The 129,762-nt window shown below is 40.5% G+C and overlaps 1 protein-coding gene and 1 long non-coding RNA gene across 3 annotated transcripts; both read left to right on the top strand.

Moving 5' to 3' along the window:
- The first annotated feature begins 17,458 nt into the window (after window positions 1-17,458).
- On the top strand, window positions 17,459-113,507 carry LOC113013022 (protein FAM19A2-like). The gene is made up of 5 exons (XM_026153555.1): window positions 17,459-17,955; window positions 67,411-67,511; window positions 99,257-99,406; window positions 107,790-107,914; window positions 112,612-113,507. Exons 2-5 carry the CDS (start codon window positions 67,412-67,414, stop codon window positions 112,621-112,623), a joined length of 387 nt encoding a protein of 128 aa, XP_026009340.1. The 5' UTR covers window positions 17,459-17,955; window position 67,411; the 3' UTR covers window positions 112,624-113,507.
- A 13,128-nt stretch (window positions 113,508-126,635) lies between these two features.
- Window positions 126,636-127,511, top strand: LOC113013639 (uncharacterized). Of its 2 annotated transcripts, XR_003270846.1 has the most exons (3): window positions 126,640-127,089; window positions 127,164-127,308; window positions 127,391-127,511. It is a non-coding gene; the product is annotated as an uncharacterized LOC113013639 (long non-coding RNA). The 2 variants fall into 2 exon arrangements; XR_003270845.1 differs by having other exon boundaries at window positions 126,636-127,089; window positions 127,164-127,511.
- The last annotated feature ends 2,251 nt before the right edge of the window (window positions 127,512-129,762 follow it).

Genomic DNA, 129,762 nt, shown 5'->3' with positions numbered 1-129,762 from the left:
ACACACATACATATACACTGATATGCACACACTCATCCCCCCTCCCTTTCCAAACGCCTTCGATGCTTGTTCCCTCCTGGGAACTCGGCGGGTCTGAGCCCGCGCTGGAATGGTAGCGCGAATGTTTCCTGTCCTCATGCTGTCCTCCCAGGAGCCCAGCATAAGCAGAGGTCTCTTTTTTTCCTCTTGAACTTTCCCATTGTAGTGTATATTTCAGTGTTTTTTCTGTAACGCTACCGATCTCCGACCTGTATCCCCATGTGATGTCTGTGTTGTGTGTGTGTAAAGTCGGGGGGGATTCTATTTCACTGCAGGGCAACCTGCACGTGGCGAATAAAGCCTTGATTGATTGACTGATTGATTGATTGATTGACAAACAAACAAACAAACAAACAGGAACGCTTCTGGTGGAAACAGCTTTCCACAGTGCTGTGTGTAAGACAGTAGAAATGCCATTTCCATTGTTTCTTCTTTTATTTAGTAGATGGTAAAGAACAGCATGAAATTCTCACATCAGAGATTCTAAAATGTTTGCAATTTTTGCACTGGAATGAAGATGCAATATAAAATTCTTATAAATTTACAAACTACACCATTTGGCAATGCAGGCAAAAGCCAAATCTTATACAATGTGTCAACGTATACTCCATGCAACATAATACTCAATGTGGCTGCCCCTATTTTCAGATGTGAACAAGCAGTGATGCAAGCTGTATTAGTGGTTCTCATCACTTTACCTTACTGCAAAAAACAAAACAAAAACAAAAACTCTTGCATCCCTTTGGCGAAAATAAGACACTTTCGGCAGAGAGTGAGACACTGCATTCTTCTCCCAAAGCTGAGCTTAAAAAAGTCTAACTGCACTTAAACATCGCACAGTGTTTTCGGGTGCCACCGCCTGCACGCTATTGGCTGACCGGATTTAACCGTTAAATTGGCCCTCCCCTTTACGGTTAAAGAATAATGACATCATTTATGTAAAGATTTTGTTTTCTCGTTTGTTTTTTATGGATATATTAAGTCTTCATTTTAATCTGCTGTCATTATTATTCTGTCCCCTCTGGTGCAGTCTAAGAAAATGGACTTTGACCCAAGTTATTTTCTCCCACAGTGCAACAGGAAATCACACAAGAGGGATTTAAGCTTTTTAACATGCCATTCCCTCAGTGAGGTCGCAAGTTCATTCACCCCAGGGTGCAGTACGCTGTGAAAACACAGCACGAGCTCCGGGGTAGGGTGAACATTTCACCTACAGTATGAGCATTATTAAGCCACAATAGCCTATTATGAGCACTCACAATCATATCATAACAGTTCTTTAAAAGTCACATTAGGGAGTTTAATGGTACCCAAAGAGAAATAGCTGGAAGCAAATTTCTGGTGCATTAGTGTAAAAAACAAAGTCTTAGTTGTTGAAACGTTGGAACCACAAGCCTCTACAAGATGCAGTATGTAATCTGGACAGCTCTCTGCAGTTTCCATGGTAATACCCACATACTGTAGTTTCAAATATAACGGTACACATTGGCACCTCCCCGTGCCACAGAGTACTGATGCTATTTCTGTAGGTTGTCCGGAAGGGGAGCTGCTGCTGGCTGATGTGTGATTACATGAGGAAGATGAGTATTTGAGATGGAGCCACAGTTTGTAAAAGGAAAGCTGCAAACAGATTTACATGTTTGCCTCCAGCTGTTTCTCCACAAACTGCTATTATGACCCATGCTAAATGGTTCATCTTGTAGCGTAATGTCTTTTGAGATGATGGTGCTTTGGACGCAGCAGTCTAGTGCTGAGAGCACCACCCCCCCCCCCCCCCCCCTTTTTTTTTTTTTTGAATAGGCACACCCAAAGTCTGGTAGGATCTAAAGGAATCAAAGATTTGCAGTTTTAAAACTTAAAGTCAAGTCATTTGACTGGTGACTAAATTTGCTCAGATCTTTTATTTAGTGTGAGTTCGTGTTGTTAATTCGCTTTGACAGAGCTCAGTTTGGACATTTAAAATACCTTTATACCCCTGCCAGACTATGAACTGCTCCATAAAACAGAAAGAAGCTTTATAGTTTGCAGTAGATCATGAGGCATATTTCTTTGGATTAATCGTGATAGCTGACCCTCCATTTAACAACTGAGAGCCAAAGTCACAACATCGACAAGCTTCAGAGGCGTGACAGAATTTTGACGTCTGCATCTAGAAGCACTTCTTCATTTTTTAAATGTGACAGCAAAAAAACAAAAAAAGGAAAAGAAAGAGAGAAAAAAGAACTAGCAGCAACTCAAATAAAACATGTCAACATTAACAACAAGGCTATAAAAACTCTGTTCTCTAAACACCGGCAGGGTCTGCTGGCTGCAATAAAATAAATATTGAGTATTCGTTGTTGTTATGGACCCGAAATAATCACTGTTCAGTGGTATGGATTATAATTGGTGTTTCTAGGATTTAATGCCACTGCTGAGTCTGACCAAAATACAGAAAAAAGTAAAAACAATTACATTAAAGGACATTCTGAGCAGTGATCCCAGAGTGTGTCAGACACTTAATGGTAATCTTAATGCCCTTTACACTGGTGTAAATCTCCACATGTGAGTTACCTCCACATGTTAGGCTGGTGTGTGTGTGTGTGTGTGTGTGTGTGTGTGTGTGTGTGTGTGTGTGTGATTCCAACGTGTCGTCTTTAAATGTGCGTTAAATAAATTTGGATTGGAAAGGGAGTGAAAGAAAAGCCAAAGGAAAACTTCTGCTTTTGTGTGTGTGTTTGTGATGAACAGTCAAGACACACATCTTGTGTCAGACAATAAAACAACAAGCCTGAGCTGAGCTTCATCTGCAGTGTCCAGTATCACCAGCATAGATTGTTGCTCAGTCTGAATGACACAGAGGGGAAAATCTAACCACAGTACTAATAGTTAGCTCATACATTGTCACTAAAGGTCATTAATTTGGCCAAAAATGCTGTCATGACACTGATAATTACACGTCTTATGTTATTACAGTTGCATCACCGTCTACTTGACCCCCTGGGTCGTGAGCCAGCTTCCATAGGTTACATGCAGATTTCAGTCTTTCTTGTACCAGCAAGAACTAAGTTACACAAGTCATGAACTGTTTGAATGTTAAATGAAATTACACTTTGTAATGTTGCATGAAGAAGCAAACTGTAAGATGTAAACTCATACAGAACAGTGCCGATAGTAGATTAATCAGTGCTAGCACATCACCGTTATACAGTTTTATAGTCTGTGTTAACCACCAGCTGGACCGTGCTTCAAACATAACAGTGAAATATCATCAGATGAAGGTAAATCTGCTGGTGCGATATGAGCAGACATGCTGTTATTCGCTTGGATTCATTTGGGGCGATGTTAGTGTCCACCTGGTGAATGTAAATGCAGTGGCTGTTGCTTCTCGCTCTCTAGCAGCTCGTGAGGGAAACATCTGGTTGTGATAATAATTTTATGACGTTGTGAGATTTTGTTCAGTCGTAATTCACAGCGATGTGCCCATAAAAATCAAAATATGACAGCAAAGATTTGAATTAAATGAAAAGGACACAGGTGATTGGCAGTATAGCCGACGATTTTGCAGAAAAACAGAAAACACTGAAGAAAATCGAGAAAAAAAAGACAAAACATGTTTTAAAAACAAGAAGAAGCACTCTTTACGTTCGCCAAGGCAGCTCACTCTCTGACCAGTATCTACTTTTATGTGAACAGTATGGTATTTTGCATATGTGCAAAAGTTTATAGTACAGTAAAAGTAACGCATTCTGGGGTCAACTTGAAAGAAATGTAGATGTGAAATGTAGATCAAAGGTCAAATGTGCTGTGATATTTGGATCCAAACTATAATGTGTTTATGCAAGTTCGACCTTACTTGTAATAGTTCAAAAGTAACCTTATATTTAGAATCCTCATGTTCCATTTCCTGTATGTTCATATGATGTCAATACAAACAGTAAGAAACATAGTTTTAATTAGATGGTGACTATAGTGGAATCACAGCAACAAAAGAACCATGAAGTAAAATTGTTCCCTAATAGCCCCATACATTACCTGCTGTATGCAGGTTTGGAAATGCATAGAAAACAAACACTAATCCAATGTTTATGCTGCAGGAGAAAACTATAAGAACTATAAATAAATTACTGGAATATAAATAAACCAACCAAAGGCTATTTATTAAACTATGTGCGTACAATTTTTATGATTTAGTTTATGCTAATACTGTACTGGTGATGTACAAAGCACAAACATAATGTACTTCCAGACTGGATTCAGTGGATTTTAGAAATAAGAGAAATGAAAAGTGAACTAAGTGTAAAAGGTATGTTATAAATACAGTTGTCAGAACAAATGATTAAAAATATGTATATTTGCAAAAGTAACTTGTTGAATACTTTAACAGTAAGGCCATGATCACATATAAAACTGAGGTATAATTATAATTATTTCTACAAGCAAAATAGAGCTCAAAGGGTTTTGAATGAATTCTGATAAAACCGTGTAGGGGTGTAGAGCGGGCTCATGTTCAAATTTAATTTACATTCACCCTGGTCTTCACGGTCAGCTCAGTGATTTATTGGTCAAAAATTGACAGTTAGAAGCTATGATTCTTACAAGTGTGGTGTGTGATGTCCACATGTAAATAGAATCATTTGAAGATTAAAAAAATTACATCACATTTGACCTCTGATGTCTCCTGTAAGGTCAATAGACTGAGCTGAAGGTCAAAGTGATAATAATCCCATATTTATTAAAAGCTATGAAAATCAGTAGCTATCTGTGTGCTAAGCAGATAGTGTTCATTGGGTTTTAAGCTGCCTACACAACAGAAAATTATGAAACCAAACATTAAAGTGGAAGAGAACATAGCCAAACACTGAGCTGAAATGTAATGCAGATTCTTTTACCACTTTTCAAATGCTCACATTATTCTCACGCTATAATTTTTCATACTTTGTTGCTATTAAAAAGAAAGCAATTAAAGATGATCTAATGTTTCCAGAGTCCTTGGCTCTGTCAAATAAATGCTGGGCAGTATAACTTTTCTCATATTTTGAAACTAAAAACTAAATCATGGAGCAGTGCAGTATCCTGTGTGTGTGACATACAAAATTATAGAAAGAATAAAGCGCCATCAACAAAGTTGTAGATGCACCAACAAAACAGATAAAAATGTAGGCGTGTAAGAGGTTTTTTAACCTGTAGAGCTTCTGATTATATCTTTTGTTTCTTTTTGTTTCTACTTGCATGTCTCTTTTATTAAAGCAATTTTAAGAGATTAGCTTGTGTGATATTGTTTAAACTGCCTCTTTTATCAATTTATCAAAGCTTAGATAATCCAGTATTGTGGTTATACAGTACCTTCACCCCAGGACACGACATTGAAAGTCAATGAAAATCTCTGTGAAGCCAAAAACTTGGCATTTCTCATCTTTTTCCCACGCGGGGCAGCACGGATCAGTGAACACAGAAAACAAGGGAACAAGCTTGAGGCTGCTGTGAACTACTGAGTCACCCAACATGTCCCTGGGGACGTTTACTCATGAGAGTGGAGCTCAGCTAGACGTCCTCGCTTCACCCTTTCGGCTCTATGGCTGCTGAAATGTGAGGACACACTGACACCCAGTGGTGTTAGAGACGTGGCGCAACAGGCATGTATATCAGTGTGTTAGACGGAGTAGTGAGGCACACCGATGACAAAAGACAGACGGGAATTTCATCAGCTCTAGTTTGATGCGACTTTTTATGGTTTTGCTTGGCTGCCACTGATCTCATAAAACAACCACCTGACATGGTGATAGAAGAAAAAGTGAGCCCGCATCTTGGTCTATGCTTATCAGAAATGCTGTGAGGGGAGGGGGGCAGCACATTACAACTTGAACTGTGGCTTGTGATAATAAACCAAATATTTTCGTTTTTCGCAATTCTGATCAGACAAAACCAGATTTGTGAAAATGACTCACTATGGAATTTAAACAAACATTGTTCACAGTGTTTGAGACCAAAAACCTGATCAGAGTAATCAGAATCAGAATCAGAATCAGAATGGGGTTTATTGCCAAATGTTGAGCAGGTTTACAACATTAGGAAATTGCTGCGGTGCTTCAGTGCAAACATAGTGTCATAAATAGCACTTAAATAGACATGAAAAAATAAAAGTAGGGATAAGAATTAAAAGTGCTACGTAGAAAGATATATACATGATATATACATGAGTGCAGGTGGTGATCAGTGCCAAACATGGAATGATGCAGTGACACAGCGTAGGGTCATCAGAATCAGAATCAAAATATACACGTGACACATCAATAATAAAAGGAAATATTGGGTGCATATTTATGTAGACATTTATCAGACTCTCAGTGGAACAAAACACTTTATCATGAAATAACTTTATCATGCATCTATGATTTGATCCTTTTTTTTAAATCTATATGGCATCAACAGTGAATAGTGTATACAGGTCTGACCACCAGAGGGCCTTCAATTCCAACATTTAGATATTAAACTGAGCCCTTCTGTATGGATTTTTCTCTTCATGATTGCTTAACATTACACACACACACACACACACACACACACACACACACACACACACACACACACACACACACACACACACACACACACACACACACACACATATATATATATATATATATATATATGTATATGTATATGTGGAGATTAGAATTACATTTAACTGCACTGACAACCTGTGAACCACCACTGCCTACTTTTCCTGTTCAGTTAAGCCTTCAGAAGATAACTTTAGGATTTTTAAACTGGGCCAGATTCGACAGAAAGGGATTGTATTTCTCTGTAAGATGACATTTTTAACCACCGATCTCGTCTGCCTCCTCCTACTCCTGCTTAGAGCTGACTTTTTTTCAAAATACTGCTATTAGTAGCAGTGAATGTGGGCTCGCTGGTTCTTTCCTCTCTAAAGTGTCTTTTATCTTGGCTCCCTCTGGTGTCTTTTCCTCAGTAAGCTGGAGTCAGTTGAGTAAAAGACACTACTGGGAACCCAGAAAGAGTGGGTAAAAATTCCCCCTGCTGCCTCTCATATAAAATGCTCCCAAATTGCAACCAATGGTCTGCGCAGCTTATCATTAATCATTAGCAGATCTTGTCATCAGGGGGAAATGAGGAGGTCAGAGAGAAGAGGGGTGAGCAGGTGGAAGAGCGGGGGCTGAGATGGATGAATGAATTCAGTGTAGCCCCACTGGGGGCGTACACAAACAGACTAGATTGTTTCAGTGGTCGTGCTTTGCACAGTGATGTCCCTGCAGAACACATCTGTATGAATGGGATGTTGTGTGACTATCAGGCAATTTAAACCTGTGCGAACGTGAATCCAGGACGGACAAACTCCTTGTTGGGAGGGGTTAAAAAAGATTGCCACCCTCTTGTAAGGATTTACGGGGATGAGAGCAGCGCAACATAAAAACGAGGAATTGAGGAGACAATAGAAGTTTTATCCTATTTCACTTGGGCCAGATATCCAGCTGTGCTGCTCAAATATGTAAAGCCAAAGGGGCGCGTCCCTGCTTGTGTTTGTGTCAGACCCTCTAATCCAGCTTATATACACAGGGCCACAGTGTACCAGGGTGTTAAATCCAACGATGGGTTATGGGCACAATATCTTTTAATACTTTTCAATTCAAGTGGAAGAACATTCTGGAACAATAATACACGTATATATATATATGCATCTGCAGAAAACTTTTCTCTTCAACCTCCAAATTGAGCCCTTTCTGTCTGATCCCATCCTGATAAGAACTAAAGCTGTTTATGAGATTTAGAGGAGGAAAGAGGGAGAATAAGGCTGTGAGAGAGAAAGACAAAAAAACAACTGAGAACTAGAGAGGATTAAAAAAGATTGAGAGAAGGAGCACGAGATATTCCTGTCCCTGAACCGGTAGTGCAAAACAACATAATCCCAGATTTTTATGGGCACTATTTTTGCTGGAAAGCTTTTGGATTATGAGTGGCTGTTGCTTTATATCGCCTGTATGTCATTGTGTAAACATGACCCCACGGCCTGCTGCTCAGATGAGGGAAGCTGAGAGACCGAATACAAGTGTAAACTAGGCAAATGACAGGAGAGGAGTTTTCCTAAGGTTTTTTTATTTATCAAGAATGAAGCTAAGACATCTCTCAGACATAATTTCTGTTTTCCACATTACTGATCCTCTGTAGTTTTAAAAGCAACCTTTCTTCAAATGTATGTGTGTTTGGGATTTCACAGGCACTGTGAGGGCCAGAATGGCTCATAAAGTTGTGACATAATCTCCACCTTGATCACTGAATATTTTAAAAAGTCATGGAAACGAGTCTCGTTGCACCATCTCTTGTTGCACTGCGAGAGCTTTCCAGCTGGTGTGCATATCATCACACATGTATGGGATAACTGACTCCCATCCACACATGGGTATCCGATAAATTAAAGGCTCATCACACTGAGTCACACCCTTTTTCTAGAGGAGCCGGGGTGCTTCCAAAAATGGTGTCGCCTAATTCCTAAACTCAAACATGTCATTGTTTTGTGTCATCCTTATCATGGTTGATAGAGGTAAGGCAGCAATTATCCACAGTTTTATGTTAGCAATGTATCAAAACATCAATCCAGAGACAATTAGGCACCTACAGAAAATTATTAAATAATTGCACAGTTCTCCTACAGGGATTTAGAGTGAGTTTGAACCAGTTGTTTACTCTGATGGCTCTAATAATATTGTTTTCAGACACATCAGTTAGGTATTCTCAACAAAAAAGGGGCTTAAAAGCCGCTGCAACCTACTTGCCCAGATATAAATGGAAGATACACAGATAACAACCAGGTGATAAAGATATCAAAGCATTTGCTGTAGCAACAGAAGGGCTTAGTATTATCGTTGGGAATTAGTTGAGGTCAAACAGAAAGCCAAAGGGTGAATACATTAGATTTACCAGGTAGTCAGAAACACAACTGCAATGTTACTGAACGTTTCTCAGTAGTGTATTTACTGTAATGAAAACACTTGTTGATTACTGGTTGACCAAATTAACTTAAAGGTACAGTAAATCATTTGGAGTTGGATTAATGGGAAAAAAATACTGTAGTCATAAATATACATTAATTTGTATGTAATTACATCTTCCATTAAACTGATGGATTCTCATAAACTTTGAATTAATCCATTAAAAATACATAGGATCAGGCGCCGGTTTGTGGAGACTGTAACGGTGTCCCACCACCCTGCCACATACATACTACGCCAAAGGTGGAGGAGAGAACTTGTTCACATGTTGTGGAGGCAAAAATGTAACTTATTTATGCAGCTGCAGAATCAAGATAAAGTATGAGGAAACATGTTTTATGTTTGAGTCTCCTTCAACAATGAAGCAAAAACGTCAGGAAAGAGACAACCTCTGAATAAAACGTTATCCGGTTCTTCCTCGTGTCAAGTCTCGCAGACGTACGACCCTCCTGTGTCGGAATAGCGAACAAAATGCCAGCTAAACAATAACAACACTAGTTATTTATAAGATAACGCTATGTTAAGCTCAATTGTCCAAAAAAATCATGCTTTCCATCTGATAAACAGTTTGATGACATCCTCACTTCATATAAAAGTTTATTTGCTAAGTATCCAAGTCCAACAATATCTTCTAAGAAAGTTTCACTAACAGAGGCTGACAGCAGAAAAGTTCAACAACTCACCTCAGTATGCTGTCATCAAGCTAAAGTGAACTTCATTGACTCACTGATTCATATCGCACCTCTTTCATAAGGTTTTACAGCTCTCCCCCAAGTAAATTTAGGTTGTTCCAGATTAACTCTCCCAAGGTAACCAATTCTGATCATTTCAGTTCCTTCTGCAGATTATTCCAGGAAGCAGGGGCAGCGTATATAAAAGCCCTTTTCCCCAATTCTGTTCTGATTTTTGGGACAATCAGTTGTATGATTTTGTTCGAGCGAAGGTTGTATTGGTTGTGGTTTTTACACATATAAACACATAAATAAGATGGAACCAGCCCAAGGAGAGATTTATAGATAAAGATCAACCAATGGGAGAGTCTGCGAATATGCAAAGATGGACATTTAGCAGCAGCATACAAAGAACAATGATGTACATGATTTCCATAGCCAGTAATAAAACGTAAAGCACAATGGTACACAGTATCCAAGCTCTTTAGGTAGTGGGCAGGTGCATTCATAAAAAGCAGGTCACCATAATCCAATAAAGGTAAAAAGGTTGCACGAATCAAATGTTTTCTCACTTGGAGGGAGAAACAGGATTGGTTTCTAAAAAAGTAACCTAGTTTTAGTTTTAACTTCGACACAAGCCTTTGAATGTGAGTCCTAAATGACAAATTCTGATCTATAATGATCCCTAGATACTTGTAAGATGTGACCATTTCAATTTCAGATCCTTGAATTGTTTTAATCTTAGGAGACGTAGCTAACAACTCTTTGCCATTTGAGAATAACATGAACTTGGATTTCTCTGGATTTAACACCAACTTAAGTTGAGTTATGAGTTATGAAACTGTCAAACTTTTGATCTGTCCTGCCTCTGCTGTGTATTTGAGATTTACTAAATAAGCCTTAATTAATGCAGAGCAATGACCAGGCATTGTCTTCTCGACTTGACTGTTTGAATGCTACAGAGCCGTAGAAATGTGGCGATAGATGTTCAAGTTTCTCACTGGGCACGGCGTAAACAGTGGACTGACAGACTGTCCAGACAGCAAAAGGCAACTGTCTGGTATCTGGATGAACTCAGATGAAGTGTGAGTCCTTTTGTTGTTTAAGCGATAAAAAACATGAAATAATGCAAAATATTTAATTGACACGTTAATTTTTTCTTATAGTGTGCATAAATTATTATGTTTATTTTTGGGGTTTTTACACAAACAGTAGAATGAACATGCTGGCCAGTCAAGGTACAGTCTAGAGTTCATGTTTAAGACATGATTGGCCGACAGAGACCGCTGAAGGATTATGGACTTGAATTGTGAGGGGTAAAAAAACTGAATTCAGCTGATTGTAATCTGCAATCTAGCAGTGAGATTTTACACACTGTAACTTTAAAAGTACAGTTATATCATGTTGTATTCATTATTGTTACTACTTACCTGATGGCATGTGGCCAAAAAATAAAATACCCGATTAAGGCAAAAGGAGATTGGTTAAAAATAAATGATTGCAAACTGCATGTTGGAAACAGAATGTGGACTAACGTCTTTTTTATGCTCATTCTTAGAAAACATCAAACTACTCCAGATCTGGCTCATCCGTCAAAGAGCCTTCTGTTTAAGGACACAGAAATGAATGCTGTTTTATTTCTGTAGAGGACAAACTGTCCCTGCATGCTACCAGCACCAGAACAGAAGAGAAAACAACATCAAGTGATGCCACAGCTCTCTTTATTCCCTCCCTAGAAATACAATGATCTGTTTGTTGTGCTTATCAAAGTCTGGAACATGGAAAGGTTACAGCATATGTATAAAACTGGATTTTATTATGGATTGTGGTTTCTTAGTCCTTTGACATCATCTAGTTGGAGATAATAGGAGTAGATAGCTAGCAGAAGGCAAACCAAACCAAATCAGCACTTTCACTGATTCCAGGCTACAACAGAAAGAGTCTATCTATGAAATCCATGTATGAAAAGCTGCATCAGTAATTGTAATAAATATAAGAGTGGCTGAATCTACAGGTAATGAACCAGATGCCATTTGTAGTGATGATACCATAGAAAGATTGTCCAAATGATTTATTTGCATTGTTGTATCTTAAGTGCATTATTTTCTCATAATTCTTCTACTGGCCTTCAGAAAAAATAAAAGAGCTAAAAGGAGAAGGTCTGTTCGATATACATTCGACAGGCAATGGAGATGAGGCTCAAAATTAATAATGTGTGTGTTACTAATGTTTTTATAGGAGCAAATATACAGGCACATATAAATTGAATGCTTTGAAGTGACGCAGTTATAAGGACACACTTGCTGTGTGTATATTTGTGTCATGGTTCAGGTTGAGTGTCAGGTTGTGGTGTATTTTTCCATCCTGTCCCTTGGGTCTAGGTTTCTCACTCTAGTCTCGCCTCACCTGCAGATCATCAGAGAGCAAACACCGACCGGTATTTAAGACCAGCTCAAGCTTCTACTCTTTGCCAGGTTGTCTTCTGCCTCATAGTGGTCAACTGGCTTCCATGTTGTTGCTTATGTTCTTTTCCCTCCTCATATTAATCCAGTTCTTACATATATATCCAGCTATCTGTGCTCTTGGATCAGTACAGCTTTGTTCATTAAGATTCCTTTCCTGAGACGCCTGAGAAGAAACAGTTGTCCATTGTATCTGCCTTTGGGTCCAAACTTCATTACAGCCTTTTCAGCCCTTCAGAGCGTGTGCCTATTCAAAGCTTGGCTGTGCAGATTAGCCACTCTGTGTGTTGCAATCTAGCCCTGCACTTGGGTCTCCAGCAATAAACTACCATGCCTGCTCTTGATTTGCAAATTTATACATCAAAAAGTACACAATCTTCTCAATCTTCCCAAGTGCACAACCATTTTTCACTTGTGACTTTCAGTGTGATAAAGCTTCTCAGAGATCTGAGCGCCTCAAACAAAACCATCTGTTCAGTTTAGCTGAACATGTACTTTAGTTTAATATTTCCATTTTCTGACGCACTACATTCAGAGTAAAAGATTTAACCTTTCCCCTCATAGTATTTGTTGCTAGTTACTTTTAATGTTGTGATTTTCTCGTGGAAATATGTGCAGAGAACAGGCAATATTTTGTAAATTTAATAGAGCTGAAAAAAAGATTTGATTAAAAAAACATCTAGACTTCATGGTTCCTGCATTTAAAATCTTGCAAAGCAGCTTCTTTGTCATTTCAATAATTCATTTTTTTCATTCTTTTCAATCCTTTGCTTTTGGATGTGAATAAACTTGTTAAAATCTCTCTAACCTTCAGTCAAGGTTTCAATTCCATGTAAATGCAAAATTCAGCCGTGATTCATATTCAGCCTCTATTAGGCTCTCGTTCACTGATAGCTGTCCATTTCTTTTTGTCTCCTGTACATTTTTGCCCGCTGCAGCAAGAAATGCAGTGGAAAGAGCACAGGCCAGCATCACAGGTGTCCTTTTCTGATGCAGCATCCTGCAGCTCTACAGGGAGGATCTCCAGGTGCTGCCATAACATCAGTGAAATGTTGTCATTCATCATGTCATGTTGATCTAAAGGCTGGGGTTCAGAAACTGCCTGAGGTCACATGCTAGCATTTACTGGCTTTCCCAGGAGAAAAGCACAATATGAGCAACAGCACTGTATGGCCTGAATGGTCAGCGAACGTGAGTTGAAAAAAATTCCTGATGGAAAAAGAGCCGTGTGGAGGAGAGCTGGAGGTGATAATAAAGTGCGAGTATCACACGGTGATTTCACATTAGTGGCTGTTTTTTTAATTAACCCCACTAACCCCACACCCTCTAAGGACAATTACTCTAATAAGTGGATTGCATATTCATAAAGACAAATGAATGGAATTAAAAAACATTCTTGTTTGTATTTATGGTGTTTTTAACTGTATTTATTACAGAAAGATGCTGTAGCCTATGAATAACAATGAGGTTATTCTTCTGCTCTTAGTGAAATAAGCTCATTCTGCTCACTCACATTGCACATCTACTGTAAATGACATTTTAAGTGAATGAAGCAGAGTGAAAGGGGATCAGAATAAGGTGTGTCTAGAATGTCTGTAATGTAATTTTAATGGAGCTAACTGTAGTGTAGTTACCGCTAATGAGCTAGACTTATCCAGCGTTCATGCTGCGATGTGAGGCCATCAATTAGGAATGAGGGCGGAGACTGGTCTTTCATGCTCTTCATAGCTTTGAAGGAATTAGTCTGTTTGAACATTTACACCTTTGAGTGAACGAGCGTAACAGACAAGAGGAGAAAGGGTTGAGTTAGTAAGATGCGCCCTGCTGCTCTCTGAGATAAAGGCTCCTCTGCTGAGGGCAGCTCTGTCTGTGATAAGTGATTTGCTGAAACTTTTTTACGCTACAATTCTTAGTTTTCTGAGATGTAAAAGCGCTGCTAGGGGTAAGAAAAAAACGGGTGGAAAAAAGATTCTTCAGCATTTTCAGTTTGAATGCACAGATTTCTGGATTACAGGAAGATTCCTGAAAGTCAGCATAACTCGATTTTTTTGTGCAGACAAAACGGCATATTTGGAGTGTCCAGAAATAATGCAAATATGCTCTATGGAGATTACGCTCATGTGGGACTGTGGAAAGTCATCTTTGGAGGAAAGGAAGAGTATGAGTGATGGACCTAAGGAGGGACAGCAAGAACACAGAAAAACAGCCATCAAAATAGATACCACAGCAAGTAAGAACAACTGCGACAGAGACACCTTCCAGCTGCTGTCTTTCATATGCTAATGCTGGCATGACTGCCTGCCAGTGCAACACAGAAGACAATTTTGTGTATGTGCATGAGTGTTTATTCCATATGAAGGATGCACTCAGCACTCAGTAGTGGTAATCTTGCACAGAAGTACAAACATAAAGCTTTAACCTTCATTTTACTGTAAAGAAGTGAACTTTATAGATGCATAAGATGTAATCCACTTTGTGATGACAGAATATATGTAACAGATGGTGTCAGCAGTCTGATCTGATTCTGTTAAACAGTCTTCCTTGACATAGATCGATGCACCGTAGTGTTTTTCTTTCACAAACTTTCACTGATGCCCTAAAACTGGTCAACTTAAATAAGCTACAGCCATGCATGGAGTAACCTGCTCCATCGTTCCTTTGAACTTTCTTTTAGCCACATTTTATATTAACTAGCATCATATCAGATGCTTTTAACTTGACAGAGCCAACCATTAATTGCTTGTTTGTCCACTAAAGAGCGATAGTATCATTCACATTAGGAGTTGTGTTTGTATCATTGTGGAAAATGTCGTACTTTTATACTGGTCTTTACCAAATCCAGAGGAAACATCTGTAATGATCTGTAGGTGGACACAGAGGACAAAGGAAGAGAGTTTAAAATAAACAGACTTGAAACTACAAACAAATAAAACACAAATAAAAGCAGCAAAACAGGCAGTGCACAGGAAGACTTACAGTAATAGACGAGTGTAATGACCCATGATACAAGTCGACGTGGCAGAGAGGGGGAAACAAACTAAAAACACTCAAAGGGAGGACAGCTACACACGGGTGGAGTAGCTAAAGTCAGGGCAAGAAACACACAGAGGCTGAAAAAAGATCTAAAGAAGAGCAAAGGTCAGAGCACACGCAGAAATGTCGATTAAAAAAAAAAGATAACTCAGGTTGCTCTCATGATTTGGTTCCTTGGCAAATAAAAGCTTCACTTTGCTCACCAGACAGTTGCTCTTTTATCTGCAGTTTGGTGCTGAGCTGCAGTGAAAGGAAACCAAAGCTGCAGGCCGGTCAAAGCTGTTGGAAACAGGCAACCTATGGCTTCAGGAAATAATTCTCTGTAGGTTTATCGCATTAAATGACCATTTTTTAACTATACTTTTTTGAATTGTACACTGTTATGAATTATAAATACTCTAAAGATCCACTTCTTCTGCTGGACCCAATTAGCTGAAGGTTGCAAGCCACAGACATACGCAGGACGTTGAGAAGCAGAGAAACAAACAGCTTATGAACAATAAAATCGTCTTTAAAATCATCGTAAAAAATTCATTTTCTTTACTGTGAGGTCTTACAAGTGATAAGTGCCAAACGGGACACTGCCTACTATAATTATTGCTCTGATGATTATGAGCAGTACAGAGCCATGTGGCAAACGCCTCATGTCTGCGAGGATTATCTGCTGGTCCTGCAGGATTTGTCTTCTTTTCAGCTGTTTCACTGAGCTGATAGAAGGAAAAGTATGACAAATGAATACGATTAGACTGTTTGGAGCTGCTCGATTATCATGTCCACGTGACTGTGTATGTGTGTGCTCGCATGTTTCATGCCTTGTACACTCACAACATGCAACTTCAAGGCTGTCATGTGATATGTAAAGGAAAGCGAGTATTCTGTGAACAACCACATGCTGAGTTTAACTATGCTGCCAGAATGCAGTACAGAAGACAAATCCCATGGTTGGGCTTTCCAGGTTCCCCGTGATTCACCCGTGTTACTTTAGCGAGCAAGAGAGAAGAAGAGAGAGGAACAAAGAGACAGAGGGAGAATGAGAATTAAGAAGCTAGCATACAAGGGGAGGATTAAAGAATGAGCGATAAAAACAAAAGTTAAAAAGAGGCGAGGAAATAAAAGGAGGGGAGAGGAGTGTTGAAGGTTCAGGAGGGTGACCAGAAAGGAGAGCAGATCAGTAATCTGAACTCTTTGTCAGCGTAACAGATTAGCTCACTGGGTGAAATGATATATGACTGGCAGCAGGCCTCCCCACGTGCACACGTGCACAATCACACCCCCACTATGGATCAATTACCCTGTCATCCATGTGTGCAGCCATACATCATCACCTCGATTACATCTCGCACACACTTGTATGCTCACTCCAATATAAAGTACACACCACCACCAGAACTTCAGTTGTACTTTGTCTCACTAAGTGTTTGTGCGAGTGTAGAGTTTTACTACCAGGTTTCTCCGCTGCCTGATTTCTGTGTCCTTAATACCTATTACTGTCTATCTGTTTCTCCTGCCACCAGAGGGGAAACTGCACACTTTGTGACACACACATACTGTACACATGCACAGTCACACTTTAGAGGGCCAGTGGGGACTACTTCCTCAAATGAACTGCACTGGTCAGAGTGACTGAGTCTGGACAAAGTCATTTGTTGTGAGTAAACTTCTTTGGGCAGTTCAGGTCATTTCGGGCAACGGAACACACATAAAGACGCACACAGACACACACTCGCTCAGGCAGAGAGGCCGGTCAATTTGGACGGTACGGTGTCGATCACCCCTTCGCTCCTTTTGGTGTAGTCTACTGGGAAATGCCCGTAGCTCAGCTAAAGTGAGTTCAATTTAATTTGAACCTCTCACCGTTGAGAGAGGGGCGCGTGTGCACACACAGATACAGACAGAAACATAGACACACACACTGAGACAATAATATTGTTTTGTCCTTCATGAAGTGACACAAACATTTTTGCTGATACATCTGATGTTGTCTGACTGCACGTGTGCATTGTGTGCATGTGTTTTGTGTCAGGACGCTGGCTGATGCTTCTTTCTGTTTCACTGCCAGCAATAAACCACTAATATCACATATCCAACATGTCTTGGCGCAGCCCATATGGCCCTTCTCCACATTACTGTACAGTATCATTTACATTTGTTGCCCGCACATTGGTGAGCGGTTCTTCCCAAACTAAACCGCTAGGGGGCGCTGCTCCGCTTCAGAGTTTTACACTCTAAAGGCAATCCTCTCCATCTTCCTGGCGGACAAGCAGGAGCGCAGTAACAGTCTGCGTGACTCCCCGGCCGCAACGCATCTCTGTCCCGCCACTGGGCTGCTTTCACACTACATGGTTTAAAGAGGAGAAAAAGAAGGAGACTGCTGCTGCAAAACAGAAGCCAGGTTTCCAAACTGGCTGTTTCTTCCTTCGTGACATGGCTTAATAACTAAGTTTCTGTGCAAAAGCGGAGGACAGGAGCGGAACTTTCAGGAGACCTTTCCTTGCACAGGAGTAGTAGCAGGAGCACCACCCCAGAAGGTCACATCTGCAACCGGCTCCTTTTTTGTGTGTGTCTGCTACCCGGCTTCGGAGGTGGATGGTATGGTATAACTTTTCCGCTCCAGTCGAACTGAGCGGCCGGTGTCACAGAGGAGCTGTTTTCCGCTAGTGGAGTGGGGATGCGAGTCTCTTCTCTGTCTCGGATAGCGGAGCGGCTATGAGGAGAGAGGTTCACCTGCTGGGCTAACAGAACAAGACCACACCGCACCAACAGGTATGGGTCACAGGGTAGCCTTTACACCTGGGCGGAGCTGCTCGGTGTCCCTCACGGTTTTAACGTGCCTTTAGTTAACAGCAGGAGAAGTGAGCGTGATAAAAAAAAGACAAAAAACAAAAAAAGTCAATTACTAACCCACCTGACATGCACGGATGCAGCCGTGTCAGTCTACTGGTTAGCACGCCTTAGAAAACCATTTACGCACGAAATGGATTACACTTCATCCGCTCCATTTGTAAAGAAATAGAAAGGGATTGGATTTTAGGAAGGCATTAGAGTTGTGAAAATGATTTCTAGTGGCGCCACCCGTCAGCCTGGTCTGCTTTGGTGTCAGTTTTATTCACGCGGTTGTGATTTTATAGCAAAGACAAATGATTGCGGTTGTTTCAGATATTGCACAGCCTATAGAACCTCTCTCTCTCTCTCTCTCTCTCTCTCTCTCTCACACACACACACACACACACACACACACACACACACACACACACATACACACGCACGCATACGTATGCGCACGCACGCACAAGGGCGCTCAGGTAAAGCTGTGCGTATGCGGGCATTGACGGATTCTGTGCGCTATTTTAGGCAGACCTGCCGTGTGGTGGTTGTCACTTCACGATGATTATTTTTTTGTGATTGATCCTATTAGCTGGATCCACATGTGCCAAATAATTGATAAATTAAAGTAAGAGGTGGCATTCTTAAAGAAAAAGAGCTGATAAGGAACCTTTATGCTTTCCTTATTCTCTATCCCCCATTATTCTCTATTACATGTCTCCTGGTTTAACAGTTGCACTCAGTGTGGAGTGTTTGTAGGCTTAACATGACTGAAATGCAGGCCACTGCTTTTGCATGTTAAACATTGAGAGGCTATGCAGGGGTGGGTGTCTTCTGCACCTGATGTGTGAATATGAAAACTTTACATTGACCATGGCAGCATAAATCATCAGTCTAACAGAGGAGAGGCTGTGAGTTAGGTGTTCCAGGCTCTACTTTTCTTTCCTTCACTGTTAAAAAGAAGAAGGTAGTGCCGGTTTCAAGCCTCTTCATGACCTAGACCTGGTTATAAAGTGTTGTGTGCACACAGGCTTGTTTAATTTAAACAAAGCTGGCCATCCCGACTGTGAATATTTTCGACATGTTACTGCTCCATCTGTCGCTGTCTCTTTCTCTGCTTCCGTTTTCACAAGCCTCCGTGAAGAGCACAGGGGAGGCGAGCCGAGGGGAACTGAGGGAGTTAGAAAATAAGAAGGAAGAGAACTGCCAGCAAGACTTGATGGTAGGAGGAGAAAGATTGCACAGAGGTGATGGTGAGCAAGAGCAACAAGGGAGATTGGTTGGATTGTTGGGGTTTATGGAGCGATACAAGAATGCTCTATAATTTGTGGGCAACGATGGGCCTTAATGTGGCCGCAAATGCTATCTGCATTTATAGTATGCTTTCCATTTTATTGACCACTGACAGATTTGGCAGACTTGGCTTTGGACCTTAAAGCCTGTCATTGCGAAGTTGCCTCTTCACCGTTGCCTATAAGACCCAGTGTTTTGTGGGTTGATGTAGCTCCCAGTCGAGAAATGGTGAGATGGAGACTTTGATGTACTTGTTCTCTGGCTCAGCTGTGTACACTCGGATCTCAGTGAGTGCTCTTCGGTGACGGGAGTAGTACACAACATGTGCAGTCTCTTTATGAGGCTAATTAAACCCATAAAGGCTAATGCTCCAGACACTCAGTCAGATTTCTTCCTTCCTTAAATCAGCAATTCAGCGACGCTTACATATTTGGAAAAAACCCTTTTTTCCCATATTGATGAGTTTTTCTTGTATTAGATAACGCCGTCACAGGTGTGATGGTTGCTGAAAAGGGGCCTCTGCACACCTACATGCCTTAAAAATAAACAATTTAGAAAAAAATCTCTCATTAATCATCATTATTTGCTTGTTATTTGCAAATTCATAATCCCTTTTAATCAAAAACAAATGTGTTCCTCTTTCAAAAGCAAAGACATTTCTAAGTGACCCCAAAACTTTAGGCACTAGTGAACTTTGTTAACATGAAAAGTTTAGTCACAAAATATTCTGGGCTTCTACTCACTTTACTAACTGCAGAGAAATGAAAGATAGAAATGAGGAAAACTAAAGAAAAATGAAGACAGAGCAGAATGAAGTTAAAAGAGGTGGGATTTTTGTTCTGGTTGTCACTTCAAGGAATGCATTTTGTTTGGATTTATGAATCTAAAATAGAAGAACTGTAACCAAGTACCTTCAGGGCTACATAAGTCCCAAAAATGGCACATGAGACTAGCTACAGATGTAAGCCCATCCCAACAGACTTTCGATTTTAGAGCATGATTTTGGTCTCCCCGACTAATTTCCTTCTCCAGATACTCAATCAAGGCTTAAACTTAGATGTATGGCAGCTCTGACTGGCAGGAAGATGCTGACAAAGGCATCTGTAGCCACTGGCTGGGTCTCATTTTAGATAATCTAAGTCGCTGGACTGGACCTCTTGACCAATTTTCTGGTGTTGATGCATCATGGATCACCAACCCGGAGTAAAAAGAGTCTGTGCTTCAGTTTAGGTGTCTGTCTGATGTAAATATGTAATCTATAGATGGACCTTTCTAATGAAATAATGAAAGCTGCTAATCTAACTCTCCAGTGTTTATTTAGATCACGTAAGAATACAAACAAATGGCTGATGCTACAGAGCAGATGTGGACAATTCATTTTCCCAAAGGGTCACATGAAAAACTGGAGCTATTGTGGAGGGACACACCAATAAACTAAACTCGGTTCTGCTCACTAATAATTTTAACTCTCTATAAGCTTATTGGTGCGTGTCTTCATAACTGTCCCAGTTTGGCATCCAGCCTCTTGGAAAAAGGAATTGCCCACCCCTGCCACAGGGGCTATGTGCAACTTTTCTATACAGTCTTTGCACAGAAACCCCCCAAAACAATGTAAGTGCAGATATGTTTTGCTTAGTCATTTAGGAAACATTTAGTTACTACAGCCTACATCCTGCTACAGGCTGCAGAGCATGCTCAAATTACTTAATATGAATTTCCATCTTGGATGAATCACATTATATCCCATTTAATGTGAGGGAGAGAGAGGGAGAGAGAGGGAGAGAGAGGGAGAGACAGAGAGAGAGGGAGTCTCTTCCATGACATTACAAAGTACCAGATGTTTGCCCTGAGAATGTCGTTCCTGGTGAGTTAAATGGTTTGGTTCTGGGTTCAAGGTTATATTAAGTTTAGTCTCCGTGCACTTGATTATTCATTGGTTGGGAAAACAAATGCGTTTTCACAGTCACACTGTTTAGACTGACCTCGCTTGTTTGTGTGTGCATATGCAAATATAAAAATGTGTATGTTTGCGTGTTTTGCATTTTATGTCTTAATTAGTGGGCCAGAGATGCAACAAAGGTCATGGTTGCCATCTTAACTCCTACACCACAGCAGAACCCCAGTGTATATGTGCTTCAGGAAAAATGAATGGCTCAGTATGAAGATTAATGTAGGGAATAATGCACTGCTTTACCAAAAAAACAAAAAATCGGTGTCCTGATTTTACTCCTTTTTTAGTATTTTATAAATTCATAACTGAATGTTGCTAGAATATGATTGATGGTATCGGACATGAACACAGTGCTCCAGCAGACTCCTGTCACAGACGTGCCTGAGGTGATTGCAGACTGCAGGACTTGGTCAGATTGGACCATTTTCACCCCAACTTCCTGCAGCCTCATGACCAAAAGCAGATACATACAGATGCTTTCATGTTTCTACATCCCACAATTTTATGTCTCCCTCTGCACCTTTAACACACACTCTACCCTTTCCTGTAGTTTTCTGACTTCTACCAATAAATCCTCTGGGCCACGGGAATAATGTCAGAGCTGTTATCCGGAGAGAGAGAGAGAGATTGGAAAAGAGAGATAGTTCTAATAAAGACAAAGAGATCAACCAGAGGAAACAAAAAATACACTATGCGGCCTATAAAAGGTGATCTCGTTTTCATTCGTAGCTGCGTGCGATGAGAAGAGAATAGGAGAGATGGGAGGGGGGGTGAACAAGACTGAGAAACAGGAAGGAGTAAGACAGAGACCTAGACAGAGCGAGAGAGAAAAGAAAGCTACAGGGGCTAAATAAAAATAAATAAAAAGCATGTGTCCTATAAAAGAGTGTTCTGTATTTCATTGGCCATCTCCAGTAGCTGTGTGTGGTGAGCTGAGGCCCAGGGGGGGGGACAAGTAGCCACTCTAAATGTGTGTAACCCACATAAAGAAATTGTTTCTGGGAGATCGAGCCTCGTAAATTCATTCCTAGCCGTCAGCCCTGTTCTTATCCCACCTCCCAAAGGTGAGCTATAACATCCAAACACATATTCTTTAGATTCTTTTCCCGCTCTGTCGCTACACTCAGACACACACATGTATTTTTCAGCACAGATCCAGATGCACACATCCGTCAGCAGAACCTCACTTTATCTCTATGCATTTTTTTATTTCCTTCTTTTTGGGGGGGGGGGGGGGGGGTGCACACAGATATACTGTACACACACATCCACTTTTGATAAGCACATTTTTTTTCAACAGAAAATACACATTCACAGAAATGCAGACACCCATTGCTTTACTCCCAAATGGCTTGTGTGGGACAGTTACAGTGACAGCTACAACAACATCAGGACCTGCTGTGGAACAAAACAGCGTCAGAGAGAAACAGCACCAGATGCTGAGCTCACAGCTCCAGGATTACCTTAGCCTGAACAAACTCCATTACTGCCTCTATTACGCAGGTATACACAGGCCGAGAAAAAGCACTTTGCAGAACCACTGTTTACCCACCACCTCTCGCCCCCACGCTGCTTCCTTCGACTACAGAGCAAGGAAAGGGTGAAGAGCGGGGGAAGGGGGTGGGTTTCATGGGGGGAAAGCATGAGGTGCATCTTTTCTCCGGCTGTGTGCGTGTAACTCAGGTTAATGTGGAGGGCGGATTCAGTATACACAAGAGGAAAAAAATCATTATTAATCTTTTTGCTAGTCAGTCATTAGGAAAAAGAATCTGTATCAGTGCCAGCATATTTTATAATATTTCATTTACAACGTTTACAATGTTTCTTTTTGTATTTACTGTCACTGTTTATTGACTGTGTCTACATTTTGGCCTTGTTGTCGGACAAAAATAAAAAATTTTTCGACGTTCTCAAAAATGTTTCTGCCGTGTTATGATTACTTTTTAAAAAAAATAAAGCTGTATGAAATGAAAATGTCAGCTTCCAGCTTTTCAAAGGTGCTCTTTTATGTGGATTACTGTAAACTCAGCGCCTCTAGGATTTGAAACCAAAGCGCTTTTAGGACAATTTGTCAAAATATCCAACTTCTGCCTGTTCTTATTTTTCATCTGAATCTGTATAAAAAAAATCGTTCAACTCTTGGTCAAAAAAAATCATCAATTTTAAGACAATGTGTTGAACTCGGCTTTTCAGTGAAGGCCATTCCTCATCATTTCTTACATTTTGTGCGCTAGCAGGCTGATGAATTCACTGAAAATAACAAGCAGCAGATAGAGACAGTCAGACAGCACGGCGATGACGAAGGAATATTGTGGCAATGATCGGGGTATGAGATCAGAGCGTTCCTGTGTGTTTGTGCGTGTACATGAGAGCTTTTCCAAGGCTGCTTACGTGATTGCAGGGCCATCAATACAAAGCTGAATGGCTTTTGCAAAACAGCATAAGTGGATGAGCAGAAGGTTAATAAGGGAGAAAAGCAAGTGTGTGATTCTGTGTGAAAATACACTATAAGTATGTGTGCATGTCTGAGGTGAGTGATGAACTGCCATGTATTTGAGCTGAAAGCCATCCATCACCCTCATCAGTGGCTCTTGGGTCCTGTCATTACACGTTTCCCTTCAGTTACACTGTTAATAGCATCTCTCTTGACCAGACTCTGCTGTCTTTCTGTCAGCCTCTCAAATGTTTCTTTTTTTTCCAGCACAAGGCAATGCCATCAACAGATGTAGTACACCAGTAAGTGAATGCACTGATATTTATAATGCTCTGACAGTCAGGAAATATTCGAAGCAAGTATCAAAGTCAGATTACTCATATTACAAGGGCAATATCCAAACCATTATTTAAGTAATGTTTCTGTTGCTTTTGAAAAATAATGAGCCTTTAAATGGGAAATAATGTCGATGCTCCCAGTGGCCAGCGAGGGGAGCTCCGTTCAATCGAGATGTTGTGTTAAAGCCTTGATGCATAATCAAACACTTTGGTTTTAAATGTGCTGAATTTACATGTGAAAATACGAAGAAGTCAGAGCTGGTTATGCAATATAATGATATTATAGTAAACGCCACAAAGGGCATTGTATGGAGCCCTTTTATAATCTCTCACTCTTATCTGGTTTCCAACAACACATTGCTGGTTTTGCCTTGGTGCCGCCAGGCTGCATTTCACAGGTTTAAAAACTGTATGATAGACGCAGTCTTATGTGGTTAAAATTTAAGGAATTTCTGAAGGAAGAAAGTATTGCATACTGCACTTGTGAGTCATTTTTAGTCTTAGCCACCTTTTTGACCTCACCAGTCTTTCTTTAGTGGAAAATGTGATCATTTCTAATTGGGCTCTAAAACGCAGCTACATATTAGTCTGGTATCTCCACAGATGACTGAAAACCACAGACAGCAGTGATGACATACAGATTCAGTGAGTCAGAACGCAGCACAAAAGAAGGCAGGTTGTGCTCTCCACCTGTTAAAGCAGAAACTTCCCGGCATGCTGGGAGAAAGAAGCTGGCTTGTCTGCAAAACATGTACCAAAGACGAAAAACACAGAGTGCTACTGATCTTGTGTTTGTACATATAAAAGTTCTGAATCATGTCTTACTAAGTAATAACAGGCTGTTCCTGAAACTTCAAGGCTCATTAACAGATAATTGTGATTAATTGAAACATAGTGAAATATAGTGGATGCTCTTGCACCATTGTAGGCAAATCCAGACGGTGCAGGTGAACCATTGTTACTATTTGTGGTAGCCAACTCGCTGTGACATGTTGCATCTTATTAAGGAAGCCGTTTGATTTGTTGATTTTGGCGCCACTATAGCTTCTGCTAATGAGTTTGCAGTGACAGAACTCTCAGCCAGTGTGTGGGCTGGGAGGTGGTATTACTTTCAGCAGCCATTATAAACGAACCGACACAGACACTCTAGCTTTGGCGGTGTCAGAGCTGACTCATTACGGCTGATGGCGAAGAGGAGCTGTTAGCTAGAAGTCTGAACTACACCACACATGCAGCCCTCTGGCAGCTTTCTTCATCAACAACTAGACAGCAATCACTGCGGTCATTAGGCCAGCAAATTAGGCCTTACCTTGTGTGACTGTTTGTGTGTGTGTGTGGGTCTGCTGTCCCTGCTCTCTAGATGTATATTTGTGAGTCTTGTCTTGGTCAGTCTTACGGCGATGACGAGGAGCAAGGTAGGTGGAAAATCACGTCCCCAAAGCTGAGAAATGGAAACCACAGAGACACTTTGAGTCACTGATGAACTGAGCCGCTGTTGATAGATTATAATGAGCGTTGAAAACTCACTTTGTCTTCTTGTTTTAATAATTCTTTTCTTTTTTTTTTGTCTGGGTGTAGCTCTGGGCTCGTCCTACTGTCTGTCCGTGTTTATCTGTGTGTGCCCTTTTATCTTGTAGTCTTTGATTATGTTCTTATAAGTGGAACCACTAGCTATTTTACAGCTGCCTCATTAGGTTGTCAGGCAAGCCCACAGCACATGCAATTATATCTAATTATGCAATTATGAATTCAGAATGAAGCTTTATATACTGTAGACTGCAATGTTTGAGCTGGAGCACACACACAGCAGTAATTAGTTCAGTTTTGTGGGTATTTGTGCACTATATGGGTATGTGTGTTTGTGTGTGTGTGACACCAATAAAGGCTATAATAACGAAACAGACATGGATGAGCGTGCACGTTTAAATACTTTCTATTACCTTTGAGGACTTCTTTTTACACACTGTGTGTTTAGTCTTAGCATATTTGTCAGTGTAGGGCACACTGTGGGTCAGGGTCCCGGCACAGTAACATTTAGAGGCTGTAACTAAACAACAACACTTCCTTTGACTGTTCAGCTCAGTCTCGTTGCTTATAAAGCAGAAGGATTCGCTAGTAATAAAAAAACAATAACTTAAAGTTAAAAAAAGTTTATGTTTAAACTTTAACGTTAACTTAAGCTGAATGTGCGGACATTTCCACCTCCATCTTTAGCTTCCTTTTCTGCTTAATGCTTAAAAGCCAAAAAAGTGTCTGCGTGTTTTAACAAGCAGTGTCGATATAACACAAGAAAAAATGATATATTGATATATAGATATAAGGATTATTTTGTGCAATACAAAGTAAACCCTGCAGCCTACAGTGTAGCATACTGGCCATTCTGCTAAAAGCAACTCCTTCTGCTGGGACCTGTGGAGCTGCTAATGGGTAAAGTGGCGATGGATAGGTTAGTGCTATGCAGGCTGCCATAAATCTGAATAACGTTGGAGCTCTAAATACTGCAATGAGTTTTTGTTTTATCAATAACACAAATATTAGACCTGAGTTAGGACTCAATCACACAGACCTACAGACTGGTGGGCCACCTGTTAGCAAAAATGTGTGTTCCCTGACCAGGTAGCGACTTAGCGACCATTAGTCACCAGGTGAAAGTAGTTACATATATTGCTGCACTAAAAACCTCATAGCTATTGCTTTGGTTGCTAGCAGATTGCTAGTTTGCATGGAAACTAGCAACTTGGCGAGTAGTTTGAGAACGTCTGCAGACAAGCTGGCGTCTTCCATGCAAACTACTGGCAACAGCTGTAGCCCTACCTGAATGGTCTGCCTGGGGATTCATGCTTGTGAAATCCTGCATCATAAACTAGTTGTTTTCTATGTCACAACCTATGTTGTAACCTGATGTGCACTGTAATTACATGTCCCACTGATGCTGCCATAACTACCGTGATTGGGCTGCTCAGTACCCCCTCCATCAGCTGACGGTGTCAAACCTAGGATCTTCTTGCTATGAGGCAACAATGGTGATGACTGCACTACTGTATTTTCAGATGCATTATGTTCTGAAAATCATAGATTCTGGTCTCCGATAAATCTGCCACTTTTGGCTTCAACCAAAAACGCCACAGTCTGCGCGGTCAGAGGGAACGCTTTGTTAAGAAGCTTGAAAGCAGAGGTCTGCTTCTTCTAATTTGCACGCTTCAGCCTTCCTACACTGCTGCAGCATTTCTGTTTTTCTACCAGACACATTTCACACCAGCACTTCAATAGATGAGATAAAGAAAAAAAAACTCTGGAAGAGGGGAATGAGCTACGGTAGGTGGTGCGCTTCAGTGTGTCATGTTTCTCCACAGATCCTATTGAGGAAAGCAGGCACGGCTGCTCGGCTCCCAATATGTGTGTGAGACGGGCTGACAGTAATACAAGCAGTATCTGGCACCCCCTCCCAGGGATCACATCCTTAAGACGGTTTCTTTTACTAATCCCCTCCTAATATGACTAATATTATGACACTGCCATTAGCTAGAGCCCTCTGAGGGCACACGCAGGAGGACAACTACAGTAGCGAGCGAGTGCATATATACACATGGTGCTTGAGAAAGCTTAATCGGAGGCACTTTATAAATATAGTTATTAATGTTATTAATGAAACAATACGAGAGTGATCTGAACTTTAGATTCACTGTTTTTTTCATCTAAAAAATCAAGTGGTGGTCAGAGGGTTTGGGGGGTGGGCGATGCCGATGCCCTTTATATTTTCTGCCAGCAGCCACAGTTGTTTGTTGAAGAAACTTGTTGCTTAGTTGGATTTACTGATGTTGCCAGAGTCTGGGGAGACCAGGATAAGTGTCATTAGTGAACAAGCAACAGAGAATGGCAGCAGCAACAGCAGAAGCAAAAAGATGATATCTGTTTTCAAATGTAATATCAAGGTGAAGTTACATAATAAAGCTTTTCTGCTCATAAACCTATTAACATATTTTAAAGTGCCATTATTTTGAAGTGTTTTTGTACGATTAAAATCAAATAATGCTTCACACACACGTCTGTCAGTGTATAACACAACATTCTTTCAGGTCGAGCCAGGATAAGACTCAGGCTGTGTGGGAGAGACTGAGAGAGGCTCTGAATGCAGAACAAGAATTCTAATTTTAAAGCCATGAATTACCAAAAGGCTGCTTTCAATTTGATTGAATCCAACTTTATTAGCATTCCGCTTGCCTATTTGTGATGAGGCTGAGCTGGCCTTGTGTCCTCTCCAGGGCTGCAGCTGTGGCAGTGAAGGGCACAAAGAGGAGCTTAATTTGGGATGCTGATGGCTTTAGGGCTTTCGGTGAGAAAGAATTACGTTGTCAATTATTTTTGCCAATATGTTTTCTACATCTTGTCTACTCTTATTGCACACACAGCTTTTGATATGATCGATTGAACATGTCTGTCGTAGTGTGTGAAATTTAGATGGTATGCAGCAGGTTCTCGGTTTAATATGAAGAAGTACAGATGTAGTGAGCAAACTGTGCTATATGACTCTAAATTAAATGGTTCATGTTCTGGTTCTATTAGTATATATGACATTGTTAGATGTAAAATAGCGGTGCAAGGATGATTTTTAATTTTTTGATGAAGTTTGTGTAGTTAAGAAACACAGAAAACAAAAGCCAGATGTCTTGCATTAAATACGATGAGCATTAATTCAGAAACATCTGGCAGATATAAGAATATAAGGATGATATGAGTGTACACAGTCCTTCCTCATACTTCTTCCTCATGATTTGAATCGTTTGTAATCTAAATCTGACAAATGCAATGGACTAAATAGTACACGTCTTGTGTGGATGTACTTTCACTAGTTATTATCAAATTCTATCAATAGCAGTTGACCCATGAATTTGATTGTGCTATCCGATCGTTCAGTCTGACGTCACTAGCCGTGTCTGGGTCTAAACTCCGCTGCAGGTCCATATATCAAACGATCACTGTGGCATTACTGAGAGTTGAAAAACTGTCTAAAGTCTTTCATCTTTAATAAAATGATCAGCGTTCTGCTCTACCAGGTGTAACAACTGAGTTTAACATCCAGGCATCCATGAAAACGGAATTTATGACATTTAACGGAGTTAGAAGTTAGCAGGGAGTTAGCTCGCTAGCTTCTATCTAAATACAATATAGCATGTCCTGACTGCGGGGTTCTGGAAACAAATTCAAAAGTACAGCTCTGTTATCACTTCCAGCATAAATGAAGACAGAAAACTAAACAGCAGTGACGTTTGTAGGGTTACTGAAGTTTGGCTAGCTGGTATATAATGATGTGCTATGTGACCGCTAGCGACACAGCTATGTTAGCATAATATAAACAAGCTAACTTTTTTCCACTCGATAAAAGTTAACGTGAGTGTTCTCGGTGGTCAGGAACAAATGTAATCGCATGGCAGGATGCTGTAAAAGGACCAAACTTCAGCCAGGAGAACAATACGAGGTTAGTCATTCATATACTGCTGCATGGGCAACCCGTTCTCACTCCCAAAGCGTAACATTTTACGCTAGGTGACAAATCGTCACCATATTACGTTTCCGGCTACCCACCACGTTCCTAAATGACGACCTCGGAAAAAGAGGAAATATGAGAACCGTCTGGACTGAACCTACACATGTTCGCTCTTTTTCTTCAAATCGCTTAGAAACACGCTATTTAACATCATTAAAGTCCTGGTTAAGGTCAGGAATAAGGTTATGGTCAGGGCTAGGGATAAGGTTAGGTTTAGGGCTGGAATACAGGGCTGGAACGTCTACTACCGCGGGAGCGTCATTGCACTGGATTCCAGCCATAACCCGCCGCGTACCATAAGAACGCCGAAGGTCTCCTTTCGCGTTCCTCAGGAACGCCGCGGGACGTGACAAAACGTCGACATGTTACGCCTCGGGAGTGAGAACGCTCTGGCATGGGCTGGGCTGTAGTTACATCCTAAGGTTTTAAAAACTGAGCTTAAATAAATGGTTAGCGGTAATAAAAGCCGAGGGAGGTCAACAGGGATCACTGACTGTTTTAGGAGCTTTTTGAGATTAAATAGAAGAAAATACAAAACATTAAACATGTTAACAACACAAAAGCCATATTAAACGCAGACTACTTTAGACCCGGAAGTAGGATTCGTCACGTCATCACTTAATAATCGGATTGTGATTGTGAGGATAAGAATTAAGTGTCCTCCAGTTCTGCAATAATTTGTGTACTTTAACCATCGCTGGCAGAATGCAACCTGTTTTTCTTGATGTACCCTTAAAAGGAAACATCATGTGATCATGTAACCATCCATGTTGTGTACTGAAGGCATTAGTTGTGTATTGAGCTGATGGGATTCTAGATTAAAGTCTCTTTAGCGAGCCAGGTGTGTGCACAACCTGCACCCACCTGGTTGCAGTAATGAGGCCCCTACAGGCCCTCAGACCTTGCCGTAAGACCATATGATTGACTGTGTGTTTGCATGTTTGGATTTGTGTGCTTACCTTTAAAAGTGTGGTCTTATCCAAGCTGTGGAGAACTTTATAACTGTGTTTTTCATTAATTTTTTTAATGCTGTATAAAAAAGTTATTATGTTTCCAGTGTGGAGCTGTCTGTGGTGCTGAACACTGCATTGGCGACCACTGATGGAGCTCTCCATGGTGTTGCAAGGGATGACATGCTGCTGGGAACAAATAGCAGAAGCCAAAGACGTTTGAAGTGGTCACTGCTAACCATCCATTTGATTGCGATGTTTTATCAGATTAAATTTATTTTCCCTCTTAGCTGCATGGCCACCCACAAGATGATGGCAGCAGTAGTGCTGAGCTGCTTAAAGAAGAGATATTTTTCCACAGTTACGACTTTCATGTGGAGACATCTTAAGAATCTCTTTGACGCAGCATGGTCCTTCTTACCCCCTAAGGTGTTTGGAAAAGAGAGCTAATGCAGCGAGGCAAGCTGGAGGAAAAATCCACCTGACGTTCATGGGAGGGGGGGTCAGTGCTAAGGGGGAACAGCTGTGGAAAAAAACATTCTTGAAAAGGAAGAACGACATTGGATGGATGGACACTTTTTGCGTGTTCTCTTGGCGATTCATGAAGTATAAATAATCTGCAGAAGGCATGACTTTTGGACCTTTCCTTTAAATGGGAATTCAACATCTTCAAGTGTCATCCTAATTCCATTTCCGCTTTAAAGCATCCTGTTTAAAAATTGAACAACTCCTCTCCGACTTGCTCTCTTTCAGAATCTGCTTGTGAGTTCAAGTGAGCATATGTTACCTATACTGCGAGGACTCTGTATGTGCAAACTTGTGTCCTGCACCTTATTAATAAATCCTACAGAGAGCTGTGCTATGGCACTGGCTGTCCATCCTTCTCTCTCTTTTGTCTCCATGTGTGTCTCTGCTTTGGATTTGGAATAACTGTGAAGACTGAAATGGGAGTTGGGGATAGGGTTGATATGAGGCTCCTGTGTGTGTGCGTTTGTTCACACATGTGTGGGTGTGTGCTTGTGTGTGTGTGCGGGGTAAGCCTAGGGGTAAGCTTTTAGAGGTCTGAGCAGAAGGGTGTGAGTGAGAAGGGGAAGACAGATTTGAGCATTTATCTCTCCCTGCAGACCTCCTGTCCTGCATGCCTACACGTCCACACACAAACACACACACGCACATACAGTACACACAAATATATGTATACCAGTCCCATCTGTAATCATGTTTAGCACAGCTCTCTCACACACATACACAGTCTTGTGTGAATGGACGATCACATCCAGCTAGAAAAGAATGCCTATGCTTACTGAGTTGGCTGCTCTGTATTTGTTGTGCAGCAACAGCAAAATCTCTCCACTGTACCTCCTATTGCTCACCAGAAACAAGCCCTGAGCTGCAAGCAGACAGAACATAGCCTGGGATTGTGGGGTTGATGCTATTTTTACAGCCAGCGTGATGAGAGATGTGCTGAAAGAAAGCTTGGCTCGCTTCCCCTGCTAGATGCTTTAATTAGAAAGCTCGCACTTCTTCCACTCTCACCTGTCTCTTTGTTATGGGAAATAATACATGTTAGGGAGAAAGAAGTAACTGGATAAATGGATAGGTACGTTTAACTGAGAATACAATTTGCACCCATTTCTTTATTTTGCAAAGGCGTATTTGCAAGGAAACGGCGCTTCCAGGGAGTTACTGATACACGGCGCAGAGCGTTGCAGTCAAAAGCACAAATCAATGCAGAGAATATAGTGGAAATTACTACAGCAGCCTGCAAGTGAACCTAGTGGAACAAACTAACTAATACATGAATAAATAAGCACAGTGAAATGGAGATGTGTGTGTGTGTGTGTTTGGGAATGTGTGCGTGGCACACAGATCGTGGACAGCGCTGTGCCAGCCAATTAACGAAGTGTGTAAACCGAGCTCATTAAAGAAACACAACATTGGACACACACACTTTCATAAACACGGTCACACACAAACACTTCTTAGTATCCAGCCAGACTCTATTTCAGGTACCGTTCGTGTATCGGAGGAGGAAGTTTTGTTTTTTTCACAGCTGGTATTCTCTGCTTGTTTGAAGACTCTTCTAGTCCTTTTGTTGTGTCCATGTGTGTGTGTGTGTCTCTTTGAGTCTGTTTGGACAAGCTGTAAAAGATTGATTTAGAGTTTGTTGCTTTGAACCAACTGCCAAGTGCTGCCTCACTAACACTCCGTGTTCAGAGAACAAAAGCTTTTCAAGGTCCCCCACCTACTAACCGTTCCTCCGTCTCTCTGTCTGTCTCCCTATGACTCGGTGCTTCTTGACTTTTCTTGTCTTACACTCATCTATTCTAATCTGGCTTTGTCTCACTTTGCCCTTCTGTTTTCAAATGTTGGCTGAGCAGCACAAACACAAGCGCTTCGTTTGCTTCTCTGTGTAATAAAAGCGAGTCATGAAGATCCTGTTTTGAAAGTGTTGTGACTGAGTGCAGCATGCCTGTGTCTCCTAACTTTCTCCTGTCAATGAGACTGTGAAAAATAAGCAGCTATGAGATTTAGGGGAAAACATTTTCTCTCACGCTGCTTAATAACCATGATTCATGGAACAGCGTGGACTATTATTAGTCACTCAAATGAGAGGAACCGAAGAGGGACTTAATCAGGCGGTGAGGTATGTGCTATCATTCCAGGGTCTGAGTGTTGAAAGGTGTGTCTGTCTCTCCTGTTTCTGCTCCACGCGTGTCTCAATTTAAATTACGTTAATTCAGTCCATTTTGGCTCAGTGTGAACTAGTGGCATAAATGCTAGTGGAGACAGGTTCCCAAGTTTCAAAATAACATAGCAGTTATCCACGAGATGTACTGAGTCATGGCAGTTTTTTAAATTAGTTTTCTATTAATCATCAGGGTTGGTTTCCAAGAAAAGCCTTTTTTCAAAGATTTTCCTTACTAATTCTCATGAAGATTTTTTGTAATCTACTGATATTAGGTTTTTTTTTAAACTGGAAGTGACATATATAATATATCTAATTTTCATAATAAAAATTTTATATTAAAGTTTGTAGTTTACTTCTGAAAACAAAGTTATATGTTGCTGGTGCGAGTTACAAATACAATTACAAGCTGTGCATTAACCTTTACCTAACTTTACATTAGCAAACAAAAGCAAAAGCAACAGATTTAGATAATAAAAAAAAGGTTACTTAATCATTTTCCAGTATGTTCAAAACATCATCTTATAACAGGACATTCTCTCTCTCTTCTGTTATTGCCATAATTTTCCTTGTAACTGCTTTGATCTTTTTCTAATACCAAGGCTGCTAGCTTGTGGCTCCCTCTGACCTCTGGCTAGCTTTAGCTTTAGCCACTTTGTCTTTGTTAGCATCTTTTAAATATCGCTAACTAGCTAGGTAATGGGGATTTGTACATGAATGTGTGTGAATAGGTTTGTTGTTATGTTTTCACAGTTGATTGCATCATGGTTTACTTTGTGCCTCCACTCACAATGAAAAGCTTTCACGCTACCAACATATTAGCGAATGGCCGCAAGCGTGCGTGCGACTGTTTGCCTTCTCATCTTTACATTCATGAAGCGGCTTGTTGTCACTCACACAGCAGGCTGACCAGCTGGTTATTGGTCAGAACACTGCAAAAAATCAGATTCTGGTCCTTGGCTGGTCGATCGGTGGTTATCTAGTGAAAATTGGGCTGTTAAATACATCTGGGTTTTTGTTCGAAGGTCAGATTTTTTCAGAACCACTCAGCATTTTTTTTATAATGAGGTAAATCACAAAGGATGAACAGAAAAAAGGGATGTCACATCAATTTTGAACATTTTTCTACTTGTTTTATACTATCAAGTAATGTATCTTTATTTTAATAAATGTTTAAAATATCTCTGGCAGCGTTAAATATTGAATTATAGCTTTTTCTCTCTTTAACAAAAGTACTTCCAATTAGATTTTTTGTTTATTTCACGGATTTTATTCTCTTAAATTTCTAGATTGGATAATTGGTTGTTATTCTGTGAAATGTGACATGTTCATTTAGAGAGAGCTTTAATAGCTGTTATTTTGTTTTGCTAAAAAGATACTTCAGTGAGCAAATATATTTTAATTAATAAATAATCACGCTAACATTTACTGGTTGTCCTAGTTAAAGTTATGATTCGTGTGGTTCGTGCGTAAGTTTATTCACATACATGACCTGAGCACTCACATCAACCCAACATCTGTAGCCTTTTTGATTTATTCATTTATTCTTTTTGCTTGACTGGGTGCAGCGTTTTTCCTGATGTGCAGCCAATCAGAACTGTACACAGTTTACATACATAGATGAGCACACACATGTATTTGTGCTGGGGAATGAAGCTCAGTGATTCTGTGTGCATATTTTGATTTTTGTGTACTTACAAAGGCCAATCGTGTGCTTAACAAAAGATTTGGAGGATCGGGAAACAAAGCTGCTGTATCCAGAATTTGTCACAGACTCAGCTCGTTTGCAATACCTTCAAGTGCATCCAGTTACACCTCTGTCAGCTGGCTATGCAGAGTACAATCATCACTGCTACACTACGAAACTGAAAAAGGCAAAACATTTCTTTCCTTGTCATTAGCCTCTCTTTGGAGCTGAGTCATAAATGATTAACCTTACACTCCATTCAGAGGCATAAAACAACTTGGCAGCATGCATTAACAACAAGGACAGCCGTGCCAAAGTGCTGAGCCCTCATCCAACAGATGGGGGGATTTGACTACAAGCTACATGTTATATTACTGAAGGGGAATCTAACAGTTGTGTCATTTTGAAAAGCCTGACTGTGAACTGATAATCAAAGACCCGAGAGCAAATCCTCCCCCGAGGCAAATATTCATGTATTCACATGCAGCAGTATAGCTTGTGGGTCACCCACGGCACTAACTGTTCCCAGCACACAGCTGGGCTGATCATAGGGAATGCAGTATATGTGTTCAAAAGGTTTTAAGAGATGGAGGTTCAATGTGAATGCTTCATCCATCCATCCATCCATGTATCTATCCCCAGTTAAGTTCATGTTGAACCCTTCACAATGTGACAGTGGGTTGGCAGATTGCTGGGGCTGCTGGCCTTGGTGTCACGCCAGCAGAGCCAGGTGGTGGGAATCTGTTGCAGATTAAAGTGCTTGGTGACCAGCTAACCAGCTCACCCTGGCTCTGACAGACGTGGCACCCCTAGCTGATTGACCTCTGTGGCAGGTGTCATGGGTATGGGTGGCAGGCCAGAGCTTGGCCTTTTCTCCTGTTCAGGGGAAAACTTTGGCATCCATCTGTAACGCCACATCAAACCTACCTTCTAAAGACTAGACTAAAACGAGTGTTATTACAGTCATATTGTTGCTGACATTCAATCCCTGATCTCCTCATGTCCTAAGGGTTCATTTGCTCATCCTTAAATGTTTATGCCCATACTTGATGCTTTTTTTTTTGCAAACTCACCTAGATCATGGCGATCTCCCAGTTTACAGGTTTCATGTGACGAAGGTGCCAGTTGTGGACTTTTAAACTAGAGTCTCCGATGTATTTGTTTGCCAAGTATGAGCCTTCTTAATCTCTTTCTATCCTAGTTAGAACATATTAGTGCAGTTCTGTGAAGGAAGTAGTACTCACCTTTGTATGAAATCTTCAATTTTCCACATGAAATAACCTTCATTTCTTAGAACACGAATAACAAGTTTCAAAAGAAGAGTTCTTTTTTTGGACATTTTGAGACCACAATTGAAAATATCCAAGCTGGAGCTCCACTCAGCTGCCCAAATGTAATGCTTTTTTAATTGGAAGAAGAGTTCTCAACTTTTGGAAAAGGGAATTTCTAAACATAAAACTTTGCTGTCATTTGGACACTGGAAATGGACTGTTGTGCATCTGTGTAGATATGCAGTTCAAGCTAAAGAAGATCGAGAAGGTGATGTATTCTACTGTCACTTTACTGGAGTGAGAGAGTTAGAAAAAGGCAAAAATAGATGCCCAAGCTTGGGCTTGGGCGTGGGATGGAGTCATTCCTGGGTTGCTCCAATTGGAACCCAGCTTTGGTGCTTGAAGCGCACGCTTTACAGGGTAAGCTACAGGTGGTCCCGTTATACTGACTTTACTGAAGACAAACACTGTCGACTGAATCATCTGTCAAGCAGCCCAGAATCATTGCTTTCACAGATGATGACGAGCGCAGAGAGACAAAAAGACTGCAAGAGAAAATCATTTCAGCTGCTTCCAATGACCTGACAGGAGACTGTGTGTATATGACTGACAGACAAGCTGCACAAACAGAGGATTATTTTTTCCATGCGATTATTTAATTTGGTCCGTATCACGTGACTACTCCTCAACATCCATAATCTAAGTCTGCACATGTGGCTTGTTACAAGAAGGGCTCTACTACTTCCTCCATTTTAATTACACATTAAAATAATGAGGTCATTTGTTAATTACACTATTCAGCAATAGATTCTTGATGTAAAATAGCATTAATGCTGTGGACTATTTTTTTCTGATTAGCTTCTACAGTAATGTGGCAGGATACTTTGAACTTAAGTGTAGTGCCACTAAAGTAAATATACTCTATGAAGCTGGGATGTAGTATGTGCTAAACCTACAGTAACTATGTTATTAAACTTTAATAGAAAAAAGATCGTGTACTAATAAACACACATTTATTAGTGTGTAATTGCATCTCGCAACAGACTGATGTGTTCTCATAAATGTAGAATGAATCCATTAAAACTACACTGGAGTGGGCGGCAGTTTGTGTAAGCCACCACAGCTTCCCACCGTCGTGAACACAGTGGCTGAGTTGGACATTGCCATTCCACTTAACTTTGTTTTATGTATTTAGCACACAGTATGCCTTTTATTTGAAGTTTTATTTGAAAAAGGCCTCAAATAGATCTTTCAAACTGTGTATGACCATTTAACATCTGCACGACTTCTCCTCTTCATTTACCTTCTCCACCACTGCTCTCTCTCCTCCCTGATTTCAAGCCCATCCTCTCCTTACCTCAAGCCTCATTTCCTGAACTGAAGTCAGGGCTCTAACACACGGAGATATGCCTAAACATGAATATTCACTCCCAGTATTGTCGCAGTTACTTATTTCAGTAGATTAGACATGCAACCCTACATCTCAGGACAGATGACAAGAGCTGGCTAAACATTAACAGTACTATAAGCTAGCTTTATGCCTGCTTAGGCTCGAGTGTTTATCTGAAGGAAGAATCACACTCTCCCTCTGATAAACACCTTAATTACAGTCTCGCATCATATGAGAGTTTGCTAAGTGCACAAGTGCAGAGTGAGCCCAACGTCAAAATAAGTTTCACTAACTCCAGCTAACAGCAGCACTTATTCTCAACACCCAGCCTAATGCATACGGGATTATAGTACTGATATAGATGCAGATATTTGGGAATGTAAACATCAAATACATTGGGCAATGCCCTTTTCTTCCAGACACAGAAAAATATCAACAGATTTGTGATATTTATGAGTTCTTACTAAGATAATATTAATTCAATTCAATTTTATTTATATAGCGCCAATTCACAACAAAAGTCGCCTCAAGGCGCTTCATAGATACAGAGAAAATGCAGTTTAAAAAAAAATATTGTGCTTTTGTTACAACAAGTCACAGTTTACTCTGCCCGCCTCCCCTTACATCAGGTGGTTATAAGTGTTTGTGGTGTTCAAAACAGTGTTGCCAGCAGTGAATTTGCTCATCGCCGGTCATCATCGGTCAAAACTCATAACGTGGTTGAAGGTTATTTCTCCCGTCCCTGCTTTACCTTTTAAACTTTTAACTATATATCAGCTGATAGCTAATATTGGCTGGTATATTGGGCAATACTGCTGAAATCTATCAGACGCTAGTTTTGACGAATGGGAGGAGTTCCTTCCCAGAAGCACAAGTAGACGGGGGCATCACAGAAATTCCACTGAGAGATCTGAAAAATAAAATTGAATTAGGTTCGGCTTTTTATTGTTGAGGGCCTCTTCTCAGACCTTTTTGATGGCTGCTCACATTGTGAATGCGTGTTAAATGGTGTCTAGGTTAGGGCAGCGTTTTTATCCTGTTGAGGAGCCTATTGTGTATTTATGAATATAATATATTGAAAACTGTGATACGCAGAATAGTCCAATGCTGATACTCCCAGAGCGTCATACCATTTCAAGCTTTTGCTCAGGTAGTGTCATGGACACAAAGCTCTTTAGAAAAAGATGGGTATCTGAATGAATCCTGAAAGCTGGGTGAGAAACTTACTCTTCTTTGCGGTAAATAGGTTTTTATTCAAGGACTCTCCATTTTTGCCACGGCTCTATCCCCTTCCTCTCTCTCTTTTTCACTCCCGTTCTTCGCTTGCAGTATCAAGTCTATGCAAGTCACTGGGGAGCTGTAGACCTTTACCTGCTCTGGTCTGGCTGTGTTAAAGGTCAGCTATGAGAGGATCTCATATACCGGTCTCAGATGTCAACACACCCCCCCCCCCCCCCCCCCCCTGCAGCTTGGATTAAGAGGCAAGGAGACAATGGCTGCCAGGAAATCACTTGTCCTCCATCCTGTCACTAACAGTCTGTGTCTCTGTCAGAGGTGGAGTGTGTGTGCATGTGTGTGTGAAAGAGAAAAGAGAGAGGGGTACTGTATGTGTGTTTGTAATATCAATACCCCGCTGATCCTCTTCTCCCTGCTGTGAGTCTCTACACATCTCTGATTGCCAGATGTGTTTATAGAGAGTACGCGTGTGTAGGTGTGACGACCAGGTGTGTGCCTGAGTCTCTCGCTGGCAGTGAGAGATTTCTGTGTTGACAGCGCTGATGCTGTTTATTTTGGCAATATGCTATCAGGGATGCTGGGACACCAGTGCTGTGTGTGTGTGTGGGTATACAGCAGGGTTTGTATTGCTGGTGTGAAAGTGTGTGTATGTGTGTGCATGTGTGTGTTAAGTTGGACATGTGAACTGCTGTCACGTACAGAAAACAGTCTGTAATCAGGCACAATCAGGTGACGTGAATGGGTGTGTTTGAGTGTGAGTGTTGTTCTTGAAAAACTCAACAGGAATCAGCTTTAATTGTGGACCCGCCTATGCTGACACACACACACACACACACACACACACACACACACACACACACACACACACACACACACACACACACACACACACACACACAAAGAAAAGTTTTTGTTCAGCTGCCTCGAACTACATTTGTGGGGATTTTTTCCACTGGCTGACTAACAGATTGTTCTTGTACTTCTTAAATCTCTGTGATCGCTTAATTGTTTGTCCGCTGGTGTTTTTGATGTAGTCCTGTATGTCTGTGACAGCACCCTAGAGCAAACTACAGCTGCTAGATAGTAAAACCAGTGAGGAGGCAAATGTAACACTAGCATTTATTGGTACCACAGGGAATTCCTTAAGGTGTCTGTTGTTTTATGGGTGTCCTTTAGCACAAGTACACAAACACAGCACACATGGTTTTTGCTCTCATAGTCCTGCCTCTCTAAGCTCTCCTTGTTCTGTCTTTTTCCCCTCATCCCCCAACAACTGGTCTCAGTAGATTTCTGCCTCTCCTTGAGCCTGGTTCTGCTGGAGGTTTCTTCCTGTTAAAGGGGAGTTTTTCCTTCTCACTGACGCCTAATTCCTTTTCATAGGGATTGTCTGATTAATGTTGTTTTCTCCGTAATACTGTAGGGTCTTTACCTTGCTGTATAAAGTCCCATGAGATAAGTGTTGTTGGATTTGGAGCTATATATTGTAATTGAACTTGAATTGAAGTGAAGTTTATTGTGTCAGACCCTCTTATTATTCAGGGCTCAGCAATTAAGTTTCCCAAGGGGCTACATAAAAAGCTAAGTCTGCTGTTGAGGTTTGCACCAATAAGTTGAACTCAATTCAATGGAAATATCTCTTTATAAACTGACATTGGTACAAGAAGCTGGTACAAGTAGGCAGTGAAAATGTGAAATAGGCATAGAAAAAGCATACTAATGTCCTCTGCAGGTTTTCTGTCCATTACACTGAGGTTTAGTTCCAGAGGTAGAAATGCGATGGTGGTTCTCCTGACTTAGTTTGAATGACAAGTTGAGAATGTTTGTTCAGATATGAAGGTAGATCCAAAGAGAACCAACATCCTCTGAGCATGTCTCTGTATGCAAGTTTAAATCCAGCGATGATGATGGCTTGAATTGCTCTGCATGTAGTGAGTCATCCAACATCACTGGATGCATTATCCACACTGCAAGTGAAGAAAGATTCAATCGTGTGTATTTCACTCTCAGCTGTTTGGAAGTCTTCAAATGCCCCTGAAAACTCACCAGGCAGGGCGTCAGGTGACGCGATCAGCTGATGGTATGGGCTAAATAATGCACTCCAGTTGGCTCAAAAGAAACAGCAACTTTCTCGTGAAAGTCTCCAGCAAGCTGAACATTTCATGCGCAAATAGGCTCTTGGCTTGTAGTTCAGTTTGCAGTTCATTCATTAGTGCAGTCACATCAACAGTAAACGTGTGATCTGTTTTGCTTTTCTTCTCACAAAACTTTCAATGTTCTGCTCTCAGGTACCTTTTCAGCACTAAGTGCAGCTGTCAGGCTGAGCCACCTGACAGCTGCGTGGTAGCCAGGGCTGGACTGGGACAAAAAATCGGCCCGGGCATTTTGACTAGAGACCGGCCCACCAAAAATGTGACGTCATTCAGGGGTAAAACCGCAAAGGATTCTGGGAACTTGTGGCAAGAGGTACTAGCACATGCAGGCTTTCAATTGAACTCAGTTACACAGCGATAAAAAGAAACACAAAAAATGGCAAGAAGCTGTAACTGCAATAGCCGGTGTTGTGCCAAAAAGTGATTGCTCATATTTAAATTGCTATAAGAAACTTGTTGGGCTATAATATGTGAAACATAGGTCAAATGCATCCCTCATGGATGACATAAAGTCATCTCTCCATCTCTCTCTCCTGCTCTTTTATTTCTCTCTCTTGCTCCATCTCTCTCTGCTGCTCTTCTGTCTCCTCTGTCACAGACTTCTCCACTTTTGATGATAGATCAGCCTGGTGCAACATGTAAGGATTGGCACAATTTGTTAAGATTTTGAGGAGTTTGAGAAACTAACCTTAAGCATAAAATAAAATTTACTATCAGTAACTTCATAGCACCCGCCCAGCAGTATATAAACTCCGTCATGCTAGCTAGGCAGTACCAGTGACTGTAAAAAGTCAGCACAACGAAAACAAACTACAACTAAACCTGGTTTATATCTGACACAGATAGACAGCAGGGCCCTATTTCAGGAAGCCGGTTTAGAGCAAAATCTGAGTAAGTATACCCTGAGTTAACGAAAACTCTGGGTTTTCGGTTTCACAAAGCGAGTTTAGATTAATTCTGAGCGAGTTACTATGACAACACACTCCGTGAAGCTAACCTGCCCCCTAGCAGGTTTACTTCAACTAACCCTAACTTTCTCCGCCTCTTTGTCGGAAACCTGACTGTAGGAAGTGTCAGACATGGCGTGCTCCTTCCTTGAAGAGCCAGTAGATGTTGAAGCCCAAATTCTCCGCAGAGCTCTCCGCCGGGAGAGAGTGATTAGAGCGCGTTTGGACATTTGATCATTTCCTGATGATTTCCTGTGTGAACGTTACCGTTTTTCAGCACAATCTATAATTTATTTGAATAACATCCTCAGGCCTAATATTGCTCATGTGACACATCGCGGACATTCTCTCAGTTCTGTACATATTATTTGTATTGCACTTCGGTTTTTTGCAAACGGGAGCTTTCTGTATAATATTGGTGACGCTGAGCACGTTTCCAAGTCTGTCGGGCAGTCAGGAATGTTACAGTTGCACTGAAACGTCTCCTGTACTCGTTTGTGGTGTTCCCCGGTCATAGACCCACAAGATTTATCAAAGAGGGATGCCACAAAATTGCAGGTATCAGGATGAACGAAACTTAATTCATGATGTGGTGATATTTGAACTACTACTTAAATGTTACATTTATTTTCACGGTTCCCAGGCGTGATTGGCTGTATAGATGGCACTCACATTCCAATCATTGCTCCTTCAGTAAATGAAGGAGACTATGTGAACAGGAAGTCTTTCCACAGCATTAATGTGCAGGTACATAGTTCCCTGTAGCATTTCAAAGTAACAGATTATTTCATTATAGTAATGGATGCTAATTTGTGTTCTCTGCACTGTGAAGATCATATGTGATGCTGCCAACATTATCACAAATGTGGAAGCCAACTGCTCAGCCTCTGTGAGTGGTGGTGGTGGAGGACCCCCACCTGTTTTTCAGGCCTCCGCTTTTTTTCTGTTGGCTATAACGGGTCACATTTGAGCATACAGAGTAAGCAAATATGTACTTGTAATGTGCTCAGATAATTTCAATAAGTGCTTACAGACAGAAAATTAATGTAGCCTCTAACTGCAATTGATTTATATAGGACAAACAGACCAAGCACTATGGCTCATAATACAATTACACCTTACCTGTTTGGACTATATTTTTATATTTCATTTTTACTTACTGCCAGGAACGTTTGGGGCCTGTTGGGTTGCACCTGCGCTCACATCACATGACAAAATAAAATGTATGAAATAAAAAATAAAATAAAATATAATAAAATAACGTGTTACATGGGTGGAAATCCCTAGATCAATGTTTAAATTAACACTCATGCATTGACTCTGTCGGCCATGTTTTGCCATGCATGCTCCCTTTCTTTTGCAGCTGAGGCTGTGTTACTTTTTTTCCGCAAAATTTGCATGTTATAACCCACCCCCGTGACATCACGCTCCAAAGCCCTATACTGCCATCAGAATTTCGGCCTCAAGCGCTGTAAAATTGACCGCGCCTTCTTTCCCTCCGTCTCCATGGTGACTCGCTTAATCTGTGCTCCACTAATCAGGGCTTTATGTATCCTCGTGCGCGCGCTTAACTTGGGGTTAAAGCAACTCCGCGTTGATTGAACTAATTGTTATCAGCCTTTCTGAAACCGAATATTCCGAGTTGGACAGTTCGGGGTTACTCAACCCTGAGTATCGTTTTTCACTCTGAGTTTTCTAAACCGGCTTCCTGAAATAGGGCCCTGGTCATAACTTCTTACCTGAAGTTCAGTTCCTCTGCCACTATGACCGGTGGACGCCTCGGGTCTCTCCTCCTCTTGCCTCCCCTTTCCCTTATCCACCTGCTGGCCTCTTGGTGATGTTGCTAAATCTGTGGAAGCTATGCCATAGCTACCGCCAAACAATTCAGTTATTTTTACACATTTGGCAGCGTCTGCCTGAAGGGCTTGTTTCTTTTTGGCCCTAATTTTTTCTGCACCTCCTTTCCTTTTTTTGTTCTCCATTTTCTTTAGTTCGTCTATAAGATTGCTAAACAAGGGCGAGGGTGCATCCGACCTCCTCGGCTGTAATTGGTCCAGCCCAGAGTCGATCATGACTAATTGGCCAATCCAACACCTTTCATTATTTATACCCTTCCAAAAAATAATCGATCGGCCCATAAAAACAAAAAATCGCCAGCGGCCCACCGGGCAAATGCCCGGTATGCCCGATGGCCAGTCCAGCTATGGTGGTAGCTCATGTCATCCTGTTTACCCTCATGCTCCTCCAAAAGTGCAACAAACTGTGCGTAATTTAATTCTTCTGCCCTAATGAAGTTCGGTTCATTTTCAGCACAGCGCCTCCTGTTTTATAATACAAAATACCAATTTCAGTTCAGGGATTATTTCTGTGACATTGTCTTGCATCCTCTTCAGAAGTGTGACATTTTTCAGATTTGGACAGCCATCGGTTGCAGCACCTGCTAGTTTTGTCCTATTAGAGCATGTCGGTACTTTGGTTAACAAATCCATCACAGTTGCATCACCTTTCATTCAGCACAATGCTTCCAACTCCTCCATAATCTCAAACTTTTTCTTTATCCCACGTACAAAGATGAGTAACTGAGCTGTGTCGTGGATGTCACAGCTCTCTTACAAAGCCAAGAGGAAATAGTCAGAACTATCTGCTTTCTTTTTCAACTGACGTTTCAGATTTCCTGCAAGGTCCTCAATCCTGAATGATTGAAGACCTTGGGGGAATCTAAATGCTTCTTTTTTCTCAGGGCATATGGGCAGAGTACACCAAACACTCTTTGATAAACTCCCCATCCGGAAATGGCTTACTGTTTTTTGCAATTTTGTGGGAAATCACAAAGCTGGTCTTAAATGTTCTATCCCTTGATGTGCAAAGCTTAGTAAAAAGAGCTTGTTTCTTTCACTGGAGGAAAGCGCCACCACGTTACTCAAATAATGGCCAAAAGTCAGTGGGAATATACAGAAAAAAACAAGTCACTTGAATCCCACTTTTGTAAGGGCACTTCTTGTTGTTTTCTGTTCTGAATCATTTAATTTGCTTCTTTTTAGGTTTGAGATAATTTAAATGTTCTTTTGACATTTTATTTACATTTGGTATTTCTTCTTTTCAGTGCTACTTTATGAAATTAGAGTCGGAGTTAAACCTAGTCAGGTAACGTTACGTTGACTTCCTTGGACTTTTATATTTGATATATAGCATTGTGATTGGACACCACCAACTGATTTCATCATTTGTTTTAGATATTTTCCAAAGTTGTCTGCCATAGTACGTGAAGATATAAAATCCATATACGTGACATACGGATATCTATCCACGGTTCTGATTCTTTAGCAGCCCACACCATCCCTCCTCCTATATATGATGAGTAGGAGGGATGCATTCACTGAGTTTTTGAAGACACTTTTCTGAGGCTATTGCTAGCAAAGGCTCCCACCTTATACAGTCTAGTCAGTGCCACTGCCAGTGACTGAAATACAGTCATTTCAATATTAAACAGTGCAATGACTTGTTTGCATTTTATTTCAGGCAAGATACAGTATATGCACCATGTAACCCAGAATATATATTTTGGATCATTTTATAAAAAAATAACTACAGTATTTACCAGCACATCTTTTTAGTGAGTCTCATAATCTTGTAGCCTTAAAAGGAGCAGAATGCCTAATAGTAAGAAATGCCTGAAAAAGTGTAAAAAGTCAGCTGTGTAGGGAAACCGTAACTTTAAGGATGCTTATTATAAATACTGTATTTTTAGTGCTAGCATCCTATTAAACTGTGGGTGGTTGCTTTCAGGCTACACTCACACTCCCTTATATGCCTCCCCATTTCAGGCATGGATTTCAAACAGCTCCGCTGGCACTATTTTTTCACTTTGTTTTCAGTGATAATTATCCATTCTCTCTTCACCCCTTCTCTTTTGGTGCTTTCTCTATTTTAGTAGCACACATCTGCATGTAACAGATAAATTTTTAAATGGTTTTTGACCTGGCTTGAACAAACCATCATCTCCCGCCTCCGAGTGAAACAGCTTATACGTCTGAAAAAAAAGGAGGTGTTTGAAGTCTGCATCAGAATGTCGAGGCGTTTGACACTGACGCTCGCAGCTATAACCGCTTGATGAAACAAAACCGTGACCTGCGACAAAAGAGAAGAAATAACTAGTTGCTTCAATTACCACACATATCACATGACACAATGTTAAACTATGATGCAAGTGTATCCCTCGGCCTTCTGAGGGATTTCTGCGCTATCTATAGGCAAGACACTCTCAATGCTTTCTGAAAATTAATCCGTGCAAATTTGATTAAAGGGATGTGAAAACAAGTATTTGAACAAGAAGAGCTGTGCATGGCAAGCGTGAAGATGAATAACATGAATACATTACGGATCAGGGGACTGACGCATTTTTGCCTGTGATGTTTGAGAATTATGGATTTAAGTGTTCATCTAATTTATAGGTGCATAGGTGACAGCACAGTCTCTCACAAGAGGTGTCATACCTGCTAATTTTTTCCACTGACTAAAGGCTGCCTGAGATCACAGGGGTGGGCGTGTGTATGTGAACTCGAAGTTTATTCCATTAGTATTTCATTACACTTTTGTTGGCTTGGTTTTGGGAAAGGGTGTTAGTGTTTTTGTGCGACATTTGAATTCCAGTGTGCGTGTGTGTTTGAGTGCTTGCGTGTGTCACACCATGCCATCCTGCGCATGCATGAGGGGCACACGTCAAACCGCTAAACCCCGGAGAGGAGAAGCTGTCACCAGAATGCAAGAGGAAGGGAAGGAAGGATAGATGGATGTGGTAAAGGTAAAGAAGGAAACAAACTTATAGGGTGAGAAATCCCAAGTGAGAAAGCAGGCTGTTCATTAGCAGCACAGGAATGTGTGTGCATGTGTTTGTGCGAGCGTGCAGGCAGTGTATGTTTGTGCGCTGAGCAGCTGGGTATTAACTAGGACACGTTTCCCCAGAATGAAGCAAAGGCAGATTTTGAGCAGGACGCATCTTATCTAAGTCTTTTTCTCATCACTTTTTTACCTCTGCATGAACTGCTCTGTGTGATGCTTTCCTCAGCATATCAGCATGCAGATCTACCTCACTGCTGCAGAAGTGCTGCACTGCTTTGTACCTCATGTACTTTAATTCACTATGCTGCATCACTGGCTTGTCAATTAGATCACTGCTTGAGAGAATCTGTGTTTCCTTCTCTGAAACGGATCTGTGGGCTGAAATAGACAAACTCAAACACACCCTTGCAGCCATTTGCTTTTTTCACCCCTCTTACCCCACTACAAATCCTCAAAATGTCGACCTCCTTGCTTTCCCCACTGAATATTACATGTCTTTTTCCTCCCTGGCGCTTTGTATTTGCTGCGGCTTTTTTCCCTTCTCCTTTGTTTTCAATTTTTCTAAGCCAGCAATTGTTTTATCCGTCCCGAGGCAGATTTCCTCTGCTGGTTTTGAGTAAAGGAAAAACTCTTATTTATTCATAAGACAGACATACTCACCTCAGATTGTTCCAAATTGTATTCATGTTCTTGGCTGCGCGTGTTTTGGTGTTGCGTTATAAGTTGAAGATTGAATTAGACTCAAGGAAGGGGAATCGCCAGCAGAGAAACATAATGGATGGCTTTCTGTGTGTGTGTGTGTGTGTGTGTGTGTGTGTGTGTGGCTACATCGCTGATAGTGTCAGGGAGGGATGTGCTCCATTTGGGGAGACCAGTTTTCTGTGATCACAGCTCTGATAAGAATTGTGGGAAACCACACTCACAACAAGCCACCCTGGAATATCAACTAGACACACACACACACACACACACACACACACACACACACACACACACACACACACACACACACACACACACACACACACACTATCTTTCCTTCTGACACACACACACACAAATGCAAGCTTATTACGACAGACATTCAAGTCATATATATCTATATCTATCTCTATATATATCTATATCTATATATAAACATCTGATGTGTTCCATGTTTACGTTTCTGCTGGATGTTGCTCTGAATCTGATTAAGCATCTTGACTTGGGTGAGTTTTCCACGGAAAAAGAGAAGTGCGTGTCCTGCAGGCATATGAGTGCATGAGGTGAAGCATTATTAATGATTTACTGTGATCGTACAGGGACATCTGCCCTGATTAAGCGGATATAGAGAACCGCATCATTCTCAAACTTGCAGGAATACTAGTGCATCACTGTGACTTTTTTTTGGCAATTTAATTCTGAAAGGGAAACTTTCACATATTCTATATTTATTATACATAAACTGGAATATTTCTAGCTTTTTTATTTTGATTTGAATGATTAAGACTATTTGCTTCTAAAAAAAATAGAAATCAAGCATCTGAAAATCCTAAAATATTTCCTTCAGAAATGTCAAACTGCTGAAAATTATATTAATTACCACACAGCACTTTTTGGGGTCTCATTTAACACGAATTAGTTTAGGTTCCTTTGATAGGAGTCTTCAGGTCATCTGTATTTTTGCTTTGGGTGTTTCTCATCTTCAGGTTGAAAGGCCCATCAAGCTCAGTGATAATGCAGTCACCAACGTGCTTGGTGTTAGTTTTGGGTCTCTGGACAGGCGTTAAGGAAAAGGAAATCAGCATCTTCATAAAGCTTATCAGCAGATGGAAACATGAAGTCCTTTAAAATCTCCTGATAGGTGACTGCATCATAGTTTAACTACCAACACCAGTAGAGGACATGGCAACCTTAATCATTACAGACTGTTAGAACTTCCCACTGGAGTTCAATCACCTTGGATTCTGTACCTTAAATGAAAATTCACTTTCATGTGTCAAGAGGACTTATGATCACTGAGCAACAGTCCAGTTCTTTTTCTCCTTTTTCTCCTTAGTCCAGTTAAAACGCTTCCGATGTTCCTTCCGGTTCAGGTGTGGCTTAATAACAGGAAAGCAGAGGGTCGATACACTGACATGGTCCACTCCTTGCGAAGTTCTTGAATCAAATTTTCTTGACAATTCTCTCAAGGCTGCAGTCATCCTCTTGCTTGTGCACATGTTCCTTTCCCTTCATACCACGTTCTATTAACATGCTGTGATACTGCACTCCATGAACGCTAAGCCTTTTCAGCAGTGACCCTCTTGGCTTACACTCCTTGTGGAGGTCTTGATGACACTAACTATCAAGTCAGCAGTCTTCCCCATGATTACGGTTGTATGTAGTGAACTAGACTGAAAAATACATAGTCAAATATTAAACTCAGAATGAAGATTTTAATAATTTGAGATACTCGATTTCTCATTTTAATGTGCTGTAAGCCACAGTTACTACAGTTACTGTAGGCTCTTTACAAAACAAAGCAACTCGAGCCAACTGCTGTTGTGATTTTGCCCTCTATCTAAACGGGCTATGGTTATTTCAAAAGGCCATGGTAATGGTAGCCATCAAGCTAATATCTCTGACTCGTTTACATTAAGGTTAAAAAAAAAAGGTAAAGTAAATTAAGTTCAAGTTCTTGTTTTGTTTTCCCTCCCCGAGTGAGGGTGAATATAAATGGTAACAATTTAACCCTCCAGAAAAGCGAAACTCCGTTTGTCCCTCTGTCTGCTTCAGATAATTGCCAGCCCAGCTGCCAATCTGCCTGCCCCAGTGGCTCCAGTTCTCCATTATCATGTCTGATAGACGGTTGTGTGTAGAAGTCAATAGCTCACCCTGATCTGTTGGCAATAACTTCTGATGGGAGTTTTGGTACATGTGCGCCAAATCCCTCATCTGCCGGTTACTGGCAGCAGAAAGCGGTTCCTGCTGGGTGGAATTTGCAATGACAGGATGGACTGTGGACCACGCTCCTCTTTCTCAAATACGAACACAGAAGAGTTCGTGTTACATGCTACATGTTTTGTTGTTGTTGTCGTGTTTTGTTTATTTCTGATTTTGTGTTATTGCAGACTGTGATAAATATTATGTGATATGGTGGATTTGCATGCGTGTGTATAACTGGAGCCCATCTGTTGTTGTGGATGCTGATATGGCAACTGCACCTGTGGGGAGCTGACTAGCATATTAGAGAAAGAACACACACACACACACACACACACACACACACACACACACACACACACACACACACACACACACACACACACACACACAAACCTGCATGTAGATAGCTAACAGCTCATTTGACACTGTAATTAAGGCCAAGGATCATGGATCCATTCTTCAGCCCTCTTTCTCAGGGTGTCGTCTGACCTCCAACGATATCAGCATAAGATGGATGTAAGAGAGGAAGGACAGAGGGGGGAGAGGAGAAAGAGCGGGGGTGGATAGAAGAAGAAATCAGAGAGGTGAAAAAAGTAATGGTTTGTGAGAAAATACGGGGAGAGTGTGGATGGGGAGTGATATACAGATTGGGAGGGTCCATGTTTATGTGCCTGGAGGTGGGGATAGATTCAGACAGTGTGTACGTGTGTGTGTGTGTGTGTGTGAGTGTTTGGTGTATCCAGACATTTCGCTTTCCGTTCAGTCTCTTATGTTGACCTTACTGGCTGCTTCACCGTTGCATTATTAGGATGGCTTATATTTGTTGTCATCTACAGCTGTTGGCTGCAAATGCACACACGTGTACAGACACACAGTGAGTGTGCGCACAGATAACACATCAAATGCATGCATAAGTTATATGCACCAGGCTGGGAGGTGAAATAGGAACAATATGATGAGTTTTCTGGGGAGAAAAACAACAAGTTTTCATTAATTTCCTGCTATTTGCCATAGAGAATGAAATTAACACCCCTGTAAGAATAAATTCCATCATCCACACGCTGTAGGGAAATTAGCTTCATTTTGGAAATATGGCAAAAATCTCTATAAAGCCCACACACATTAACTTAGGCAGAAATTAAATAAGAAATTTCACAGTAACACTAACTACCTCTATAAAAACAAACGAATGAGGAATTTAGTGAAAGACTTGGCAGTGAAAGTATGATGCAGGTGAGTGATTGTCATTCTTATTGGAAGCAGTGTTTGGAATAAAGGACCCAGTTGTCATTTCTATAGTCTCTTGGTAAGAAGAAAGAAAGTGTGGTGTTTGTTTGCATGTCCATAGCCGCTGAGTCAGTGAGACGAATTATGGAGAGAGAAAGGGCAGCAGCAGCAGCAGCAGCAGCAGCAGCAGCAGCAGCGTGTGGCAGTGAAGAGCTTTCGGAAGTTGCCTGGCAATGGAGAAATACGATGAGAGAGCTTTTTATTGGCGACAACAAAGAATCCATAAAGTTGCGTTCCAGCAGCTGCTTTTTATAGGCAAAATTTTCAAGGGACATCCTGACCAGGAGACGAGCGTGCTTGTCAGCAGAGGGCATCGTCGGTGCTGACTTCCCTCCCTAGACACGCCCATCGAGGTGTCAGAGAATGCTCAGGGAAATGGTGGCTTTGGAGGCGACTTTTAAAGCAACTGAAAAATAAATGGAACTATGATTTAAGTAATAATCCCTGGGATTTGGTGATTCACAAGGATGACATCATGGTATTGAGATAATATTCTATGAAGTATTTTAACAGAAAAAAACCTTTAAAGCTACTTTAAATACAGCAAAGCAAAAAAAGAAAAAAAAAGCAAACTTCTTTACTTTTAAAAACTGTGAATCGAAGCAGAAGGTTGAATTAAATGAAGATGGAACAAAGATCATTAAGTATTTTTATTACTTTAAACAGACTGAAATTTGTTTCATACTGAAAGAGTTTGAAAATTTCTTCTCCTGTCTCTCTTTGCCATCCACATTCAGAGAGTCTAATTCCCATTTATGTGGTTTCGTGTCTTAGCCATTGAATTGATGCTCACAGCATGGGCTTTCCCCGAGTCTGAGAACTTCATTTTCTTATCTGCTCAGTGTTCATCCAGACACTGTTCAGGTGAAAGCAGACGGTCTTTTTTGGCTTTTTTTTTCTTGGGAGTGTGATAATTCCCTAGATGGGGAATATTCAACTGAACTATATAGAGTTTTATGTATTTTGGGAACAGAAGGTCCTTGAGGTGAAATGCTTAGCATTGCAGGACTGCAGGTTCCCCCCATGCTGTGCTTAAATCATTACTACCTCTGATAGATGCCCCATCTCCTGCCTCTCTGGGGTCATAAAATGCATAGCTTCTTGGTTTGGTGGTCTACTTCAAAGAGAAATTTATATGTGAGAGGTTGAGAAAGCATTGGCCTTTTAGAAGGTATAGAAGGTATCCCGCTGTCTTTGTGTTTATCGGAATGACTCCTCAGCTCTGCCAGCAGTGTCCTCCAACATGGTTAGCAAGTAAGTGAAATAATTTTATTTAAGATTAGTAAGTCAAACAGATGTATACGTCTATTACCTCACACCATCACATTGAATTACTCAGTTCATCCTTTATTATATTTTTCCAGACCTAGAATGGGGTCTCAGTAAGCATGATCAGCACATGTAACAGCAATGAGTCTATGTTAACTTGGTTATTTCTGACTGTAAGAACACAGATCACACAAAACTCTAAATAACACAATGCCCTGTAGTGATGAATTGCAAGCATAACTAAAAGCGTTAGAAAAGACCAGAAGTGCAAAGAAGGCATTGTGCATTAGTAGAATATCTCAAGTAGAGACATAAATCCACATGGTCTCTTTTTTAAATGAAGATTTTTCCATGTCTGCTTTGAAAAATATTTGTGTCCACATGAACATGTGGCTCAAGAGTTGGGAGTTCGCCTTGTAATCGCAAGGTTGCCGGTTCGAGCCCCGGCTTGGACAGTCTCGGTCGTTGTGTCCTTGAGCAAGACACTTCACATGGTGGTGGTCAGAGGGCCCGGTGGCGCCAGTGTCCGGCAGCCTCGCCTCTGTCAGTGCGCCCCAGGGCGGCTACAATGTAGCTGCCATCACCAGTGTGTGTGTGAATGGGTGGATGACTGGTTGTGTAAAGCGCTATACAAGTACAGACCATTTAAATAACAATGTCAAGCTAAGAGGATGCCAAAGCAACAGGTGGTGATATAAACATGTAGAAATGTTGGCCAATCAGAATCAATATTATGCACAAGCCATGTTGATTTAAGCAAAACAGGATTCGGGTCGTCACAATACTAGAACTTCAACCTCAATCTTAATAACCAGGAAAATACTCAACATAATTTTTGAAACCTTGAGTGTAAAATGAAAAAGTAAGAAGCATAAACAAAAAATAAAATAAAGAACAATACTGGTCTGTGCAAAGAGATTAATCTAAGCCATGTTTATTTCCCGTGCTTCTGGCAGGTTTTTCTCAGGTTCACTGTGAGTTAAGAAAAACAGCACTGCTGATGTCAGTGCTGTTACAAATGAGTATGTAATCTGATAAATGTTAGTACTGATTAGGATTTGAGTATAGATTTTTTAGAAACCTTATTCAGCACATACATCATACAGCTACTAAACTAAGTTTGGCATTGAGAGATATCAGTACTGGTGACATCACTACCCTGGAATGGTCACCAATTTATCAGAGCTAAAGCGCTCCGAGTGCTCAGATAGCGTAGAAAAGCGCCATATAAGAACCAGTGCATTTACCATTTATCATTTACAGAACTAGCACCGTGACAGACAACCAAGCATATTTATACCTGCGGCCTCTTTAGAATAGTAAATTGACGTGCTTGCCACCATTTCCTGTTCTGATATCAGCTTATATTTATGTTTATGTCCTTCAAGAGTTGTTTGGTGAACAGCTATTAAACAGGATCTGAATTATTACTGTTATTGTCACGTCTCCTCATCAGTGTGGCACTGGCTGAAACTTGTTGGCAAGCATGCCGAATATTGATCTTTGGAAGGACGACATCGAAACTGAAGAGAAATGATTGGTTTCATGCCAATATACCAATAATTAGTGTTAATCCAGAAACACTTAACACTGTGATTTTGTTTGGATAAATATTGGCAAGTTCTTGCTGCTGGTTATATGTGTGAAAGCTTCCAAATGATTAACTTAACTGTTAGTTTTCGTTTACCTACCTGTTCAGTATCGTGATTGATTTGAATGTAAATAGTTACAGCGTTATCACATTTTTGAAATTCATTATACTGCGTACAGCTTATTTACCCATTGCCATCTTAGACATTAACATACATTATCAAGTTCAAAATCGTAGTCTTGTGCTACTTATTTTGGAAACTGTTAGTAAAACTATTTTTAAGTCAGCCTCAGCCTGATACACATGGGCCTACAGGGACCACCCAAGCAGATGCTTCATTTACAGAATTATGCATTTAGGGCAGAGAAATAGGTCTGAGCTGGGGAGTTTAGGAGAGTTACAGAATGAGACCAGAGAGGACTGAAGCCATCATTGAGACGCTCCGCTTTCAATGCTGTGTTGTGCTTTCAAAATTACATAATCTAGTGAAAGACAGAAAAAAGGAAACAAAACAGGAAGTCATCCCAGTGCTGTTTCCTCTCTTTGGGGTTTCATAAACCCGAGGCAGAGTTTCTGGAGAAAAGCTCGGACCCTAAATGCCACCTCCTGCCCCTCATCTGCTCACATCAGTAATCATCACACAAAACGTCACATGCGTGTACACACACACACACACACACACACACACACACACACACACACACACACACACACAATCGTTCACTGAACTTTTTTACTTTTATCCTGCCTCATCCCCCCCCCCCCCCCCCCCCCCTTGTCAAACACTATGTTTTTTGACATTTTCAACTCAAACTAGCGGTGTTGGCAGTCCTCCACTGACACACATGAATGAACCCAGCTCCGGATGAAGGTTTTTTGCGCCCAGATTGAACATTTTTTTAAGGTCCCTAACTGGCGGCAGCTTGTCTTTTAATCTGGCATGACTGAATTTAAATGATATATCGGTGTCCTCTGTGGCAGGTGCTGTATTCAGAGAGTGTGTTTGTTTAATCTTTACAGTCTTTACTTTCAACAGGGCATAAAGTGACTGAGCAGTGAAGCCAGGATTTGTGTTTAGATGTATGAAACTATATCTTTTAAATGTCATCAGTTGTTTGATGTTAGGAAAAATATATATCTTCAGAGCCTTATTACTGTTGTAATAATTCAAAGGTTTATAAAAAATGCTAGAAGAATCAAATTCAAATTCAAATTTTATTTGTCACGTACACAGTCATACACAGTACGATATGCAGTGAAATGCTTAGACAACTGCTCGTGACCTAAAGAAAAAAAAGGAAAAGGCTATGAATAAGATAGGAAATAAATATGAAAAATTAAAAAGGGTAAATTTAACTAGGAAGGAATAAAATATAAAAAATTAAGGTTAAAAATGAAATAACTGTACAACACAAATTAGAATTAGAAGAAAGACCTATTTTTACTACAAGTCCGCAGAAACTAGAGGAAGATAGAAATGGACGTGGGGTAGAATCTAAATATGCCAGCTGAGGGCAGTGGAGAAAAGAAAAAGCCCCGGTCTTCTGAAAACCACAGTGTGATGAAAAATTAAGTTGGGAAGCACAGAGAGGAAAGTATAGACAGAGAGAGAGGGAGAAGGAGAGAGAGAGTAAGTGCTTTTACTGCCGGTCGCTTTCACCTGTCTGTCTGGGAGACAGACGGATGAAATCGCACTCCCATTAAAGTGAGCTGGAAAAGTAGAACCTGCGTTCTTCCTGTGTCCCTGAGCCCCGAAATAAGCGAAGAGCTGCACCTTTTCTTTGCATCCAACAGCTTAACTGTGCTGGAGGAAGTTATCCTAAAGCCTCTGAGGCTCTGCAGTTCGTTATTGTTTTCACTCTCTGATGAGACTTTAACTGATCGGCCTGTTTTCATTTCTCGTTCAGGTACAACAAAATCCCATTGGTGTCACAGTTTAACTTTGCAAGTGCTCCTATTCTTCAGAAACAAAGCTCTACAAGCTTTCAAGTACTGAATGGACTTCCACCTGTTTCATTAAGTGTTGTAATAATTTCAGCCAAAAGTCTACAAAAGGAAAAAAAAAACTGCAATTAAATTGAATTAAAGAAGCAATCTTTTCCTTCTGGGTTATTTTTTCCATCCGTGCTCTCCCATGCCTGACGCTTCCGGGCTTCCCACATCAGGGAGCACATAGTGGAGGCCATTAGCATTTTGCTTTAATATATTTCCTCAATTCCAAAGCTTCAAGAGATCCCTCTTTGCATTTGTTTATTTAGTTCAAAGTGTTCTTTTCTGTCATTGCCCAAGAACCTCGCCGGAAATTGAAGTGTAGTCAAAATGTGATAGATAAATATAAAAGTGGTCTGCTGTGTATTCTACGGAGAGAAAGACTTTGATGTTATTTTTGCAGTGTTAAGCCAGCTTACAGGGTTGGTGTAGCTCGCGCCTGTAGGTGAAGCCTGGCAATTCCTTTTTTCTTTTATTGTTTGATGCTGTTGGACTAGTGGCTGATAGAAAGGCTCAGACAACATAACTGCGTTAACCACCTGGATCTGTACTGTCAGCAGCCACACACTGCAGCGCTGTTTTTTTCCTCTCTGTGTATGTGTGTGTGCGTTTGACCTGAGGATGTTTTTGGGGTGGCTGTGCTGTGTGTGGACGATGGATTGGTAGTGACATCAGGATCGTACCTCGCGGTGCAGCGGGCTCTCCAGGTTAGCACAGCATGCGACAAACAGAGCCAGAGCCAAAGAAGGAGAGAGGATGGAGATGGATGGAGTGTGACACCCTTGGGTCGACTCAAGCTTCGGGGATGTGTCGGGGACACACATGTAGCAGCAGCAGGCAAAAGCTGATTTGAGAGATGGGGGATGTCAAGTCTGTGATGTGCACTCTGCTGCAGTCATAGTGTGCTGTTAACTAGTGAACGAATGATAAGAGGTTGAGGAATGGAGGAGGAAATGCCCACTCCTCATTAACTCACTCCCTCTTCTTCCCCCGATCCTTCTCCTGATTTTCATGCGCATTGACTCACACGTTTCAGATATAATGTTTCCACAATGGTAGTTAAATTGGAGGTTTAAATTTTAGCCACGGGCTTTTTCTACAGGTCACATGGAGGGAGTTTAGCCACAAGGACCAAACTGTGGATTTGATTAATGAAAGACACACATGAATCACACACTCATGCATGCAAATGCACACACACACACACACACACACACATGCTTCTGGCAGGATCGGGGAGGCCTAATCAAGCTGAAATCTCCCGAGGTTGCAATTAGGTTTGGAAAGTCCTTGCAGTTCTAACTCTGGCTACAAAACAAGCCCGTCCATTAACTCGCAAGAATACCCAGAATCCATTCGGCAAATCATCATCTCCCAATTCTTGTCCACTGTTGTGTGTAGCATCTACATGCTAGTTTAGTAAGAGTGGAGATACAAGGTGCAGGCGACACACACCAGCAGTTTTTCATACCTTATTATTTTTGTTCTGGTATTACAACAGTGTAATTCAGGCTGCACCAGGATCTGGCCTTAACAGCATTTCTGTTTGAGTCGTGTACCTTATCGACGAAAGACCCCGTGATCTCACAAACGATAAATCAGACTAGATGGAAAATTCAGTATAAAAAATCAACTGTTTGTGAACGTTTTATGGTACATTTTTCCTTTAATGGACAGGCGATGGTGAAGAGGAAGACAAAAGCATTGTGTCAGGTTTAGGTACAGTACTTGGGAACCCTGGTTACTGGTAACCTTGGATTCCTTCCTTCTCTTTCATCCTTGAACCATTCCCTTTGGCTCTTTTGCTTACTTCCTATGCACTTGCCTAATTACCTTTCATCTTTCCTTTCTTTTTTGCTGCTTCTTGTTGGTATCAAACAGCAGCTTCCATTTTCTCTTGGTAGTTTCCACTTTAAATAGAACAACAAGCTTGCGAGCATCATGATGACCTTTGCTCCTCGGGCGAGTGAGATAGTCAGCTCTCCCTTAAATTATCAGGATGATTATGATTCATATCTATTGTTCTGAAGTCACAGTCATACAATAGCTACTTAATTTCAATGCTCAAGGACAGAAAAAAAATACAAGGTAACAGATTGTAGGGATCACAGATGTCACCGCTAATTGGTGCCAAAGAGTTTCTCACTGTTAGAGCTGAAATTACTCTCATTGCAATAAAAGACGATATAACAATGGGGAAATTTTAGGGCCCATAAACACCTTGTGTGGCCCTCAGAAAAATAATAACCTTGGTGGTGTGCGGCACTGGTGAATTGAAGTCAGCAGGACAGTTTTCTTCTATTTGTTAACTAATTACGAGCACAATTTACTCTAACGTGAATATTATTATTATAAATACGACAAAGAGATGAGACAAATAAGGCTTTGTCTCTTTGTCATTAAGCTAGTGGAGTCAACATGTTGTTGATGTCACTGCTAAACAAAAAAATAAATAAATAACCTTTCAGCATATCGTAATTCAAGTGATGTGAGAGGGAACTCGACTCTTACACCTCTTCTTGGCTCTGTTTTCAGGTGTTATAAAATCTAGCCTGTAATGGGAGACTGACTTTGACCAATCATAGGTCTCAGAGAGAGAGAGAAAGCAGTAAAATAAAGTGGTGCTACGTTGTGAGCTGAGGATTTTCACATATGAGAGCAGGGTTTTAACCTTGTGTGAAGCCAAATGCCTTTATTAACTGGCGCACTTAGAGCATGTATGGCCATACTTGCTGTTTGTTCTGTGCTCAGAAAAAGAGGGAGGAGCTGCAGGAGGAGGTCTGTCTGATTTAAATGGTAAAAAAAATCTCCAAGAGCTTTTTACTGAATTGGAGAAGCTAATTTCACCACGTTTTTAATGTTTTTGACTATCTCATTATAATAAAATCCCTGCACTCATATGCTGACATGAAAACCCGTTACCATAGTTACAAGCTGCATAAATATACAGTGTACTGTATATTACTTTTCATGTTGCTTACAGACCTTTATGAGCAGATGGATTCAGCTGTAGTTTCGTTTAAAAAAATCAACTAGTTGATGTTACATATACCGGAGTCTGCATACACGTGGGTTGACCACGAGAGACCAGAGCTACTGCTGAAAGACGTGTCACCATTCCCCAACTATAAAGTTCCCGATGGCTATTATTTAAAATAAATGTTGTAAAGAAGCCTTATCAGATGTTTCTGTTGGCTGAACTGTGAGCTCAGCTGTTAAAATGCTGCATTTGATTCGCTTTCACACCACTAATGAAATGTACCTCTACATTTCATGTAGAACTGGACCTGATGCTCTCAGGTTGGCTGGTTTGCACCACAGTTGAGGTGACAGCTTTCACATTGGCCTAAATGAACCACACTAAAGGGACAATTGCGCCTGTATAAACTGAACAGGGGTGTGAAAGCAACCCTAAAAATCCCTTATAGTGTACTGGCACAACTGCTACTTTAAAACAGTTTATTCCCTCTTGTAAATGATGTCACTGAAAGACTGTTTCTCAGTATGCATGAAAATAAAAATGTCAGTTTTTGTGACCGTGGGTAACAATGTGTGTGTTCTAATATCAAAATCGCTTTATGTTAATTGCTGCAGTGACTGATGCAGAGCGCACAGGGATCTCATTTTCCAAATGGCTTATATCTTAAAGAATGGAAACTCCTGGAGTATTAATGTATTTCTACTACATTTTTCTCTATTACCACTGGGAGCTCATCCAGGGCTCATATGCCCGTGAGATGTCTGTCCGGCTTTAGCTAAGATGCATACAAACACACATGCCCACGTGTGCGCACACACAAAAACAGACTGGAGATATGGAGAGGAAACTGATCAGCTGCGTGGAGCGGGGAGGGCATTCCAATGGGACTAATTAAAGGGATGGAACAGACTGCTGAAGTCATTGGAGACCACCGCTCTTTCACCAACTATTTCTTTCTCAACTCGCTTTTACTTTCTCTTTTGCTCCTCTGTGTTCTGTTAAAAAAGCTACATCATCCCGGGTTATGAGATTTAATGCTGTTTTCTCACCAGTGTTTTTTTTTTTTTTTTTTTCTGCCTGTCCCGTTTGGCTCTTTTGCATCAGAATTGTTGTCTAAAGGCAAAGAAAGATGCCCAACGGATTTACTTTACCAAACTGACCATCCCAGCCTTGCCGTAATGGTCCATTTGATTCACCTTTTATTGTTTATTTTATTTTCACTTACTGAATACGGGACAGACTTGACTGGGGGAAAGAAGGGGAGAAAGAAAGAGGGAAAGAGAAACAGCTGAGAAGAGGGACGGGGGAGAAGGGCAAAAGACAAAAACCAACCGAACGGGCAGAGAAAAAAAAATGCATATATCAATCACCTGGATCACCTGCTGAGAAAGAAAAAAGAAAGCAAGCAGAAGAGAACAAGAGTAATAGAATAAACAACATCACAATGATATATGGGAATATGACAGTAAATACTAAATATTAAACATTATTGTGCAGCACATAAGATCAACAGAACACAGTGTGCTTTGAGGTAGGAGCCAAAAAGGGTGTAGTTTGTGGGTGTGATCACCCGTGTGTACACCTGTGAGCATGTTTTCTCACCAGTGTTAATGCTAAAGATGTGATTAGAGGAGTTTAGGATTTCTGGAGTCTGCACTGCTTGAAGCGCTTGTTTACCAGCCGCTGTGATCTCGAAATTCACAAAGTTCCGAACTCACACGTGGACTTTTGGTTTGTCAGTATAGACAATTTGTCTGTTGCCTTTGAGTGTGTGCAGATGTGTGAGTCACCGTCCTCTGATGAGTTTGATACTGATGGAGAGTCGAGCTGTTTAGAAGCTATTGATCAGAACCCCTTGTTCCTGAGCAGTCAGACACACACGTACACGAACACACACACAACCACAGTGCTCCTCTCCTCTCCTCTCTCTCTCTCTGTCTTCTGCTGCCCCTTTCTGAATCCATTTCTATATCACACACCCACTCATTCTGCGGCAGACAGACCAAACAACCAGCCATAATGAAGTGGCACTGCATCATCACAAACACTGCTGTGTATCTAAATGAGCTGGAGAGGAAGCAGGCACTGTCTCTGCTTTGTTTCCTAATTATTTAGTACCAGCAGAAGATAGGTGAGGACAGCAGGAAGAGGGTGAGAGGAGAAGGGAGAGAAGGAAAGATATAGGAAGACTGGAAGAGATGAAAGGAACAAGAGATGAAAAGTACACACACACTCTCTGTGTGTGTGTGATGCCCCCTAACCAGAGAAAGCCTTGGCTCAGCCTGTCTGGCTTTTCAGCTTCTCCCAGCTCTACAAATGCCTGGCTGCATAACCAGATGACTCACACACCAAGCTCAGAACTCGAGCCAGAGCTTAACACACACTTCCTCACGGCAAAAGCGGTCTCACACGTGCGTGCAGATACATCCTTGAATATAGAATATGTGCACAAAATAAACACATCAAATTATGCCCAGATCCAACCAGGTGTGTGCATAATCTCATCTGCACTTAGTTAATCTGCCCAGACTCTCACGCAAAAACTGGAGAGCTTGGTTTGTTTTACTTACATCATCACAGATCTTTTCAAAAGTATTTTAGTTTTGTTTTTTTAATGCCATGACTTTCCTTCGTTACTAGTAGAGTTATTCATTACCACCATTTTTAGAGAGTTTGGGTTTTTTTGTTTGTTAAAGCACTTAACACTGACCTCTGAATCATTACAGCATAAAAGGAGCCTAACTAAAGGGATGAACCAGAGTTTTATTGACACATAGCAGGCAACTTAAAAAATAACCAATTTTAGATTGTATGTTTAGCCACTAGCAGCCTGTCATAAAAGCACATCATTTAGCGTGATTTAATTTTACTTTTCTATGAAAAGAGCCAAAAATTACACACTTACTGTATCAGTGATAAAATATTACTGCCCCAACAAGGTCATTCCCAAATAACTATTAGCTGTAAACTTGCCATCGTGCCAACATAAGAAAACTGGAAAGTGGAGAATAAAAGAAAAATGATCAGCCCTAAAAATCTATCTGCAGCAGATGAACAGTATCTGAAAGTTATGTATTTAATGGGAAACATTGCCAAATCTGAGAGATGTATCTGGGCCTAGTTGACCCAACTACTACAGTATTTGATGAAGCTTCATTAGAAAAGATCTGAGTGGAAGGATGACCATCAAGAAGCTGATCTTAAAGAAGGGAATCAGGAATAAGAGGTTAGGGTGTTTCAAATTACACAAGAGCTAGGCTGAAAATCCGTGGCAACAGATCTTATGGAGTGACAACTTCAGATTTTATTTTTTGTTGTCAATATGTACGAATAATATAGGTACAACAGCCAGGTTCTACAGCCATCTGTAAAACAAGGTGGAGGCTCTTTCACGGGTTGGGGCTGTATTTCAACCTGTAATCATGGGGATCTTATCAAAATTGATTAAATTATGGAAGCAGAGAAGTAACATCTGCTTTTGATTCACTATGCATTATCATCTGGAAAGAGTTTGACTGGCAGCGCCTTCATTTTCAGCATGACGATGACCCCAAACACACTGCCAGTTCTTAGAAAGAAAAACATTATCAGTCATAGACTGACCTCCTCAGAGCCCACAGCTCAACATTATTGAAGCAGTGTGGGATCATTCAGTTCAATTGAATTTGATTTTGTTTATATAGCACCAAATCACAACAGTAGCTGCCTTAAGAAGCTTTATATTTAAAAACTGTACAATAATACAGAGAAAACCCCATCAATCAGATGATGCCATATGAGAAAGCACCAGGTGAAAGTGGGAAGGAAAAACTCTCTTTTAACAGGATGAAAAGGGAGGAAGGCAGGGCAAAGAATAATAATAATAGTTCATGCTTAAATGCAAAGTGGTGTATCATCTTGATATAGAACAAAAGTAGAAAGAAGAAAAGAAGAGCTTTGAATTTATTTCAAGAAACCTGGTGAACTATTCCTGAAGACAACAAGAAGAAATGATAAGAAACTTTGCTTAAAAGAGTTCAAGCTCCATGTATGTTTGCACATGGTTCAATAAATAACTGCAGCTATTCCCAGTCTCCTAACAAAATATAAAGAAATGAGGGATGACTGAAGACATTTGCTCACTACTGTTTAGTGTTTGGAGGTTGGAGTTGGAGTACGACCAAGACTAGTAGTAGTATATAGTTGACTTAGTTGAGTTTTGAGCAAAGCTATAGATATTTAAACAACATATGTAAAAGATAAAAAAGAGCTCAGCTGCCTCTTGCATTTGCTTTTGCTTTACCAGCATCCTGCAGTTATTTATTCACACCAGTGCGCAAACACATGTACACAAGTTTACTGACCAAACAGTTTCCTTGGTAGAAAACACACAGCTTGTTTGTCTGTTGAAGAACTTTTTGCGTGTACTTAGTGCCCAGAATGTAAAGTGCTTTAATTATGTGCATCCTTTACTTCAGTGGAAACACCTGCCAGCATTTGGATACCCAGTACTCTAAGTGTTTACTCACCATTGTTGGCCTTGTCCACATTGAATACACACACATAAATAAAATCTGTTATTTGATCAGTATAGTTGATGAATATATATTTTTAAATCAGAAAAGTTGTTTTTATTAGATTTATTGGTGAGTTGTTTTGTACTTGCTTGCAGATTCCTGTCAGACCTGAGGGTATAAAAGCTTTGTGTTACAGGTTTTTTTTTGCTTTGTTGTTTTGCTTGTTTTTGTTGTTGGCTGCTTGGACATTGGCAGTATCTGTTCTCTAATAGGTCGTTATTTCTTTACCCCAAAACAAACGTGCACCTGTCCTGAGTCGGCTCCGTGTCTTAGTGTGCATTATGCCTTCATCCTGCAGTCTTTTCTTTCTCAAATTTGTGGCCTCGTGACTTGCAACAGCAGCAACAGATTCAGCAGCATATGGGTGGATGTTGCCGACGGAACACAATTTTTCACTCAGTAGCATATTTGAGATGCTGTATTCACATTTTGAAACGTATGCCCCAAAGAGCAATGCGGTTCCTCTGAAAAGCCGACAGTTAGTGCGCCATGACAGGGAGTGCTGTCTTTAAGTGGGATGAAAGTGGTAAAAGCAAATAGCCAACACTGCCAAACCTGAAGTGGATGATGATGTTTTCTTTCCATCTTGTTTCCACACTGTGCCAGGCAAGTCTGGGCACAAAAATGCCAGAACCGTTCTTGGCACATCCCCGGTGCTTTTATTGCAGTGAACAGTGAAATAGCCTTTTTTGTATTTATTAGGGAGACAGAAGGTCACTGCAGGGTATAATTGCCAGTTGTGTATGTTTGACATTAGTCGTAGAGTATAAGGGTTATACATGACTGTTTTCTCAACAATCATGCATGGCAGTGACGTTGTGCTGGCTAAATTCTACAGGGTGCTCACAGTTACTACGTTAAGAAGGTGTAACACAGATGATACATCACGGCATTAGAGAAATGACATTTGACGCTCAACGTGACTCAAGTATGGACATAATTGTGCCACAGGCATAAAAAGTTTTAAAATCACAAACACTGTTAGGATTCATCATCTGTCTTTGTACATATTATTTTAGAATCCATGAATTAGAAGAAGAATTATCAAGACCATTTTAAAATAAGTAGATGGATCAGCTAAGGCACCAGATGCAGCTCTTGGGTCCCGTGTCAGATCTTTGCTGGCTATTTTCCTGTACCCTGAGGACATGACTTTCAGATACTAATATTAATAATTAATAATTTAAGGACACACTGCACACAATTCTGACATGTACCAGGTTTTTGGCTAATGGTTGTTTGGGAATCACTTTGTTGGTACAAAACTTCAATTTTATGCCCAACAGAAAAATTAAGGTTTTAAGTAGTTTATTATGTGTAGGTTCTTCCATTGTGTTAGGTCCTTTTTTATGTTTGCAGTAAGTAGTTTGTGGTTCAGATCATCCACCAGTTGGAACTTGGATTTGGATGGATTGATCCCCAGTTCCTTCAATCCGCATATCAAAGTATCCTTAGGGAAAATACTGAACCCCAAGTTGCCCTGGCTCCTTTAGAGAATGAACTTGTGTGCGTGAACTGGGTGAATGAAAGTGTTTTGAGTCCTCAACTTAAGTAGAAAGGTGATATATAAGTAGTATAGTCTATTTACCATTATCATTTATTAAGTGGCTTAACAACAAAAACAAAAAAATAAAAACAATTCAATCAATCATAAATATTTAATCTCTGTAATATTTTAGATATTTATACTAGAGCTATTTGTTATGTTTTGTAACTTTGTAATATATTGTATTATTATTTAATTGAGTTCATTCTGTCACTGCTCTTATTGGAGCAACTGTAACCACATAATTTCCCTTTGGATTATTAAAGTATTCTGATTCTGAAAAAAAAGATTTAAAATGTGACATATGAAAGATGTTAACCAGAGGATCAAAGAATATCAAAGACATCACATGTAATGAAATCACATAAAAAGTGTCTCAAAAAGTGATTTAGAGGTTTACTAATTCTGCACATTTTATTTCCTCAGGTAGGTCATTCCAAAGTTGAGAGGCCCCAAAAACAGAAGCACAATCACTTTTAGATTTTATTCTTGACTATGATTTAGCCAAAAGGGCCCCATGTGAGGATCTAAGGCTTGAAGTTAGCTCATACAGGGTCAACATTTCATCCAAGTAGCTTGGGGCCAGATTGCAACATCATTAAAAAGTGATGATTAAAATCTTAAAATCAATTCTAAATCGTACAGGGAGCCAATGGAAAAAAGCCAGGAATTGAGTGATGTGATTGCTGTCTGCTAATACCAGTAAGAAGCTGTGCTGCTGAATTCTGAACCAGCTGCAGGCAAGAGAGTAACTTTTCATTCATGCCAGACAGGAGAGAGTTGCAGTAGAGAAAATAAATATGTGGATGGCTTTCTCCAGGTCTCGGTGTGAAAGTTTTATTTGTTTTCCACTAGACATACTTCTAATTTCTAGGAAGCAAGACTGAACAGCTTTATACATGTGTGATTCAAACCTAGGAACAAAATCAATTTGAACTTCGTTTCTGCAACAGGCTCTACTTTAGTTCAATAAAGAGAAATGGAAGAACTCACTTGGAAGAACTGAACATTGTTTATTGAGAAATGATTATATTTGGTGGTTAGACTCTGATGACCCATCATGGCAGAATGGAGTCCCAGCGGCGATTTAGGACAGGACTCCCCGGAGTCTAGATGCTGGTGGTGGTGAAGACGAAGACTGAGGCTTGGATACATCTCTGAGGTGTCTGTGAGTTGGAGATGGGCAGGAGGTGGGTTGCACGAATGAGTTTGAAAGGGAAAATGATGGAGATCACAGATGTAAATCACATAAAGCAGAGGTTGATTGGCTCAAAGAGGGCAAGAAAGAAGATGATTGGACTAGAGTAATGATGACAGCATTGAGACTGACAGCGTGGGAAAGTGGGAGTGATTTAAAGAATAGAAAAGCAACCTGACACCCAGAAAACCAGCCAGATGAGTGATTACAGATCTTCCTTACTGAACTTATGCCCAAGCTTCATTAGAGAGAACTCGAAGAGAGCTTTCAGTGATTTTAAGACAGTTTTCTGAGATTGAATATAGCTGTTTTATGGCGTTAGGTTGAAGGTGCAGCCCCACAGCAAAAGATTATCCTCAGGACTTTCTGCCAAAAAGGAAACCCTTTCACCACAGAGTTTAAACGGTAATAACTTCAATCCAAAACCATGGACTCGAGTCCCAACCAGACTTTACCCTAATCATCTGCCATATAGGAAAAAATAAGTGTAAATGTAAAAAGGTTTGTGTTGAACATGGTTTAACCAGCAGTCTTCTGAGTGATAGTCCCGTGTTTCAGACATCCACCAAGCCCGGCTCTTAATGTGGACTGCGTTAGGTGCTTTTTGTGTACTTGCAGTCAGTTATGTGGTTCAGGTGGTAGAATGAAAGTGTATGGATTGGTCCTCTGCTCATCCAGCCCGCATGCCAGTCAAGTATCCTTAGGCAAGAGACTTAACCCCAAGTTGCCCTCAATAGATCCTTTAGAGCAGTGGTTCTTAACCTTGTTGGAGGTACCGAACCCCACCAGTTTCATGTGCGCATTCACTGAACCCCTCTTTAGTGAAAAATAAAATATGATGTTTTTCAAATTCAAGACATAGATATGTTTTTTACTCTGCACAAAATGAGCCATGCATGTCATGGCGGAGGCTCTGCCAAACCCCTAGGGTTCGATCGAACCCAGGTCAAGAACCACTGCTTTAGAGTATGACTGTGTGAATGTTGCTCTTTACACCACCTGACTTCTTAAAGTGTTTCTACCAAAACGCCTAACATGTTATTGTGCGAGAACGTTCTGGTGAATTCATGGGAAACACTGAACTAACCTTTGCGCTTCAGCTGATGCTTTTTTCACTTCATGCATGAACATATACAGCAGTGTGTGGTGCTTGATTAGGTTCAGACTTGCATAAATGAGAAAGGTGGAGCCCAATTAGGTAGAGGGGGATAGAGAGTCACTAATAACAGTTCTGCAGTGAGAATCAAATGAATGTTTTTTGCATATATACAAGTAAAGCAATGCATTCTCTAAATTTGTCTCTTCTCTTGTGTCCACTAACAACATTTGTGTGCTTACTTTCCCTTTGACAGAATGCGGGAACGGGGTCCTTGCATTTGTGGAGTAGGTGTGTGGAGTCTGCTGCTATCTCTTTGTCTGGCCTCCCTCACACATGCACACAGAAGCCACACAGGTAGGTAGCTGTATATCTATATGTCCGCTTGTGTACTGTATATTCACCTGTCGGTGGGTCATTGTCTGTTTACAACATCCACAATATTGGCTCTATTGTAGATTACCTCTGCAGCCAATTTCTTTTCACATATTGTAAAGTTATAGTGAATACACCGCGTGCTACCTGAGGGAACACCGAGGTCGGCTTCACAATGAAATACGAGACCACCGAGGCAGATTGCCAGGAAGAACACACAAAACTTCTTTAATAAAAGAAAGGGGGGTACAAGTAATCCAACAAGAAAGGTCTTCCCAGTTCAGAGGCGTTCGCGTGCTCGCAGTCCCATCAGGGTGGGTGACTCTCAAAAATGCCTGGGGTTACAGCACAGACAGTGAGAAGTGAGCTTTTGTGGATTAGAAATCCCTGGTTGTGTGATATCCTTCCCGTGTGATTCAAGTGGCTGAGTCACTACCGTGATTGAGCCCAAAGGCCTCGTACTACTTTTCAGTTCATTTCTCATGTTAAGGTTGGGTACTCGCCTCCCTGGTTCACAAAGATCACATGTGTGTGACACTGAAAATCCCATACCTCTAGGCAACAAAGATTTAAGGCGGAACACGTTATAGCTGCTACCTGTGCTGGAATAAGAGCTTTTTATGTTCCTGAGGTCATGCTGTTCAGTTACATGCACATACAGGCAGGAATGTGAATTCATTCTGTGTGTCGTCGTGAAGCTTTTACAGTTACGATTTTTATTAGGGGTATGTCAGAGTGCTGGACTTACAGGCTTTATTGGCTGTAGGCTTGCAGTGAAGGTCATTATAATGTAAGCTGTTCTTAATCACTTTTAATTCTCAAGCAGCATAAGTAAGTTTGAAAGGCTGGTGCCTCTCAATCCAAGTCAGTTCAGTACAAGTCTATTTTATTTATGTAGCACTAACTTACGACAACAGCCACCTCAAGGCATTTTATATCATAAGGTAAAGACCCGACAATATGACCCTACAAATGTGTAAGCACTTGGTGACAGTGGGAAATAAAAACTCCCTTTTAGCAGGAAGAAACCTCTGGAATCTGCTGTGGTTGGATGACCGGATCAGGGGAGGTAGACAGGACAAAAGACACCCTGTGGAAGCCAAAGTAAATAGTAACTAATTATTAAATGGATAATGAGTGAAAAAGATGGGAACCCCCCAGGAGCCCCTGCCCAAGTGTTGTTCAGTGTAACTAAGGAAGGACTCTGGGCCACCGGATCTAGACTTATCTATATGATTTCTAAAAAAGGAAAGTTTTAAGCCTAATCCTAAAAGCGGAAAGGCTGTCTGTCTCCCGAGCTAAAGGATCTACTTTTAAATATTCCAGGAACCACAAGTATTACCCAGAAAAATCCATTTCAAGATTTGTGGGGCAGATTTGGATGTAACTAATAAAATGAAAAAAACAAGCAAAAACCTTACCCAACCAAACTCAATAATTGAAAATGACAAAATCACCTAAGGATAAAAGCAGGAAGTGATTTTAGTGTCGCGTGTTCGGTTTGACTTCATATAATATGCTGTGATGGCTTGAAAATGTTACGCTGTGCCTTCGGCTTTCATGTTGTGATAAGTGTTGTGCACCAGCTGCCCTTCATCTGAACTGGCTGTCTTTGTCATTTTTGGTGCTGCGTATCTAACGTGAGCGACGTGAAGGATATTTATATTGCAGCCAGTGTATTTACGTCTTAACATCTGCCTCGTGCAGATGTTCCATTAAGGGATGACTGAAAGGGAGAATGATTGATGAGTCTGAATCTTTTCTTTAATCTGGCATCTTAGGTGGACGTGCGCCCCTCCTTTGGCCTTCCTTGTACAAACTGAAAATTTCTCATAATGTTATCGCTTCTTGGAGACAAGAAGGGTTTTTTTTGTGAGATTGTGTGTGTGTGTAGTAAATGTGTGTCCTTGTTGAAATGTGAGTACCTATATCCATGGCTTTGCGTGTGTGTTTTGTGGCTGTTTGTGTGTAAGATTGACTCTCCTGTTCTCTGGCTGCCAGGCATCATCTCCTCTCAAAGAGACATTTTTGACAAGGCAAGGGCAAACATTTTCATAAATGGAAGGATCGTGAAAAGACATTGAGAGGGGACGGAGACACCTTCTCACTGTGGTGCTTCACCAGGCTTTCAGCGAAGTGCTGAGGTCTGCACAAAGCTACGAGAAAAACAGCGAGTGAGGCAGATAAATAGAAAAGTCACAAGATGAGGAAAAGTTTAGAATTTGCACTTTTGTGTTTTTCTTTTGTCACATTTTGCTCTGAAACGGTGGCAGCAAAGGCGGCGTTTGTCTGCCCGTGTGCATTGTGACCGTTCTTCTGTTAATGGGTAATTGATTGTAAAGTAGGTTGTGATCAGTGAGTTACAGCATTATCCAGTTGCAGGGTGTCTGAGTGAGGAAAAACAGACGAGTAATCAGATAATTACTGAATACAATCCTTTAGGTCACCTCAAGGTTGTCGCTCTCACTAATTCAAAACACACCCGCTGTCTCTTTCTCTTTCGCACATGCATTCACAGAGGTACACACACACACACACACACACACACACACACACACACACGGGCATGTAAAGTAAATTTGATTACAATGTTGGGAGTCACTAAAGCTATTCGGTTTTGCTTTCATTATAAGAGTACCCCAGTGAGCGGCTGTGGTCACTGCCATTACAGCTCCCCGTTCTCTCTTTAAACGTTCAAGTCAAATCAATTCGTGGCTGCCGGTTTCATTTCTGAAGCAATGATTTACATTTTTTTGGACAATCTCTACAGTGAGAATTTGGGATAATCAAAAGCTAATGTAGATTCATGCTGACTATGTAAAGTGTCGTCAGCACAGACTATTTATAATTGGGCGATGTAGCTACTATGACATCACCAATTGATTTGGGCCATTTTGAAGCTTTGACTTGAATATTGGCTATTGCCATTTTTTTCTGTAAATACGGTAGTTCAGATTCAGAGTTCGAGCACGCTACACAGTCATACTGGGTCTGTCAGTCACCAGATGGCTGCCCCTCCCTGAACAGGTTTCTTTAGAAGGGAGTTTTTCCTTCCCTGTGTCACCAATTGCTTGGTTGCATGGGGCGTTTTCTCTTTATTACTGTGGGTCTTTTTAATATAGGGGGCCTTGTGGTGACTTTGGTTGTGATTTTGCACTATATAAATAAAACTGAATTGAATTGAACCAAGACAAAATAATTTGCCAAGAGTGCTGTAGAGTTGTAGTTTTATCTGTGCAGAATAGCAGCACAAATATTTTATTTAACTGCCTGAAAAAACACCAAAAGCTGCAGTTAATTAATGCATGAAAACCAGGAGAAATGATACATTGGAGGCTAACGTGAATCATCCATAAAACTGTACAGCAAACGAGTGTATCCGTCAAATGCATAGGCACATTGAAATTACATTACATTTAAAGATATGTGTTGAGTAAACACGAGTGATGAAGGCTTCAGGAAAATGATGAACATACTGGACAAATGGTACGTTAACCTCTTGGGCAGGTATGTTTCTAAAGTGCACCGTGAGTGAAACCTGGTTATCGAGTACTTTATTCATATCCATCATGCAGGTACAGTGAAAGGAGTAAAAAAACTGTGATTTATTTCTTTGTACAGTTTTTTTTAGCTTCTATTTTTTATTGTTCTTTCTGAAAATTGTCTGAATTTAGGTAATGATTGACCTATTTTAAAGCGGTTATATGTTCAAAACGGCGGTCCGTTTACCTGAGAGACAAAGCAAGGAGCTCGGTTTGTGTGCTTCGATCAGCGGTTCTCTTGTTGCAAGAAGTGAATCCGATTCAAGTTAACAGTAAGTGGATTCCACCTTACCTAACACCAGCCAGCCATGATGGCAATACATCAAATGTCTCCCGGCTAGGTTTTACTTCAGCCAGCATTAACACGTTTGTGTGAATATGTGTGCATGCGCATTCTTGAATTCATTTCACAAGGCATGTAGAGACAAGACAGGAACAGCAACCTCAGGAGAAGAGCTGATGGAACTGAGAAGTGGTTGAAGAAGTCTCAGGATATAAGTGTGTGTCTGCAGGAGAGTGTGTGTGTGTGTGTGTGTGTCTTTGTAGTTTCTGTTCTTTTTTGTATCTCTCAAGCCAGAGTAGAAAAATAGAAAATGATGCCTTTTCTATGCCATTAGTGCCTCTCCATCTGTTAAACCACCAATCCTTCTGTTTATTCTGCCTTATTCCCACATTTTATTTTACCGAAATGTGTAACACCTAGACCACAGAGCGCTTACACTTAGTAGACTATAGATCTCCTACAATGAAGAGATCTTATTTGCAGTCTAGGCCTTGGTTAAATGACTCAGTGGTTCTGCCGATAGTCTTGAAGAAACAGCTTGGCTTGGACTTTGAAGTAAAGCGGAACAGCGATTATGCTGATCACTTCACCACACACTGTCGAGTCATTGATTCTCAGTCTATAGGCTGCAATCTCTATACATCGTCACTCATTAGAGACTACTAAGAACTTAAGTTACTCTGAAAGGCACTGTGACTGCCAAGACAGGAAAATACAGATGTAAGGAGAAAGACATAGAAGGCGAAGTCACATGTGCTAAACTACTCTCGCACATGCTCAGAGGGACATGTGCATTCAGTCAGGCACGCCGACAGACCCTCTGTAGATCCACATGGAAGGACACACACAAATAAAAAACCCACGTGCACACACATCTATATGCATACATGGCCAAGGAGGCTCTCTAATGTGATGTGCAGAGACAGGCTGTCTGCCCTCCTTAGTGGCTGCTCCACAGTAAAGCTGCACTCCATGCTTGGTCTACAACACGGTTCCATATGGCTTGTGAAAAATTCAAGCTGAAAATTACAAATGTGAAATTTTTCATGCTGACAAACATCCCAGCACTTCCTTCCACTTTTAAATCACAGGTCACGAGTTAAAGAATTCATGCATGAGAGAGAAAGAGACCAAATTAATGAAATCAGTAATTACTGACAGTGAGACAGACGATCAGAAGAACATTATACTGTCACTTATTATACTTTTAATGTGGCATGCTCTGCTCATACTGGGAAAGAATATTTCCTTCTTTTAAAATCTTCTTCTTCCTAAATGTTTTAAATTAAGCATGTGGCCCAGACTGTGCATTTTCGTGCAGCCGCACAGTTGTGCAGCGGTTAGCAATGTTACCTCCCAGCCAGAAGGTTCCTGGTTCAGCACCTCTGTGTGGAGTGTGCATGTTCTCACTCTCCCTGCGTGGATTTCCTCTGGGTACTCTGGTTTCTTCCCACAGTCCAAACACCCGCATGTTAGGTTAATAGGTGATTGTAAATTGGCCACGGATGTGAGGTAGATAAAGTGCTTGGAAATGTGCAGAATAAAAAGCGCTGCATGACTGTGTGGTTAAAAAGTGCTTTGAGCAGTCAGTAGGACCAGACAGCGCTAGATAAACGTGAGCACGGTGCTTTGCACATCGTTTCATCTCTGATGAGAATAATAATAAACTCAGCACATTCTAAATCTCTTTGAAATCCAATAAATAAATGCAAATGTAGCAGACGCTTTCCGTCCCTTCCCCTCTGTAAATACAACTTTATTGAAATTGAGACGTGCTGACCCAGGGCAATTAAAAATTATCATTGAACAATAAACACACGAGAATAATAAATATAATAAACACCAGAATCTTCCTTCACTAACTGTGACACAACTCTACAGGATGAGAGCAACAACAAAGCCAAGACTTTCGTCTACAGTTATAAGCTAAAATAACAGTGGGGGTGGAATACGCATGTGTACGAGGCACCATAGAGGGATCACACTGCCAGGAACTTGGCTGGATCGTACTTTCCATCTTTAAAGCCCTCTTACTCCATCATCCACACCTGCTTCACCTGTTGAATGAATATCATTTTTGTTGGGAAATGAAACAAAAGATTGCACATTGCTTGAAACTGAGGTTGTGCATGTGTGTGTTCCCATATAATTACATTGCAACATCTGACTGATGACAGACGTGGAGTCATCGGTGGTGGCGAGTGGCAGACAGGGAGAAAATCACTTTTAATTACCCATTTTAAATATCACTGTCTCACAAATAGCTGCTGACATTAACATCAGTCAGTGCGGTAATCATAAAATAATTATTTTATGAGCAGGAAGCTGCATAGCAATGAATACTGTTTGTTAGAGCAGTATTTATGATTTCACACAATTATTAAGTTTCAGTTACATCGTATTTTGTCACTCTGGTTTCCACTGAACACCGACTGTCCTGCTGCCTCACAGCAAGAGAGACACACGTTATTTATGATCTGCCCATTTGTTCGGCAGTATGGGTTTTACGTAGCCTCTGGCTTCTTTTTCTCCCTCGCTCTATATCAGCGGTTACAGTTGACAAATTTCATGACTGAATAACTGAATTAGCATATACTCTCCTTCACCAATCACTGTGTCCTTGGTAATGCGCGTATTGTTTTAAACCATTAACGTGCCAGGAGTGTATCTGATGATTGGGTACAGGCCTTCTAGACTTTTGGAGTTTGTCACAGGATCATCTTCTGTACTTATTCCTGCTCAAACAAGATTCCACCGATATTCTGGAGAAATGTGTTTCTAATGTCTGTCAGGCAGGCTGCCTGTTTGCTGAAATATTGAACAAGAAGATCACAAAGCAATCAAAATGGTTTTTCTACTGGAGGACAGTGTGTTTATAGCTGGGGTTTTTTCTTTTTTTTTTTTTTTTACCAAGTGTAGCAAATGAATATCTATAAAAGCAGAAAGGTGATGCCAGACAGCAAGATGAACTCTGCTTAGAGGCAGCGTGATTCATGGCCTCTGCCTAAAGAACCAGAGTAGCACATAAACAAAAATGGATTGTGAGGCTGTGATTGTGTTACTAAGGACTAGCACCATGCTCTTTATAGTGTATGTATATATGAAAATATTCTGTCTGGTAACTGAAACCCTTCCAGAGGCTTGTTAAAGGACATATATAGAGAAAACTAAATGTTTTTAGGCATGTAGACATGGTTAAGAAGAGTCACTGGAGTTCAAACAAAGCATCAGAATGGGGACAAAAAGTGGTTTAAGGGACTGGATGTGGCACAGGGTTTGGTGCCAGACATGCTAGATTTTGGAAAAATGCTGATTTATATAAAACCATCTCAATCCTTCTGACATATGGGGAATAGTAAAGAAGAAGAAGAAGCCCAAAACAAACAAACAAAAAAAGTGAGAGGAAATCTAATAACTACTTGCCACAGCCAGTTATGCAGAAGCACATATTTAAATTCCCAAATGGAAAGTATCAAAAGTTCAGTCTTGTGGTGATTAGGGATGGGAATCGAAAACGTTCCCACTGTTTCAATTCCTTGGAAGTGTTTGCCATTTTTGCAAACGATTCCCTTATCGATTCCAGTCGCCCCGAATGACGTCACCACGTTGCAGAGCGTCATTTACCTGGCAGGAAACATGGCGGCTCAAACGCTCAAAAGTTTGGTCATACTTTACGAGAACGGATGAAAACAGGGCAACTTGCAACACTTGCTAAGTAGATATTTCATTTAAGGGAGGAAACACTACGAATATGCAAAAGCTCACAAAACACGCGATGACCTTAAATGAATGTCGTGTTTTTAATTCCGCTCCGGACTCGTGAATTTCAACCCAGCAGCAGCGGTAACGTTTGCACGTGCTCTCCCGTTAATGTGGCAGGTAAATAATCAACTAACAGTGCATATTATGTTAGTGCGATCTGCCTTATTACAAACCTGCTATTACTGTGCATTTAGTGACCATGATGAGACAGAGTCTGGCTCAGATGCTGGCAGTTCTCGCTGCAGTCTGCCGGTAGCGTCTCCTTTCAGGCCAGGATAGACGAATGTCACCGAGCAGAGACTCAGTTTGTGGTCAAAGGCTTGCACCCGTTTGCCACAGCAGATGATTTTCAGTAAGTGAATGTGTTTAATTGTAGGCAGGGACATTACTGGATATTCTTGTGTAATTGCTACAGAATAATTTATGTTATACTTTGTTATTGCTACAGAAGAATATTTATTTTATTATTTTACATTTACAATGTTTTTCCTGGGGACCCTGTGACGCCCCATTGAAGAGCCGTATGGCTGGATCTCTGAAGCTCTCAGTGTTGGGTTTGTAAGGCCATGTTACTCCTAAATTTCTATCTTGTTCAAAGAGAAGATATAAAACAAAGTTGTAAGCTAATCGACCTTAGTGTTCTCCTTTTTACAAAGAATCGATAAAGAATCGAATCATTAAACAGAATCAAAAATGGAACCGAAATCGTGAAAATCTTATCAGTACCCATCCCTAGGTGTGATGGAAGTGTTTGTTTGTTCTGGCACACATTGAGCCTGTTGAGCAACATTTAAATACTCTCCTTGAATGTAGTTGCTTTTCTTTTATAACCACAGCACACATCATCTCAGAAGTGTTTTTCTGACAATAAATTTACTATTAAAAAAAGTATCAGTACAGCTAGAGCACCTTTTAGATGTTTGAAGAATCACCTCATAAAAACTGCTTTTACAAATCTGCAAAAGGTGTGTGTTGTTTTTAGACCAGCTTCTCTGAACAACGTTAGTAGCACCTTCTTGAATTTATGTCAGAACGAATTTCAGCAGTTCTGAAGGTAAAACTGAGGCCAACCAAGTTTCTTACCAATGACTAGTGCTACCTCAAATTCAAGGATACTGTTCTTCAGCTTGATTGGAACAAATTGTAAACGATAGAGTGGTGCTAAAGAATTATTCACAAATCTTACAGGTCAGCTTCAATGTTTCAAAAATCACTGATGATTGTTCAAATAGCTGATGAAATGACAAATTCAGGAACTGACTCACGCTGCCAGTTCCTGCTGCGTTTCTATGAATGCAGTGTTATCAGATTAAATGCTCCTGCAAACACACATAAAACACACTGTGCTCTATCATTACCCACGTATGATCTCCTACTTTATGGTGCCTTGCAACGCTGGCAAAACGAGATCTTTTTTAAAAATTTCCAAAAAACTGCAAAAGAGCTCAGATGATTATGAGAAAAACACTAAAAATTAATTAAGTTTGGGTTAAAGTCACACCGTTCAGCTGTACCTGAGCTAAAGAGCTGCTAATGCTGTTGTTGTTGTTGGTGTTGTCAGTTCCATTTTTGGATTTTAACGAAGGGTTGCCGAAGCAGGTACTTCCTCATGTTTGATTCAGCCGAGTTTGTGGGATCTTTATCTTGTTAGGTGAACGTGTAAAATGTTTCAACGTTTGAAAGGAGTAAAAATTTCCTAAATCTCGTTCTTTTAGTTTGGAATTTAAGGTTTTGTTTTCCTAAAGTGAACCAAAATACACAAAAATAAAAGTATTAATTTTTCTACTACTAATTAATGTTGAATTAATGTTAGAATAGAATAGAATAGAATAGAATTCAACTTTATTGTCATTGCACATGCACAGGTACAGGGCAACGAAATGCAGTTTGCATCCATCCAGAAGTGCTTTAGTGATATAGATATATTACAATATATATTAGCAATAATATAGATATGTAAGTATATTACAGAAATGGGTCTATTATGGTATGTTATAATGTACACGGTATGAAGTATGTTGTGAATATTCTATAACTATAAGTATGTACAGGCTGTAGTGAGTACAAGCTATGTACAGGCTATGAACAGGATATAAATATGAAAAACTATACAGAATATGAAATAAATAACTTTACAGAATCTGGGATATACAGCTATACAGAAATGGGAACTATGCAAGTTGTAAACAGTTGTAGGATTAAAGATTATTGAATGTACAGAATGATTATTTACACAGAGCTATACAGTAGTGCAGTTAAGATAAGTGAGGGTGTAGATAGTTTCTACAGAGGCTATATAAAGTGCTAGTGGTTGTGAGTGGTGGTTCAGTCCATGTTATTATTGTGTTTGAGGGTACAGCTGTCCATTGTGGGTGTGTGTATGTTCAGTCCATGAGTTTAACGTGGGTCAGATGTCAGGAGGCAGAGTTCAGGAGTCTGACAGCTGTGGGGAAGAAGCTGTTCCGGTACCTGGTGGTCTTAGTCCGGAGGCTCCTGTGGCGCCTCCCAGAGGGCAGGAGGGTGAAGAGTCCATGTGATGGGTGACTGGGGTCTTTGATGATTTTCCCAGCCCTTTTCAGACACCGCTTCCTGTAGATGTCTTTTATGGCAGGAAGTGGTGCTCCGGCGATGCGCTGGGCAGTTTTCACGACCCTCTGCAACGCCTTCCGGTCCGAGGCAGAGCAGTTCCCGTACCAGACTGTTATACAGTTGGTCAGGATGCTCTCGATGGTGCAGCGATAGAAGTTCACCAGGTGGCAAATATGAGGAATTTATGACAGTATTGAAGTGTTGTATTGGTTACACATGGTTATGTAATAAATCTCAACAGTTACAAATTTGACTTTCTTTAAAATCTATTGAAATCATTGTGACTTTATGAGAACTTTATGTTATGTTCTCACGTCTTGAATGAAACAGGACAGTGTGTGATAGTCGATGCATTTCTCCAAAAACAAGTACTGTGGAGCCTAAAATAATAAACTCCCTCTGTTGTTATAATTTCATAATTTAAAATTCAGTTACATCTAAATAGATCTGTAGATCTAGATGCTAAATTTGAAATAAAATGAAGATAGAATTGATTTCCCCCCTTCTCCATCAACCCATCCGAGGTAATGTTAGATGGATGCACTGGTGTGTCTCTTTGTGCTGTGCTGATTACGTGTTTGGACTAATTGGTGTAAATAGAAAGTTTCCTTTCCCTGCACAGTGAGATTTCCTCACTGGGGTCCTCTCATTGCATTCATTAGAGGAAATCGTTACCTTTTAGCTCTCTAGCTAACCCTGCCTAGACCCACCTTGGTACAGTTTGCTTTCTTAAGTAAAAGCATAAAGCCTCTATTGACTTTGTTTTAGCCACTGACTGGAACTAGGATAGTTACCTGTTTTACTTATTTGAGGAAATCCAGTTTCCCTTTGCAAAAGACACCCAAGGACGTCTTGCATATGCGCACAGGACAATACAATATCAATATGAATTAGCAGTTTGTTAAGGAAATACTATAAAAAAGGCAAAGAGTAGCTTTGATTGAATTTTTTAGACTTCGCTTTCCATCATGTCCTTGTGTCCGCTGGTCTTTGGTTTTCAAGTCTCCTTCTCTCTCCCGTGTTGTTCCGCCGCTGCTGCTTTCCTCTCTTTTGCCCTCTGTTTCATATTCTCTCTTTCCTCCTCTTCCCAACTTTTACTTTATTTCACAGCTATTAAACCAGGAAATTTCAATCAGGTAGCACAGCGTGAATTTTTGCCGGGGCAGGAGAGAACGGGTGAACTTTTATTTAATGTAGCCGTTCTTTCTTTTCTCCTCTCCACCTCCATCTCGTCTCTCTTTTCTTCCGCAGCTGAACTCAACCTTGGCTCTTTATAGTTTATGATTCAATTTCCAATTTGTCCTCCAGAGGTATTTACCTGGTGGGTGGCGCAGCGCTTTTGTACTTATGTGTTTGTACAATGCTCGCCTTTGGTATTCATGGGAACACCGTCTTACAGACACATGCATTTGAATTTCCAATTCTGCGTCAGCAGAACTTTTGGCTCTGTTTTACATGAGTCACATTGAGACAGGAATCATCCTTTTAACTAAGAGTCGGGCTGAAATATGTATAACCAATATATACAATTTCCTTTTATTAGAGTCAAGGATGACCAGAGTAGCTTCGAAGAGGCTTGGGTGTTCTTGATTAAAGACACCTAGCAGACAAACTTTTTATGTTATATAATGGAAATCTAGCAAGGAATTCAAGTAGATTTCCAGGTGAAAGGTGTAAATAATAAAGATGGTGAAAGGTATCATATACAAATCTTTTAAACAACTAACTAAACTATAAACTAGCACCACAAAACAATTTTGTGACTTACTGCAGTGATGCTTCACAGTCTTCTGTTGAATACTGATACTAGATAGGAAAATGCTTTGAACAGTATATCTGCTAGTTGTAATGACAAAGTCATATGACCTGGCCCAGAAAATCTAAATCTGCATCCTGATTATATCACTTTCAAAGCCACGTTCATATCCACAGACTGCTAACACAACTATGATTTCATACCGCTTCGTGAAAGTTTAGGTAGCTTTGCTATGTGACCAGGATTTCTTTGCATGTCCCACTTGGACAAAACTCCAAGGCAGACCCAGGACACACTGCAGAGATTACTGCTCTCAGCTGGTTTGGGAAAGCTTTGGTGTCCCTCCAACAAAAAAAAAAATATGCAGACTCTTTGCCTCAAAGAAAAATATGTAAAGCATACTGAAAATAATGAAGGTAGGGCAACTTATTCATTATGAGCACCCTGTACAATCTAATTAGTTACAGTATGTAACTATAAATAAAAAATAATAATTAAAAACACATCTCGTAATGCAGTTAAAATCCGCCCAACTTTTTATTTACACTGTTCTGCAGTGTCCAGCATATCCAGCAAGGTGGTTGGTTCTGCAGCCAGTGCTCCTTGCAGCAGCCTCAGCTATGGAGGTGCAGAACATTGTCCCCAGCCTGCTACTGTTGAACTGGGAGTTGAAGATCTCCTGAACCTCTACCAGGCGTCCCCAGTCTACACTATATGTTTGAGTGTGCCAGGTGTGTCCGGCATCCTCCCCCGCCACCTGATCCAACTCACCATCATGTGGTGATAGTTGATAGTTCAGCTCCTCTCTCAGTGTGCAGAACATACAGCCGCAGATACCCAAGCTGTTTATTGAGGTCAGCATCCCTCAACCTCCCAAATGTCCCCACAGGTGATATTCAGTGCCTCGATAGTCCTGACCGCCGCCCGACAAACAATAACACCATAACAGCATATTTTTAAAAAGGGCTATGCAACCATGGTCACTAACTTTTCATTCTGAATGCCTTCTATCTAGATGTAAAATCAATTCATTATTTCATTTTAATGACAAAGTGTCGATATACCTTTCAGATGATCTGCAGAATAATGTGGGTGCAAAAAAAATTGTTCAAAGATTTGCGGACTTCACTATATACTGTGCAGATAGTTTGGTACCTCTAAACTAGGTTTGTGAGATATGATCTTTCAAGAAATGCAGACCAAACTGTTGTTGTTTGCGTTTACTTACGCAGCATGTCTTGTAGAATTTACTGGAGTCAACAACAAGAACTGCTGGAATTCCTTTGAGGACAACAGCATAGTGCAGTCATATCTCACGTCTAATAACAGAAGACAGGAAAAGATCAGTAAACACTCTCACAAAGCACAAGCGAGAAGTAAAACAGGTTGGTCTAAAGTACGATTAAACTTTAGCATGATTAATATAAATGACTCTGAAAATTACTAATATATACGAAAACTAAAAAAAACACTCAATTGACATCTTTCTGTCCAACAGCTTACTGGGAGGAGTGCTGGTCCAGAGCCTCAAACCAAGCGTACAGCACAGAAAGTCGATCGCATACAAATATAAACTGTCAGATAATGAAGTCAAATATGAAATGAGGCAAAGCAGCACGTTGGAACCTATTTAAGTACAGAATAGAGTAAGTGTGCTTAGATACATTCCACCACTGAAAAGCAGCATCTCCAGCTTACTTAGTTGAACTAAACTGAGTTGATCAGCTTTTAGTGCTAATAACAAGTTGATAATTACCGAGTTCACTCTACTTAATATTTTTAATAAGGCACATTATTAGGTTTTACAGTGTATCTGTGTGAGACTATTGACTAGTCTACTGATTATTTGCAGTTTATTTTCTATGAGATTTGGTTCTGTTGTTCTCAGATTGAATTTCTTTTGTGTTAAAACAAAGCTCATAACAGCTACTTTCTCTGGCTTGCTGTTACCATTATCTTGTCTTAGTCTGTACTCATTCATTGTTTTGTATGTTTGTCCCGTCCAGCTTTGAGTTTTTGGAGCTTTTCTCTGGTCTAGAGCACAAGAGCAACACGTACTGCACATAATGCTCACGTTATAGTCAAATTAAAAACTTCCCGTTACACCTCATGTTTGGACTGTAACCAGAAAGCTGAGCCCTTCAAAAACAGGATGTATTTCATTGAGTCAGTGGGTGTTTATTATTTGCATAGTTATGAATTGCCATTGAAAAATGCACCTCTGAATCTTATTGTATAATTTGTAAACAGGCATGCTCAGAGCACATCAAAGCCTTTTGCTTTACCTCCTTGGGGTCCATTTGCTCTCATATCGCTCCCTTTTCTTTTCCCCGTGTACACAGTTTCTGTGTTTGATCTCAGGAGATTCAGCAAATGACCAGGTGTTTGGAAAGCAAACAAACGGCTGGATGTTACCTTTTGAACCATTTACATATTTGTGTCTGTCAGGAAATGCAGGACTCCATCCAAAGCTTTTGTTTTCTCAGCCATGTGTACCAAGAAAGATCTGAATGGATTAATGCTACTAAACAGCAAATCATAAACCCAATTCCTGTTTAGCTTGGGTACATATGCACACTCCCCAAGTGTGGCTTGTCTTCTGCTGGCTGGATGTAACGTAGCATTGACTGGCCCTTTTTTTTCTGTTTTCCCAGCAGAGCTTGTATGAAACACACTTCTCCTATATTGGAGCTTCGCATACGTTGACATGAAAAAGAATAAATGAGTTTAAACCTTCATTTAACAAGGCTGCCGCAGAAGCAGATTTCCAGTAGTGTTTGTGTTAGAATGATGCAGATAATGGACCGCCGCTATTAGAATCAAGTCTCCAAATGAAGAAGAAATTAAAGGGTCATCCTGGACCAAGACTAGAACATGTTTTGACATGAAGAATAAATTAAGCAAATAGGAACAAGCTGAAGGGAGCCGAGCACAGAGCAAGTATATATTTTCTCCCAGTTGCGTTTGCTTCAATATAAGTGTGATTTTGTAAAAGGCACATTTTGTGTATTTTCAAGTGAAGCAAACTTTACCGCATTGACAGGGTGTCTATTCTGGTTGCTATAATGCCGATGTTGATATATTGCGCAGTATGCATATGATTGTGCTTTTGTGTGTTTGCGCGGCTGTGAGGAACAGCTTCAGTATTCCTGACAGCAGCTCCAGAGTCATACATTGATGGATGGGGTGCTCTTTACTTTACTGATGTATTTGATCAGTGCTGATGCAAGGAAAGAGAACGAGACTGAAAGAGAGGGAGAGATGGCTGAGTTGTGCTGCCTCTGCAAATTTCATTCTTTCTCTTTCACGGTGCTTCCTTCTTTTCCAGTCTGTCTGCATTAATCCTCTCCTCTCTCGGAGAGTTTCCCACTCTGTTGATTCTGTCAGTATCTGCATATGCTTTATTCTCACCAGCATCATCGCCTTAACTAATATGACACAGTGTCTCCAAGCACAGCATATGCTGAACAGGGCAACTTTCAGCAGATTACTAGATTATAGATTAAGTGCAGAGAGTTGAGTATGTGAGAAAGTGTGTGTCTGTGTGTGTCTGTGCGTGGGTGTGTTTTGCACATCTCTTTCTGGTACATGTCTTTAAAGAGGACACAAACATCATGTTTGTCAAAGTGTCCAGGCTGGCCTCTCATGTAGCCTAAATGTGTTTAAGAGGCTTTTATTTTTAGTCTTTTGCTGTTGTGAGTTAAATAAAACAGCAGTAATGCAGCTTGACTAATCCTCTCATGCAACTAATCCTTGCAGAACACCACTGTAAATACTCTGTGGGCTGCATTAAAGCCCAAATCACTCAATCCCTCACTGAGTGTTTTATGCTTATTTTGGTTCAGATTAATAGAAATGCTTCAATTTTTCATCTGTGAGGGAGATATACAGAATCAACACGGACTCCTGCTGGACTTCTGATATTTTTTGTGTGTCTGTCTGTCTTTGCACATACAGTATTCAGTGTGAAAATCAATACGAGACTGCATGCTTGAGCTACACAGCGGTCGCAGAAATGGATCCGAGTTAACCCTTTACAAAGAGGTTATGATGCCATATCTGTGGAACATGCCCTGAGATGACTTGTGTGGTTTTTATCTAAACTCAGTTGAAATTGAAACATCAGCTGGGTCAATTTAAAGGTAAACAAATGGCTTGTAAAACATCTCTGACAGCTGGAGAAAAGAGTTCTTTATATTTCAATAACTTAATTGTTTGTGTGGAATTTAAATAAAACACAAATTATAAAGAGCTACGATGCACACTTCATTACTACATGCAAATAGAAAAAAGAAAGAACAAACAACCTACTTCTGAGTGTTTCCGAGCCCCGGCCATGGGAACAGGAGAAGCAATAAAAATACAGTTTCGTGTGTGCAAACATATAAATGTGCACACAACACAGCCTTTCCTTGAAGCTTCCTGAATTACAAAAAATACAAATGCTTTTAAGAAAACTGAAGAAACTGTGAAATGTGTATCACATTTTTACTTCTTCTTCTCTTTTTTTTTTCTCAAAATGAAACTTTTCAACTGAGTTCTTTAATATGTCCCCTGGTGGGTCTGAAGTGAGTTACACCAGCTGCCTAAAGCAAATGCAGAATATTTGCCATGCTGCAAACACTTTGCTGTTATTTCCTTTACCAATAAAAAAATAAATAGAAAATGTGGGGCTTTGAGAGCCAAAGAGATATGCAAAAAGAAAAGCAATTTAAGCAGTGTCCTGCTGTTTGAAGTTATTGTGCTGGTCAGACCTTTGTTCAGATTCACACAGTGCAGAGCTGTGCACGGATTGTAAAGTTTAAGGTGCAACGGGTTATTCATAGGCAGTTGCAGTGGGCACTGTCCTGAGGAGAGATCTAATCTGGAAAGATAAGTGGAAACACCTGCGTGGGTGTACGGTAGGCATTTGAGGCCTTTAAAAGCCCCGTTCTATCAAACAGGTGTTTTCAGCCTAATTACACCTCCAGTAAAAGCTCGATGGAGCTGTGATGGAAATTACATGTTAGCAGACTCTTGTTATAGTAATGACAAAGGTGCACGTTGTCCTTTACTACTGGAATGTGTTCATGGCATGCCGTTAACTTGTTATATAAGGAAAAGCACAAGTGAAACCTGTTTCATTAATGATGGTTATATTCCATCAAGTGCCCCAGTAAGTCACAACACTGTGACAGTAAACCAGCGGGAACAGTACCAGATGCTAAGGCGAACTCACCTTAATGGAAGACAGTTGTTGTAAATGTCATTCCTGCTATGCCATGGCAAAACATCTGCTGTGAGAGAGGTCTATTACAGCAAAACACCCACATAGAAGATGAGGGGAGTGTCACTCAAGCTCTGTTTGTACGTTCCTGCAAACTTCCAATATGTCCAATCAGGCAGGCTCAGTGAAAACAAGTGTTTGTGTGTGGACTGTGGATATGACTGAGCTTTAGTTCTGCAAAAAACTGTTTATTCACATTTTGCAATGTTATTGCCGTTATTCCAAGACAGTGTGAGCCCTGTGCTAGCTTTGTAGCCACTTCAGACAAATAGCCTAAAATAGCCTTTCAACCAATCATTTTGCAACATTTAGGCTTGTATTGTGAAGAACTGTTTTATCCCAAACCAAAACATTTCCTAAACAAACCAAGTGAAAAATTAAAGTGAAAAAAAAAATGCAACAAAACAAAACAAACTGCAACTTTGCTGATCTATGGCAGTGCTGAATTAGCTTCCCCTTATATTAAATGTTTGTAGCACTTTACTACTGAGTGTTGAAGGTCAGTTTTAAGTAGAAAAGAAATAAAACAGAAGTCAAATTAAGATTATATCCATGTAGGTGGAAGGCAACATACGTCTATTTCCATTGTAATGTTATTTTGCATCTCTGGCTCTCTTCCCCAGCATCTTTTTCCTGTCTTCATCCCCTCGCCCCAAACAGGTGGCAGCAGATGGCCCCACCCCTCCCTGAGCCTGGTTCTGCTGGAGGTTTCTTCCTGTTAAAAGGGAGTTTCTCCTTCCCGCTCTCGCCAAAGCGCTTGCTCACAGGGGGGTCACATGATTGTTGGGGTTTTCTCTGTTTCTTTGTTCGTATTATTTTAGAGTCTTTACCTTACAATATAAAGCACCTTGAGGCAACTGTTGTTGTGATTTGGTGCTGTATAAATAAAATTGAATTGAATGAATTCGTATAAAAACAATGATGTACATTAGTTAACATTCAGAAGAGCTGAAGTAGATAACGAGTAGAAAATACCAACATGTTTTTCATTTTCTAAGTGACATTCCGACAATAAAGGCAAAATATCTCTGTTACTGTAAGGAAATGGTGCCTTTAGATTAGCAGTTTTATGTTGTGGGATGTCAACAAAAGATGAGCGTGTGAGCGAGTGAATACAGATCTGTACAAATGCAATAACTGCCTCTCTATTCTCACGGTTTCCTAGGTGCATAACACAGACTTGAAACTTCGGTTGTATTTTATTAATTGCCCAACGTTGCTCATTCCACAAAGTCTAATCATCTCTTAACGCTTAAACTCTCCTGTTTTCATATAGCATTTACAGTCAGAGCAGGCTGCGCTTTTACTCCCCTTCCTTTCTTTTCTTTTTCCTTTTGTTTGCCTTTATGTCTCTCTCTCACACTCTCTCTCTCTTCTCATCTTTCCACCTCTGGCTTTGCTGCCAGCCAGCCTCAGACACACCAGGGTTTCCCTTTCATTTGGTAGTGTGAGATGGGATGAGAGACTAGTGAGGGAAGGGGTGGAAAGATGATGAGCTGTCCTGATGAATGTAGTTAGAGAGAAAGTGCTGACGCAAAGGAATTAGAAGCTAGAAGAATTAGAAGAAACAACAAGTTTCACGCAGCAGTCATAGAGACCATCAGATAACCTGTCTGAAGTAAAATATGAAGTAAGCATGTCTATCATAGAAATAAATCGGGTGATTATGTTCCAGCATTATAGAGGATGATACATTTTTAATGACGTTCATGTGTGGATGCTTGGAACAGTGATGCCTAAGTATCTGCAAGAGTGGGAAGTTTAGTGTGTCGTTACTGTTAAATATCTCCAAAGATGCTATTGACTCTTAAGGTGCAAATTCTATATGTAGAGCAACTGGTTTAAATGTGTGGCTTTAACTTTATTACAGCACAGGTGAAGCCAAAGGGCAGATATGCTTCACCATATTTTCTAGTCTTTGGCTTGAAAGGTTGGTTTGGAAACATATTTGGCGATGCTTCATCTCCTGCTTTGCGTTTGTGTGGGAGCCCCGTCAAAAACCTGTCTGTTATGCTAGCAGTGTCCAAGCGTTCTTCTTTTTTTTCTTTTCATACCGCGCCCCCCTAGGGGGCGGGCCCCACACTTTGGGAACCTCTGCCCTATACTCACATATAGAAGTATCACTGGCTTATAACTGGAAGTAAGTACTACGCGTGTGTGTGTGTGTTTAAGTGGAATAGCTAACATGTACATTTTTAGTTTGTAAGGTGCACGTCCATGAGCAACCTCAAGGCTGTTTCAGATATTTTGAGTGTGCCATCTTTCCGTTTTCGTATTTTGCAGTAACATTCATACAAAAACTGCTCTGCAGAACTGCTTATTTTCAAGGATAAAGAGTTAAGGTTGATTTAAAAGAGTACCCATGTTGTGGACACAGAGAGCAGTTGCAAAAGTCAAGCTTTATTAACAAAAAAAACCTGATACAGCAAATAATTCATCTGTACGAAGGCCAACAAAAGCATGAGTCTACAGAAATCCAACCATGGAGGACAAACTGAAGAAAGATGCAAAACAAATTTAATGAGGGACAAATAGGGTTTCAGAAAAGCTGAAGAATACAGAGCTGGAATTAAAAAGTTACTGAAACAGCAAAGTGATTAAAACAAGACTGAAGGAAAGCTGAACATGCTGTTCATGTTGTGGATTCATCTCTGCTGATGGAAGTAAACAATTTTCTTTCTGTAGGAAATTACATTATTCAGTAAAGTCTAAAGTGTTGTGGTGGCTTGGATATACTTAATCTTTCAATCTGCATAAGCCTCAGTGACTACCTGGTAACCAGCTGGCAACAACTATGTTACTGGGGGAAAATGAGCCAGCTGGTTGAAGGTGGTTAAAAGAGGTTCCTGACAGTCGGTGTGAAACTGATTCAAGTCTAAAGATGGGACAAATGTTGTGAATGTGTATTAGGGAAAAATGTGTATTTCCCAACAAGTTGGCTGGTGGTTGCAGGAGGGTGATTATGATAAAATGACGGCACTGAAAACAGAACAGGTCTAGTGTGTTGCAGGTTGCCTGCATGGAAGATGGCTGCTTATCTGCTAACACTCACCAGCTAATTGAGAAGTGATAGTGAAAGGCAAAACTTTTACTTTGAATTCAGTCTCTGTCTCCGGTTTGTGTTGCACTTTTTGTTTAGCGATTAGTTGCTGAGTGTTTGTGTTTTCCATGCAAATGAATGAATGCTAATATTCTTATGACCAAAGCATTCACAAGGAGGTTTGTGGTGCACCTCCCTTTAAGTAGCTGACAAATGAAGTAGTGTGTTCAAAAGTTGAAACCAGTTCTCTGAGGATGAAATGGGGTGAAAACAAAGCTCATCAGTGTTGCTTTGCTCTTGATATCACTGGAAAAAATACAGCGGCATAGTTTGTCACAGCTAAATTGAACACGTGCTAAAATTTCTTTCCTGTGCTCCGTGCTGGAATATCTCTGTAACGGTAGCATAACTGTAATACTGAGTTACAGATTATACTGCAATGTGAGCCTGTAAAATGCCTGTGAAAGTCAACAGCACCGTGAATATAGCTCCATTTCTTTGATAATATTTCATGTTCATGTTTGTTTTTCCACAAAGTATGACCGTGCAAAGACACTGTTTCATTCTCAAGAAAGCTTATTTCAAAATGTGTTTTGGGGGATTTTCACTCGTCCCTCCACTGTTCCAAAAAAGCTGCGACAGTCTGTATCTGTCTAATTTTCAAGGTTTGCAGATGACGGCAGCGTCGGCATGCTGTGAACTGGCTGGTGGAGCCTGGTGTAACATATGGGACTGTCCGGTCTCTCACAGAGAGTAAACAGGCCGATAACAGACCATTTATCTAGATCTGTGAAACGACGTAGCTACAGCATTGATATAAACACCAACCATAACTCACACACATGCACACACACAAACGCACGGCTACGTGTTAAAGTAAAATATGTCTGACATTTATGAGTGTCCGTCCTTATTCCTCTGACAGGGAGAGAATTCAGACAGAATGAAATCCTCATCAACATGGCCGCTGTGCTATAAACCTCTCGTTTGCTGACTGACAAAGAGAAAACTGGAGGAAGGGGGGGGGGGGGGGGGGGGTTGGACTGAACACAGTCATTGTGTTTCTGCCTCTGTAGTGGTCTGCCAGGAAGACACAGAGAAGGAGAAAGAGAGACGACAGCTTTAGGCCAAAGAAATGAAAAGATGTTTGATTTGAGCTCCCCCACAATACACATTTGAAACAGCTGTAGGAGAGGACAAAAAGATGCAAATACTGACATAGGTAGCTTTCCAACCTCCGAGACAGAGTGGGTAGCAGAAAAAGGGAAGCAAATTATACAGATAAGTATGGAAACCCGGACATTCCTGGAGGGCTCTTGAAAAGTCGCCATCAGTCAGCAGTGAACAATTAACCAAAAAGGTTTAAAACTCGAGTGTCTCATGCACACGTACACACACATGCTGCCTCATCTTAATGCTTGAGTGGTAATGGTGTGTTAATACATCCGAACATATTAAGAATTTATATCAAATTCACCATCCTAATATCTTGCCTGGAGCACAAATTAGTACAAATTGTCTGCTGCGGGGTGGCAGCAACGGTGGCGGCAACGGTGGCGGCGCGCTTGCTAATATGTCAGGACATGCCATGTGTCACCAGGCTCCCCCTGTCACATGAACTAATATCCTGTGTGATTTAGCAAGACAGTAGTTGTGCTTGTGGTGTGGAGAGATAATTCCCTTGTTTGAACTGCATTAAAACTGCATGAAAATCAATGATGGAGAACCAGGGATGTGGTGTGGGTGACTAAGAGACAATCTGGCACAAGCTGGTCTCATATCAGTGAGGGTGATTAGTACAGAGATGGAGGAGAGGCGGGTGCTGGATAGGTATGTGGTGGAGGCAGATGGGAGTAGTTTGACAATAAAAAGCATAAATCACTTTGCTGAGGTGTAAGAGAGCGAGTTGCATGACAGAAGTGAAGAGAGAGCTTAATCCAATCAGAGAGCCATGAGTATTTAGGTGATGTTGAGGGTATGTTTTCTGCGTGCTTGTTTTCATGCTGATTGATCTAAAACGGTTGGATGATTTATGGCAAGGTATTTTTTATTTATTTATTTTCTGACAGGGATGAGCCCCTCTGTGTGGACGCCCACGGTATTTTCCTTTCACATTTAAATCCCGACGAGCCAGATGCCAGTGTTTTTCCCTCTCTTTTACACTTGTTATTTTTATCACATCGTGCATGCAGGAAATCCTGCTGCGAGCAAACACTTTCCAATTGTGGTCACTCACTCACTCACCCGCTCGCTTGTTCAGGGATGCTAAGCGGGGTGGGGTGTGGGGGGAACTAGGGACAGAGTGGATGCTGTGTCGAGAAAAAAAAAATCAATCTGCAGGCTGCATTTAGCCTGCACTTTTTCCAAGAGGAAGCAAGTTTTCTGGCTGATGTTTTAATTCTGATCACTTCCATTTGTTCACTTTGTGTTGAGCTTTCCCAAGAAAAATAACCGCATCAGTCATTTTTAGCAAAGGGTCATTAGTGACATACGTGGAAGCGACTCAGCCCTCTAGCTGCTGAAGGAATTATGACTCCAGCTACCGTGTATGAGCAGAGAGATTGAGAGCGGGGCAGAAAGGGAAATGAGCAATTATGAGATTATTGTTCTGTTGTCTAATAGTTAATGCATTTCTGTTGAGCTTTGGGAACGAGGAATATTCTCCATAAATGAGAAAAAAGTATCAACCGCTGCTCCATATTCTGATAATTGAATGCATGTTTTGATGGTCATTTGTTACAGTTGTTAAAAATGCTGTATGGCAATTAGTCAGAACGTGTTCTCCAAGCTACCCATGTGGAAAATAAAACCCAACTTATTTTGTTTCTAAATGTGTGCTTTATTCCATTCTGCCTTAAAAAATTGTATTTATTAAATTCTGGTTAGTGGGAAAGATTTATTTCCTCTCAGAATAGCCACGAGGAAAAAAAGGAGAATAAGATGTGTATCTCCCAAAGCTTAGCTACTTGTTTTTTCATTTTACTGATACCTTGGATGTTGCACAAGTCCTAGAAAAACTGCGCTCTGTGAGATGTTTTTAAATCTAGTCCCTCCGTAAATCCATTATACCAACGCTGAAGAAAAAGGATCAAATAAAAATCTTTCCTTCACAAAATGTTATTTCCAGGAATGTTTCTTATCCATAAATATGCAAACATATTTAGAATTCTAAATAAGTGCTTAAGATCAAGCATGTCCTCTATTGACAGCTTCTCTTCTTTCCTCCTCTCAGGTTTCCCCCCCACAGGACTCAGTGTTTATCATAACAGAGAGGGACATTAGTGCATGGGAGGAGTCAGGCTCTTTAGGGGGCTGCCATTGATCAGTCTATTTGTGATCAGCAAACACAATATGAGCACAGCGCAGCGAGTGCAGTGCTGATATAGTTCTTGTGTATCTACACTGGGGCACCGTCTCCTATCAGGAAAAAAAGCCACTTCCCTCCAGCACTTACAACTTCTATGAATTACCATCGCACAGAGATGCTGTGGCAGAAGATGAGGAGAGACGTGTGCTGGAGTCGTCGACACAGAAGTGAATAGAAAACAGGGTTGAGGGGAGAAGACACTAGTGGTCGAGTGTGCGTGCCTCCTTTCTCTCCATGCTAATTTTCTTGGCAGGCTCTTAAACAGAATTTTAATTTGCTCTGTGTTTATGATTCAGAACAAACGCTGCCATCTCAGAGGCCAATATAATCTAATTATTAATACAAATGCATGGACGTACATGCGCTGATGGGCACACACATGCACTAAGAAATGTATTTTGTATGTCTAATTAACTTGGCAAGCTTTCAGGACTAATTTTCCATTTCAAAATATGCTCTTTGTGAATAGAATAATACGAGCCTAAAGGAAAACCTTAAATATTTATACATACTTAATATGTGATGTATAGAGAACATCTAGAGTGTGCTATGGATGCTGAAAGTAGTTTCATGCTAATTTCTTGGCTGGAGCTGTGCCAGAAGGGTCAGAGCAGAGGGAAAATGAAAACACCTGAAGAACAAAATAATAATGATAACAAACATCTGATTTACTAAATTGTTTTTGTGCTGGTCAAACTTTAACAGCATGAAAAGCTCTGGATGCAATTAGAATATCGTGAAGCCCGCACCTAAAAGCAAACAAAACCAGAGGGGACGTTTACCTCGCTGGTATTTCTGTTCATCACGCCAGTACATTAACTATACCTGATGAGGGACTGTCAACTCCTGTTGCTGTTTTGCCAGCAAACCATCTCAGTGTTTAACATGAGGCACCAGATGTTGATGAGTCCAGATATCCCGTTCATTCCAAGAGAGGCTATGCACACAACACATACTGACAGTCACATTAGCCTGACTCTGGCTCTCACATGGAAGCAGTTTCTTAATATAGCTCTTTAAATTGTTAATTGATTAGTTTTGCAGCTATTTTCTTTACTTGTGATGTTACCAGCGCTGTAAATTTGACTGTTACCACTTTACCACCGTCATCATGTTTGCAGCCCTGCACGGTTGCTGAGGGCTTGACATACAGAAGGTGTCAGTTTCGGTATGCCTCACTGTATCAGAGTCAAAGCCGTCTCCTGCTGTGAAAACACAAACAAAGAATAACAGGGAGGAGACTGAGATGCAGCTGAGAACCGAGGATTCAGAGGAAGCTTGATGACTTATGACTACTTGTAGGTTGTAGAGATGAAGGTTACTGCTGGGGTTGGAGAGTACAGCCTGAAGACATCAAAACATGAATTAACTGCATAAAGTGTTGCTATAGAAACATAAGACCTATGATGAAATCTTGCATGTTTGCTGAGTTTTGGACTTTTCCCCAATTCTTTGGTTTGGTTGGTTGTTATTTACTTTAGTCTATCCATTAACAGGTCTATCAGTGCACACATGTTGTTAACCTCTTACTGAACTAGGGTCTCCTGGGGGTAGCAGCCAATCCCAACTGGCTCTGGGCAGTTGGGTTTACAAGGGGTGAGCCTTGCAATAGTGCTCTGATGATGGGAAAAAAAAGACAAATAGCGGTTACAGCTTGCAGCCAGCAGCATTTCTAAGTGTAAGTATTTTCCATCCTCCTTTTCCGATGAGCCTATGGGATTGATTAGAGGTTGCCTCATTCAAAGGATGAATCCATTGCCATGAGGTGCTAGGAGCAGCACTGTAGCAGTGACACAGCATAAATCAAATGTAAGTAGCCTAGATAGTGTTTTCAGTATATATATAATATAATATAAAAGTATAATATTACTACTTTGGGCTACTGAATTTATCTTTTCTTATAGCCATTGGTTCCTCATGATATTAGTTCATTTCTGTGTCCATTCTCCCAGGTCTTGTCTCCGGTCTGTCATGTTTCTATGTATGTTTATCCCCAAGTTCATGTGTCTTAGTCTGAGTCTGTGTGTGTTACTTCCTGTTTTATTTTCATAGTCCTCTGTCTCGGACGTGTTGTGTTTACCTTTTGTCTCTTTAGTCTGACATCCTAAAAAAGGTCAAACATGGTGGTGGTAATGTGATGCTCTGAAGTTCCTTTGATGCTTCAGGACCCGAATGACTCACTTATTATGTAATTTACTTTTGCACACAGGTTCAGGTAGGTTTTTCTTCCCTTAATAAATGAAATAATAATTTATATAAAATCAGGAAGGGTGCAAATACTTTTTCACTACACTGCTCGTTTTCCTGTGGCTCTCTAGTTACAGCTCCAGCATTCACAAAATGTTGCCCAGTGCCAGCTGGGACCTTAAAAGTAGCAGATTCAGTCACCTAAATCATACAGTGTCATATAAAAGGGTAACCAGTGACTTTTTCTTTCTACTTCTTTACAAGTATTGTGTTAACATTTGACAGATCCTGAAACACAAGGGCTTGAACTGTTTAAATATTTACAGCGCTAACTGGAAAGATTTGTGTTTCTATTTTGACAGGTTCCTCATACTAGATGTGCACGTACATTTGTGTCTGTGCTTGTGTATTTAACTCTGTTTGTGTGTGAGTGTCTGTGAGAGAGAAAGCGGGAGAGGTCCCCAGTGGCAGGAATGACATTTGAAAGAGGCACCCCACTGGGACCAAGACAGCTATCTCAGTACTTACACAGACACACACAGACACCCACACAGAGTGCCTGGTTGTTCTGAGTCGGGGCAATCTGTCCATCTGTTAGTCTGTCAGTTGCACGTCATCCTTAGTAAATGGGGTTAACAGCCACTGCTGTATTAAGAGAGGCAGGGATAACAAGTCCTCATGCCAAGGAGAAAAATACGGGTGGGGGTTGGGGGGGGGGGGGGGGTTAGAGAGGGAGTGAAATGGCCACGAAGATGAAAAAGCAGGAGAGAGAGAGGACGCATTGTAGAAAGTGTAAAAAATTCTCTGATTTAGAGCCTGTGATTGAGGATAATAGTTTCCTACCCTGCTGAGTTTGCTGTGGTGAGCTACGAGCAAGAGGGAGCAGAGGAAAAATGGAACGCTGAAGTGGCTAAGAGAGGCTGAGAAAAGGAGGGGTCATTTGTGAAATAGCAGTAGGGCGAGGTAAAGCAGATGAAACAAATGAGGAGGAGGAGAAGAAGGAGTAAAAGGCGGAGGGGTGTGTGAGAAAGAGATCGTGATGAAAGTAGGTGCCATTTTTGAAATAGAATGGGAATTTTCAGTTCTAGTAAATACACACACATTATGGTGCACACACATATACACTAAAGACGGCAACATTTCCATTTACATGTTTTTATTTTAGCACTAAATGCACAACTGAGCACAGCTTCTACGTGGATATGTATTTTGTGTGTGTATATTTAAACACATACACTGCAGTGTGTCGTGTTCTGAGTCATTTAGATGAATGTTTATCAGAGTTTATTGGAGGCTGTGGCCCCCTGCCTGACTCAATATCTGCCAAACTGGTAATTATTAAAATCTTGGCATAACACAGCCTCAAACTGTTGACACCTTCAGTTGTATTACTGAGCTAAGGACCCCCACCCCACCCCCACCCACATATGGTTTTCCAGAGCTGTTTCCACATGCGAGTACTAAATCCCTATGAAATCCAGTTCTATGAAGTGTGCCCTCTTTTTATTTGAGAAAAAAAGTTCTCAACACTGTAAAGCCTGCAAGTGCAGCAAGCTAACCAAAAAGAGCAGTTCTGCCAACAACATATCCACCATCAACAGCAGCTGTGTGCACTGAAAGAAATTTGTGTGTGTGGTCCTCCACAGAAGAGTCCCAAGCAAACACGGAGTGCACGCTTCCTGTCTTTGTCCACTTTACTTTTCAACACCCAAACCAAACACCCCACCAAGTTCAATATCTCAGGCTACTGAAGGGAATTACCAAACCACAACGGCTAATTAAATGCACATTCTTTCTCTACTGCAAAGCAGACTGCTATGAAACAAATACATTCAACTACCTAAAACAATCCTTAAAAGTATTCAGCAGCATATGTTGATAGTCACTGTTAAATCCAGAATTTAATTTAAAGTCCTTCTTCTTGCATGCAAGGTTTTAAATAATTTTTTAAATAATCAGGCTCCATTCAATTCAATCCAATTCAGTTTTATTTATACAGCACCAAATCGCAACAACAGTTGCATCAAGGTGCTTTAGACCCTACAATAATACATACAGAGAAAAAATGAAGTGCTCTACTTTTATGATTAGGCTTAAAACGTTCCTTTTTCCTGAAGCATAAAAGTCTTTTTGCTGCCCCTCCCTTAGCCTGGTTCTGCTGGAGGTTTATTCCTGTAAAGAAGGAGTTTTTCCTTCCCACTGTCGCCAAGTGCTTGCTCATTGGGTGTTTGTATGATTGTTTGGGGTTTCTCTGTAATATTGCAGAGTCTTTACCTTACAATATAAAGGGTCTTGAGGTGACAATTATTGTGATTTGTCGCTATTAACATAAATTTGAATTTAAATTGAACTGAATTGAAACAAAAAGTTTTAGTATAAGGTAAGGCCCCACCTTGGCTAGGGAAAATGCACATTCTCCAAGCAGTTGGCAAGTGATTGATCCTCCTTGCAACTAGTCACTTGAAGAATGCCACAGTTGCCCGAAGGCTGCAGGAAAGACAAAAACCCGTCTCCAAACACTTGCCCAGAACTCTCTGAGCAGCAGTGGAACTATGAAAAGTACAACACAAACCTAACACGGTGACTGTTTGCTTTTAAAGTAGATGTGGTGCCTTTTTAAAATATTAGTTTAATCTTTTACTTGGAAGGGCAACAGTTTCAGTTATGCTAAATAGACTGGTACTCGTATATTATTCTTCTACTCCAACTGAGCACTCAAAGTGCTTTTTATTACAATCCTCGTTTACTCACATATTCATGCAACAGGCTACTTCACCATGCAGACTGGAGTTGAGAATGATTGGACGACCCACTCTACCTCCCGAACTTGGTGGTTAGTAAGCGACTGTTTGCAGACGAGTCAGTACCTTCCAGGATTACTGCTTTTTCCTTGTGGCTTTTCTGTGGTTTAGCAATTGATCTCACAGCAACTGCCAGCAACCTCTAGCAATCACTCACCAGCTGCTCCTCTAAATGGCGGTTGGCAGATGGTCACCAATCAGTCTCAAGCCCTGTGTGACTGGGATCAAAATCCTATTTTAGGATTTCACAGTGCGAGATAAATAAAGACGAATGCTGCCCATGTTATTAAATATGAAATCAGGACTTACAATAAAGCATCCTCAAAATTATGTCAAATAAACAAGTTATTCCCAGAAGATCTTTAACTTTTTTTCAGCAGTGTTACTACCACCGTTTCTGTTTAAACCACAAATAACTTCAATCAAAACAGTTCTAATAACCAAACTATTCGATCAGGGAGAGTCACTTCATATGTTTTCACCTTTGACGCTTTCTGTGTGTTCAATAAATAATCAGTAATTTTAAAACTATAAAAACATTAATGAAAACATGACTCAAATAAAGTAACACATAAAACACAGCAGTTTAGCTACAAGGCAAAGAATGAAGAAAATAAAGAAATGGCCTGCCAGAAAAAGAAAAAATCACTTCTGTCGTAGGTTTTACGTCAATCTTTATTTTACCATGTGTCTCAAATTATAATAATAACCAAATTAATTGAATTAATTAACATTAATATGTGTGTTCAAGACCCAGTGAACCTTTACATTCCTTCGGTAGAATCCACATCCTGACCACCTTTTACTCCCCTCCTGCTGAGCTCTGTGTGCGGCTGCTCTTACTAATGCTGAGTCAATTACTACTGCAGGTGCCGAGCCTAAAAATGGGCCAAGGGTTGTGTGCGCCTGTGGGGGGTTCAGTTAAGGTGTTTACTCTGTATGTGTTCATTTTCCTTGGCTTTGTATCTGTCAAGCTTCTAAGAAGAAGAAAAAACAATTAGTTCTACAAGAAGGAGAAGGGAAAATGGAAAATAAGAGTTATTCAAAGAAAGCTCTAAAGCCCACATGCAATCTATACACACTCCATGTATTCTGAGTTAGGGGAAGGAACTGTGAGGAAAGATGATGAAATGATTATGAACATTATGCAGTTGTTATAGGATATATAATGTAACATTTTAGGATGTATAATTATAAAATAGTTCATATTTGATGAGGAGAATGCACATCATCATGAAAGTCCATATAATTTGTGTTCTGGAGAACTTGACTGCATTGTGCAAATGTCTTTTGTCAACCCTCATTTCTTTATATTTTGCAAGGAAAATGGGAAACAGTCGAAGCGATTTAGTGAAATGTGCAAGCGTAAATGGAAATACAGCATTTTAAACTAAATAAAAAGAATCTCTAAAATGTTACTGCTCAAGACTGTGAAGAAAAGGTTTAAAGCAAACACACCATTAATTGTCTTACATGCAGTCTAACACAATCCAAAGTCGGTTGCTGATGAGGGGTCATGTTATACCCAAAATACACCAAGACCCAGTGGGCTTATGCGCACACTGTGTGAGTCAACAGAGGGAAGGTCAAGCGAATTGTCCTTCAAGGTGCCTGAATGTCCATCTGTTACTCAGCATTCCAACCAGTAACTACAGTAGTTTAATATTTGACTTGAGACTGAATTATAATTAATTTCTACAGAAGAATTTTTTTTTTTTTGAAAAATCTCCAAATGCATGCAGATATTTCTTCTATAGGAATCGAAATATCAGTACAATCTGTTCGGTGGCTGGTTTTGCACATCAAAGTGTTGGACTGATGGACAGCCAGATGGACAGATCAGTCAACAATTATCTTTACCCTTTGGCCTAACTCCTAGTGCTACAAAAAGAGAAATCTGAAAGAAAGATGAGAGAGAGATGGGAGAGAGACAGAGTGCTTTTCACAGAGATATTAATTGGACTGGGCTTTGCAGGACTGCTGCTTTGTCTTTTTCTCATCAACAGAGCAAATTAAGAACTTTTCAAATATTTGTTAGCCTGCTTAACATATTCACTGGGTCGTTCACTGCAACTTGCCTCATTTTTAAATGCTCTTTAAACAAAGTCATTGTTTTCTGCTTTAGTTTTCATTGCCATGCAGTGCGCACCCTTTGTTGCACCCTGGGCTGACTCTTTGTAATGGAAATAACTGCAACTTGCAACAACTGTTTGAAAAGCCAAAACACACACACACACACCGAAGTTCACAGCTGAAAGACTGAACATGTATGTGCATTTGCTGCACATCACGCACACGTGAAAAACAAAGTCGAACGCATCTGAACACATGAGCAGATTCACTGTAATTACATATTGCGTGTAAGCTGTCAAACTTGCACACAAACAGTCGCACTGCATAGTTGCACACAGTGCTCCTGACAAGGCTTATTGTTTGTCCTTGACATTTTCATGTATTTGATGAAAGGCTGGTATGAAAGGGCCATGTGTTGGCATCACAAATCTTCAAATGTGGAGCGATTTCTTTGTTCCCTCTCTCTTAGCTGACTCAAGGGACTTCTGTGCTCGGGGTTGACTTGTTAATTAACCACATGGCTGACTGATTCAAATGTGTGTATAGAAATTTGCACACAAAGTGGTAGTTACAGGAGATGTGAAGGGACTTTCCAAATGTACCCTTCATTAGTACTGCAGCAAACTGGAAGTGCAACCAAACAGTATATGGAGAAACACTCATTATTATTCCTTCCTAAGTTACTATTTTAATAGATAGATAGATGGATAGAGAGATGGTCATAAATCTAAGCATAAACTGCATATTTTATGGCTCATCTTTAAATATGTTTTGCTTAATTTTTAAATGGATGGACGGATCAAATACTTAACTTGTCCTACAAGGTCAGCGATCCAAGAAGGTATTCTCAGTGCTGATATTTTTTTAATATCTTGTAATGGTCTGTGTTTGTCTGGGTCAGAGAATGATGTCCTTGTTCCCCAACATAGTTTACAAAGAGGTCATTAAGGGGAAGGGCAGACCAATTGTGATGGCCAGTTGTATTTCCTTGTCTTTTTCTATGGTTGCTTATGCGTTAAAGTTAGCAAACATAAAGCAAAATCTTTGTTTTTCATTCTCAGTGCATGTGAAGGCGGGGACGTGTGAGGTGATTGCTGCCCATCGCTGCTGCAACAAGAACAAGATCGAGGAGAGATCTCAGACTGTCAAATGTTCCTGCTTCCCTGGACAGGTCGCCGGCACTACTCGGGCCATGCCGTCCTGTGTCGACGGTAGGTGTCACTTTATTGGTGTTCGGGTATCTTTTGCGTGCGCTTGCGTAGTGCCGCTGCCTGATGTGCACCTGTTTTGAATGTTGGCTAAAATGCCTTAGTATGGATTTGAACTCATCATATGTTTTCTTTGTCATGCATCTCAGGCAGAGCACTAAAGTTCAGATTGCTTTAATCGACTCTGAAAGAAAAAAGTGAACACTGCATTAGCAGATGAGCACATTTATGAAGATGAGTGCTGACAGTCAGGCCACACGGAGGAGCAGTCAGTATCAGGAGAAGAGATGCTAGAGTTAGCAAGAGGTTATTTGAAAGAGACTTTGTTCAATGCAGGTGCTACATATGACCAAGCCCCCTGTGTGCTGCAGTAAACTGAAAAATCTAAGAATTGATACACGACCAGGTAAACCCTGATTTACGGGCCAAGGCATAGAAGCCATCAGTATTCTCTTGGCAGCGTTTCTGTGTACTGGTAGCCAGAATACTGACTAGAAATGCATGGAAGCAAAGTGAAGCCTTTCTCCCACTGCCCGTTTTCTGTGCTGTTTCAGCAGACTAATTTATTACATACACTGCCTCTGTCTGTTATATTTTTGTGATGAATTCAGAAACATTCTGAATATGATGGATTGCGTGGGGTTATATTCTGAACACAATCAATTCAAAAGTAATTAAATGTTTGCTTCTCAGGTAAACCTTAAAGGTGCAAGAAACAAAAATCTGAACTATTCCAGACAGAAAAGGGAACGTCTTCATCGCAGTAGATAAAAAATGGAATCTTGTGTTGTTCCACAACTATACTACAGCGCCATGGTCCTGAATTATTGTCTATTAATGTAATGTTGATACTGAATGTACCAGACATATGTTAAACTGCTTTCATTCAACCTATTTATGCATGCATTATTTGCATTATTTATGTATGCACTCACACCAATCAACTAAAGTTTGGACAAATATTAGGGTTTTATCACAAAAAGAAGTCCACGCTGCTCCCTAACTTTAGGTGCTCCTGCTGCACAAACCCCAGTCTTGGTGTGAGATATGAGCATACATATTCGACACATCCACAATCAAACCCAACCACCTCCTGCTGACTCCGATATATTTCATAAATGTGCTTCTTAATTTCCAAAGGTAATCCAGCAAGTGATTATCTTGCAGCTAAATTTAACAATTTAACTGTGAAGAAACTTAATTTGTAGGAGATGGGGTTGGACAAATTCTAAAATGGATTATAATGAAGCAGCTCAGGAAAAATGCACCATGAAGAGGAAATCTTGTGTTTTTGTTATTACACCGAATTTATCAGTAGTCAGCGTTATGTAAACATCAGAGGACTCCCAACAAGAATCTTGATAGCAAAAGATATTAATCTGCAGGAAGTATTATCTTTACGAAGCTCTTTTGTTCACTGCAAATGAGAAGTTGATTTTTTAGACACAAATGTATTTGGGCATTTTACCCATAAATGAGATTAGTGTTTAGTGATGAACATTCGAAGCTATAAAATATTCCCGTATGCCTGGAAACCCGTCATCCACTAATGCCTCTGTGTTTACAACATCAGTATCCAGCAGGCCCTCCAGCCTCGCAGAGTGGCACTTGATGAAATAACTGACCCAGTCTCCATTTCTCAGTTGTTTCTGGGTTTCGGGTGAGCGCTCAAACATGATGAAAGATTCACTTACAATACAACATGGCACAGTAAGATGAAGGGCTGGAATGGTGGAGTACATCTTACTTACTTATGGCACCACAGATATACAGTACCGTGAAAAAACTATTTACCCCTATCCTTTCTTATTTTATTTAATTTATTTTTTTGCATATTTATCACACTTAATTGTTTCAGATCATCAAACAAATTTGAATATTAAACCTGAACCTGAGTAAATACAAAGCACCGTTTTTAATCTTTGAGTTTAAGGGAAAAAGTCATTACACCCTAAACCTGACAACTAGTTGTGCTTCACTTGGCAGAAAGAACTGAAACCTGTTTGGGATAAACAGCAATAAGGAACTGTGGCCCACTCTTCTTAGCAGAATTTTTGCAGAAAAACCTTCATTTTGTTTTTATTACTGAATTGTTCAAAGGTAGACTTGCTGTGTGTTTCAGATCGTTGTCTTGCTCCATAAACCAAGTGAGTTTGAGCTTCAGGGCATGAAATGATGGATGGGCAGGATTTTTGGTAGAGAGCAGAACTCCACTGTACGTACACCCAGGTCCTGAATCAGCCAAACAGCCTTAGACCATCACACTACCACCACCGTGTTTGACTGTTGGTATGATGTTCTTTTTATGAAATGCTGGGTTTCTTTTCATTTTTAATGGTCAGAATGTTTTGTAGCAAATGTGAGATAAGCTTTTGTGTTCTTCTGGATCAGCAGATTTTTGCTTCCATGGTTACCAGTTTCTCCCAGTCTCTTTCCTATTGTTGAGTCATGGACACTGACCTGAACTGCGGTAAATGAGCCCTGCAGTTCTTTAGATTCTGTTCTGATTTCTTTTGTGACCTCCTAGATCAGTTCCCAGCAGGCTCTTGGATTTTTTTTTGGTAGGCTAGACCCTCCTGAGAAGATTCACTACTGTTTCAAGTTTTCTCCATTTGTGGATAATGAGTCTCGTTTGCTGGAGTCACAAAGCCTTAAAAATGGTTTTGTAACTCTTTTTAGACTGATACATGTGTGTCAGCTGTTTCATTAGTGTGTGGCACATTGTGTTTCTTTTTGAGCTCTTCTGTTTCACTGTGTCAAACTGGTTCTATTCTTTCAAAAGGCCTGGCCTGGTCAACGGCAAAAAACAGTTAATTCATGATTTAACAACAGGTAGGTTTGGCCAATAAATTCAATCATGAAAAACTGGATTTTGTATTTAATTGAGTTATTTTTGTCCTGCTAAACAAAATACTCATATTAACTCTCAGAGTTCTTTAACAATGATGACAGTCTTTAGAGTCTTTAGAGTGACAGTTAAAGAAAAAGGATTCATGACAACAGCTTTTATGTATTCACACATCCAGTCAGTCAGCTGTTTTTTCCTTTGACATTTAATCATGTTTTGTTTCTGATATGTGTTATATTTTCTGATGGTGTTTCATTATTTGTTTTTAACCTGAAGAATCTCAACAATCTCAGCTGGTTGTGGCTAATTAAATTCACATGATTCCTTTGCCCATGAAACCCATGCCTCGGGTAACTATCAGCATTTTAAAAATCTTTTTTCTATTGCTAAAAGTTTTATTTCACATTAGCCTGAAGGTTAATGGGATCAGTTGTCGTTAACAGCATCTCACTAATTATCTCGTGAGTTTTTATTTGTTCAAAACTGTGTAAAATGTTGAAAAAAATGCTGCACTTGCAAAATCGGTTTTAAAGAACGATGGTGATGTTGTCTTGCACAACATCACCAAATCATTAGCCCCTCCAGGAAAATGAATTATTTCCTAATTACTGTTAAACAGAGGAAGACATTTTTAACACAGCTTTTCCAAACATCTTAGTTTGTATTTTGGATCCAGGCGTTATTTCACTTTGCACACAGAAACAAATTTATTTTCCAAAAGCCAAAAACTACCAGGGTCAGAATTATTAGCACATCATTTATGTATCCTTTTTTATAGAGAACAGCCTGCTGTCGCTTGCTGTTGCAGTTTTCAGAAAGTCTTACATACATCTCCTGAGCAATCTCAGCCAATTCTTCTCTGCAAATCTCTCAAGCTCCTCCAGATTTGATCTTTGGTGGTCTGGCATGGACCCTGATGTTCAGTTCACCGCACAGATTTTCAGTGGGATCAGTCAGAGCTTTGTGCAGGTAGTTTTTTACCAGAAGCGACTTGTGTTTTGGGTCAATGTCATATTGGAAGAAAGAGCGATTGTTTGAAGTTTTCTTTCAATATATTCACATCTCTTTTTTTTTCCTGATTCCATCCACCTCTATGAGATTCCAAACACACTGAAACATTACCGCAGCATAATACTCCCACCACCGTGTTTCACTGTAGTCAGAGAGCTCTAGTTTCATGTCATCTAATCAAAGGACACTTGAGTATGCATAATCTTTCTCCAAGTTGTCCTTAGTATACTTCAGTGTGGCGTGAAGGTGTCTCTTCTACAGAAGTGATTTTTTGCAGCCTCACACTCCATTCCTGTGCAGAGTTCTAGTGATTCAATTCAATTCAATTCAATTTTATTTATATAGCGCCAAATCACAACAAAAGTCGCCTCAAGGCGCTTCATGGATACAGAGAAAAACCCAACCATCATATGACCCCCTATGAGCAAGCACTTTGGCAACAGTGGGAAGGAAAAACTCCCTTTTAACAGGAAGAAACCTCCAGCAGAACCAGGCTCAGGAAGGGGCGGGGCCATCTGCTGCGACCGGTTGGGGTGAGAGAAGGAAGACAGGATAAAGACATGCTGTGGAAGAGAGACAGAGGTTAATAACAGATATGAATCAATGCAGAGAGGTCTGTGAACACATAGTGAGTGAGAAAGGTGACTGGAAAGGAAAAACTCAATGCATCATGGGAATCCCCCGGCAGCCTACGTCCATTGCAGCATAACTAAGGGAGGATTCAGGGTCACCTGGTCCAGCCCTAACTATATGCTTTAGCAAAAAGGAAAGTTTGAAGCCTAATCTTAAAAGTAGAGATAGTGTCTGTCTCCTGAATCCAAACTGGAAGCTGGTTCCACAGAAGAGGGGCCTGAAAACTGAAGGCTCTGCCTCCCATTCTACTTTTAAATACTCTAGGAACAACAAGTAGGCCTGCAGAGCGAGAGCGAAGTGCTCTAATAGGGTGATATGGTACTACAAGGTCATTAAGATAAGATGGGGCCTGATTATTTAAGACCTTGTATGAATTCTGGATTTAACAGGAAGCCAAAACAGGAGAAATCTGCTCTCTCTTTCTAGTCCCTGTCAGGACTCTTGCTGCAGCATTTTGGATCAGCTGAAGGCTTTTCAGGGAGTTTTTAGGACTTCCTGATAATAATGAATTACAGTCGTCCAGCCTGGAAGTAATAAATGCATGAACTAGATTTTCAGCGTCACTCTGAGACAGGATATTTCTAATTTTAGAGATGTTGCGCAAATGAAAGAAAGCAGGCTTACATATTTGTTTAATATGTGCGTTGAAGGACATGTCCTGGTCAAAAATGACTCCAAGGTTCCTCACAGTGTTACTGGAGGCCAAGGTAATGCCATCCAGAGTAAGAATCTGCTTAGATACCATATTTCTTCTTTGAGACTCATATTCCTAATTAAGTCATTCACGAGTGTCTTGGCAGTTTTTCTGGTGCCTTCCGATGTCTCTCACTAGTTTTCTTTCCAGATTGTGTGAAATCTTTCACTTCTTACCTCTGCCAGGCTTGTTCTGTGCTGTGTGCCTCTCTTTGAATTTCTTGATGATACTTCCGAATCCAGTTTTTGACACTTGGAAACACTGTAATAGATTTATATATCCATGTCCTGCTTTGTGAACACCAACAATTATTTTTCTAAGTCTAAACTGATTTATTTAGTTATTGCCATGATGCCTTATCAAGTGACAGCTCTGGCTGAAGTTCTTAAATAGAACATAATCTTCAATTTTAACTTGATTTTACAAGCTTTGAGCATCACAAAGTTAAAGCACATCATTGTACAGCAGGGGTTTGTGCTGTGGTGGGTGGTAATAATATTGTGTCAGGGTGGTAATAATATTGACCATGGTCTTTTTTGCTTTTTCTGCAATACTTCAGAGCAACCTTGCACACCTTTGCAAACCCTGTAAATTCTAAAGTTGCTATTTTTAGAGGTTTTTTTTAATGGTTATTTATTCTAAATGCTATAATGTTTAGAAATTATATAGTGAAAATCCCTTGCTCTTGGAAAAAAAACAACTTTAATTTTCTAGGGTGGCTAATAGATCTGTCCTCATTTGTATATCTAGTAGATGTGAGGATCTGTGTGGTCAACCACATGACAGATTAACTTTAAAAAAACAGAAAACAGCCTTTGATGCCGCCTGATTCTGGTTGAGTGAACAAAGAATGTTCTACTACATAAGAGATGTTTTAACAGCGATGCTCTGAGGCTCACAATGGTCTGCAGCTTGCTTTGTTTTCAGATTCATGAATCATTTATTGTTGGTGTGTTGAGGCAAAATGCAGCAAAGTGCAATAGAGGCAGACTTTTCAAATTAATTAATAATGACCAGTGTTGGGCAATTTACTTTGAAAAAGAAGTTAATTATAGTTACTAGTTACTTCTTCAAAAAAGTAACTGAGTTAGTAGCTGAGTTACAATATTCTAAAAGTAATTAATTACTTGAAAAGTAACTATTGCGTTACTTTAAAAAAAAATGTTTAACCCTCTGGGGTCCAGGGTATAATCGGCCATTTTTAACTACTTTTGATGTTTCCTCCACATCTCACCTTTAAAAACTGTTTACTTGTTTGGTCTCATCCTTTTCAGCACAACCTCACGTGTCTGAATCTACAGTTATGTTTTCATTTTTTACAGACTGTATTAACACAATTGATCTAAAATCAGACAAAAACCATAAAGTCCGAGGAGAAAAAGTGATATTTTTACTGTAACAACCACAAACATGTTTAATGAATCATATTTCATAATGTTAAATGCAAATATAAATTGTCAATTTTAAAATCCTATGCACAAGTTTTGCAAACAACAAAGTTATTTGCATCCATTTACCTTTTACCTTGATTTTTTAAATAACCATTTCAAACTATTTACAGAACAATCAGCTGTTCTTCAATAAGATGCCACAAATTATTTGTGCCACTGCAAAAACATCATTTCTGTCCACTATAAAGGAAACATCACAGCCTGATACCTGCAGCTCTGACAGCAGCAGGTGTATCACTGCTGTTTCTACCTGGAGACAGCAGTCGCCTCAACACAAAACTATCCACAACACTACACACTAACTACACAAGACAACACATTAACTACACACTGCAAACACGCTAAACGTCTCAAATCTCTCACATCTCAAAACTCGCTCTCTCTTTTTCTGCTGTCTCTCGCTCGCTCTCTCTCTCTCTCGCCATCACTCCTAAAACGTCCTCTGTTTTTTGTTTTGTTTTTTGCTCATAAGCAGAGAGGTCTCGCTGCGCTGTCCTTAGACAGTAAAAGTGAGGAAACTATTGAGGAATAAACAGCATATATCTTGTTTATCATGACTGGTTTTACTGGCCCATCAACACAATTTATAAACTGGTATATGTCACCTTGTTGCTTTGTCTTTAAGTGGTCATGTGATTGGCTTACCACGACTACTTTATTCTTCCTCAGTCAACCAGCAGCACTCATATCATTGTTTTGCCCCCTTAGCTCCAGGTGTTGTGCCAAAAAGTGATTGCTGCCTGGGGGAGCGCAGCTGCTAAACGCTGTAGCGCCCAGATTACTTACAGCTCCTTCCGTTAGGGCTGTGCGATATGACCAAAATCTCATATCCCGATATAAAACATCTAAATATAAACATACTTAATAAATATAATAATAAATATACTTTATTCTTCCTCAGTCAAACAGCAGCACTCATGTGATTGAGCAGAGTGAAGCTGACCCCCCCACCCACTTGAAACGTTTGCCCCCTGAGCTCCAGGTGTTGTGCTAGACAGTGATGGTGATCACCGTCCGCGGGAGCGCGCAGCTGCTTAAAGCTGTAGCGTCCAGATTACTTACAGCTACTTCCGTGCAGCTGATATAAGGTGCTGTGAGCTGAACACAGCTTCAACCATCTGTTTGTTGAAAAATAGTAACGGACCGCGTTTCCTTGTTAGTAACTGTTAGTAACTGTAATGGCGTTGTAACGATAGGAATAGTAATTAGTTAGATTACTCGCCGTTACTAACGGCGTTACTTACTTCCCATCACTGATAATGACTTACATGAATTGAGTAATTTAAACATCCACACCAGTTTTTCAGTGAACTGGGACGATGTGGTCGCAAAAAGCATCTAGATCTGAGTCGAGCGATGAGAGGCCTTTGCAGAATTAATAAATGAAACAAGCTGAAATATAATTTTATATTTTCCATATCATGTTTTCCACATTGGTTTTTGTTTGTTGAGGTTTGACTGGCGCTCTTTTGATTGCATAATCTCGCTGTGGCTTGTTCTGTATGGTGCTTCAATGGGCGCTGATTTGAGAATTAGTGCTTTCAACTGTTTATCTCAAAGCACCAAAGTCGTGTTATTATAACTGTACCGGATTGAAACCCACATTTATTTTCTGGAGGCTCTTTGTTCATGTGAAATTTTGGTGTCAAAATTCACACACGCACACAAGTCTTGGAAACACATGAAAGGACATGATTGCACTTGCATCTTCATCAAAGTTAAAATTAACTCTGTCTCTTCTTCTTGTAGCCTCCATTGTAGCTCAGAAGTGGTGGTGTCAGATGCAGCCATGCATGGAAGGTGAGGAGTGCAAGGTGCTCCCAGATCTGACAGGATGGAGCTGCAGCACAGGCAACAAAGTCAAGACCACAAAGGTTTGTGTGCACACTTTACGCGTCCTCTCTCCCTGCCGTGCCATCCATTCAACACATACATGCATGCACACACCTAGCCAGACCAACCACAGAGTGATCCATTTTCACCTCTATCACGTTAGACTATATCCTTCTCTTCTCCCTGCTTTTCTCTCTTATTTGTCTCCGTCCCGTCTTCTTTCTCCTTTCACCCAATATCACTTTTTTTTTTACCCAGTTTCTCTCTCTTTACTTTTCCTCTGGACTCATCTTGGCTCCAACATCAAACATTCTCTGAAGAAAAATAAGGCCAACAAGAACAAGGCAAATAAAACACACACGCACCCTGAATATGAATATCACAATTCCCTTCACTCTCACTTGCCCTGCTTCCCTGCGTCTGACTGGCATGCCATCTGACTCGATGCAAAAAGAACTCGCCACATTTGATACACTGGAGTGGTAAATGCCCTGGAAAAAATTTTTATGCTCTCATTCTTCCACAGCACGGTTTGTGCAGTGTGTGCATGTGCACATTCTTCCCCCCTGTTAAGTTTCATGTACTGGCAGTCTGTCTGTGTCTTTGTGTGCGTGTGAAAAGGTGTGAATGCACGCTATATATCTTCCTGCTCAGCCTACGTCTGCACCTGTTGGCTTCTCTTCAGTGGCTTGACCTGAGCAGGCTCTTAGCTGTCTGTCAGAGGAGAAAAATTTGTGCGAGACTCACCTCTTGTCACTGTACGCCTCTGTTTCTAACCTCCATCCTTCTCTCTGCCTTCTCACCTTCCATTATTCATGGCTCGGTGCAGACCTTTGTTTTCTGCCTAAATAATTGATTGAAGGCGTGGTCAGAGAGGAGAGATGCGTGCATCTCCGTGGTTGGGGGGAAAAAAGTGAGTGGTGAGAAGCGCTTAAGGCACACATGTTCTTCTCACGCCTTCCCAGACAGTGAACAGTGATGATTAAGAATTCTTTTGGCACTGCTTCCTCTGCTCACCTCTCACCTAGCTAAGTGGCTCGTGCCCCCTGAAGACCTTTTTTCCCCTTAACAGCCCCTCCTTACTTTTACCTTTTTTCCCTGATATCATTTTCAGTTCTTATCTTAAGCACAGATTTGTGTTGTACTGCTCTTATAAGTGTAACTGATGTTTCCTCGCTCAGTTATGTCAGACAATGATACAAATAGAAAGAAGAGTCGTCTGGTTTGATTGGATAAAGCAGCACATGAGGTTTGATGCTATTTGAAGACAGTTAGATGTGTGAATGTGTGAATGTTGCTGACCAATCCAGCTCCAAAGTGGACATTTATAATTAAAGTAAACCAGTTTCAGGCAGGCACTGCTTCATCAGTGACTCTGTTGTAGTTTTAAGGAGCACAAATATTTGCTGTCTCTTGCATTCAGGTCTTTGATCAATGATCAATGATCTGTGTGTGTGTGTGTGTGTGTGTGTGTGTGTGTGTGTGTGTGTGTGTGTGTGTGTGTGTGTGTGTGTGTGTGTGTGTGTGTGTGTGTGTGTGTGTGTGTGTGTGTGTGTGTGCATCTGCACTATTTGAGAGCGTTAGCTGATGTGTTCGCTTGATGATGAAGAGTGATTTTTTTTCTCCTCTCGTGTCGTACGCTGAGGTCAAGATTCGCAGGCATCCAGATCAATAGCATCGAACGTTCTCTTATGGTCCCATTAAGACCTGCTCGTAAATTGAAATTGACGATAGAGTGTGTATGAGAGGGAGAGAGAGAGAGAGGCAGGGGGATATGGAGAAAGGAAAAAAGAGGCAGGAGGAGATGGATGAAAGAGAAAAAAATCAGTGGAGAGTGAAAAGAAAGGCAGAGGTGATGGGTAGATAAACGAATAACGAAAACACTTGGGGAAAAAAACAAGCATAACGGTCAGCAGACAGCAGAAGGTAAGAACACACAACAGGATTTGGCACTCTCTGTCATTCCTCCTACCTGGAGACACGGGGAAGGAGGAGCGAAGGAGGGAAGAGGGAGGAGAGGAGGAGGGGTGAGAGGACAGCTAGATCAATGCCAAATAATATCATATGTATGAATACATGCGCATGGCTCAGTCTCCAAGCTGCAGAGCTGCCATAGAAAGCAAGGAAGGTGTGTTCGTCTTTGTGTAACTGCTCGTGCAATCGTGAACAAACAAGGACAACAATTTAGCAAGGAGTATAGGGTTTACCTACCTATATACTGCAGTGAGTGTACATCATACCGAGTAGATGTGGTGTTCTTTAAAAAAGACATTCAGTCACTTTAAACTTTGATAAGTGACCAGAATGGAAAAAAAACTGTAAATCCCTGAAGTGTGGCAGTCAAGATGTCACAAAACAAAACTGAAACATAAATATTAGTAATGGTACGTTAACTGTCTGCAAGCTAACTAAAGCTTGCATGCTAACTTATATTTAAGCAAGGGCAGTATTTACTTTGTATTTTGTATATATTTGTTTTCTTTTCTTTGTTATTTTTAAAAAGTTCTTCAGGAAGTTTGCAGTGAAGCAAAAATCAGATGTTTACTCTGAATACACGAACATTATGTGGGAGTAGGTAATTGATAATAGGTATTGATTTGTAAATAATTGGACATGGATAACTTGAACTTATTATATAAAAGAATATTGTGCAGGATAAATCTGACTCACTAGGCAGCTCATTCTCTTGACAATACTTTATTTAAAGATATAACACATCTTGGGGGTCAACTTGGAAGAAAGGCAGATTTGAAATGTAAAATTATATTTGGATGCATCTGTAATGTAATACAATGAACAAAGGCAGAAGAATTTTAATCATAGTTTTAAAAATAAAATATATTTTATGAAAGTTTGACCTTATGCGACCTTGAGTTAGAGGCAGAGTAATGTGATATTTATAAACCCCGTATTTCATTTCCTGCATATGTTGTCAGTGCAAACAAGCATATTTTTTAGTAGCTCTGTATAACAATATTACGAACAAGATATTTACCATAAAAGAAAGTTATAGAAAAGTAATAGTTTAAATATTTATATAATAGCTTCTAGGTTATACGGCTTTCGTAAGTTTTTGACCTATAAATCATTGAGCTGACCTTGAAGACCTTGGTCGATGTAAGCCGAATTTAAATTGATTGTTAACATGACCCCACTCTACTCCCCTACAAATTTTTATTAGATTTCATTCAAAACTTTTCAGACAATTGTGTTTGCAGACAGAATGGCACCCACACAGTACACACACAAACACACAAATATAACCTCCTTGACGGAAGTAATTAATCCAGCAGCCAGCGATTTAATATGGTTATTTGTGTTTAAAAATAATAACCTTAGAAACGAAAGAAGACTTTTACCTTGTAATATAATTCAGAAAATGTAAGCTTTTGCTTTTCTGTCTGTCCCAAGTGTGGGTGACACTGCCTTGTAACACCCGACTGTTGGTTTTGTTATGTACAAGGAGACATTAATGAAAGAAAAACCAGAATATTTTAATTAAATTAGTTTCAGTTTGATTTGAAGTTGATTTTGTTCAATTCGCACACAAACTAAATCACATGTTACACAGCTTCTGTGACTTGTGTCAAATGTAAATAAATGTACCGCTGAAGGAGACATCTGCCTTGTGGCCATGCGACTACGGTAGGCAGCTAAATCTTTGGACTAAGTACAAAAAAGGCACTCGTGGGTCTAAAAAGGCTTGTAGAAATGACACCCTAGCACTTCTTGTGTGCTTTCTAAATTGAGATCTAACTATCTAAATCCGCCCTTTAATTGGGCACAGAAACTGCAACCTACAGGCATATTTGAACAGGCAACTGGATGAACACCTAAAGGGACTTTGACTTTGCACCTTCAAGTATAGCAGGCAGAGAGATGCCGCGGTGTGCGTGCATAGTGAACTGGCGTGACAACAAACGGCTGCAGACTCTTTGATCCGGCACAGGAGTAGACGCCTGAAGGCAATGGGAGCAAACCCAGGAAGGGTGGCCTGGAGCCATCAAGAGTAGATGCAGTAGTTTCAATTGCCAGCTTGGAAGAAACACTGCTCTGAGCTCTCTTAGTGATGGCTGGTATTTACACTTTGTTAGCTGGGACCCAGGTCAGACAAAAGAGTGTCTGCCCCATGAGGAAATAACAGAGAGACAGCATGTGTTGGGGCTAAGAGGGGAAACCACTGGGAAACTCAATAGGAGGGAAAGGCATGCAGGAAAACAGAAGAACCGTCTTGGAGAAGCTGGTCTATTATATGCCCGGCACTGGCAGTTATACAGCAGTTTGTGCCTGTTTGATCACTGGCTGGTAGAAAATGTCTTCTAATAGCTTGAAATAAACCAGAAGTGAGCGTATGAGCAAAGAAAAAGCGAAGATGGATCGCCGAGATAAGGAGGCCATGTGATTAGTGCAGCCGTCTCGACAAATAGACGAAATGACATGGCAGAGGGCCAAGTGCTGAGGGTGCGGCGGTGTGGGCTGCCTGCCACGATTCAAGCTTGTCTTGTTTACGTTCCAGAAGAGACAGAAACCGTGTTGGTCATGTTTTCCACCAATAAGAGACTCTTCCTGTATTTTTCCACATAGAAGCCAGCACTGCATTATTTAAAGCCTTTCACTGACATGTAAAACCAGCGCTGGCTCTGTTCTCTGTTCTCTTTGCTGTTTCACGCTGTTTTCAAACTTTTTGGGTTCTGTTAAAATGGTGACCTTTGACTCACTTCTTCCCTTTCTTTTACAGGTGACCCGATAGTCCCGCCCATGTCTAGAGGAGCGTTAGAGAACGGCGGTGGAAGTACTTACACAGCACAACGGACTTATAAAATCGTAAGGAAATGGACTCTGATGGACATCAGTGAGGAACCAGTGATTTTTCCTGTGGATATTCAAAAAACGATGACTGCTCGCCATCTTAAGCAGAGCTGAGTGTCCTCGGGCCTTCACTGCGAAAGACTCAGTCACCCACAATTCTTTACTGCTTCTGAAAACAAAGTGAACTCCAACCTAAATGGCACTTGATTAGATGATGAAAAAAACATCTTTACAACAAACTATATTCTTTATCTCTCTTCTATGGCTAAGTTGTGTTCCATATGCATACTGGGAATTGCAGAAACTTGACTCTAGACAGCTATTCTGTATTACAAAACTAGCTAAAAAGAGGGAGTGGATCCAGAATGCTTGCCTCATGTAGTCTGGATGACACATTTAAATTTAACTGTGCCACACATGACACATTTGATGCTGTCAAAATGTTTCTGAAACTGAACCTCTTCTTTATTCAGATTTCACCTCCATACGAATATTTTACCTTAAATAGTTTGTTGCTTACCACACATGCCATTTTTTAAAATGCAGAGACAGTTTGTCAGTCTTCTCTTTGCTTTTGTTTTTTGACAGAGGACAAAATCCTTTCAGGGGTGAGGTTAGACTAATACCAAGTAGATGTTACGGTATATTGAAAAATGTAAACGTGTTTAAACAAAAGAAAAAAAAAAGCAGTCCATGGAATCAAAGGGGCTAAAAATAAATCGATGCTCTAATGGTTTTAATATCTGTGTTTTTAAACGCCTGTTAACCGCTATTGAGTACATGTGTCAGTATTATATTAAATGAATAAAACCTTTCAAAAGAAAAGAGAAATCTCAGTCGTTTGCTTCAGCCCTCAGGGGGAAGATTATTCAAGTGCTTCTTGTCAGGACCCTCACAATACAGCTCACAATACCAAAGCTCTGAATTGTTTCTCAATGGCTGCACGGACCTGCTAGCAGTGCTGATAACATCAGCATGAAGTTAGCTCCCCCTGAAACCCTGAAATAACAGGAAACGCAAAACCGTGGCTTTGTAACTGCTGGTGTTAATTGAGTTGGCTTGAAGAGATATCATCAATAACTGGTAATTACTTTGCTGTTCACATAATGCATTAATTTTCATCGTGTTTATTTCCTGGAGCAAACAAACAGCTTCTTATATTAACAATTGTTTTGTCAAAGCTAAAAAAGAAAAGAGGAGCAACAAATACAGAACTGCTCCTCTCCGCAGGCGTCATCTGTGATCTGTAACTGACAACTTATTCATCAGGTCTACACAAAATCTCTGTATTTAGCTGTGTTTTTACCGCAGAAATTTTAGGCAGGCGAGGAATGAAAAAGGATATTTGTATGCAGCGCATATGAGCCCGGACTGCAAAAAACAAACTGTGCTCATAAACAAAATTCAGTGCTGAGATTTTGTGGCTCTGTTATTTGGCATTTTGTGAAATTCAATCAACAGGTGAGTATTGGCAGTGATATTATTCTATGAACATTATCTTGATACAGCTGAGTGCAACTCAAACAATAGCATAACTTGGCTGTTCTGCTGTATTTTCCATTTTGGCAGTGAAAGCACATCCTAGCCCAAATACCCAGTTCATGATCGTATAATTTCTCTTCTATCTACAAACCTACCATTCTGATACATCAGAAGCACGAGACATTATGCAACTAAAAAAGAAATGTTAATGCCCGAAACAGAGACTTGGATTTATGCAAGTACAACATTAAATTTATTGGAATCTGGTTAAATAATATTTACTTGAATCACATCCATTCAGTTTTTACACACCACGTTTCCTTAATGATTACGATTTTTGAATAAATAAACTGATTTTATAAGCTTCAGTAACATTTTACTTAAAATTATTGCCTCGTGTTTACTGATTATATATGAGGTACTGTGCAAATCTCTTAAGCCACCATTCAATGTCAACAGGAGCTTGAGCATGACATTCTTGAGCAGTAGTTTTCCACAATCTTTGGACACCTTGTTGCAAAAATACATAATTAGCTCATATTTCTGTGGTTGAATCAATGAAAAACATCAAACATGACACAGTTTGACACAACTATCGCACCGAAACGTGTAATAGTCATGCCAATCCACCATCCATGCAGAATAACAGCAGGGAGATATTTTATTTCAAGTCAGCATGGAAACATGAAAAGTCAACATGAAAATAATCACATTATTAACACAATTACATGTAAATACATATTCGCGACATAGCTTCATTGATTAAGGACCCTGGAGTGTACTTCATCCCCCTGCTGGTAATGTAATTTCTGCATGCACGTCCATTTTACGTTTCGGAAAGCCAAAGAAGGGTGGGCTGGCATGTCTATTACACCTTTTGCCAAGATCACAGGTTGTATGACAGCACAGAACCATTCATAAAAGTCTCCTATATGTTCAAGACCTGGATTTGCACATCCTCCTGACTTCTCCAAGTTGGTCACAGCTCAATAAATAAATATATCAGGACATATTTCCTGATATCAGTGCACAGAGAACCGATGCAACTATTAGGACATATCAACACTTTCCAATCACAATGGATTGCCGACCAGATGATTACAGTAACAAGTGTACATACTTGGTCAAATTCACTGTGTGCTGTATATGTGTGGGTGTATTTTCTGTCATTATTTTACTGTTGTATTATCTTATAACAAAATTTACTCATAGGAAAATAAGAAATTCTACTGTCACAACTTTTTAAAGTATTATATTAAGATGATGGTCATATAAGTTTGTAGAACAATTTTAAAAAAGTAGAGTACGCTGTGAGAGGATAGAAGTGTGTGTCCTGCAAGCATGCAAGTCGATGCTGATGTTAAACAGGGCTGAGCGTCTGTTCCAAACCTGATGACTGCAGTGAAACAAAGAAGCTCAGTCCAGGAAAGTTGCAAAGAAATATTTTTGGAGGTTGAGGATATGTACTGTGTGTTTTCCTTTTGTGACAAACACACACACAAACACTCATATATATATATATATATATATATATATATATACACACACAATCTGTGCTGTGCTGCATTAAAGCAGCCGTTCTCTAAAACTCTTTCCTGATTTGGCTAATCTCCCAGTGGATCCTCTCAGGGGCCACGGCCTTCCACCGAGCCTTAGTCACAGTGTGTGTGTGTGTGTGTGTGTGTGTGTGTGTGTGTGTGTGTGTGTGTGTGTGTGTGTGTGTGTGTTCCATGGACTGGGCTTTCTCTGAGCCTCAACGCGTCGTTAGTGCATGTCATTAAAAGATTATAGAGAATAAATCCACAAGATTCTCACACATACACACAGGAAGTGAGAGCTGAAGTGAGCACGGAACAGACTTTTATAATTACAGAGAGAAAAATGTATAAAAAGATTTTGACATTGGAATATGACAGCCTCAGTTTTCCTGTATTCTTGCTAACTGCTCACGAGGTGTTTTTCAAATGGCACGTGAATCCAATCATGAGTCAACCGCATGAGGCTTGTTGAAATTCTTCCACTACACCTCTAATATCAGCCCACTCTCACTAACACTGCTGCTGACGGGAGGTATCAGGTGCAGCTCTAACAGTCTCTTTATAGCTGTCTGACAGTTCTGATCATCAGCACGGCTGCAATTCATTAATCTCGTCATCTGACTATCCTCTGAATATCCAGACATTACTGAGATTAGTCGGCGTGCTTTATGGTAAGTGGTGGCGGTGAAATGTCCGCCACTAACAACAGATGCCGGAGCAGATGCTCCAGCCAGACGAGCGATGAGATAAGCTACCCTATGCTGATACATCACTGCACGGATGGCGATTGGAAAGGTGATGCATCAGAGATTGAATGACAATCATAAACATGCTGAACTGTGTCTGTATGTTGTGTAAGTGTCATAACGACCAGCTTGTTTTTGTAGCAGACTGAGTGGTTAAAACAAAGGCTATTTGAAAATCATGGAGGCCAAACCTAGAAAGGACAGAAAGACACAGGCAGCACACAGGACAGTCCTCCCAGCTTTTTTTGACACGTCAAATTACTGTTTGTATCTCTGTACTTCAGCTTTTAGGTCTCAGCACTACAAGATTTTGGTGGCTGGAGAATATTTGCACAATTCCCCATATAAGAGTTTTCTGTAATACTTTATAATAACCATCAGCTTATGTTTATAACTTTGTATTTGGTCAATAAGTGTTGAGTAGTGGATCTATAAACATTATTGGGAGTTATGATAAATGCTGATAATACCTGTTCTAAAGAGCATGTGAATAAGTAGGCAGGTGGCGGTGGCGTAAGGTGTCGTCATCCTGGAGAATTCGGTTCAAGTCCGGTTTCCCAATGCCAAGGGGTCCTGTCCGTGTGTGAGGAGTTGGGAATGAACCAGTGTGTCACCAACACAGATGTGTCATCATGGCACTGAATCCAAAGGACATCTTGTTCTTATCTACGACATCAGCAGCTCTGGCAAAACAGCAACGATTACACCCTGTCCATCGCGTCATGACCGTCGCCATCTTGTTGTTTTGAAACTGGATGTGATGACTTGAGACTGTGGCTCACGTATTGTGATTGTCAATGAGCATTTATTGGATAGTACTACTGTGTAATTCTTAGAATGAACAAAATGGATTTTAATATTGTATTCAATATGACCCAGAGCCGGCAAATTAACACAAAAAGTTATCAGAAAAAAACATCACTTCTTACGGTTAGTGTCAGTGTTTGCTGGGTAATCTTGGCATTGGCCTCTGGCGTCATCATCAATGAATTAAACATTCTTATTTATTCATCTTGCTTATCTAATAAAAGTATTACCTCAGTTTTATGCCGGTCAAATATCAATGTTTTTTGTTTGTTTTAAGGTTATCTTGGGATGCTGTGACTTATAAGAGAGAAAAATTTCATTTTTCTTGACAAACTGTGTTATAATTACCAACAATTATGGAATGTTTCAATATATAATTATTATAATTAGGCCAATTTAAATAATTAAAAATGATCACCATTTTAAGACAATTAGGAGGACAGGCACGTCATTTAGTGAATGAAAATATGTCTATAGCGTGACTTGGTTGATAAGTGTAGGATGTGATTCATTTTAAGTTTAATGTGTCAACAGTGTGCAAACCACGTTGCTATGCACCATACTGCACAGCACCAGAAGACAGATGAAAAGATTCACTGCTGTACCTCTGTGCTTGCTATTTTTTTTTTTTGTAAATAGTAAGGCTTCTTCCTTCTTCTTCTCCAATAATTTTGATCCATTCATTCATCCATCCTGTGCCGGATATCTGGATCTGGGTCATGGAGCAACAGTAAGAGCAGAGACTCCAGGACCACCCTCTTACCAACCACCTCCTCCACCTCTTCCAGGAGGACACCAAGGTGTTCAATCCAACTTGTCATACATGTAGGTCTGCCCCAGGGACATGCCCAGAACACCACAGCTAAGAAGAAACATCCTGCCCAAACCACCTCAACTGGCTCCTGTAGATGCTGAGTGGCGGCTCTTTTCCGAGCCCCTCCCAAATGACAGAGCCCAGCCAGCCTTCAAAGGAAGCTCATTTCTGGTGTTTGTATCTGTGATCTTATCATTTCTGTCACTATCCACAGATCACCAAAGGTGATGGCATGAACATACAGTGCTCTGAAAAATGATCCTTTTCCTGATCTCTTATGTTTTTGCATATTTGTCATACTTGCATGTTTCAGATCATCAAACAAACAGTTTGATTACTGCTGGAGCTGTTACAAAGCCATTTCTAAAATGTTGGTACTCCAGTGATTCACTGTGAGAGCTGTTATCCAGGAATTAAAAAAAATGGAACAGTGGTGAACCTTCCTAGTAGTGACTGGTCTATCAAAGTTTCTTCAAGAGCTCATCCACATCACATGTAGGCCACAAAAGAACCCAGAAATACACCCAAAGAACTCCAGGCCTCAGTCACCACAGATAAAGTTAGTGTTCATGATTCACCAATAAGAAATAGACTGGGCAAAAATGGCATCCAAGTTAAAAACCACTGCAAACCAAGTAGAACACAAAGGTTCATCTCACATTTGACAAAAATAGTTTTTAAATGAAATATTGTGAGGACAGATGAAACAAGAGTTTAGTAAAACTAACACAGCATTTCATAAAAATAACATTAAACCAAAGGTCAAATATGGTGGTGGTAGTGTAACGGTGTGGGGCTCCTTTCCTGCTTTAGGACCCGGACAACTTTCCATAATTGATGGAACCATGAATTCTGCTCTCACGTGGGTGAATGTCCATCGGTGCAGGACAATGATTCAAAACATACCAGCAAGGCTCCAAAAAACATGACAATGGCTTTGGAGTCAGCTGGTCAAAGTCAGGCCTTAAATCAGATGGAGATGCTTTGGCATAACCACAGACAGGCTGTTCTTGCTCAAAAACTCTCCTGTGTGGCCGAATGAAAACAATTCTGCAAAGAAAAATGGTGCAAAATTCCTCCAAAGTGATATGAAAGACTCATTGCCAGTTATCACAAACGCTTGACTACAGTTCTGTGGCACAACCAGTTATTATGTTTACTCGTTCACATATGCACAGCTAGGTTTGAATAGCTTTTTTTCCCTTAATAAATGGAGCCATCATTAAAAAACTGCACCATGTATTTACTCAGATTATCTTTCCCTAATAGTAAAATGTGTTTAATGATCCGAAACATTTACGCATGACGAACAAGCGAAAATAAAAAAACCAAAAAAATCAGGAAGGAGGTAAATACTTTTTCATATTGACAGCTTCGCCACAACAGACCGATTCAACTGAGCAGAAGTACGAACACAGCTATAGGTGACCTTGGCCGCACACTGGTGATAAGGAGACATGGAGCAGAAATAGTCAGAGCATTAGTTTGGTTTACATATCGAGAATCTACCCAGTCATCTAATTTAGTCTTTACATGAACTAGCACAAACGAGACCGTGTAGACTTATGGTAACTGATACATCAATCATGTGTAAAAGTGGCAAGGCAATAGTAAAGGCAAATGATCAAAATGTTAAATGTTATTTACCACTTATAAAATTAAGGGTGGATGTATTTTGATGTCTTGTTTTTATGAGAAAGAATAAGAAGTGTTGTTGTCTCTTGGAGTTTGTTGATTTCCATTTAATAAATTGTGAAAATGTGTGCCGGGGAGACTAATTAATAGTTACAGCTGTCAAAGAAGTGGCAAACCAAAGCAATTAAAAAGCAATGTCTAATAATACATGAAATGTTTCCAGGGAGCATGTGTTTTTAAAGACCAGATCTGTAGGTGTTATTTGTCACAACAAATCTCTCTGCTTTGCTTGTCAAAGACAAAAATGGCAATAACTCGCCGAGAGTGCACACGTCTCTTTTTTTATTTGTAGGACACCACGGATGATTCACAAAAGAACTACTGGGAAAAAAAAGATTTCTTAGACCAGTCTGAGTAATGACGTTAAAGGGTGTCCCGCAAACATATGTCCTGAAAAAACAAATCTTCACTGCTCAGTTGTGTTTAGTTGTCTGTGCAGTTTGATTGTGCTGTGACACCGAGACAAAGGCACGAGAAGGTGCGGAGGAAAGAGGCAGGGAAGTTGGAGATAGCAATATGGCGGGTGAGTCCTGTGACGCTAGGGTGAAGCGATAACCTAAAAATAATACGGCTTCTGTTATGAGACTTGGAGAGCAGGGCAGATCTGAGCAGGTTACAGATGAACCCAATAGGTCACTGTGACATATAATTCTGCTGTGTGTACGTGTGTCTTTTATGTGTGCATGGTGGATATCACGAAAAGAAAGGGTGTGTGTGGGACTGATAAGAGGTAAAAGCCTAAGGGGTTCTTTACATGGCAGTCTCAACCTGCCACTTTCCTCAAACACACTTCGTGATATCCTCTCTCTCACACACACATACATACAGAGGGAGATAACCCCAACCGTGGCAATCTTGCCGTGGAAAGTTTGAAAGGAGCTGCATGCCTCCCGTCTTCTATGATTTGTTCCCGAATGAGCATTAAATATGAGTCACAGTGATTAACGTTGCACTGATGATTCGCGCTGATAAGATGACCCGCTTGCTGCGTTAAATGCGCGCGTCTACTTATCTGTATGTGTGGTCTTGTGGAATTCATTTCCATGACATCTAGGCTAATTGGTAGTCCACTGACGCATTTGGTCCGCAGACAGAAAAACATCCCTCGCAGAGCCAACTCACAAATTTTATTCATTGTGCTCGACCTCAAGAGGCTTTTCTGAGAGACAGGCAATTGGCACCTGTACTGTGCAACACATGACCAAACACCACCTACACCTGCAGAAAGCACCTCTCACTGCATGCCATTAGTCAGCCTGGCGATTGTTGCTAAAGTTTCCAGTAGATTATCCCCCGAGATGATAAACCAGCAACTCATTCAGGGAAAATTCACATGTTTGACTTTGTTGCATGGCGACCAGGTTAGTATGCTTCCTCCTGCAGAGTTCAGTAATTCACAGTCACACCGTCCCAGATTAATATCTTTTTATCATAATATGCTGTGAAACTAATGGCTCTATACAACCTCCATTTATCTCTCATCTCCGCAAAGCCTTGTTAATAATCATCTATTATTGAAGATAGAAATATCTAAATCTTTCATGCCTTGGAACCAGATAGGAAATATCATCCTCCTGCTTTTTTTTCAGTGAGTGAGCAATGCGTACTTGACACCCGGTGATTAATAGCACTCACTGTTTGGAAATGGATGTCAGGTTTAAGCCGTGTAGTTCATATTTGAAACTCACATGTTCAACAGATAACTGAAAACTGTGTGATTTCTTCTGCCTCGCATTTGTGACTGCTTTCAAAATGCCTTCAGAATTTACATTTGTTCTGCACAAAGACCGACTCTCGAAAAGAATAAAGCAGACCATTTTTATTGTCTTGCCACATCCATGTCTTTTCTTTGAGGATGATAGGGTGTCTTTAGTACCCAGAAAAAGAAGAGTTAGACCCACATGTGGGCTTACGACTACATAAAATAAAACACAAAACAGGTTACTGGGGGAAAAAATACATTTGGTTCTAAAACAGCTCATGAGCCATAACGCAAATGTTTCAATAAGGATGCTGGGTCACAGGTGGCCTCCTTCAAACATATTTCTAAAGTTGCTTTCTTAGATTGAATCACTCAGACAATCTACCTCAGAAGAGTTTGTGAGTACAGTACTAAACTCGCTCTGGGTATTGCTTTGCTCTATAAGCTTATGCATTAAATTAGGATATGCCCACTATGATAGGCTTAGCAGAGAAGGGTCACTGGCCATGCTGTAAACCCTAAGTGGGAAAAGAAGATTTATGTATTCTTTCATAATACCTTTTCCCTGTTCAGTAATTTATCACCTTGAAAATGCCCATAATGTGCTCATTTACAGGTTCATAATTTTATTTTAGGGGTCTAATAAAATGGGGCTACATGCTTTAATGGTTAAGAGCACATTATCTTTTTCATACTGTACACTGCTGCAGAATCTCTCTGTAGCACTCTGTATTCAGCCCTGTTGCTGCACAGCTTCCCCTCAGAAAAGCCTCCTTTGCTTCTGATTGATCAGCTGGCCAGGCAGAAATGAGATGCTGGCTGTGTGCTGCAACTCTGTGAGTTACATAATCTCAGCCCCCTAAGAGCTGAGTCCCACTGTGCACATTTGAACCATAATCCTTAAAAGAAGAAGAGACTTCTGTAGAGGTTGTTCTGCTGCTGTCATGCACTGATGTTGTTTGTTTGTTTGTTTGTTTAAATAACATGTCAAGAGTCAAACTAGAGTGAAGGTAAAGGCTCAGATGTTGGGAGGCACTGGTTGCCTGTGAGCCAGATCATGAACAGGCAGAATTATGTTACATTTTCTTGAGAAATAGGGAAATTGCTTGGTGGTACTTGGTGGGGTCCTCTAGGCTGAGTCACTTTCTAGTTTTTCCATATGCGCTCCATCAGTGACAATAAAGACTGCTGAATGGCACAAAAGGCACTGTCTACTGGTCAGGTGGGTTTTAAAATGTCTACGAATTGTGACATGTGCAAAGAAAGGCACAGATGATGGCCTTGGTCACACAGGCAACCTCTGCAATGGGAAAACGTTTATTCCCCAACTGGTTGGTGAGCGTTGGGCCACAAACTCTTTTATTTCATTTTCATTTACACCCATAAAACTTGAAAACACAGACCAGAAACTGAGGCCATTCACCCAAGTGACAGCTGTACCTTAAGCTGAAACCAACACATAAGTGCACCTTTTACTGTTATCATGAATTTCATCAGTTTCTGTTTTGTGTCACACTTTTCATAGCTGTGTGGTGGGTGGTGTTGGTTAAGTTACTTGAAAAAAGTAATCAGTAACTAATTACTGATTACTTCCCCAAAAAAGTAATCCCGTTACTTTACTGATTACTTATTTTCAAACGTAATTAATTACTTAGTTACTTAGTTACTTAGTTACTTTTTAAAAACACGATTTACAACCTGAAGAGGTGATAAAGCGATAGATATTTCAGCCCAATTCTACTTTTTCTACATAATCCATCATACAAAATGTAATCAAATGGAAAAGTCTCTTTTTTTTTAACTTGTTTTATTAGTTTTAATCTTTTAACTTTAAGCATCAAGCAAAAATTAAATTATATACAACATTCTCTGACTGGAAGAAATTAGTTGGTAAAATATTTTTTGTGTTTACACTCAGTCTTTCAAATAGATGCAAGTAAAACACAGCAGAAAATAAATAAAGTCACAGACTCAGCGGTCCTGTTGCTCTATTTTCACCTGTAAAGCAGGAGTGGGGCAGGCGGAGGGTTACCCTGGTGCAGGTGTGCTGCGGTCAGTTGAAGAATCCGCGCGAGTGTCTCTGTGAGTTTCCCATTACGTCGTAGCTACTCGGTGCTTGTTGGAAGTTTAGGGGTTTTTTTCGCTGTAAAAAGAAGTTTTCTTCCCACGCACAGCGGACACTAATGTTTTTGTCACTTTTTATGGAATCAAACTCAAAGTAAGGTCAGTACTTCCACGCTTTAAACGCTGCACGCTCATACTCTCTCCGCACTCGATATATGAACCACTGTTGATCTGCACACAGCTGTTGTCACTAACGGTGCACTCGCTTACGTCACTGTCATGAGACATTCTCGCAAAAAAATCACGGTTTTAGTAAAGCAGTAACGCAGCGTTCCTACTGGAAAGTAACGGTAATCTAATTACCGTTTTTGCAATAGTAATCCCTTACTTTACTCGTTACTTGAAGTAACGCATTACTGCCCATCTCTGGTGGTGGGTAGTTTGCAAGAGTTTGCAGATAGGTCAATATCTTCCATGTAACCCGGAGAAACCCGCTAGTGACCAAACCAGTTACAAATAGGTTTTCAGTGCAGTACAGTTTACGTCTTTGCAATCAGTTCCATGCCACTGACAGCCAGCAACCTCCAGCAACCACTCACAATCAGTCAGAAACAGCACAGTTTTTCCTTTTACTGATAGATACCAGGCACTTACCTACCGATCTCTAGGACTGTCCGACTGGCACCGGAGCCAAATTATTCATGCAGCATGGTAACACTGGTGACTGCCCTGTTGTTGTGGGAACATAGCTCTGAAAAGGTAATAGACTGAATCTTCAGTTCTGCAGATGTCTGGAGTGGAAGAAGACTCTTGTGTTTGCAGCCAACAGCAGAACACCTGGCATGCTTTGATTGTGCCTGAAACACTTTAGGGTGAGAAGAAGTAATAGCAAGTAAATAAAATAACATACTACAAGGGAGCTGGCTGCAAATTCTTAGTTTGAGGCCACGCAAAACTAGCTGCTGTGTAGGTATCATACAATTGTGTCACACAGTGATGTACGGTGCATTTGGAAAAGCTTTTCATGTGAAGATCATGCCAAGATCTAAAAAAAGAGCTGAGAAGCAAAGCTAGTAACATCTGTCTGGTGAGGATTACAAAGCCATTTCTAAGGTTTGTAGCTTTGTAGCACATTGATGACTCAATCAGGAGGTCACGAAAGAACCCAAAACAACATTTAAAGAGCTGCAGGCCTCACTTGCATCCGTTAAAGTTAGTATTCGTGTGAAAACCACCACTGACCAAAAAGAACACAAAGCCAAATGTTCGTTGGACTGGCAAGACAAAAGTTGAACTTTCTGGAAGACTTGCATCCCAGCACATCTGGAACAAAGATCAGAGCATTTCATGAAAAAAACATCACACCAACAGTCTTTGGCTGCTGCTTCTTTGCTGCTTGAAGACCTAAACAACTTTCCATAATTGAGCTATGAATTCTGCTCTCTCAGTTCAAACCCTGGAGCTTACTTGAGTTCTACAGTGGGGCAATGATCAGATTATGTTTAAGGGATAATTACTATATCCACATAGGAGCAGATATGTTTGCATATGTTTTTTTCTCTTTAAAAAAAATCATAATTTTTAAAAGAAAAATGTTTTTAATTGGGTTATCTATGTGTAATAATACATTTGGATGATGTAACTGTAACAAATATACAAAAAAATACAGCACTGTGGAAAAGTCATTGATAAAACCTTAGACTACAAAAGAAACGTTTTAGACGGTTTGGTTGTTTTCGGCTGGAGAATTCACTTTAGCATCCTTTAGATGCCTTTTAGGACTCTGAGCTTTTCAACTTGTCAGATCTGCTATGTTGAAGAAAAAAATTATAATACACGGGGAAAGAAAAAACAAACAAGAAGTACTTTAGGATATAAATCATCATTTATCTTCACCATTCACTCACCACTCCCTTTCCCCAGCTCATCTTCTTTGAATATAGTAAAATATTACTATAGAATATAGTTGCATGCCTTTGCAGCTACTAAACAGGGGGAAAGCTCTGCTCTCCTTGAGGGTGGAGAAGCAGAATATTGTGGAAATTACAATTCTAATATTGGTAATTGGTGATATTCAAATCTGCTGCTAATCAGTCTGTGAAGGGAGACACACACACACACAAAGCATCCCCTGTCTGGGATGAGATTTAGAGAGACGGTGGGGAGGGGTGTCAGTGCTGTGATGAATATTCAGTTGTTGACATTTAGTGTGGAGCACTGAGGATGTGAGGGTGGGATGATGCCAAGTTCGAGTAAGAGCATTACAGAACATGGAAGAGATATGGGGATGAGGAGAAGTAGAGGAGGATTAGGGGGAGAAGGGGACAACGATTGAAAAAGATACCTCTCACACACTCACTCAGCACACACTGGGAGTTTGTCTGGGTCTGCTGGAAGATGGAGACCACGAGTGTCGCTGCTGTAATTAATGAGACTTGTTGTTGATGATTGTTATTGTCAGTTTGGTTTTTGCGAGCAGCTTAGTGACAGTCTAGAAACTAGATCTGGGCCACACTACCACAGTCTACTCATTAAACCCATTCAGCTCCCTCGCTGCGCCATCAGCTGTTTATTTAGCTATTGAGAGATAGCACGGATGTTTTCTTCTCTCAACTTCAGACGCCAACACTGAAAGACCACAGTGTTAAACTTGGAGAGGGATGAAGGGGAAGAATTAATAGATGGAGAGATGGAGGGAGTGAACTGACACAGAGAAAGAGGGAAAAGAAAGAAAGCACTGTGTTGTTGTGCTGTTGTTTACAGATGCTGTTTATTAAGTTAATGACCTATTTTGCATAATTACAGTCACAGACAGTGTGTGCTGGAAACTCAGGAGAGTTTCAGTTCCAAACACAGGCTTAACCAAAAAAGATGTCCGTTTCTGTCACTAACAAGCTGAATTTATATGTGTGTGTCAGAAGGTTATTACTGTAACTATGCTAGAGACAAAACTAATATCCTAACATGCTGATGAAAACAATTTAATGCTAAAAGATATTATTCTGGTGATTACATAAGTCTTGTTGAATAAAACCAACCATGAATTCATCTGAAAAACAATATTAAAGAATATTTCTATTCATCCATTCTCTGTCAGGTTTGGGTAGCAGTCTAAGCAGAGAAACTTTCTCTCTCCACCTACCTACTCCAGCTCCTCCAGCAGAGAGATGCAATTTTTCCAGTCTGTCTTGGGTTTGCCTAATCCTGGTAGGACATGCGTGAAACACCTCAGATAACCAGGAGGCATCAGAGTTAGATGCCTGAACCACCTCAGCTGGCTCCTTTTGTTGTGGGAAATAGACAAAGTGCAACAAAGACGGTCTGGAGGGGGAGTGGGGGGCAACAGAAGACGCTAACATCACCCCATCAGCTGATAGTGAGACACTTATTGTCATGGTCCGTGGTCCTGTGTCTGTGGAATGCGTGATGCTCGGGTAGCCACACCCCCGGGCTGGGCCATCACCAGCACACCTGCTCTCCATCCTGGTGATTACACGGAGATCCACTTAATCCGGCGCTGACGGATGCTCCACGCCAGTCCGTAGTCATCCCCACAGTGGTAACCAGACTTCCACGAAAAGTGTGCATTCTCTTCTGCTTGGAACTTTGTTTAACCTGCCTACTTCTGTCCAGGTTTCTACTCGGCGTCTGCTACCTGCCTGTCCTCCGGCTCAACTGGATCTCGCGGTGCTCACCTGGCCCACTCGCCATTCCACGGACTTCCTGCCCCCACGGACTGCCACACTTCCCTCCCGAGCTCCCACGGTTCCGTTCTATCGTAAGCCCCTACTCTAACTCAGTCCTGATATGTTCTCCCCGCTTCCTGGCTCCCTAGTAATCATCTCCCCTTTCTATTGCAGCCCCCCGCCGTCCCGATCCCAGCTTCCTCGTGTCATTGTTTCCCCGGATTTTTAGTTTCTGTTTTGCTCTCTACTTTCCCCGGGTCGCCTTTCGTTGTTTTATTAAAGTGTCTTTTTGTTAGCTCGGAGTCTGCGCCTGGATCCTTTCGTGCCCGCGCACCACGGCGCATGACACTTATTCACTAAAACAGAAGTACAGAAGACTCATAATGAAGTGAAAAGGCGAATAAGGCATTATGCTGCCTGCACTGCAGGAGCTGATGACTGAGATGGGAAAATAAACAAGTTGCTGGAGTAATCTCAGGGTTACCCGTTTGAACCCCACTTGCTGAAGCATCCTTGGATACTAACCCCAAGTTTTCTCCTGGGCCTTGTGTGGGTGTAGCTGGGTGAGTGAGAACAAAAAACTACAAAAAACCTAGTCAAGGTTAATAAGACATATTTTATTTATCTTTGTTATAGCAACTGAAAACATTATTTTTAAACTACCACGTTGATGATAAATACAATATCACAAAGCACAAAGTTAAAAAAAATGATTGAGGCAGAAAATATTTTCTCTGTCCTCAGAAGCAAAGAGGAAAGCGACTTTAGAGAAACTGTTCCACTGAGCAGTAAGTGGTGCTGAGGGTGTCCCATTTATTATCCATAGCCAGAATAATTTGGATGACCTGTGCATTAGAGTATGAAGGTGACCAAAAAGTGCACTGGCTCAAACTGGACTCAAACTCTGTGAATGAAAAGAAGTCATACACACTGGCCGGACACTTTAATAATTCCTTAATTCTTGAACAATGTGCTGGAAATGTTCCTTGGAGACTTTTTGGGGTCTATATTGGAATGTCTGGATCATACAGTTATCTCAAAATTCATGATACAAATCTCCCATTCCACCACATCCCAAAGGTGCTTTATTAGAATCACATCTGGTGTCCGTGGAGTCTGTTTTAATTCAGTTATTATTATGTCAAAGAAACCACTTTGAAATGGTTAGAGCTTGGTGGCATGGCATATTATTCTGCAGGAAGCAGCCATCAGAAGACAGGTACAGTGTGGGATGGACAAGGTCAGCAACACTATTCAGGTAGGCTACTCCAAGTATGCTGTGGCATTTAAAAAAGCTCAGTTGGGCAACTGATGCTAAAAGGCCCAAAATGTGCCAAAATATATCACCTGCAACATTTCACTGTCTACAGCAATCTCAGTTCAAGGCAGCACGGACCCAAGCTTTTACGTTATTTATGACAAATTCTTACTCTATCATCTGAATGTTGCAGCACAAATCCAGACTCATCATTTCAGGCAACATTTTTCCAATGACCAATTCTAGATGTCTAAATGCACCGAGTTGCTGCCTGTGTTTAGCTGAGTAGACCTTTGTTTTAATGAGCAGTTGAACAGTCACACTGTACCAAGAGGCCAGTGAGTTAAATACAAACTTTATACTCTATACATTCAGAGGTCTTTATTTTCTGATGCAATTGTTTATGAGCAGAAAAGACAAAGCACCTGAGCTTCTGAGTGGCCTTTATCTCACAACCTTATTCACACAGTTAATATTACTAAAAACTTTAAATGAATGTTTGGAGAACAATAGGGCTTTACAGTACAGAGGGAAGATACGTCAGGGTTGGGAAAACACAATGTACTTGTTATTGAGATCAATTGTTTTGCTCTTTTTTTTTTAGTAAATTTATTGACAACAAAGACAAAAAAAATCTAGAAAATTACCTTTTTTATCCTTGACAACTACACTGAAAAAGGTCCATTATTATAACTTCTTTTGAGACTCAGCTTACAACTACATCATTACAGACTAGTATTATGTTCTATAGTTACCCTCAAGATAACATCCATAACAAGTATTTTATAGAAATATGATGTTAACGTTCAGGGAGACATCTTTTCTGAGAACAGTAGCTGCAAAATATATGAAAAATCTAACTGAAGTCTAGTATATTAACTTGTCCCTCCTCTCCTCCCTTTTATAATCTAACAACAGGTGTAGGCCAATGATGCTCTACAAGTGCATTTCTCCCCACTGCTTGTATTTTGATTTAATTGTGTTTTTAATTACGTTACACCCACATAATCTATTTCACTTGTAAATTTGTCTCTGTATTGAAGAAGCGTCAACCTCAGTTTTTACTGTAATTTTAAGCATTAGCTATGAACAGGAATGCAATGTTCAGACAGGTGCACGGGCACACACACACACACACACACACACACACACACACGCACACTTTATTGAATATAGTGTATACAAGTGCCTATAAAAAAATAGGGAGCGTGCAAAATTGTACACACTTGAGTACCCTTCAGTGAACACTCTCTCTACATGTAGACTAATGAATACATTATAACAACAC

Source organism: Astatotilapia calliptera, chromosome 20 (genome assembly GCF_900246225.1).
Source record: "Astatotilapia calliptera chromosome 20, fAstCal1.2, whole genome shotgun sequence".
NCBI classification, from domain to species: Eukaryota; Metazoa; Chordata; class Actinopteri; order Cichliformes; family Cichlidae; genus Astatotilapia; species Astatotilapia calliptera.
The sequence above is the reverse complement of the archived record's forward strand: the minus strand, read 5'-3'. Positions and strand labels throughout refer to the sequence as shown.

Bases quoted from the DNA above. Each gene is read 5' to 3' on its own strand.
- LOC113013022 (XM_026153555.1), top strand. From the start codon at position 67,412: ATGCGGGAACGGGGTCCTTGCATTTGTGGAGTAGGTGTGTGGAGTCTG. The intron at 67,512-99,256 runs GTAGGTAGCTGT...TTTCATTCTCAG, and splicing joins TGCACACAGAAGCCACACAG to TGCATGTGAAGGCGGGGACG. The intron at 99,407-107,789 runs GTAGGTGTCACT...TTCTTCTTGTAG, and splicing joins CATGCCGTCCTGTGTCGACG to CCTCCATTGTAGCTCAGAAG.